At 43.3% G+C, this 136,522-nt stretch overlaps 2 protein-coding genes and 1 pseudogene across 2 annotated transcripts in view; 1 reads left to right on the top strand and 2 right to left on the bottom strand.

Moving 5' to 3' along the window:
- Window positions 1-33,445: 33,445 nt before the first annotated feature.
- Window positions 33,446-124,699, top strand: LOC143942203 (uncharacterized). The gene is made up of 13 exons (XM_077463456.1): window positions 33,446-33,601; window positions 38,192-38,265; window positions 39,679-39,696; window positions 47,448-47,696; window positions 57,559-57,810; window positions 58,704-58,946; window positions 78,993-79,250; window positions 87,796-88,077; window positions 103,351-103,503; window positions 118,973-119,038; window positions 120,029-120,094; window positions 122,542-122,567; window positions 124,460-124,699. Exons 1-13 carry the CDS (start codon window positions 33,594-33,596, stop codon window positions 124,697-124,699), a joined length of 1,935 nt encoding a protein of 644 aa, XP_077319582.1. The 5' UTR covers window positions 33,446-33,593.
- On the bottom strand, window positions 106,702-106,811 carry LOC143950437 (U2 spliceosomal RNA; annotated as a pseudogene).
- A 6,359-nt stretch (window positions 124,700-131,058) lies between the features above and the next one.
- The window catches only part of LOC143942202 (Fc receptor-like protein 5), a 26,490-nt gene continuing 21,026 nt past the window's right edge, over window positions 131,059-136,522 (bottom strand). Inside the window, exon 4 of the mRNA XM_077463455.1 lies at window positions 131,059-131,138. Coding sequence (XP_077319581.1) covers window positions 131,059-131,138 — 80 coding nt within the window. The remainder of the gene's footprint in view (window positions 131,139-136,522) is intronic.

The following is a 136,522-nucleotide window of genomic DNA, read 5'->3' as shown; positions in this document are numbered from 1 at the left end:
CATTCAAAACAATTTATTTTTGCGCATCAGTTCACATATATATAATATTATTCACATTAGCGCTTTAGTATATTTTTACACCTGCCATCTATAGCTACCTAATTGTTGAGGATCAATTGATTTCACTCTATTGCCGCGTACACACGATCGCACATTCCGACAACAAATTTCTGATGGATGTTGGCTCAAACTTGTCTTCCATACACATGGTCACACAAATCTTGTCGGAAATTCCGTTCGCCAAGAACACGGTGACATACAACACGTACAACGAGCCGAGAAAAATGAAGTTCAATAGCCAGTGCGGCTTTTCTGCTTGATTCTGAGCATGCGTGGAACTTTGTGCATCGAAATCGTGTACACACGATCGGAATTTAATGGAATTTGTTGTCAGAAAATTTGAGATCCAGATCTCAAGTTTTGTTTGCCGGAAATACCGACGGAAAATGTCCGATGGAACCTACACACGGTCGAAATTTCTGACAACAAGCTCCCATTGAACATTTCCCGTTGGAAAATCTGTCCATGTGTATGGGGCATAAGTCTGTGATTGCTGCACTTTTCTCTGTTGTCACTAGATGACCAGGCACTTGGTGGCATTAAATAAGACAAGAGCACTGCAAGGTCAGATTATGAGTATATGGCATATCTCAGCCAATGGGCAGATGTTTTCTTAAATCCCTTGGTCTGCTGGGAGAACCTATATCTTTGGGTGGAGTCAGGTGATCAGTGTCCTCTGCCACCTGGGCGGCTGCCTGGGTGAACGTGTGTTGTGCTGCCCAGGCTGCTAGGCTGTTGTTTGGGCCTATCCCTGGCTCATCTGACTGCTAGGCTATCTGAGGGCCTATCCAGAAGCAAGAGAGCAGTGCAGGGTTGGGATTGCGGCTTGCAGTACAATCAGAAGTGACGGTTCTGCCGGCTGGAGGACCTGTCATGGTCGGAGGTAGAGGGGAAGCTGTCTCCACTAAGGGACCATCCACCTTTTTACCAGCGACCACAGTGAGTAGCTGGAGCAAGTACTAGAGCAGTATTCTCACCAACCGGGGAGAGTGAAGAATCGGGAAACCTCAGCAGGTAAGTCTGGCAATGTTTAGAAACAACATTGCTTAAAAAGGAACGGCGGTCTGCTCACATAATTTGTAATAAAAGCATATTTGTCGTTATAAAGCTTCCCTCCGACCAGTTTGCATATTATTTTATATATACTGTGATTCTGTACTTGCCAAATATGCTGCAGAAATCTCCCTCCACCGAGTCTGGCTGCAACCATTTTAACTGTGGGCAGCTGAAGCTGCTGCCTGTTCACTTCATGGATTTACACAGAGATACCTCCAGATCTGCAGCTCTCATTGGCCCTCTTATGATTCATCCCCCCTTCCTTCCTGGCAAACTCTCAGGAGAGTGAGAGCGAGAGCTGTGTAGGATGTCATAAGCCTAGGCTTTTTTTCCAGACAAGAAACAGGAAGTGGGCTGCATAAGGCATTTACAGGCAGAAAAAAATGTTTTACTATCCAAAGTTAAAGCAACAAGGGCAGAAGATTTAATAGATGGAAAGATGAAAACATTACTGAAATTCCACTTTAAGCAGTGAATACAGAAAGCTACAATGAAACTTTGTTTCATTTTGTATTTTTCTGTTTATTCATTTACAGATCAAAGGGACGAACTTCAATCTGCAGATGAAGTCAGTTAAAGCAACCTAACAGGTAAGGCTTATGCCGCGTGCACATGATCGGACTATCCGGTGGACAATTCGATCGTGTGTGGGCTCCAGTGGACTTTTTCTTCCCATAGGTCCGGCGGACTTAGAAATGAGACTTCAAAGGCTTCAAAATTGACCGCTGGACTCGACTTTTAGCGGACAATCCGTTCGTCTATATGCTAGTCCAGCAGACTAAAACTGACGCTAGGGCAGCTGTTGGCTACTGGCTATTAACTTCCTTATTCTACGTCATCACGTTCGAATCCGTCGGACTTTTGGAGTGATCGTGTGTAGCCAAGTCTGCCTGATAGTGCGATCGTGTGTACGCGCCATAAATGTACACGGGATGTTATACAACCTCTCCTGAACAATTTAACTTGGCAGATAATAACTGACGTTTAAAAACGCCCGTTTTGGCGCGTTTGTGTTTAGAAGCTTTTTTTTCAAATAGTCAAAAATTAAAAGCGCCTGTAAACAAAAAACAGCTAAGCGTGAGTTACCGCGTTTACAAGCTGCTACATGCGTTTGGCGTTTCAAATGCCTCTGAGCATCTGTCCTGGTCGCATTTTTTTGGCTTTCCAATAAATGCTTCTAAACTCAACTGCCTAGAAACGACTATAAACGACCCTGTGTTCATGTACTGATGAGATAACTGAGGAGAGTTCAGGCCGGGTCAGCTGAAAAAAATGCTCAACTGCTCCTAAATATCCATTTACCAGCAGCAGTGTACATGAGGCCTAAAAAAAAGTTTTTGGGTTTTTTTTATTAAATGTTCCTCTATTAAACCCCTTATTAACCCTTAGTTTAAGCTAATCAGCCCTAATTAACTCCCTATTCTCCTTCTCTGTTATATTATAATTTTTCTGGTGATTTTTTAATGTATGTTTTCTATTTTATTAACTTACATTTAAACTTTCTTTCTGTTTTTGTTTGCTTTGTTCATTAATATTTTTACATATATTTACACGTATCACAAAAATTGAAAAAAAAAAAAAAACTTTACTTCATTTGTAAATAACCTTGCAATGCTTTTTACCAAAATCATAATTTTAGTCTTGTTTTAAAAATGACAAATTGCAGAGTAAAATGTAAACTTTTTATGTGCAGTAACACCATTTATTTTTAAACTAACAATGCTCAAAAAAATAAAATAAAAAAAAAGTGCCTTTTATTTTACTTTTATTATGTTTAATTGTCTAAGGATTGCTAGAAAAAAGAATTGTTGCAGGACAATATTCACAGAAAGAAAGCCTTGTTTGTCCTTAAAAAAACAATTTATGTATTATATTGTTATCTTAAATAAAGACAGAATTATTGCTGAATAAACAGACTCATAGCAAAATTGCTCTGGTCCATAAGGGGTGAACAGGAGTGAGAACCGAAGTGGATAAAGTTAAGTCACATAGCCTCTTTTCCATATCCGAGGTATAGGTTTTAAGCCACAATTCTTCCATGAAGACCACTTCTTGCCAGACTTCTCCAGACAGTAGATGGGTATACCTGGGTCCCATTGGTTTCCACCAGTTCTGTGTGGATGGTACTGATGGACATCTTCCACACAGAACTGGTGGAAACCAATGGAATCCAGGTACAACCATCTACTGTCTGGAGAAGTCTGGCAAGAAGTGGTCTTCATGGAAGAATTTTAGCTTAAAACCTATACGTCTGATGTGGAAAAGAGGCTATGTGACTTAACTCTATCTGTCAAAGGTCAGTAAGCATGATGTGTCCTTCATCTGCTGCATTAAGTTTCCTAGGTCAACCACTGCGTCTACAGTCCTCAAGGTTGCCTGATCAATGGTGTCCTCGATGCTGAGAAATACAGGAAGATACTTATCCATCATGCCATACCATCAGTGATAGTTCTGACGATATTTACAGTTTTACTCAATGCTCTTACCATTGAAGCTAATCTTTACAACATGGATATATATATCTTATTAAATAATCAGGCAATTTTTCAATTTCACATAATTTTCAATTTCAATGACCCATTTGCTTATTCAATTAAATTGCTATCACTTAAAACCATAAGAAGTATTGATTGAAACCACAGATTTTTACATATTATATTATTATTATATGTAAATGTTTCTGGTAACAAATGATCACATCGATACATATGTGATCAACCTTATCCTAGGTAAGATGTGGAATCTAAGCCACTCTTATGGTGGAATGATTGCTGGCACTAGAGGTGGTAGTTGTAGCATCTCAGAAGTTGCTGACCTCCTGCTCTGTTGCAGACTGTGGTCCCTAGGTTGCAATTTCTGGTTGCCATGGACAGCGGGAACCTGACATTTCCTAAACCTTGCTGACCACAATCTGCAATGTAATTTCTTGTACTGATTAGACTGATTAGACTGCTGCACTGTGGGTTGTATTACGACATGTGTTCATGTTAAATGTCTTGCGCAATTTTGTAACCAAAATGAAATGAAAAAAAAAATAAAAAAATCTAAGAAGCTAATCCTTGTGTAGCACTAACCCCCGAATGAGCTGCTGGTTTAATTGGGCTTACCGTTACCTTCTTCACCACGATCTGCGTCTAGGTGTTTCCCGTGGTAGATGGCGCAGAAACTTTAGAGACTAGAGACAGATCCGCTTAAAGGGATTTTTATTTGCAAAAACTTAGTTAACAACAGTCTCTAGTGTAGGATCAGAGGGTTAGAAAGAAAGTTCAGGTACTCTTAGTGTCAAAGTCAATAATAAAGGACTTGCTTACTTTGACTAAATCCAGAGAATAGCCATTCACAACTGGATGTTTACTCAAGTTGGATAGCCCCCCTCTTACAAGGCCTCGCAGCCAACAAGGTGCTTAAATCAGGAAACACGTCTCTGCCACAGATGTTGTTGTAGAACATTTAGGAATAAGTCTCTGCCACAGACGTTGTTGTAGGACATGTAGGAAACTGAAATTTGTAGAACATTCGTGTGGTACCAGTATCTTTCAGCCGGTTCGGCGATACCTACGAGATTGGAATCACTTAGGTCCCTCAGCCTCACCAGGCTCTTGCTAAGAAGCCAAACCATACATGGCCTTCTTCTGAAGAGTCCTCCCCTGGATACCTACGAAGTTGCTCAGCCTCTCCACAACCGGAGACGGCACCGGACCACCTCAGAATCCTTTCTTTAGTTTCCTTGCCTCGGGCTAGCCAGCCCCGAGACATAAAGTCGGGTGGATCCGCACCCCAGGCCATAGCCTTCCTGGGGACTGGTCAGGAGGACCAGAACCATGGAGTCAGAACATACTTCTGGACTGGAACCCCGAACCACGTGACATCCGCATTTTAAGTACCCCCTCCCAGAAAGCACAGAAAAAGTGACACTCCCACTGGGCTGGCTCTGAGAGAAAATAACCTTAAAGCACCCAACAGACTGTGGTTCCATGCCTGCCAAAAGAGACAGTGCCCCTATGGCCAGACTGAACACCCTATAGTCCAGTCAGACTGATGCTGAGGTCCAAATTTGGAATAATAATCATACCCAAACCAAACTGCAGTTCAGGTGTAACATTAAATTTCAAAAACATAGCGCATGCTCTTTAGGAGCCAGTGCTACACTTGTTTTTATGAATGTTAAGATTCTAGGTAGGTATATACGATACAATTTCTGAAATTGTGTAATGTACTGTATAAGATATATACAATTTAAAATCACTTGATTTAACTTGCTGAACATGTATTATGTAAGTAAATATCAAAATATATTCATCACGTTTTCTTTTTTGACATTATTAAAATAAAAAGCATATAAGAGGTAAGATGGCTCATTTTTTTAAGGGTACAACATTTGGCCTGGAGATTGCAGAAAGAGATGGTGACTTTATAACAGGAATTGAGGACTGCAGAGAGAAGACATCTACCAACCAATGAAACCATCAAGCTACTCATTCACTCTCTGGTTATCTCTTGTCTTGACAATTGCAACTTCCTTCTTATAGAACTACCTCCACACAGGCTATCCTAACTTCAGTCCATCATGAATGCTGCTGACAGACTCATCCACCTAACCAACCATTCAGTTTCCGCTACCCTTTTCTGCCAATCCCTCCACTGACTTCTGATCACCCAACAAATAAAATTCTAAATACAAAGCACTCCACAACTCTGTGCCCAGCTACATCACCAATCTTGTCTCATTATATCAACCAAACTGTCCTCTCCGCTCCTCCCAAGACCTCCTTCTCCTGCTCCCTTGTCTCCTCCTCCCATGTACACCTCCAAGACTTCTCCAGAGCCTAGCCCATCCTCTGGAACTCCTTACCTCAATCTGACGGACTATCTCCTACTCTATCCACCTTTAGGTGATTCCTGAAAACATATCCCACCTACTCATGACTACTGAACTTTTAGTTCTTCTATCAGCTCATCCCTCATTGTTGTTACCTTTTGTATCACTTGCCTCTCCCTATTAGAGTGTAAGTTTTCACAAGCAGGGAATTTTTAACCCTCTTGTTGTAGTCCAACTGTACTGTCTCTCTAATATTGTTAAAGTGGTTGTATAGTAGTTTTTTTTACTTTTACTTACTGGTAAGCCTATAATAAGGCTTACCTGTAGGTAAAAAGAATATCTCCTAGCACATCACCTACAAAACAAAGCAAACGGGGCGTGGCTTGGCGCGCGACAGAGATGGCGGCTTGAAAGAGGAGCTCCGTGCAGCCTGAAGCCCTAAGCACCTCTCTGTCAAGCACCCTGCGAGGATGAACAAACAATTTCGCGGATCACAGCACTCACGATCCCGCCGATCCACCGCGGTGTCAGCTAGCAGGAATATCTCCGACATATTCCAGAAACAGGCGATGGCACAGCGGGCCCCGGAGAGAGGCAAGATGGCGTCGGTCCACACAGACGGTGATCTCAGCGAGGACTCTCAATCCGCTACAGAGGATAACGGTAGGAGAATGGCACGACCTGACCATCCCCTCACATATGCAGACATGTCAGGTTTTGCTGCTGACATCAAGGCATCATTTTCAGCGGCCATCACAGATTTGAAAACCAACCTGCTTGTGCTCACTGAAAAGATGGCTACCGCTGAAACAGCAGGGAAGCTTAGAGACAAAGCAATACTCCGGTTGGACAATGTCACCTCCACACATGCTCAGCACTTTATTGAGTTAAACAGGCACATGGAGGACCTCGACAACAGAGGGAGGAGGAACAATATAAGAGTCAGGGGGGTGCCAGAGTCAGTGACCGCCGAGCAGATAGTACCAGCTCTCCAGAGAGTTTTCAATAGTGTATTGGAGAGGCCGGAGGATTCTGCTATTGAATTCGTTCGGGCCCACAGGGCTCTCCGAGCTAGAGGCCCTGATACCTTGCCTCCGCGTGACATAATATGCTGCTTACAGAACTTTTCCCTGAAGGAGGAAATTATGCTTAAGGCACGTAGAAACGACCTGATTGTGTTTAACGGCGAAAACATTAAACTTTTTCAAGATCTCTCGCAAATAACACTTAAAAATCGCAGAGCCCTGCACCCTCTGCTGGAGATACGTCGGGCCAGGGACCACCGTTACACATGGCGCTTCCCCTTTGCCCTCCTGGTGTCACACAATGGCAAGCAATACACGCTCCGCACACCGAATGATCTCCCAGAATTTTGCAACGCCCTGCACCTAGATCCTGTGGACTTACCGGACTGGTACCAGGAGTATGCACTACCACCCAGGGAGAGGAGTCCGCCCCATTCCCCCGTGTCGACGCCCGACAAGCGCCATTCCAAAAAGCAACGTCAGGCCTGGCAGGAGAGCCCTGGTGTGGGCACGCCACGCAGAAGAGCACATTCCTCGCGGTCCCAGCCTGAAGACTAGAGGTTGCCATGTTGGATCCCTGTGTACAAGTTCCTGGTTTTTGTGGTCTTCCCTCACCACTTATTTCCTGGGCAAACAATTTCTATTACTCCTGCGCTATCAGTATTACTGTGGATGTTCTAAGGCATATTTGGACCTCAGCAACTTACGCCTTTCATTAAACTGATCTGAAATGATGATTCGGCATTGGACCCCCCGGGTTTGTTGGTCTTCAGGGCGCTGTTAGGTTCGCGGCGGTTTATTGCCCTACCATCGCTGGACCCTGAAAACATCTCTATTGCTTAAACAGCTACGGGACCTAAGTTGGCTTGGGATGGGATATGGGGTATTTGAACGGGGGGCGCTGGCCGGGAGGGGTGTGTGGTGGTGGAGGGGTGGGTTAGCCCGTTCTTTCTACCCGCACCTCTGCCGGTGGCGCCCTCTGATGCTAACTTCTATGTTTCGCAGGTTTGATTCTCAGTTCTTTTGCCCAGATCTGGTTTAGTATGTTCACCCGTTTAACAGTTATGTTTTATACGTCTCCTCTTATGGCAGAGAGGATTTTATAGCTAGTTGTGTACGCTACAGGGGCTAAGGCTTGGCTCCCTCTGGTTTATTGTTTTTTCCTTTGCTGGTATACCCTTTGCGTTCTGGCATTTACAACATTTTGTTTATGTCATTGCGTACAGGGTTGTGACCGCAGCTCCGTTTGGGTGCCTCCCTTGTCCTCACAATCAGTTAGGGGTCTGGGCGGTGCTTCTGTTACCGCCCGGGCTCCAGATTTTTGACCTACTTGGACGACTTAGTAGTCCAGGTGGGTCGTTACCTTTAACTCCCCCTCTACATCTGACTCTCTTTTGCCTTTTTCTTTCTTTGTTTCCTTTTCCCGTACCCTGTTTGCTTCTCTTGGCCTCCTTTCCGGTGGAATCGGTGGGGGTGTGTTAATTTATACGTTTGTCTTTTCTGCTCTCCACAGGTTGGGATTTTGGACACGGCCCACCATCTCTCTCTGACCTGGACCGATGGCTTACTCGGCACTGGGCACAGCGCCTACGCTGGTGTCCCACAATGTGAAAGGGTTAAACATCCCAGAGAAGCGCTCAACCCTATTGAGGGAGTTGAAAAAAGGTAAGCCAAAGATCGTCTTCCTACAGGAGACTCATTTTAGAACAAACCAGGTTCCTAGGCTCACCGACTCCTACTTAACAGAAGCACACCACTCCACTAATGATGTCTCTAAGTCGAAAGGAGTTTCTATCCTCTTAAGTAAGGGGGCTAACTTTGAGCTCTCTGACAAGCTAGTGGACCCAGACGGGAGATTTATCTTCCTAAAGGGGACCTTGGCAGGGATGCCTACCACGTTGGCGAATGTATATTTCCCTAATACCTCCCATCTAGCCTTCTGCAGAAGGATAATGAAGGAACTTGAGAGCTTTGGGTCGGGGTGCTTAGTTCTAGGAGGGGATTTTAATATCCCGCTCAACCCCTTACTCGACACTTCTACCGGGAAAACTTTTGTCTCCTTCCAGACCCTGAAAACAATAAAAACTCTTCTCCACACTTTAGACTTGGTAGACGCATGGCGTTACCTACACCCAGCTGATAAAGACTTTTCATTTTACTCTATCCCTCACGACAGACACTCGCGGATCGACTACCTATTTGTCTCCCAAAGGGATCTACACTTGGTACATGCAGCCCATATAGGAATCCAATCTATTTCTGACCATGCCCCGGTGTCGCTCAGCCTTGACTTGGGGTCTAACACTAAAACGACCCCCATGTGGAGACTGAACTCCTCACTCCTGACAGATCCTTCACTGTTCCCAAAAATTGAAGAGGCCATAAAAGAATTTTTTGAGCATAACGTGACTCCTGATATTGACCCTTTATTGCTCTGGGAAGCCCATAAATGTACCGTTAGGGGGGTACTGATGGCAATGGGGGCTCAGCGGAAGAGGGAAAGGGAAGACGAAATTAGACAACTGACCCACGCCATCCGTCGTTTAGAAACCCTCCATAAGCAGTCTCTGTCCGAACACTCAGCTACAACACTACTAGAGGCGCGGATGACCCTTAAACAGCTCTTTGACTCAAAAACCAAGCGTCTCCTGTTCCTACGGAAAAAGGTGTATTATGAACAGGGAGACAAAGCAGGACGCTTGCTCGCTAGAGCCCTGAGAGACCTTACAAATAATACCAACATACCGGGTATCCGTAACAACGACGGCCATGTTGACAGGACGACTGACAAAATAGCCCAACACTTTCACGATTTTTATACTAAACTTTACAATCTCCCGCCACAGCATAAACCCCCAGACATACGGAGTGATAGAACACAAGCGATACGGGAATACCTACATGACTCGGGACTCCCTACACTTACACAGGAAAACTCTATTGCTCTTGACGCCCCCATAAGCCAAGCAGAAATCAGATTGGCAATTAAGGAACTTAAAACGAGCAAAAGCCCGGGCCCGGACGGATACACAGCCATATACTACAAGACATTCCAGGACATACTGGCCCCACACCTTCTTGCCACTTTGAATTCTTTAACGGAGGGAGGGCGGGTCCCACCTGACTTTCTGTCCGCATATATTGCAGTTATTTTAAAACCGGACAAAGACCCAGTAAACTGCGCTAGTTATAGGCCAATCTCGCTGTTAAATTTAGATATCAAACTACTAGCGAAGATTGTAGCTACGAGATTGTTACCTTTTCTTCCCAAACTGATTGGCCCGAGTCAGGCGGGTTTTATGCCTGGAAAAGAGGCCAGAGACAACGTCACTAAGGCCCTGGACCTGATACATGCGGCCCTTGAGCGAAAAATCGAGGGCCTTCTCCTGTGAACCGATGCGGAGAAGGCCTTCGATAGAGTAGCCTGGGATTACATGTTTGAGACTTGCAGACATGTGGGACTAGGGCCCGGCATGTTAAACCTGATAGCGTCCCTGTACCAAAACCCCTCGGCTAGACTTAAGATTAACGGCATGTTGTCTAACAGGGTAAGCATAAGGAATGGCACTCGACAGGGTTGTCCCCTGTCCCCCTTACTATTCATCATTACGCTTGAACCCTTCATCAGAAAGATCACGACCAACAGGTCGGTGAGGGGTTTCGAGATCGGGGGGAAGGAGTTTAAGGTGGCCGGTTACGCCGACGATCTCCTATTTTTTGTCACCGAACCACACATAACAGTGCCATCCCTTTTAAAGGAATTCACGACATACGGTTACATCTCTAACCTTAAAATAAATTACTCCAAGTCGGAAGCGATGAACGTATCATTGCCGGCACTGAAATTGCAACATATTATGGACAATAGTACCTTCAGATGGGTCACGTATGCCATTAAATATCTGGGGGTTTGGTTAACTCCCAAGGTTGACTCTATTTTCACCCATAACTTTGTGCCCCTCCTCCGGTCAATTGAGAAAGACTTGCAACACTGGCATGCCAAGCTCTTCTCATGGTTTGGTAGGGCTGCAATTTGTAAAATGAATGTCCTGCCTAAGGTACTATATCTAATCCGCGCCCTACCTGTCAGAATTCCCCAAAGTTTCTTTAGGTCCATGTAGGCGATACTGCTGAAATTTTTATGGGCGCGAAAAACACCTCGTATTAAGTTCGCCCTATTAATGAGACCCAAAAATCTGGGAGGGTTGGGGGTGCCGAATTTCAGGAATTACTATCATGCCTCCCACATTGCCCGCATTATTGATTGGCACTGTCATGCCGATACAAAGGAGTGGGTGGTGTTGGAAAGGGAGTCTGCCCCAATACCTCTGCTTTTTTCCCCCTGGATCTCGAAATCCATGTACCCTTCGCAACTAAAAAAACATCCCTTGATAGGGACAACACTGGACACCTTCCATTTACTATCTAAACAGGACAGACTTACCACACCCTTGGGTCCCCTCACGCCCTTACAAAACAATCCAGAATTTACCCCAGGACTGGGGAACCAATTGTTACGACCCAGTAACAAACAACTCCCCCTTCCTTGCACTTCATTGCTTTAATGGGGGAGTCATGAAGGACTTTTCTGACCTGAAGACTGACAACGACATACCCGACCTGCCCCTGTGGACATATTTCCAAATACGTTCTTTTGTTAATCGACGGTCTGGTAAACATCTTTTTACCAGAGACCTCACGGAGTTGGAGTCGGTGTGCCTCAAAGGGGACAGGGTTCTAAAAACAACCTCTACAGCCTACGAGTGGTTACAGCACCTAAAAGCAGTAACAAGCGACCGGTTCAGAGAGAGATGGTCGGAGGACCTGAATGTAAACATCTCTAATGTCCAATGGGAAAGGGCTTGCTCACTGGCTCATAAGTGCTCCATCAGTACAAGGATGCAGGAGACAGCTTACAAGGTACTTACCCGTTGGTATGCTACACCCGACAAAATTCACAATTGGTATCCTCTGTCGAGTGACCTATGTTGGCGCTGTCACAAAGATAAGGGTACTATGTTACATATTTGGTGGACGTGTGAAAAGATAAGGCCATACTGGAGTGGCGTGATTGGGTTGGTGCGTCGAATCACGGAGACCAGGCTTACTTTAGATGCTGCGTGTTGTCTGCTCAACATTTCCAACTTCTCTATGAAGAAGTACAAAAACTCCTTATCTAGGCACTTGATTAATGCGGCTCGGTCGCTTGTTCCTCTGCATTGGAAGACCACTCGCTCTCCCTCCTTGAAAGAATGGCTACTCAAAATTTCTTCCATTTGTGAAATGGAGGACACTAAAGCACAATCGGAGGAGAACATTGAACGCTATCACAGGACCTGGTCTCCCTGGTTCGCGTACCGGCTCTCGCCAGAATTCAAAACATTGGTCCTGTGACCTGGAGTTCGTTTTAGTGGCAATACAAAATAACCGTTGGCTAGATAGATGACCCACCACTATGTGATATTTATTACATGCTGTATACAGTGCCCTTAGTCCACCAGATCCCCCACCGCCTTTCCTGCTGCCTTTACTGTCCTTTTCCTCTTTGTCCCCTTTTCCTCTGTTTCTTCCTATTCTCCTTTATCTCACGAAGTACGGATATCTTACGCTACTCATTGTTAGCTACAATCTATGCGGCCAATTAGCTGTGCTGCCAAACCTGGTTTGCAATCCTGAACAGTTCTGAGCTGCTAGATAATTGTCTTTCTGGACATAACCTGATGCACTTATTAACCCGCAATTTGTATCCTTCTGCCTTATTTTTGTCTGATTCTACTCCGAGTCTGTACTTTTCCTCTGTACTGTTATTACCTTTCAATAAACATATTTCTTGAATGTAAAAAAAAAAAAGAATATCTCCTAAACCTGTATGGTTTAGGAGATATTCCCCTCCAGCGGCGCATGCACTCTGGGGATTCTCGACTGAAAGTCCATCAGACGCCGGGTCATGCCTGAAAGAAGTCTCCCACGTGCATGCGGGGGAGTGACGACATTTCGGCTCTGGCCACTGACAGCGCTGGAGCGGCAAAACCCGGAAGACATGCCAAGGCAAAATGCTGGCTCCCTCTGCGTGGACTGGATGAGATACCAACGTCTCGTTCTAAGGTAAATATTTCATAATGAGCTAGTATGCAACGCATACTAGCTTATTGTGCTGTCATGGTTATGCAGTGATCTTCCTGTTTGCTTACCTCCCCTCATGTGTTCAGACTAAGAGGCCAGCCACTTCCACCTGGTGGTTTTTATAACCTCTCCTCTAAGCATGGCTCCACCCCAGGCCCTATCAGGGAACCCTATATTAACCTGTGCACTGCTAGCCAACCCTGCTGATCAACCATTGTGTGTTAGCTTCCTGTTACCTGCCGTGTGCTCTTCTGTTGTTCCGTTACCGACTTTGGCATGTCTTTGACTATCCCTGTTTGCCTGTGATCCTGACCTTTTGGCGTATCCCTGACTATTCCCGTCTGCTTGTGGCCCCGACCTTGGCTTTGTCCCTCACCATCCCTATCCTCCTGTTGCCTACTGTGGGTGTGAGCTGGGGGACCCTGGGGGTTGCGACCTGGAGCCAGTTGCAGCCAAGTCCATCCTCACCACTTGAGGCTCTGGTGAACACCTGCTGGCTCTTAGACTCCGTGCCCCAGGGAATCTTACGCTCTAACCCCGGTGGGACCTGTCTCCCGTCCGCAGCAGTCAGCCGTAGGGTCCACAACCTTGCGGTGCACTCCTGATCCCTACGGTGTGCATCTGTCACCTCGCCTCAAGGTGACTTGACATATGCCTTTTGCCTTACAGGTATAGAAAAAAAAAGTCATCGGGTTTACTACCGCTTTAAGTGCTGCGCAATTGTTGGCGCCATATAAATCTTGTATAATGATAGATGCTATGAATGAACTCTATATTACTTTTTTAAAAATTAAATAAGCATTATTTTTTTATTCTTACTTAAAAAAAAACAGTATATACACTTGCAAACCTAAAAATAAAATTCAGTTGACCAGAAACCATTATACTTTTAACTTTAAGCCAATATGTGTGTTGCACGTTGTGGAAGATTTGTAAACTCACCAGAGTGTCAATTTTCCAAAGTACATACAGTAGATGATGCCAGAACGTGGTTTAAAATGTGGTGGTTTTACTGAAGAAGCATAATTTCCCTATTTGCTGAAAAAAACACATGATAATGCATCACGAAACAGGTAGGCTATAGGGTCATTGGCACATAGCATCTGAGGATCACCTTGCTCTCTCTGGATCTGTATTGCTGACATGCTGTTACTCGGTATAAGAGGTTTCAGTCATTATCAATATATTCGTTCATCCATAAAGATCATCAACATTAAGATTTATAGGATTTCCAGACATCCTATTCAATGAAAAAAAAAAAAAAAACACAAATACCCACACTAAATACAATCACAAATGGTACAGATGATGGTAAAAGTGAAAGCTGCTGGCACAATTCTCCTGGTACAGAAAATAATCACAATATAATAAATCATAAGTGCAACGCTAAACACTAGTAAAAATACTCCAAATACTAGAAAGATAGTAAAAACAGATGTAAAAACAGTCCAATGAGTGCAGGTCCACACAAATAAGTGCTGGGAAGGATCCATCACCAGAGGGGAAAATTCACACGGTCTCTTATGCCGCGTACACACGATCAAACAATCCGGTGGAAAAGTCCGGCAAACTCAAGTCCGCCAAACAATCCCACCGTGTGTAGCCTCCGGCATACTTTTTTGACCCGAAAGTACGGCGGACTTAGAATGCCGTGTTGCACTCCAATCTTCCCGCCGGACTCGCATTTCGGCGGACAATCTGGCCGTGTGTATGCCAGTCCGCCGTACTTTTGAAATGAGCGGACTTTTCCCGCCCCGAGAAAAGTCCGCTCATTTCGAGCGGGTCTCCAGGTAGGCGGGGCCCGCGAAGGAGACGTCACTGGCCCCGCCGCCTGATATGGACTTAAAGGGGAACCCCAACGCCGGAAAAAATCGGCGTGGGGGTCTCCCCAAGTCCACAACAGACCCTTGTCCGAGCACGCTACCCGGCCGGCCAGGAAAGGGGGGGCGAGCGAGCGCCACCCCTCCTGAGCCGTACCAGGCCGCGTGCCCTCAACATGGGGGGTGCCTTGGGGAAGGGGGGGCCGCGCGGCCCCCCCACCCCAAAGCACCTTGTCCCCATGTTGATGAGGACAAGGGCCTCTTCCCGACAACCCTGGCCGTTGGTTGTCGGGGTCTGCGGGCGGGGGGCTTATCGGAATCCGGGAGCCCCCTTTAATAAGGGGGCCCCCGGATACCGGCCCCCCACCCTATGTGAATGAGTATGGGGTACAATGTACCCCTACCCATTCACCTGTAAAATAAAGTACAAAAAAAAAACACAACACACGAGATAAAATAATTTATTGCACAGCTCCAGGGGTCTTCCGTCTTCGGAGGTCTTCTCGCCGGACTCCTCCGCTATCTTCTTGTAGCTCTTTTACTAGCGGAGGAGCCCGGCATTCTTCTTCGTCGCCGTGGCCTCTTCTTCCGACTTCGGGGGTCTTGTCCCCCTCTTCGGTTCTTCTGCCGGGCCACCGCGCCTTCTTTTAGCTCTTTTACAGGCGTGGCCCAGTCTTCTGTCGCCGCCGTCGCCGCTGCCTCCCGTTCTTCTTCTTCTTCTTCTTCTCCAGGAGATGTTGACTCGACGATCTCTCCGGCCGCAATGCCAGGGACGCCCTGCGCTGCCACTTATACAAGGAGCGGTGTCACATGGGTTGATGTCACATGGGTTGGTCACATGGGTTGATGTCACATGGCGACAGTCCCAGCATCCTCGGGACTGTGACATCGTAAGGGGGCGGGGTCACCATGTGACACCAACCCATGTGACATAAAGCCATGTGACACCGCCCCTTGTCCCTATATAAGTGGCAGCGCAGCGCGTCCCTGGCATTGAGGCCGGAGAGATCGTCGAGTCAACATCTCCTGGAGAAGAAGAAGAAGAACGGAAGGCGGCGGCGACGGCGGCGACAGAAGACCGGCCCACCGCCTGTAAAAGAGCTATAAGAAGGCGCGGTGGCCCGGCAGAAGAACCGAAGAGGGGGACAAGACCCCTGAAGTCGGAAGAAGAGGCCGCGGCGACGAAGAAGAATGCCGGGCTCCTCCGCTAGTAAAAGAGCTACAAGAAGATAGTGGAGGAGTCCGGCGAGAAGACCCCCGAAGACGGAAGACCCCCGGAGCTGTGCAATAAATTATTTTATCTCGTGTGTTGTGTTTTTTTTTGTACTTTATTTTACAGGTGAATGGGTAGGGGTACATTGTACCCCATACTCATTCACATAGGGTGGGGGGCCGGTATCCGGGGCCCCCTTATTAAAGGGGGCTCCCGGATTCCGATAAGCCCCCCGCCCACAGACCTCGACAACCAACGGCCAGGGTTGTCGGGAAGAGGCCCTTGTCCTCATCAACATGGGGACAAGGTGCTTTGGGGTGGGGGGGCCGCGCGGCCCCCCCTTCCCCAAGGCACCCCCCATGTTGAGGGCACGCGGCCTGGTACGGCTCAGGAGGGGGGGGGGGGCGCTCGCTCGCCCCTCCTTTCCTGGCCGGCCGGGTAGCGTGCTCGGACAAGGGTCTGTTGTGGACTTTGGGTGGACCCCCACGCCGATCTTTTTCGGCGTTGGGGTTCCCCTTTAAGTCCATACCAGGCGGCGGGGCCAGTGACGTCTCCTTCGCGGGCCCCGCCTACCTGGAGACGCGCTCGAAATGAGCGGACTTTCCTCTGCGTGTGTGGGCGAGTCCGTTCATTTCAAAAGTAGGGCGGATAGTACGGCGGACTTAGTACGCTGTATTAGTCCGCTGAAAAACTGCCGTGTGTGGGCAAGTAGCCCGTTCGGAAAGTCCGACGGACAGTCTGGCGGGAAGTCCACCAAACTAAGTGCGTTGGACATACCGCTACGTGTGTACACGGCTTTACCCCAACAAATGGACCACTTAACCAAAAGTAGTCAACAGCGCTCCACTTCAATCTGGTCATACACATGAAAAGATGAATTGTTGGAAAACCAGTAAGAGCCTCCTTAGACAAGCTCTCATCGCATCAGACCATCATGCAAGTAGGCATAAAAGAAACCTCCTTGCGCAGTATTACTGATAAGTACATCAGCACAGCAGAAGCCAGAATATTCACAAACACAGTAGTAAAAAATGCATGTAAATCCAATTGCCACAGTCAATTTTTCCAACCAGTATATTGGCTATCGAGCTTGGCAATGTCACATGATCCTCTTTTTTTTTACTTCTCCCACCGAGTTTCGTCATGAACAGACGTCATCAGGGGCATGGTAACGTATACGAGCCTCTCCATATAAATATACTTCAAGCCGGAAATGGATTTAGAAGGAACAACAGTGTTTCGGAAACCGGAAGCACAAGACCACCAGTGCCAGCTAGGAAATGATGTATCTGCGTTCCACCCGGAGGAAATAGGGTGTTTCAACAGTTTACTGAAAAAAAAATACCTTTCAGTAAAGGAAAGCAATCATTATAGTGGCACTGAATGAGATAAAAAAAAATACAAGGCAAAAAGGAATAGAGCTGGTTTGGGAGAATACTTAATTTAAAATCCTTTTGTGACACCGCAATATTATGAACCTATGATGGGTAAAGCTCATAGTGCCATCTAGTGGTTGGAAAAATTAAGCTTAGGAAAGACTTTTTTTTATATTGGCTATGTGTTCTTTTATTTACACCTGAAAGGTGCGAATGGTGCACCCAACGTAATGTAACCCACATGGACAGGTAATGATATATGCATGAAAAATGAATACTCTACTCGTCCCAGATTCATACTAATAGTAGCATTTTGAGTATAGTATAGCATACTGTAATACTAAGAGGTCTTCCTGATTTCACATATCTCTCTTTCTGGTCTGAACTGCTGGCAGTAGGATTCATACAGTATGACCAAAGACACCTGGTCCAGTAAGCATGGACAGCAACACTGTATATTAACCTCTTGAAGACCAGTCTTTTTCTGTCACTTTTTGTTTATCAGTTTAAATCAGTATTTTTTCCTAGAAAGTTACTTAGAACCCCCAAACATTATAAACTTCTTTAGCAGAGCCCCTAGGGCAGTGATGGTGAACCTTGGCACCCCAGATGTTTTGGAACTACATTTCCCATGATGCTCAGCTACACTGCAGAGTGCATGAGCATCATGGGAAATGTAGTTCCAAAACATCTGGGGTGCCAAGGTTCGCCATCACTGCCCTAGGGAATAAAATGGCAGTTGTTGCATTTTTTTATGTCACACGGTTTTTTATGGAAAAAAAATGTAGAGCTAACAAAAAAACATGTGAACATACATATGTGAAAAAATGTATATCATAAAGTGAAATATAAAAAATTATGTAGAAACTAACCAATAGCTGGTAACAAATCACCTGGGATAGTGAGTCTTCCACCAGGGATAGGGGATGGGTACTCTTACCAGAAGCGGTGGACCCACATGCCAGCGGCAGCGAGTCAACCAAGCATGAAAGGGGAGGAACCGCAACTCAGGAATGGATCAGCAATGTCCTCAAGGATCTTATCCAATGGATATACTGAGAACAGGAACCATGGAACAGCTCACCGACAAATCGTGGCAATGCTCTTACAGGATCGGGCTCCTCCTGTGTGCAGTCCCATCCGCTCCTCATTTTATTTCCCATTTATTCACTGAATTTTGTCTATTGCAGTGTAGCTGTAGCTTGTAGTTTTGCACTTTTTGGTAAGCGCAGTAATTTCCTCCCATGCAGTGGTTTTTCAAAGGCAATTTTTTTTTTTAATTCAAAACAAAACACAATATATACCCCAACTTTTTTGTAAAATATGAACAATGATGTTATGCCGAGTTAATAGATACCTAACATGTCATGCTTTAAAATTGTGCATGTTCGTGGAATGGCAACAAACTATGGTACTTAAAAATTGCCTTTACATGTTACCAGTTTAGAATTACACTGAAGGTCTAGCGCTAAAAATTATTGCTCTTACGTTAGTGGGGATACCTTACATTACATGTGCTGTGCAAACACTGTTTACATATGCGTGTGCAACTTACGTATGTGTTCGCTTCTGCGCAGGAGCACGCAGGGATGAGGTCACTTTAATTTTTTTTCCTTATTTATGCTACTTTTTATTTTGTATTTTTACACTGTCATGAGAGCCAGCTGCTGGCTGCAAAAAACAATACTGGTGTTATTATGGATGATATCTTCAGTTATAATTCCAGCAAACCACTTGCAATCCGCAGTGTATATATACAGTGCCTATTCATACCCCTTGAAATTTCCCACATTTTGTCATGATACAATACAAAATTTTAATATATTTTATTGGGATTATATGTGATAAACCAACACAAAGCGGCACATAATTGTGAAGTGGAAGGAAAATGATAAATGGTTTTCAAAATATTTTACAGATAAATATGTGAAAAGTGGCATGCATTTGTATTTAGTCAATACTTCTTAGAACCACCTTTCACTGCAATTACAGCTGAAAGTCTTTTTGGGGATGTCTCTACCAGCTTTGCACATCTAGAGAGGGACATTTTTTGCCTATTCTTCTTTGCAAAATATCTCAAGCTCTGTCAGATTGGATGGAGAGCGTCTGTGAACAGCAATTTTAAAGTCTTACCACAGATTTTCAATTGGATTTAGGTCTGGACTTTAACTGCGCCATTCTAACACATGTGCTGTATATGCTTTGATCTAAACCATTCCATTGTAGCTCTGGCTGTATGTTTAGGGTTGTTGTCCCGCTGGATGGCGAACCTCTTTTAAGATTACCCTTTATTTGGCTCTATCCATCTACCCATCAACTCTGACCAACTTCTCTGTCCCTGCTGAAGAAAAGCATCACTACAAAATGATGCTGCCACCACCATGTTTCATGGTGGGGATGGTGTGTTCAGGGTGATGCAGAGTTTTAGTTTTCCACCACACATAGCGTTTTGCTTTTAGGCCAAAAATTTAAATTTTGGTCTCATCTGACCAGAACACCTTCTTCCACATGTTTGCTGTGTACCCCACATGGCTTCTTGCAAACTGCAAATGGGACTTCTTATGGCTTTCTTTCAACAGTGGCCTTCTTCTTGCCACTCTTCCATAAAGGGAAGATTTGTGGAGAGACGACTAATAGTTGTCCTGTGGACAGATGCTCCCACCTGAGCTGTGGATCTCTGCAGCTCCTCCAGAGTTACCATGGGCCTCTTGGCTGCTTCTCTGAGTAATGCTCTCCTTGCCTTCCTGTCAGTTTAGGTGGACGGCCATGTCTTGGTAGGTTTGCAGTTGTGACATACTCTTTCCATTTTTGGATGACGGATTCAACAGTGCTCCATAAGATGCTTTAAACTTCTCCACAGCTTTATCCCTGACCTGTCTGGTGTGTTCCTTGACCTTCATGATGCTGTTTGGTCACTAAGGTTCTCTAACAAACCTCCGAGGGCTTCACAGAACAGCTGTATTTATACTGAGAATAAATTACACACAGGTGGACTCTATTTACTAATTAGGTGACTTCTAAAGGTTCCATTAGATTTTAGTTAGTGGTATCAGAGTAAAGGGGGCTGAATACAAATGCACGCCACACTTTTCAGATATTTATTTGTAAAAAAAAATTGAAAATCATTTTCCTTCCACTTCAAAATTATGTGCCACTTTGTGTTGGTCTATAACATAAAATCCCAATAAAATACATTTACATTTTTGGTTGTAACATGACAAAATGTGGAACATTTTAAGGGGTATGAATACTTTTTCAAGGCACTGTATACATATTGTGGTCGGCAAAGGTTGACATTATGGGCCCTGGAAATAAGATAGATGCAGCAAGGGATATATCATTTCACTTTTTGTTGCCACTAGACGTGCATGACGAAAATAATGGTTTAGTTTAGATTTGTTAATCTAGTTATTTTGTTTAGTTAAATTTAGTTGGTTCATTCAATTCTTATTCGGGATTCATATTCAGAATTCGTATTTGGAATTCGTCTTATATTTTTTTTTCATTTTCTTTGAATTTACAGATTCTTTCGATTTGAAACGTTCAAATTGGTTCATTTTAAATCGTTTGAATCGAAAACTTTAGATTTTTTTTTTTTTATTCGAATGTGGCAAAGTGACCAAATGCAAGAAAAATCTTCATCAAATGATTACAATGACTCTTTAAATCACCTTTGACTTAACAAAAACAGTATTATTTCGAAATGGTACTCTAATAACACACACAGTTTCTGATTTCAGAAATATGTTTACAGTTAGAATTCAACTGGAGTTCAATGTAAAATTTGATTCGAATTTCAATTAGAATTTCGGAAATCCAAACTAATTTTGTTTCTTTATTCGGAGCATTCGCTAAAGCCGCGTACACACGGGTGGACTGTATGGCCTACTTAGTCCGTCATACAATCCGACGGACAGTCCGTCATACTTTCGAATGAATGGACTTGACCACACACGGATGCACAAACAGTCCGTCAAAAGCTTGCGCGATGACGTGTACAGCACGTACGACGGGACTAGAAATAGGAAGTCCAATACACAGCAATGCACCCTTCCGCCGTGTAAATCCTTTCTGAGCATGCGCCATTCTTAGTCCGTCGAACTAGCCTACTGACGAGCGGATTGTCCGCTGAAACCAAAGTATGACGGACAGAATTTCGAAAAATCCGAAATACTTAGTACGCCAGACTGCACGCTGAAAAAGTCAGCTGAAGCCCACACACGAGCGGACTGTCCGCTGAAATGTGTTTCGACGGACTAAGTAGGCCATACAGTCCGCCCGTGTGTACGCGGCATAAGTTTTGATTATACTGTAATTTGGGTATTCAGATATATCCGAATCTCTGAATAATGAAAAATTTCTTCTGAATATCTAATCGTAATGAAACAAACCACACATGTCTAGCTGCCACTTTGTTGTTTGACGGGAGCTGGTGGCAATTAAATGGGATATAACCCCTCCTCATCATTGGCCTCATCCTCCAGGTATTTGCCAGCTTCAGGACCAGCAGGACCTTCCAAGCACCCAAGACCATACACAACATCCCAGCAAAAACCCCTCCATGCAATGCTACAGTTTTTATGCCTGTGGGAAAGAAGCCCAGCCAGCCCAGAGCTACTTACATGCTTATGCATTATTTACACAAATACAAATCAAAATCTGTGTTTAATCCTTGTTTGTATTGTTTTTTTTTATAATTCTTTATTTCTTTGCAAGAATACAAAACAACATCATTAATCAATGAAGTACAACATAATGCATTCCTGCCCTTTTTATGAACAAAACAAAAACAAGACAGTATCAGTACAATATCCAATACAGTATATAGTATCTATTCCTCATAGTGGTCCAACAAAAACAAAAACAAAAACGAACACAAAAAAAAAAAAAAAAAAAAAAAAAAAAAAAAAAAAAAGGGGGGAATAAAGGGGGGATAAAGGAGGGAGGGGGGGAGAGATCAATCCCACCCACCGGCGGGTTTAGTTTACATTACTCAACCAGCTCACCTAATCTTCAATTTCTTCTCCAATCAACCTCTTCCCCTCCTCTGACTGTAAAAAAATCTCCCATGGAGCCCAGATTTGCGCTATGACTTCCCTTTCCTCAGAGGGCATAGGGATCAAATTTTCCATGATCCCAATTTTCCTTACTTTGTTTAACCATTGTGAAATTCGCGGTGCTCCCTTTTCTTTCCAACGGATGGTTATGCAGCTTTTAGCTGCATTCACCAGATGGCATAACATTGAATTCTTATATCTCTCTAATGGAATATGTGTACATTGTAATAGGAAGAAAGCCGGATCTTCCTCAAGATGATACTCAGTAAACAATTGAGAGATTTTCTGAACTTCTTCCCAGAACTGTCTAATCATTGGACAGTACCAAAAAATATGGGCAATAGTGCCTCTCTCCTTACCACATCTCCAACATTTATCTGATGTCTCTGGAAAAAAGGTATGCATTCGTGATGGAGTATAATACCAACGCATTAGTACTTTGTAATTTAGTTCCTGTATCTTAACACACCTAGATGATTTCAAAGTCAAGTGTATTATTTTCTGACGTTGAGTCGGGGTGAACGTTTGTCCGAGATCTCTTTCCCATTTATCCAAACTTACTATGTCATTATCCTCCAAAGGAGAAATTAGTAATGCATATATTTTGGAGATAATATGGGAAAGGGGCTCCTTATTTTCACAGTACTTTTCAAACTTAGTAAGTGGACGATCAAAATCCTTAGCCGGTCCTAAAGTGTCCAAAAAATGTTTAACTTGTAGCGCCTGCCAGAGGGGTAATTCATATTGTCCTCCTGGTTGCATTAGCGTTTCTATTGATGGCCATTTTTTAGATCTCAAAAAGTGTAATGCCTGGAAACAACCCTTCTCTCTTAAATTTCTAAATATACCTAGTTCCATGCCAGGCGGGAATAGTGGGTTCCCTAGAATAGGAAATAGAGGAGATTTAACTGTTGAGATTCTGGGATTCCGCACTACTTTTATTCCCATCTGGAGCGTAGGTCCTACTAAGGGATGAGCTCTTAATATAAGAGGTATAGCTGTACCGCACCACAAGGCTCTATCTAAGGGAATGGGACTTACTTGTTGTTCCATAGCAACCCATCTTTTACTGTCTCTATGGCAGCACCAATCCACAATTCTACCCAGCTGGGTAGCTTGATAGTATTTATATAAGTCCGGTGCTGCGATTCCACCCGCTTCTTTAGACATAGTTAGTAATTTCCTGTTAATCCTAGGGTGCTTACTTGCCCATATGAACTTTGTAAATATTGTCCGAATTTTGCTAAAGAAAGCCAGTGGAATCCGGATTGGTAGTGCCTGAAACAGATAAAGAAACTTAGGGACGATATTCATTTTCAAAATATTACTTCTTCCAAACCAGGAATGAGAGGATTTATTCCACTCATTCAACCTTGTAATAATTTCCCTTAATAAGGGTGGAAAGTTCAATGCGTATGCATCTATTAGGTTAGGTGGGATCTGTATCCCTAGATAATTCAGCGCTGTGGCTGTCCATTTAAACTTGAAGTTATCCTCTAAATTTTTTTGAATGGGATTCCCCAGTGATATCCCCATCGCCTCTGACTTACCATAATTTATTTTAAAATTAGATAGAGCACCATAGTGCTCAATTTCCCCCAATAAATTGGGTAATGATATTTGTGGATTAGAAAGTGAAAATAATAAATCATCTGCATATGCTGAGAGTTTATATTCCTGATCCGCTATAGAGATACCTTTAATATCGGGGTTCCATCTTATTCTATTTAACAGAGGTTCTAATGATAGTGCAAATAAAAGAGGCGACAGGGGGCATCCCTGACGTGTCCCATTAGATATTAGAAAATTTTCAGAATTTATCCCATTAACCTTTACCAGTGCCTGTGGCTTTGAGTATATTCCTGCTATCCAGTCCAACATTCGATCCCCAAGGCCCATCTGCTTTAAAACTCCTAACATAAAGGACCAACTGACCCTATCAAAGGCCTTTTCTGCGTCTGTATTAACAAAGATACTCGGCAGCTTCCTCTGATTTACATATTGAATTAAATTCAGAACCTTAATTGTGCTATCCCTAGCTTCACGTGTGGGGACGAACCCCACTTGGTCCATATGAACCAGCTGCGTCATAAACGGTTCTAGGCGAGCTGCGAGTATCTTTGTAAATATTTTGTAGTCCGTATTTAATAATGATATTGGACGGTAGCTACTGCATATTGATTGATCCTTTCCTTCTTTTGGAATAAGTACGATATGTGCCCTTAATGCTTCTACAGGTGGAGGCCTAATTTTCCCTTGTATGTTAAATGTTTTAACCATATGAGGGACAAGTTGCAAATGAAAACTTTTAAAATATTGCAGAGAAAATCCATCTGGACCAGGAGCCCTTCCTTGCCTCAACATCTTTATTGCCGAGGTTACTTCTTCTGTTGTTATTGGTAATTCAAGTTTTCTTCGTGCTGAGGATGACAATTTCGCTAAGTGTGAGGATTCAAGATATTCCTCTAGTGATGAAGAGGAAGAGGAATGGGGGGGAACTGGAAGATTATACAATGAAGTATAATATTGTCTGAATTCCTCTGCAATATCTTTTGGTACTAGGGATTTAGAATTTCCTTTTGTCCTGATATAGGGTATATATGAACGGAGTCGTTGTTTTTTTAATTTCCTTGCTAGCACTTTGCCACATTTATCACCTGATTCATATATTACTCCCCTTTCTTGTTGTAAAATAGCCCTTACCTTATATCGGAGGAGATCTGATAACTGTCTTCTTAAATGTGCTAATTCTGTCCCCATATCCTTCTCCATTGTCTTCTTATGTTGTATCTCTATCTTCCTTATCATTTCCAATAATCTGCCTGTTTCCATTTCTCGAGCTCTTTTTATTCGGGACCCATGTTTTATTAGAATTCCTCTAATTACTACTTTATGGGCTTCCCACACTATCCCCATTTCAGTCTCTCCATTATCATTAATTTTGAAATACGAATCGATTTCTTTAATTATCTCTTCTTGGATTTCAGGACGTTGTAAAAGGCTTTCATTCATTTTCCAGTTCCAGTCCGTTTTATATAGAGCATCCTTCAAGAGGATATTAATCGTTACTGGCGCATGGTCAGACCATGTTATATTTCCTATACGTATGTCCTGTACTAATGATAATGTTCGCTGAGATAACAAAAAGAAATCGATGCGTGAATACCGTTGATGGGGGTTTGAAAAGAATGTATAATCCCTCTCCTCAGCATGGAAGGCCCTCCATACATCAACCAGTTGAAGTTCATTTAATTTACGAAGAATATTTTTCCTAATTTTTTCAGAAACGGATGATGTCCTATTAGAGGTATCCAATTTTGGGTCTAGAGGGACGTTAAAGTCCCCCCCAATAATAAGAGTTCCCTCCTTGAATTCCATTAATTTTGATAGAGCTTTATTCAAAAATCCATCTTGGTATGTGTTTGGGGCATAAACTGTAGCAAGAGTTACTTTAACCTGTCCTATAAGTCCCTTAAGGAACAAGTATCTCCCCCCTGGCTCTTGACATTTATCCAGTAGGGACCACGGTATTCGATTGGATATTAAAATCGCCACGCCCTTGGTTTTAGCCTCTTGATTTATGGCATGATAGACATTTGGAAAGTTTCTATTTTGAAGGTAAGGAAATTTTCCCTCCTTCAGATGTGTTTCCTGTACCATGCCAATATCAGTTTTAGAGCGTTTTAAATCATTTAATAACATTTTACGTTTCTCGGGGATGTTAAGTCCCTTGGTGTTAAGTGATGTTATGCGTAATCCCTCCATCTTGTCCATGGGAATAAAAAAAAAAAAAAAAAAAAAAAAAAAAAGGGGTACGGGGGACCCCCTACGAGGAGTAGATATCAAAATTTCCCCCACACCTACCTATGGGTTCTTAGCTTCCCGTAGGTGTAAGGTATGGGCGGGTAGCTAACAAATACGGGGCGCGTATAACGCTATTCCCCCTCCAAAAAAAGGAAAAAAAAAATCCCTTAATATTCACATCTATTCCAGCAACTGTAATAATTTTGTCCTAACTTTTCTTCCTCGGTTCCCTCTCCTATTCATTATTATACATTACACAGTATATATAACTCTCCCATACCCTCTTCATGTATTTTAATTGAATTCCGTCTATAGGCCCCAAAAAAAAAAAAAAAAAAAAAAAAAAAAAAAAAAAAAAAAAAAAAAAAAGGGATATATTTTAAACATGTGCTTTATAATAAATATTATAATTACAGTCTTTATTCCACTCCCTTTCCACCCTCCCTCCTTTAACCCAAAGATAAGTGTATATTTTGAATGTGTACTTATATAGTGAGTATTATAATTACAATCTTTATTTTTATTTCCCCCCCCCCTTTCCACCCACCCTCAACCCTGAAATAAGTGTATATTTTAAACGTGTACTTTATAGTGAATATTATAATTACATTCTCTATTTCACCCCCTTTCCACCCACCCTCCTCAATCCCCATCTTATCCCTCCCCTCATTTAGCTACCATTTTACCCCCCAGAGCAATAACAAACCAAGTTCATGTGAACCCTAAAACCGTGATAATTATAATTTTTACAACAACCCCTCATCCATCTTTCTACCCTTGTGTATCCCCACCCCCCCTACCTCATTACCTCTCCATCTTATAACAATTCAACTCTATGTGAACCCCAAATCCATAACATCCAGTCTCCTTATTTTAATTATGTGATATAATAACACCAAAATATATTTTATTAACTATTATTTGTGAAAGAAAAAAAAAAAAAAAAAAAAAAAAAATTTTTGGGATGGCGGAAAATAACATATAAATCCTATACATGTTATTTTGTATCATCTTATTTATATACTATGTTAAGTATACTAAATTAAACTATCCAGGGACCATATTGAACCCTGGCCCATTAAAATTAGGGGGGGGGTCCTCCAATATATATATGTGACCCTTATTCTCTTATAACCTTTTAATCTAGGGTATGGAGCCTGCATCAGCTATTTGCTGTACAGTACCCTCTTTACTACCCATCAGAACTTTTTCACCGCTAGTTTTTAAGACCCCTTCTTTTAATCGTTTTTTCTTTATAGGTTGAAGCCAATCTTGCACTTCACAGTGATCGGTTTTCAAAAAGGCAAATAATGCCGGTAGGTCCTGTGGGGACGAGATCACGAAAGGTACTGATCCCCTTTTAACCGTTAGAGAAATTGGGTATCCCCAACGATAGGTACACCCTGCAGATTTTATTTTCTCCAAAATTGGCCGCAGTTGAGCTCTTCGCTGTAGAGTAGCTTTTGATAAGTCCGGTAGAATGCTAATCTTCGCTCCTTCATACACTATCTGACCTGCATCCCATGCTTTCCGACTAATCAACTCCCTGTGGGCATATCTGTGTAAACACCCAATTACATCCCTCGGTCTGGACAAATCTGTCGCGCGTGGTCCTGGGGCTCTGTGAAGTCTATCAAATTCGATTTCTCCAGAAGCTATATTGACCCCAAGGTTATGACATATAGTATTTACGGCACTGTATAAATGTTCAGCCTCAATACTTTCCGGGATGCCTCTAAATCTGAGATTATTTCTTCTACTTCGGTCCTCTGCTGCTTCAAATTTTAATTGAACACTTGATGTTTGAGCTATCTGCTCTCTTTCTAAATTAGAGACCCTCTCCTCTATACTACTAAGGGCTGATGTTTCCACATTGACCTTTGCTGTTAAGGCTTGTACCTCAGACCGTATTGATTGCATCTCCTTTCTGTGTCCCTCCTCAAGCCGGGACACCAGGGCCTCCATTTCTTGGCGTGTTGGGAGAGCCTGCATAATTGTTTTCAGAGTTTCTATTTCTTGATGGGTTGGGAGGGCTTGCATTACTGATCTTAAATCCATATCACCTATGGGTTCTTCCAATATTTCCCGGGGTCCCACCTCTAGCCCAGATACAGGCCCAGATACAGGCCCGGCCTGCACCTGACCTATATCCATCGCTGCGTTTGGCGATAGTGGGAGGCTCATCCGTGGTGCTGCCATTGGGATCTCAATACCTGCTGTCTCCCTGGTCTCTAATGTAGATGCCCGGGCTGTAGCTGCTCTTGTGTGTGGGAAAAAACTTTTAATCTCCTGTTGGACTGACTCCTTTTGCGTAGATTTTTCCTCTCTCCTTTTCCTAGTGCAGTGCATCCCACTAAAGAGATAACTTCCAGGTTTTTAGAAATCAATAAAATGAAAAAGGAAAGAGGGCCCCTCTCACTTTCCAATTGTTTCTTAACAGAAGCTCACTGTAAATTTCACTCAATCTTAATTCAGTTTAATAAAGTAATGTAGATTCAACAGTTCCCCAGCAGTTTAGCAGTTTATCATTACCATAAGCAGAAAAGCACAAAAGGCACACCTCGCCGTATACTTTCATGCAGAGGAATTACAAGTGCTAATTGTCCACTTAATTTCTCAAAGATCTCAAGATTCAGGGATCTCCCTTTTTTTTAAGTCTTTTCCATTAGTAGTAGATAAATAGGAAGGGAGGGGTGGGGGGAGGGGATGGATGGATGGACGGATGGATCTAGGCAGAGAGATGACCTGATGATTGCATAATAACTGCACAGCAAGTCCTATTACTCCCAAGGCTAGTTTCTTACGTTTAATTAGCACTTACGTCCACCTTTATCTCCACTCTCTCTCATAATTATCTCCTCCGTTCCCGTCTCCCTTGTCTCCTTTACTCGCTCCTCCACCTTGCCACCAGACCAGTTGTTTTTTTTTTTCCAATGAATCACGACACAAATAGCAACACAGCAAGACCACAGCAGGACACAGCAGACTCCTCGGATGCCCAGTGATGCTGTCTCAACAAGGACCCAGCTAGTAGCAAAAGTGTTGCAGGGAATATTGCAGCAGCCCGGTGGAATCAGCAGCACTGTTCGGCAGACACAGCGGGAGTCAGCGGGACTCAGGAGAGACACATCGAGTCTCGGCGATGCGGCGGTATAGCGGTGTACAGCGGTACAGCGTTGGGCAGTATATAGCGGTATAGCGTTGCGGCAGTATAGCGGGAGCAGGGGGTCACGGATCACGGATCAGCTGCCATCGATCTCACGAGCAGGAGGGGGAGAGCTAGCGTACACGTCACGCCGCCATCCGCTTAGCCACGCCCCCCGGAATCAGCTGTCTCCGCCGTGAGTGATGTTAGTGACAGGATCCCTTGTTTGTATTGTATCCAATCTTTGGATCCACTGAACTTCTCTCTAATTTAACATTAATTCTCGGTCAAGGTGGGGGTTACATAGCCATACAATAACCATGTATTTTAACTATGCAACTAAGTGTTAGATGTGATGGATCCCCGTACTCAAGAGGAGTAGGTCTGCCGTATAAGCTTCCCTTGTTCAGTACCAGCACAATCCAATATCCCTTAGCCCACCCAGTCCCTTGTTGAGGCATCCGTGTATGGTGGTAAGAAAAATAAGCCTCTTTATTCAAACAGGTTCAAAGAGATTTACACTCAGGGGACAATCCACCCTTCTTTGCATAATGACACAGGGTGGGGTAAACTTTACCTCCTCCAGTAACATGACACACAGGTGTATTCAACTTTCCAACAGTAGACCGTCTTTAGGAGGGGCAGCTGGAGAAACTCTGTCTCCCCCCTAGCATCTAATTCACATGCACATATACATCCTTGTCATGAAAAGGTCCACCTGTTGGTGGCGCTGTTGATCCCTTGGATTGCAGTACCAGTGTCCACCAGCGGGTGTCTTCTAACACCCAGGGCCTATAACAAGAGGACCTACCTCCTGGTGGCACTATTGGATCCCTGGACTTGTATCTACCTGACCTGTTCCTTCCCGATTCTGAGCCCATCCTGGACCTGTCCCTCTTGTCTCCTGCTATCTAGATCCCTGCTCTGCAGCCCATCCATCCGTCCCTACCCATCTACTGATTCCCCGGTGTATGACCTCAGCCTGGCTTTCGTTGACATCTCTGGTAGTTCCCATTTATTGTATATATATTTCTTGTTGTTGTGGTTGGTAGTGCACTGTTTGTTTTCACTTCCCTTTTGTTTATAATAAACACATTGTTATTTCACTCACATACGTTTTGGGTTTCCTCTGTGCAGTCCACACAGTCTGGTCTAATCATTCCCTGACAATCCCATAATACTTTGCTCTCAAGGCAGACAGAAACAATAGAACAATGGGATACAGGCACTTAACAAACACATAATCGTCTGAGATGAAAGGTGAAATTTATCTTATATATTTCTTGAGGGACATTGTTCAGAAATATTACTGTCCCAAGTGAAAGAGACCCTTCATTCTTTCAACACAAACCACACATATAGAACCCAAGATAACAGGGGTAAAAGTATGGTGTGGTTGTGCGGTGAGTCTGGTTAGTGCAGACCAGAATGGGGTTCTCGGTCAGCCTGTGCCCCTAATAGACACATGGTGACTTACACATAGGAGGGCCCGGGGGAACTGGACAAGGAATTTCCCAACATCTCTAAGGTAAGCTGGGTTCCACAAGCCCTCCACCCAAAGTGAATCCCATCACACTAGTGTTCTACAAAATGTCTGACCAATGGTAATGTGACTTTTTTACCTCTAATAGGCTTGTGATACATTATTTCACTTTTAGATACAAGAAAGAGTTATCAGAGGAAAGCTCACAGCCACTGCATCCCATCAATTAGAAATAGGACACAAGAAAACATGCTCACATCAGGAGCTGGGATTTTTAAGGTGCCAATAACCCAATTTCATAGACAGGTATTAAAATTCATAAATCTTTTATTCTATTAAAAAAAGTACATAACAAAACAAATACACTTTTAATATTACTGTATCAAGTTGTTTTGGATGTTAGCAAATGTGATCAATAGTGGATGGCATATATGGGGTGATAATCTGAGCAACACTTGTTTCTGAGCTCCATTTGTGTAACCAGCTTTAACCTGACCTCTCGTGAACAGATCTCTTGTGTACCGACTCGGCTAGTTTTCCTGATTACGTTGTCTGTTGCCCTTGGCTCGCTATCTGGCTCTCCTTTGCTTCATCCATCCATCCATCCGTATCTGACAGTGTCTTCTGGTACTCCCCTAGTGAGCAGGGTGAACCCGGGGGTTGTGACCTGGGGTCAGCACGCAGCTAAGCCCAAACCCTCCTGAGGGGGTCCCTGGCAGAATACTGGCTGGCCCTTAGACTCCATGCCCTGGGGGATCCCGTGTCACCTGCTCGTCTGTGGGCTCACAGTAGTAGTGCCTTAACAGAAAGGGAGTATAATTAATGGTAGCGACGCCAATATAAGTTCTTTAACATGAATTTCATTGAATACTGGGTGTTTATACAGTTATGGGGGAATACAAGCTCACTGGTATATACTAATTAGATTCAATAAGTAGAGATATACCTGCCAGAATTTTATTAACCCCCAACAGAGGGGTCTTCAATCACCAATCAACCCACAGGGCCACTTGAAGGAGAACAATAAAAATGTGTATTCTTTTTTTTGTACCGTCACCAGTCGGTGTCCCTGATCACTGCCATGTCAATCATATGATGACACTGTACTGCACTGGTGATAGTATGTAAAAAAAAAAAAAAATTAATTCATTTCTTCATTTTCCAAAAGATTAAGGAAAAGATTAAGACAAAAAAATTACAACTTCAAAAAACTTGTCATGCCTCTTACTAAATATTAAGAAAGGCTAGAGGGTGGGATTTTAAAGGTGCCAAACACAAGTTAATGTTATAAAACATCACATTTTTTTGATTGAAAACATTAAAATTGCATTGATTTTCATAAGAACATCATGAAAAGTCCCTACAGTGATGCAGTGTATTCATCTCTACATGTTTCACCAACCTATGGCTTCTTCAGGAGTTTTTTTAGATAAATACTGCAGAGATAATCACTAAAAATGCAAAGAACAATGTGTTAGTACAAAATTACAAAGAATATACTGTATATGAAAAGAAGAGAAAACTAAAATGGTATTTGAAGAAATTCGTTAGGGTACATAATAATCACATGTCCACGCATTCAAAGGCATTCTGGGGGGCTCCCTCATCTGAATTATAGCAAATTGAATTCCTGCTACATGTTGTGCACCAGCTGGATAGATCATGGAGAAATAAGCAAGGCTCTTACTAAATACCTTGGACTGTCTACATTACAAAAAGGGGTCATTTGGGGGATATCTGTACTGTCCTGACATTTCTTGGGCCTCAAGAGATGAGATAGGCTATCAGTACATGAGGATTGGTCAGTTTTCAGATATGCCCCATAGTTCGTGGACTCTAAAACTTTCCTACAGACTAAATAATAAACACTGATTTTGGTTATTTTCACTAAAGAAATGTAGAATACATTTTGACCTAAATTTATGAAGAAAGATTATTTATTTGCAAAATTTTATAACGGAAACAAAGAAAAACATTTTCGGTCTTTTTTCGTTTATTTAGCAAAAAATAAAAACCTCACTGGTGATTGAAAAGCACCAAAACAAAGCTTTATTTGTGTGAACAAAATGCTAAAAATGTAGTTTGGGTACAGTGTTGCATGACATTCAAAGTGCGACAGCGCTGAAAATTGGCCTGGGAAGGAAGGGGGTGAAAATGCCCAGTATTGAAGTGGTTAAGAAATTCAGTAAATAAACTTGTAGATTTAAAATTAAAATAAAATTGACACAAAATCGTTATTTATTCTTTTTTTTTTTTCTTTAAGTCAATATGTGCATGGCCACCATGTGGACGATCTGTAAACTCACTAGAAGATCAGTTTCCAGACGTACATACAGTACTGTAAATGACGCCAGAATGTGGTTTATTTTAACTAAGAATCGTCACTTCCCCTTAAGTGCAAAAAAAAAAAAACACATGATAATGTATCACAAAACAGGAAGGCTATAGGGGCATTGGCACATAGGCTCTCATTATCATTCTGCTCGGTCAGGATCTCTTTTGCTGAGATGTCATTACTCGGGATAACAGGTTCCAGTCTTTATCAATATTTATTCATCTTTAAAGGAGATCAACATTAAGAAGATCTGTAGGATTTGCAGACATCTTATTACATGACCAGGTATGATATTTGTATGTGCATTGCTTACTCTGCTCACCCTAGATTGTTGTTGTTGTTAGATTAGATCAAGTATTTTGAGAAAGGTATAGGATAGTATAGTATAGAATAGCATTAGTACAATGTAGTACAAGAGATTGACCATTTCTGTCTTTAGCATTGTTATCAGAACAAAAAGTCATGAGAAATTCAAAATGTTTATGGTAGCCACTGGAACATGCGTCTATGTTTCCCAAAGAAATTGACCAATAAAGCCACGGAGCACCCAGTAGAAAGTTGACACCAAGTGCCAAAACCTTGTCTGCCAGCGCTACCAATGCACTTTCTTTTCCGTCCAACCCTTCCTCCTACACCTTTTTATCTGTTAATTCAGCCAAAGCCCCACAAATTGATATGTCCACCGAATTATACAACAATACCCTAGCAGACTTGGAGCAGGTAGAAGATTTGAGTGATGAACAATCCATATTCTCTTCTGGCAAAGAAGAAGATAATGGGATGACCACCCCAACCTGTCCTATACCATCCTAACCTGTCCTATGCCACTCCAACCTGCTTTATACCACTCCAACCTGTCCTATACCACCCCAACCTTCCCTATGCCACCGAAACCTGCCCTATACCACCCAACCTGTCCTATGCCACCCCAATCTGTCCTATGCCACCCCAACCTGTCCTATACCACCCCAACCTGCCCAATACCACCCCAACCTGCCCAATACCACCCCAACATGTCCTATACCACCCCAACCTCTCCTATACCACCCCAACCTGTCCTATGCCACCCCAACCTGCCTTATACCACCCCAACCTGTCCTATACCACCCCAACCTTCCCTATGCCACCCAAACCTGCCCTATACCACACAACCTGTCCTATGCCACCCCAACCTGTCCTATGCCCCCCCAACCTGTCCTATACCACCCCAACCTGTCCTATACCACCCAACCTGTCCTATACCACCCCAACCTGCCCAATACCACCCCAACCTGTCCTATAGCACCCCAACCTGTCCTATGCCACCCCAACCTGCCTTATACAACCCCAACCTGCCTTATACCACCCCAACCTGTCCTATACCACCCCAACCTTCCCTATGCCACCCAAACTTACCCTATACCACCCCAACCTGTCCTATGCCACCCCAACCTGTCCTATACCACCCCAACCTTCCCAATACCACCCAACCTGTCATATACCACCCAAACCTGTCCTATACCACCCTAACCTGTCCTATGACACTCCAATCTTCCTTATACCACCCCAACCTGTCCTATACCACCCCAACTTTCCCTATGCCACCCAAACCTGCCCTATACCACCCAACCTGTCCTATGCCACCCCAATCTGTCCTATGCTACCCCAACCTGTCCTATACCACCCCAACCTGCCCAATACCATCCCAACCTGTCCTATACCACCCCAACCTGCCCAATACCACCCCAACCTGTCCTATGCCACCCCAACCTGTCCTATACCACCCAACCTGTCCTATACCACCCTAACCTGCCAAATACTACCCCAACCTGTCCTATAGCACCCCGACCTGTCCTATGCCACCCAACCTGTCTTATACCACCCCAACCTGCCTTATACCACCCAACCTGTCCTATACCACCCCAACCTTCCCTATGCCATCCAAACCTGCCCTATACCACCCCAACCTGTCCTATGCCACCCCAACCTGTCCTATACCACCCCAACCTGTCCTATACCACCCCAACCTGTCCTATGCCACCCCAACCTGTCCTATTCCACCCAACCTGTCCTATACCACCCCAACCTGTTCTATACCACCCCAACCTGTCCTATACCACCCTAACCTGTCTTATACCACCCCAACCTGCCTCATACCACCCCAAACTGTCCAATACCACCCCAACCTTCCATATGCCACCCAAACCTGCCCTATACCACCAAACCTGTCCTATGCCACCCCAACCTGTCCTATACCACCCCAACCTGTCCTATGCCACTCCAACCTGTCCTATGCCCCCCCAACCTGTCCTATGCCACCTTAACCTGCCCTATACCACCCCAACCTGCCCTACACCACCCTATACTATGATTTACAGGGGCTGTTTGGGGGTGTGCCCTTAGACCATGCACTGCCTGCAGGGATTTCGCCAGGATAGACAGGGGGGTGAAGCCATGTTTTGCTGCACCAGGTGACACCAACCCTAGTGACGCCACTGGCTGCACTTCCTGAAGGCAGCTGGGGTCTCTCTTCTGACCAATGTCCATCCTCTGCTTCCATCTCTTCAAGAACCTGCAAGAGCAAGAACCTAAACATGGCTTTGCGTAGATGTTTAAAGTCACAGCAGCCAAACACAGCTACTGGCACTAACCATAGAGTGGTCTCTTAATTGAAAGACTATTTTCATTCTCTCCCTGAGGAATTTTTTTGGTAGCTGTGTCTCAGTAAAGCTCCTGCCATGTGGATCATAATCTGAGGCCTAATCAGTCTAAAAGTTTGCTGTTATCGCTGAGAATTTTTTTGCACCTGTGTCTCCTTTGCAAAGCAATACCTTTCATTGCTGAAAAAAACTCCTGACACGTGCCTAACTTTGAGGTTTCTTTAAGGCTAAAAGCATTTTGTTTTATTCTTTTTATTTTAAAGGACTATTTTAAAGAGGAAGTAAACCCTGATGAGTTTACTTCCTCTTTCATTCCCTGCGAAGGCAAAGCATAATGGACTACTATGCGCTGTCATTCGGCGAAGCCGTGATGACGTCACTCCCGCGCATGAGCACGGGAGCCGACACGCGCGGCAGCTCCGTTGCTGAGAATGCCGCGCTCAGTGCGCCTGTTTTCGGGCAAATATCTCCTAAACCATATAGGTTTAGGAGAAATTAGGAGATATTGCTTGGACCTACAGGTAAGCCTTAATCTAGGCTTACCTGTAGGTCAAAGTGGTTTGTAAGGGTTTACAACCACTTTAAATAAGGTTTCATTATCTTAATACACCAAAAAAAAGCAAGCATTTTACCAATGACACTAGTTACAGTAGAGTTAAATGCTCATAGTATGTATGTATGTATGTATGTATACATATGCACACACACACATACATACATTATTATTATTATTATTATTAATAAACACGATTTATATAGCGCCAACAGTTTACGCAGCGCTTTACAATGTATAGGGGGGGACAACACAATTACAGTACAATACAAAAGGTACAGGAGGGCCCTGCTCGTAGAGCTTACATTCTAAAGGGAGGGGGTGGTGGTACAAAAGGTAATAGCTGCAGAGAATGATTTGATGGGGGTGGCTCTGGGACAGTTTTTAGGTGGGTGTGGGATAGGCTATATACATACATACATACATACATACATACATACATACATACATACATGTATACAAACACACTACACTATATCACCAAAAGTGTTAGGATGCCTGCCTTTACACGCACATAAACTTTTATGGCATCCCAGTTTTAGTCCGTAGGGTTCAATATTGAGTTGGCCCACCCTTTGCAGCTATAACAGCTTCAACTCTATTGGGAAGGCCGTCCACAAGGTTTAGAAGTGTGTCTATGGGAATGTTTGACCATTCTTCCAGAAGCGCATTTTTTTATAGTGCAAGAAATAAAAAATGCAGAGCTGATCAAATACCACCAAAAGAAAGCTCTATTTGTGGGGAAAAGAATTATAACAATTTAATTTGGGTACAGTGTCACATGACTGCGCAATTGTTATTCAAAGTGTGACAGCGCTGAAAGCGAAAAAATGGCTTGGGCAGGAAGGGGGTGAAGGTGCCTGGTATTGAAGTGGTTAAAGAAGAATTATACAAAAAATGATTGGTTAAACCCGCAAGTGCTTTTTTTTTGACCACTACTATTCCTTTATACTGTCTTTTAAAATGAGCAATTTAGAAATTGATGAAAGGTTTAGCACAGTAAAACACCTTTTGATAGATAAATAGTGGAATTTATATACAACTATATACATCATTCCAAAATGAGGGACAAATGAGAGGGAGAGGGAGAGGGACTTTGTACAAAATGAGGGACAGTCCCTCAAAATCAAGGACAGTTGTGGAAGTTGTGGAAGTACTGTCGTGAGTTGCAGTTAGTTGGGTTTTTTAATGTTGTTTATGAGTTAAAGATTGTGAAAACTGATAAGAATGATCTCAGCCCTTGTGTCCGCTGCCTTTTCTGAAGCCACTTTTGCTTCCTTCCTCTTTTATGCTGGCTGCAGCTGAGCTCTCCATGCAACCCGCTTCATCATATCTATTAGGACCTGTTGGGCGCTGCCATTTATTCATCTCAAAACTGATTTTCTCAGTCCTTGTAAATACGAAACAGCTCAATACAGCTTGACTTAATGTAAAGTAGGTGAGGTTCAGAAGGTAGCTAGATCTGGGTGAGGTTCAGAAGGTAGTTAGATGTGGGTGAGGTTCAGAAGGTAGTTAGATGTGGGTGACGTTCAGAAGGTAGTTAGATGTGGGTGAGGTTCAGAAGGTAGTTAGATGTGAAGGACCTCTGCAGCATCTGAAAATGATTTTAAGTGCAAACTGAAAGCACCCGAATGCATGATACATTTGTCTATATACAACAACACTGGTTGTATTTTTCTTCAGCACAGAACCAGCATTGTGTAATATGGGTGGAGAGATGTATGGCCTTCAACTTCCATTTCAGATCATCCTCATCTGTAAGTATACAAATTCTCAATGCTCTCTCTGTATTTTCCTACATAGGTCTTTTAATATATATTTATTGTATACACTAAAGTGTAATTGTTTAGAATCATTTGAATATTTTTTTTCATTATAAATTAAAGTATACATTTATTCCCCAAAGTAGCATTAACTTAGTAGCACTAAAAATGATCACCAGTCTATTGAAAACATGATAACACTCTCTTGTATTTCATTGAACTCTTCAGGTTATTGGATTTTAGAGGAATAAAATAAAATAAATAATTCCCAGCAATTACAGTTTTTTTTTTAATGTTACTATTGATATGTCGAAATTCCAAACCACATGTCCCGTAGTTCTTCCTAGGGTTTCTATTTTCTTTGACCTTATGGTAAAGCTCTTCCCATAAGAGGTAGACAGAGTTGGGATCTGGCAGTCGTGCCGGCCAGTCCATCAAAGGCCATACGCCACCTTCCTTCACTCATGGTTTGCCATAGCTGAGAAGTATATTTAAGGTATTCTCCTGCCGTATTATGAAATGTGCGCTAATTAAGTGCTGACCACAGAGGGATGGTATGACATTAAAAATAGAGTTGGTGACCTTTTTTCATAAGATGTTATCAGGAGGCGCGGCTATGGCCATCCATTCTGCTCAATATATACTAATAATTAAATGAAGCCACACTGCACAATTATTCACAATTTAAAGAGGAAGTAAACTTCCTCTGCAAACTTTTACCTATAGGTAAGCCTATAATAAGGCTTACCTATAGATATTGAAAATATCTCCTAAACATGTACAGTTTAGGAGATATTTCCAGTGAATGCAGCCAATGACATCACTGGCGCTTGCGCTCTAAAGGAGCAGCCCATGTTTGCCGTTCCTTCCTAGCCCGTGCCGTGAACGACGGCTCCTACGCATGCGCGGGAGTGATGCCTTTGCAGCTTTGGCCAGTCACAGTGCCAGAGCCCACGAACCCGAAAGATGTTGGCCGTACACGAAGAGACACGCTGATGGCTGAAGCCAGCTGTGCAATACAGTGAGGATAGAAAAAAATGTGATGAATAATTTTTATGTGTAAAATAAGAGAAATGCATTTTTTAAAATTATTTTTTGTTAATTTGTCAGCTTCCCCATTAGATAAAGAGATAATTTATCATATAAGGATTAAGATGAAGACAAGGGAGGCAGGTTTGGGGAATTTGTATTTCAAAGCAAATAGCCACGTAAATTCAACTCCTGATATTTCTGGATCTATAGTAGAGATCATTTTGACATAACCAGTTTTCAGTGAAGGTCATCTCCTCATATGTGTTTTTTTTCTTCATATGCTCAGTTTTGAATTGACCAGGTTTGTGAAACATTTATTTTAAATAAACCACAGGCCTCATTTATAATACTTTTTTTCCTTGTTCCTTTTAACAGCTCTGATCGGACAGCTGGGTAAGTTCACATCTTTCATACATATATTGTTAGAAAATTATGTATAACAACCTTATGTTTTTTCAGTGTTTATATGATACAATCGTATACATACAAATGTTTTACAATTTAAACAAAATTCTTAAAAGAGACGTATGTATTTTTTTTTTTTGTTTTTTTTTTATATCCATAAATACCTAGGTGGATGCAGCATCGGCCTGTTGCTGCATCTGTCCCCCTGCCACCTCTTCACTGAGAACCGAGCCACCGAACACCGCCGATGACTCGGTTCTCTCACATTCCCCGAGCAGAGAGATGTTGCCTGTCAGTCAGCATCTCGCCTGCTCTGCTCCTCCGTGCTCATTGGAGTGCTGAGCTGTGGAAGGCCGGGGAGAAGCCATTTTAGCCCCAGAGCAGCAATACCTGGAAGAAGATGGACGCTCCGTACTACAGGGGACAGCGGTGACATCGCTGGCTCCTGTGTCAGGTAAGTGACACATATTGGGCTACTATGCGATGCATAGTAGCCCATTATGCTTTACATTTGCAGGGAGACAAAGAGGAAGTAAACCCATCAGGTTTAAGTCAAGATGACATGGTGACTCAACTGATAGAAGTGACGTCAGCGGAGAGGGGACTTCAGATCGCTCTCTGCTGAAAACAGGTCACAGGAGTGCAAAACGACCCATAGGAGAAACCCAGCCAAACGAGCCCAGGCTGGACTTCTCCTTTAATGATTTCCATTAGCCTTGCCCAGCTACCTCTCTATGGATGTCCTGATCCCCCACCATATCCATCCCCATCTCAATAGTACTTTTCACACTATCAGCCAATACAGAGAGCTGGATATGTCCCATAGACCAGTGGTTCTCAACCTCAGTCCTCAAGTACCCCAGACAGGGGTTTTGGGAATTTCTCTTAGATAAAATAACTGTCCAAAATACCAAGCCATTGACTCTGATTTAAAGCACCTAGATAAAGATAAAAGATAACCTGCAAAACATGGCCTGTTGGGGGTACTTGAGGACTGAGGTTGAAAACCACTGCCTAGACAAAAGAGAGAGGTGATTGAGTTGAGTATGTATTTTGGGACAATTGCCATGTATCAATAAATATCCTTTGAATGCATGGATTAAATACAAGCAATTTTTAAAGATAACCTGTCACAATACAAATATGGGACATTTTTTTGTCAGCACTTTTTATAAGGTCTTACTTTCTACAGTAGAGTATGTAGCGGCGGCCTCCTGAAGAGCACGAGTTATTTGTTTTTCAAAATGTAACTTTACCCAAACTACAGTTTGGTTTGGGTCTATTTGCCTAAATTTGACTTCTGTGTCAGTCTGACAGGGCTGTGAGATGTTCAGCTTGGCCACAAGGGGGCACTGTCTTTGGTGGCAGGTGTGGAACTATGGTAACTCTGGTTGGGCGTTTAATTTACTCTCTCTCTGAGTCAGGTCAGTGGGAGTGGCCCACTCACTGTGCCCTCTGGGATGGGGTATTTAAGATGCGGACGTCACGTTGTTCGGGGTTCCGGTCCAGTATGCTGTGCTGATTACATGGTCTTGGTCCTCCTGATCAGCCCCCAGGAAGGCTATGGCCTGGGGTGCGGATCCACCCGATTTTGATGCCTCGGGGTTGGCTAGCCCAAGGCAAGGGAACTAAGGAAGCCTGCCATAGCCTGCAATTATACAGTGCCTGCCACCAGGTGTCACTGAAGTGCATCGGGAAAATGTAGTGCTACAGTTCCTCATGTGATGAATCAACAAGTAAATGGGCGGAGCCATGCCCAGGAGGAGAAGATCCTAGTGTTCCACATGCCACGCACCACACCCAAGGCGGAGGAAGATGGCGGAGGGTGTTCAGAGCACACCCGCCATGCAGCGGTTACCTGACATGCAGGATCGGGTCCTAATTGACACCAGTATTCGGTTAGAGCTCACCAGAGGACTGACACTAGGAGTCATTAAAGGGATGGAAAGACTCTGTATGCTGTGTCCCGGATGTCGGAAAGCCAAACAGTCAGAGTCAGTGCTTGGGCACGGTATGGGCATTGTGGTGCCCAGTTAACCTGTCTGGGGCCGGTGCCGCAGGAAGTCAAATACTACTTAGCCATTCTCACAACCGGACTTTGTCTGCCGCAAGCACAGGTGACCCGGAGGGCTGTGGATTGGGGGTCACCTCAGGTACTGAAAAAGTACAGGTCCTTAGACAATTTGTTTGAGTGGTCATCCCCGGAAGAGGCCAATTCCAGCGGAGAGGAAGAATGGTTCCTCGAAAAGTTTCACCTCCGCTGGAGCTCCACCAGAGCTCCAGAGAGTCTACCAACCTTCCTACAACCCCCAGTACCCCCTTTTGTACTTTCTTCTCTTGTAAGTCCATAAATGCTCTTATCACCAGAGCATCCACCTATCAGCAATGGGCTATCAGAGCCTCTGACTTGTGTTCTGCGTGGGCGGGGAAGGCCCAAGGACTTACCAAGGCTCTCTAGGTTCCAAAGAGATTTGCAGAGGAGAGTTGCTCAGGAGTGGGGCCTGGATTATCCATACGTTCCAGACCGTGTTATGGAAACAGTTGAAACCTCCCGGGAACAGTGGGAGAATTATCTGGTCTGGGATTACTAATGTCCCTAAACCTCAACGGACACCTGATAGTGAGGTAAGGGTAAGGTTCCAGGACATTTACAGAGAATGGAAGTGCAGGAGGGCAATCTACAAAGAAAAAGTGCTGTTGGCGAAAGCAGGACAGAATACCCGCAGCTACTCCATCTCAGTGAAAGAACAAGGGGACAGTCGTAAGAGATTGCCGTACCCAAGGTATTAACTGTGAGCAGGACTACTGGTGAGGTAGCCATAGATGTACTCAAATGTATCCATGTTTAGTTGCAGAAGGGCAGATGAGTTAGGGTGGGTTTTCCCCAATGTGACTGCTCTGCAGGAGACTGCCATTCAGGGTGCCTGGCATTGACAAGAGACTCCTGTTTAGGAGCTGAACAGAAAGTTTTTTGCCTACTGGCATATGTGTTCATTTGCCTGGCATGCCTGCTCAAGTTGTGCTCTGCAGGAGGTCTGTTAGACTCCTCTTGAGGGAGTGACAATATTGGCAGTGACATACATGCCATTACAAAATGTAATTTGTTCGGATACCTGACAGGAGATGATAACCCCTTCTGTCTGGTACAGTGTAATGTTTATTTAGTTCATAGTTAGAAATGATTTCTGTTTTCTCTTAGATGGATTGGAGATGTGACAGATGTCAATCTACAGATGAAGGCCTACAGTAAGCAGAATATTCCTCCTGAGGGAGCAATGCTCTGGTTCTGTTTGTACGAAATGTTATCTGTAGGGACCTACAGCTAGGTTGTATAAATTGTACAGAATTTGTATTGTGACATTTTGTACTTTACTTTTGATGTTACCCCTTTTTACATTTCATTCCCTTTCCCCATCCCAATTGTATGTAATTGAGATGCTCTCTCCTCCTTTAACTACTTCCCACCCGGCTGATGTACATATACAGCCGGGTGGGAGCTCTCTCCTTCTGAATGGACGTTCAGGAACATCCTTTAAAAGGACCCGGACACGGTGCATCTCCGATCGGCAGGAGGGCTCTATGATTGGCCCTCCTGATCACATGACGGCCGTGTCAAATCATAGCCATCATGTGATGTAAACAAACAGTCGTTGCTAGGCAATCAGCTCTCTTCTCCTCACACGGAAGTTGTCGCTGAGGAGAGGAGAGCAGATCGCTGCAGCCGGCTGGTGATCAGCTGTTTTTACTCATTGATCACCAGTCCAGTGTAAACATACATGTAAAACACACATGTCCCCAAAACACACATGCCCCCACAACACAGATGTCCCCAAAACACAGATGTCCCCAAATAATAAAAACACATGCCCCCCACATATGTCCCACTAAAATCACATGTCCCAATGATTATCTGCACACATATGTCTGTGATCACCTGCACACATCTGTACATGATCATTTGCGTACATATGTCCGTGTTCACACAAACCAATTATTATACACTTAACAGAATTTTACCAAAAACATGTAGCAGAATATATTTTGGCTTCAATTTATGACAAAATTCGATTTTATTGGATTTCTTTTAAAATAAAAAGAAGAAAATATAGTTTTTTTCCAAACTTCCGCTATTTTTCTGCTTACAGTATATCACAAAAAAGAAAAAAAAAGCGTCATGAATAAATACCATCAAAATAAAGTTCTATTTGTGCAAACAAAATGATAAAAATTTCATCAGCGTAGCATGACCGCGCAATTGTCATTGAAAGTGTGAGAGCGCTGAAAGCTGAACATTGGTCTGGGAAGGAAGGGGGCGAAAGTACTTGGTATTGTAGTGGTTAACAAGGAGGTACTCCAAATTTATTCCCCACATCTGGGGACAGCTGTGATTTAAGTCGGGGGGGGGGGGGTGAATGTAGCATTCACTACCTAAAGGTAGGTGATCTGTAAGTATTCTTAGTGACAGGACTCAGTTTCAGGCCAAATTTAGCCAGGCTTGTGACTTCAGACAGGCCTGAGGGGCAGGCAGCTCATGTGCGGAGCTCTGACCAATCATTAATTTGTATTGGCAGAGGGGAGGGCTCTCATATAAGTTGGGGGTCACCTGCTTCCGGGGAGTTCTAGTTTGGGGGATGGAGAAAATCAGCATGAAGTAGCTAGTGGTAGCCTGGGTGTCTACGCCACGCGGAGGAGAGGAGAGATGGAGGAGTCATCAGGACGAAGTAGGAACTAAGCCGGTAACAAAGGAGGGCCATAGTTTGAAGACCCATACTGTAAACACCAACTTAATACAAAAAGTGTTATTGAGCATTGAAAAAAGAAGCCACACATTGTTGAGTAGAAAGCCTTTTACTCTGTGCATATTCACATGTGCCTTTTATAAAACATTTAGCGGAAAAAAAAACTAAATTTTTTTTTCAAAGTTTTACCTTGAAATTTTTAAACAAATACCGAAACAGTCATGTTTCCAAATATAACATACACAACTCTGGAACTTACAAAGTTCAACTTTGCAAAAAAGAAGGCAATATCAGAAATTTTCTAGTGTGATCTGGCCTTCATCAGATGGGGTGAAGCCACCCCTGTAAAAGCCAAATTTAGAAGATGCACACAAATTGTGAATCAAAATGGGGATTTCCTTTTCTGATCCCATACCTAATGTCAACATGTGCTATCTCCTATCATGGCGGATCAATTGATGTGTTTTGGGGCTCTCACCTTCTTGAGTTGGGAGGAAGGGGTTGCACCCACAAACTACGTACATTGAAATCCCCTGATGGCAGATAGCACATGTTGGTGATTGGTTGCTTAGGACCTAGCAACCAACCACCTGCGGGTTGACTAGAAAAGTTAAATTTGGCCAGCTCCTCCCCGGCCCTATGTCCTGGGCTGTGCTGCCTCTCAGTCTCCATTGTTCACTGATGACATCAGCAGAGGAGGCTGAAGGGGAGGGAGAGAGAAGGACCAAAGGAAAACGCTGAGGGTGGAGAGCGAAGCGGCAGCTAGCAGTAGGAGGAAGGGATTGGCATTGCAGACCTGTTCCCGGTCTACCTTTCACCAACCCCGATCGACAGGTACCCCGAGCTTGACGAGTTGCCGACCACCACTGTAGACCTTCTCTTGGGGTTGGAACATGCTCCCTGCAGTCTCATAGGTTGTAATTGTAGAGCCTACCCCACATTTCCGGGGGCCTGGTGGTGACCTCCAGAGGAAGGGAGGGCCAACATACTTCCTCAGGATGTAGGTTACTAGGCATGGTGGGTGATGAACAAGATAGAAAATTGGGCACCAGTCACAGGCAGGCACAGGGCACCCTTAGACAGGCAGACTCCTTAGACAAAAAAATAGAATATTTTAAAAGTTAAGGTGGACAGCAGTACAGGAAAAGAGCCTTTAACCTTAACCAGCACATCTGTACTTTTTAGAGTAGGCTGTCTCTGATGGCAACTGAATTTTACTCACAGCATCATACAGAATTCCTTGGATGAGTTCTCTCTTGAAGCTCTCCCAGCCACCTCATAGGTCCCCGGGCCATGAAGAGTCACCTCTGGTACTTCTCTAGAACTCCATCCCTCTCGGCATTGTTTCTCGGTATTGAGCAGGCTCTCTTCTGCAGAGTCTTGAACACCTGGATAGGCCTCAAACAGACCTAGCAGCCAGTGGGACTCCTGGAAAGGCCTCAGGCTTCAGGCCTAGCAGCCAGGAGCTTTTCCACACACACCCAGCCAGACCTCAGAAGACCTAGATCACCTGACCTTCTCCAAATAAATACCTTCTCCCAGCATTCATAGCGGCCAGTCTGATTGGCTGAGAAAGGTATGTTTATTCATAACCTGACCTCACTGTAGCGCATCATACTAATGCCAGAGGCGACAGTGCCACCTACTGAAAAAAAGGGAGAAGCAACAGCTGAAACAGGAGTAGGAGAAAAGCCATTTGACCGCTAAACACTACAAATTAGCAAGGCTGGTGGCTACCCAGCACAACTAAATTTACCTGTAGCCCTGCTTTGGTACACATAATTGCTACATAATTGATTCCTGGCAACCTATAGATTGATGAGAGAATCAGACATCAGTTCCAATCTCTGGGGATGTAGGAATCAAGCATGAATTTCTATGGAGACCTGATTGCTGACTTCCATGTCGGAAGTAGGGTTGTAACCTTTTCTCCAACCTGAAACACTTAAGCGGCGCACAGGATTTTTATTTTTTTTGTAGTATACACTATAGGATTGCAAAAGATCTGGGACAGCTTTGGGTGCCCCAAGGAGAGTAGTAATGTGACGCACAGTGTGCTGCGGCAAAGAGGGTGTGTGGCCAATATGTGTTAAAAGTGGAAGGGGCGTGGTTAAATAAAACAAAAAAATTCTTGTCTCCATAAAATAATCTTAGATTGCTGTTCCACAGGTAAGTCTCTCATAGACTGTAAGTTTTCTGCTACATGTTTTTGGCCAAAAAAAAAGCGTATATTGATTGATTATAATGTCTACAAGCTATGGGATATATTTATGGAATTTTTATCAATTTATTATTTTTTTATTAGTAATGGCGGCGATTGCCAACTTATAGTGGGACTGCGTTATTGCCACAAATCAGATACTAACTAAGTGAACTTTTGACACTTATTGGGGAACCAGTGACACCAATACAGTGATCAGTGTTAAAAATATCCACGTCACTGTACTAATGACACTGGCTGGGAAGGGGTTAACATCAAAGGCGATTAAAGGGTGTGCCTAAAATGTGCATGGTTACTGTGTGGGAGGTACTTGTACTGTGGGAAAGCACAGATCTCTGATTTTGGTTTTCAGGAACACAGGATCACTACCTTCCCTACTGACAGAACGGCAATCTGCTTTGTTTACATAGGCAGTTTGCTGTTCTGCTTGTGTCCCGAATGATCGGTGGGATCTGGTAGACTTTGAGTCCGCCAGACACCGCTGATTGGTTCGCACTGTGTCCAATCACAGCGAGCGGGTCGCCATTAGTGTGCATGCGTGCCCCAGACTCAAAAGTGGAGGATCATGTACTAAGTACGTGATCCTGCACAGGAGAGCCGATTTGTGGTCGTATGTGCACAGTGGTCCTAAAGAGGTTAAAACAGTAATTTGGTCAAATCCAGGTGTCTACTTTGGACTGACCCTTTCATTTTTGTACATGTACAATAACTACAGTTCCTTTTGCCTAACCGGCAGGTAGATGTTTCCGTTTTTTATAGTTACTGTTATTATCTTACAGGATCTGCAGCAAGACCAGTGGTGACCTTCACTCCGAACTGGAAAAAAATCCACGTAGGACAATCTCTAACAATGACCTGTAATGTGGAGCCTCCTGCACCTTTTTATTACTGGTACCGTAATAACAATTGGATATCTAGAGGGAAGAACTATGTGACTGATTCTGCTAGGGCAGGAGAGAGTGGGGATTATAAGTGCCAGACCAGTAATGGCGGTACAAGTGAGATCGTCACACTGAGCGTTATCTATGGTAAGATAATATGGACATTTATTATGTTGTCTTCATTTGTCACTATCCAGTGGTGCCCCCCCCCCCTTCCAAGCAGTCACAAAAAAAAGAAAATGTAAAAAAATTATTTTATTTTTAAAGCTGGCCCTTTAAAAAAATACAAAAAAAAGGTCCTTAAGTGCACTGTGTTCAGACGCCGGACACAGTGAACCTATGGGAAGAGCCACGTCTATGCAATCACGATATTGCAGACGTGGCACTTCATTTGCGGGTGTTTAGCCTGCCTTGCGGCGATCTCTGAAGCGCCGGGTAGCTTGTAGTACTCGTGGTATATAATACTACAGCCGGGCGGTTTTATTGACATCTGAGTTTTATGTCACTTCCTGTTTTCTCTCTGCAATTGCGCCCAGGAGAGAGGAAGGAGACACCGCTGGAGAGGACAACACACAGCAAGGTAAGTAATGGGGGAGTGGGGTTTGATGTGACACAGGCAGGCTGCTGCAATTTGGTGGTGACACATGCTGCTGCAATTGGTGGAGACACATGCTGCTGCAATTTGGTGGGACACGTGCTGCTGCAATTTGGTGGGACACATGCTGCTGCAATTTGGTGCTGACACAGGCTGTTGCAATTGGTGCTGACACATGCTGCTGCAATTGATGGTGACACATGCTGCTGCAATTTGGTGGTGACACATGCTGCTGCAATTTGGTGGTGACACATGCTGCTGCAATTGGTGGAGACATATGCTGCTGCAATTTGGTGGGACACATGCTGCTGCAATTTGGTGGGACACATGCTGCTGCAATTTGGTGATGACACAGGCTGCTGCAATTGGTGCTGACACATGCTGCTGCAATTGATGGTGACACATGCTGCTGCAATTTGGTGGTGACATATGCTGCTGCAATTTGGTGGTGACACATGCTGCTGCAATTTGGTAACACAGGCTGCTGCAATTGGTGGTGAAACATGCTGCTGCAATTGATGGTGACACATGCTGCTGCAATTTGGCGGTGACACATGCTGCTGCAATTTGGTGGGACATATGCTGCTGCAATTTGGTGGGATGCATGCTGCTGCAATTTGGTGGTGACACATGCTGCTGCAATTGGTGCTGACACATGCTGCTGCAATTGATGGTGACACATGCTGCTGCAATTTGGTGGTGGCACATGCTGCTGCAATTTGATGGTGACACATGCTGCTGAAATTTGGTGACACAGGCTGCTGCAATTGGTGGTGAAACATGCTGCTGCAATTGATGGTGACACATGCTGCTGCAATTTGGTGGTGGCACATGCTGCTGCAATTTGATGGTGACACATGCTGCTGAAATTTGGTGACACAGGCTGCTGCAATTGGTGGTGAAACATGCTGCTGCAATTGATGGTGACACATGCTGCTGCAATTTGGTGGTGACACATGCTGCTGCAATTTGGTGGGACATATGCTGCTGCAATTTGGTGGGATGCATGCTGCTGCAATTTGGTGGTGACACATGCTGCTGCAATTGATGGTGACACATGCTGCCATAGACAGCAGTGCCCGTTTTCGGGCAAATATCTCCTAAACCATATAGGTTTAGAAGATATTGCTTGGACCTACAGGTAAGCCTTAATCTAGGCTTACCTGTAGGTCAAAGTGGTTTGTAAGGGTTTACAACCACTTTAATGCTAGTATACATCGCATACTAGCACATTATGAAAGACTTACCTGAAGAAAAAAAGCCCTTCTGGGTGCACTGTCACCGCTGTTTCTAAACAAAATATCTCCTAAATGGTGCATGTTTAGAAGATATTTACTTGTCCTATAGGTAAGCTTTATAGACTTACCCATAGGTAAAAATCAACTATGGGAGTTTACTTCTACTTTAACCACTCCAGCCTCGGAAGAATTTATCCCCTTCCTGACCAGAGCACTTTTTACGATTCGTCACTTTAACTGACAATTGCGCGGTCATGCGACGTGGCTCCCAAACAAAATTGATGTCCTTTTTCCCCCACCCCTGCGGTTTTTATTTTTTGCGCTACAAACTAAAAAGAGCGACAATTTTGAAAAAAATACATTATTTTTTACTTTTTTCTCTAATAAATATCCCCCAAAAATATATAAAAAAACAATTGTTTTCCTCAGTTTAGGCCGATACGTATTCTTCTACATATTTTTGGTAAAAAAAAAATCGCAAAATAAGCGATTATTGATTGGTTTGTTATAGTGTTTACAAAATAGGGGATGGTTTTATGGAATTTTTATTTAAATGGCGGCGATCAGTGATTTTTATCGTGACTGCGACATTATGGCTGCATGCACCCCCCCCCCCCCCCAGCCCGGAGCACCTTGTCCCCATATTGATGAGGACAAGGGCCTCTTCCTGGCAACCCTGGCCGTTGGTTGTCGAAGTCTGCGGGCGGGGGCTTATCTGAATCTAGGAGCCCCCTTTAATATGTGGAGCCCCAGATAACGGCCCCCCACCCTATGTGAATGAGTATGGGGTACATCGTACCCCTACTCATTCACCTGGGGAAAAATGTGTCAATAAAAAAACACACTACACAGGTTTTTAAAGTAATTTGTTAGGCAGCTCCGAGGGTCTCTTCCGACTTCTGGGTTCTCTTCTGACTTCTCTGTGCTCTCCGGTGTCTTCTGTCGGGCTCCACCGCTATCTTCTTCTCTTTTGCCTGCTCTTTTGCTAGCGGTTGCCCGGTTTTCTTCGTTGTCTTCTTCCCTCTTCTCTTCTTCTGATGTTGACTCGACGTTCTCTCTCACTGAAATGCTGTGTGCGTGGTGTGTGCATTTTTCCCCAGGTGAATGAGTAAGGGTATGGTGTACCCCATACACATTCACATAGGATGGAGGGCCGGGATGTGTGGGCCCACATATTAAAGGAGGCTCCCAGATTCCGATAAGCCCCCCGCCCACAGACCTCAACAACCAATGGCTAGGGTTGTCGGGAAGAGGCCCTTGTCCTCATCAACATGGGCTCCCCCTGCCCCAAAGCACCAACCCCCCCATGTTGAGGGCATGTGGCTTGGTATGGTCCCGGAGAGGGGGGCGCTTGCTTGCCTCCCTTTCTTTTTTTTTTAATCTTTATTTAAATTTTTTCCATACAAAAAGTATAAAACATAGTATACATATACATATGCATCCTACTACCCCCCCCCCCCCCCCCCTATAGCCCTACTACCTCTTCATATTTCTTCGTTGATTTAAACAGTTTCCATTGCTTCCATTTCTTTCGAAATTTCTTTTCCCCGCTCTCCTCATCCTCTTCCCATCCCTCCATTCTATACATGTCCTCTACTTTACCTATCCATTCCCTCAATTTTGGGGCTTCCGCCTGTCTCCAGTTTTTTGGTATCAAGCTCTTTGTTACGTTTATTAAGTTTCCTATGAGGCCTTCTTTGTACTTTTGAGTTGGGGTGTCTGTACCATGGAAAAGACATGTCCATGGGTTTTCTAGTACCTGAGTTCCTGTTATTATTTTTATTAAAGTTAATGTTTCTCTCCAGTAATTTCTAATTTTTGGGCATTCCCACCAGATATGTGCCGCAGTCCCTTGCTGTCCACACCCTCTCCAGCACATCCCGAGTTGCTCTTCCTGATATCTCCTCATCTTGTCTGGTGTCCTATACCATCTAGCAAGGCTTTTATAATTCATTTCTATTGTATTAAGATTTTTCGATGTCCCGTGTGTTAAGTGTAAGATTTTTTCTAAATTCTGTTTCTCCCCTCGTGGCCCTATTTCTTCTTCCCACTTTTTTATATATATAGGTACCTCCGTCTCGTCCACTTCTCCCAGCATCTTGTATATCTGTGAGATATTTACTCTTATTATTTTCCCCTCACATATCCGCTCTAAGGCGTTAAGGTCTGTTCCACTTCTCAGTGGTTGTGGCAATGATGAGACAAAATGTCTGAGCTGGAGGTACCTCCATCCGTCTATATCCATGTACTCCTGTAGTGTTTCTAACGTGTTTATTTTACCCGCTTTTATTATGTGTCTCAATTGAATATCTTCTCTTCTAATCCAGTGTCCTCCCATAGTGCTCTTCCCCGGTGGAAATAAATTATTTTCTTTTAATGCCATTAGTGGAGAGTTGTATTTCCACTTATTATGCTTGTGAATTCCATCCCATATTCTAAAAACGTTTTTTGTGAGTGCAAGTGTTGTTGGTCCGAGTGATCTGTGTTTTGGGGGTATCCAAATTTCCTTTCCTAATCGTGTCTCTGCAGCGCTGTGTTCTATTGCCACCCATCTTTTTTCATTATCTAATTTTGTCCACTCCACCACCCGTGTTAATACTATAGATTCGTAATATTTCTTAAAATCCGGTACTTTTAGACCTCCCCTCTCTTTTCCCAGTTGTAATACCTTTAAGGCTATTCTAGGCTTCTTATTTTTCCAGATGAGCTTGGTTATTAGACGTTTAATAGTATTAAAGTAGACTGGGGGAATATATATCGGTAACATCTGTAACTTATATAATATTTTTGGTTGTATGATCATCTTAAGGGCATTTATCCGGCCAAACCAGGACAATGGTTTCGTCATTATTTTTTTTGTGTCTTCTCTTACTTCGTCCAGTAGGGGGATATAGTTTATCTCATAGATTTTCTTTATTGAGGCTGCCAGCTTTATACCTAAATATTTAATTTCCTTTTTCCATAGGAAGGGAAATTTGCCCTTGATATCCTGTTCTTCCCCACTGCTCGTGCTGACACTTAAAACCTCTGTTTTTTTTAAATTTATTTTAAAATTTGATAGATCTCCATATTGCTCGATACTCTTTACCAAATTTGGCATGGAGATTCTAGGTTTTGTCACATAAAATAGGACATCGTCCGCAAATGCGGCTACCTTATGAACCTCTTCCCCCAGCTCAATTCCTCCTATATCGGGATTTTTCCTCACTGTCTCCAGCAGTGGTTCCAAAGTCAACACGAACAGTATGGGTGACAGTGGGCAACCCTGTCTAGTCCCATTGTACATTCTAAAGGGGTCAGACAAGTTGCCGTTTACCCTTACCACTGCCATTGGGCACTCATAGAGTGTCTTTATCCAACTCAGGATTCGGATACCAAATCCCATTTCTTTCAACGTGCCCAGCATAAATCCCCAGTCTACTCGGTCAAATGCTTTTTCTGCATCTATTGACAAGAGAAGACTGGGGATTTTGCTCTCTTGGGCTTTCTGGAGAAGCAATAGTGTCCTCACTCCATTATCCCTTCCCTCTCGGCCCCCCACGAACCCCACTTGATCTGGGTGGACCAAGTTCGGAACTATTTTTTTCATTCTAGTAGCTAGTATTTTTGCGAATAATTTTATGTCGGTATTTAATAATGAGATTGGTCTATAGTTTGAACATATCATACCTTCCTTCCCTTCTTTCAATATTGTGGAGATAATTGCTAGAGAGGCTTCCTTACCCAGTCCGTATTTTATATCTAGGCCGTTAAAATATGCACATAACCTTGGTGACAAAATTTCCCCAAATTTTTTATAATATTCTATTATATAGCCGTCCGGGCCCGGGCTTTTCCCTCCTGTTGTTTCTTTTATTGCTTGGTTTACTTCGGATGTTGTTATAGGAGAATCCAATTCCTGTACTATTTCCTGTGATAGTGTAGGGACCTTAGCGTTTATTATATATTCTTTGATTTTCCTCTTTCTAATATTCTCTTGCTGCTCTGTCTCCTTTTTTCTCACCCAATATAATTGCTCGTAGTATTCTCTAAATACCTCCGCTATATCTTCAGTCTTATATTTGATCTCGTTTTTTTTATCTATTATTTTCTCAATATAATTTTTTGCTTTCTTTTTCCTCAATATCCTAGCTAAACTCTTGCCATTCTTGTTTCCCAAGAAATATCGCTCTTTCGTTATTTTATGATATTCTCTCCTTACTTCTTGCTCTATTGTTTCCTCCAGCTCTAGTTTTTTTATAGCTAGATTCCGTTGTAGCCCCTGTATCTGTCCCTTTCCATTTTGTTTCTCTATTTTGTGTTTTAATTCTAATCTCCTAATTTCTTCTCTTAATTCCTTTACCTTTTTATTCCTTTCTTTTTTTCTTTTTGCCCCAAGTGAGATATATATTCCTCTTATGTAAGCCTTATGGGCCTCCCATAGTATGTTCTCCGCCATCTCGTCCTTCCCATTTGAGGCAAAAAAAAATTGCAGCTCCTTTCTTATTGTTTCCTCTCCTTCTACGTCTAATAGATCTTTATTTAGTTTCCAGGTAAATGGGGGTTTCTTTACCTCTGGGATTTTAATTCTCATGGTTACAGGCGCGTGGTCCGACAGAGTCCTAGTTCCGATGTCCGTATCTACCACTTCCTCCAATAGCTGATGTTCCACCAGCCAATAATCTATCCTGGTGTACGTCCCATGCACGGGGGAGTAGAACGAATAATCTCGTTTCTTCGGATGTTGTATTCTCCACACATCTATCAGCTGTAATTCGGTCATCCGTTGTTTAATTACATTTCGCTGCATGTTCGCCGTCTCCCGTGCATGGGACGAACTATCCAGTCTCGGATTTATCGGAAAATTCAGGTCTCCTGCCACAATCACCCTCCCCTCCTTAAATTCCCAAAGTTTTCCCAGTATCTTTCTCAGATAAGTTATTGGATTCTTATTCGGACTATATATATTTGCCAAGGTATATTTTATTCCCCATAGTTTTCCTTTTAGAAACAGGAACCTCCCTTCCGGGTCTCCCATCCTGCCCTCTACTATAAATTGGATATCCCGGCCTATCCCCACTGCTACCCCCCTTGTTCTACTTGAGACTGAGTCTCCATAGAACCAGGTCGGGTATCTTGGGGAGTACAGTCTAATTTTACTTTCATGGGTTAAGTGCGTTTCCTGTAAGAACACGATCTCTGCATTAAGTTGCTCCAATTCTCTTAGTATCTTAAACCGTTTGTTAGCTACATTTAGACCTCTCACATTATACGACACACAGTTTACCATTGTCATGTTGGAACCCAAATAATGCCCTTTACTCGAAATCTTGAGCTATAGGTTATTCTCCTCTCTCCCTCCCCCCCCTCCTCCCCCGCCCCCCCCACCCTCCTCTCCCACCCCCCCACCCTCGTCCCCCCCATGGCCCATCTCCGGGCCTCTTGCATCCAACCTGGATATATCCCCGTCCTGGTGTCTGCACCTCTTCCCTTGAGGTGGAGACCCCAACCCGGCGCCCCGTGTGCACCTCCCCGGGTCCTGGGATCCCGGGGTGGGCCCTAAAGAGAGAGACCCTTCCCCAGCCCCCCCCACCCCCCCCCCCCCCCAGTAAACAGCTTCCACCACCTCAATGTACTTCCATAACTTTAGAGCAGCCTTTTTACTACTTCTTCCCTCCCCCCCCTCCCTATACCCCCCGCCACCCCCCCTCTCCCCCCGGTAGCTCCTCTCTTATTAACCCTTCATACTCTTTTGGAATTGGTATCTGTAGGTTTTTACAAAAGTCCTGCATATCTTCCAAAAATCTCAACCTTACTGTCTTCCCATCTCTGTGTACTATTAATGCTGCGGGGAATCCCCAGCTATATCTAATGTTTAGTTCTCTTAGTTGATCCAGCAGTGGTTTGAGCTTTCTTCTTCTTATTAGGGTCTCCGCTGATAAGTCCGCAAACACTTGTAAAGTCTTTTGTTCGTACTGTAGAGGAGGTCCCTTCCTAAGATTATTCCATATTTTTTCTTTGTCTGAGTACTTATGGAACTTAATAAGCACATCCCGTGGCATGTCCTCTTTTAGCCCAGGTGGTTTCCTCACTCTGTGTACTCTATCAATTTTTATCTTTTCTGCCTCTCCTCTCTCCAGTAGGGGGTTAAATATCCTCTTCATTTTTTCCTCCAGATCTTCTCCATTTTGCTCTGGTATAGCCCTTATCTTCAAATTTTGGCGCCTATTTTGGTTTTCTTGCGCCTCCATTTTATAACAACATTCTTTCTGTTGTCTTTGCAGCTCTTTCATTTGTGTTTTTAGCCCAGCTATCTCCAGTGTTTGTCTCTCCGCTTTCTCTTCTACCTCTTCTACCCTTTTTAACAGATGTCCCAAATCCATACGTACGTTGGAGACCTCACTTTTTATCAGGTTTTCCATTCTCTCGAACATTGCTAACATATCCAACTTAGTAGGCATTAGGGATTCACTCCTCAGATCTTCCCCCTCTGTAATCTCCGTCTCTATTCCCATGTTCTCCTGTATCTTTTCTCCTTGGGCCCCCTTTAATTTAGCTGCCTCTTTTCTTGCGCCTTTGTTTACCTGAGCTGTTTTTTTTTCCATACTGGGACTTCTGGTGTTCCCTTCTTTAGTTGTTAAATATTTCTGGATTGAGCTTGCGTTTGCACTTGAATTTAAACTTTCTCTGGGGGTTTTGGGTTCTGTTACTTTTTGGGATCGGCCTTTCATTATTTCTTTTGGGCTCACACCCCCTCCGGCTTACCCCTCTCCCGTGTGCTTATCCCTCTGGGATTTATAATATATTCCTCCTTCCCCTCCTCCTTTCCTTGTGTATGTTTCCAGACAAAAAAGGAAGAGAGAGACCTCTCTTTGATAGTCGATAACTCTGGACCCCGGAGATTCGTCGCTGGATAGCAAGAGTGGATTAGCACCGCTGGAATCTTTTTTTTATTTTTTTCATTTTTAATAAAGGAATTTTTCAAAAGTGTGTTTGTCTTATTTAACCATTTTGACACTTTCTTTGTGAAATGGTAGGGGTACTTTTGTACCCCCTTACCATTTCAAACAGGGGGGGCCGGGATCTGGGGGTCCCCTTGTTAAAGGGGGCTTCCAGATTCTGATAAGCTCCCTGCCCGCAGACCTTCACAACCAACGGCCAGGATTGTGAGGATGAGGCCCTTGTCCTCATCAACATGGGGACAAGGTGCTTTGAGGGGTCACAGACCCCCAAAGCATCCTCCCAATGTTGAGGGTATGTGGCCTGGTACGGTTCAGGAGGGAGGGGGGGCCGCTCTCTCGTCCCCCCCTCTTTTCCTGCAGCCTGCCAGGTTGCGTGCTCGGATAAAGGGTCTGATATGGATTTTTAGGGGGACCCCCACGTCAATTTTTTTTTAATTTGATGCGGGGTTCCCCTTAATATCCATATCCGACTTGAAGGGTCTGGTATGGATATTTAGGGGGACCCCCACGTCAATTTTTTTTTAAAATTTGACACGGGGTTCCCCTTAATATCCATGTCAGACCTGAAGGGCCTGGTAATTGAATTTAGGGGAACCCCCACGCTTTTTTTTTTTTTTTTTTTTTTAATCAATGAATGAATGAATTGTCGGCTAATACAGAGAACACTCATTGACTGTTCTCTGTATTACGGGAGCCGACAATATAGCCGCAAGTGATTTTAAAAGACTTTTTTTCCTGCACAAATGACACTTTGTGCAGGGACAGTTCTAAGCACCAGAAACATGCGCCCCTTCACAGGCATACTATAGATACCCCCTAGCTACGAAATTTAAAGGAATATTACACTTTTATTGTTTCACTTTAATCATTATTAAAATCACTGCTCCTGAAAAAACGGCCGTTTTTAAAACTTTTTTTGCATTGATCCATGTCCCCTGGGGCAGGACCCAGGTCCCCAAACACTTTTTAGGACAGTAACCTGCATATTACCCTTTAAAATGAGCACTTTAGATTTCTCCCATAGACTTGTATAGGGTGTTCCGGCTTTTCGAATTTGCTGCGAACAGCCCAAATTGTTCACTGTTCGCTGAACAGGCGAACAGGCAATGTTCGAGTAGAACATGAGTTCGACTCGAACTCGAAGCTCATCCCTACTCCCAACACAAAATGATATGTTTCCCTCAATGGTGGGTCATCACATCCTCAGATATAACAAATCTCATGTTGTGTTTCAGGTCGGGTCATCCTTCAGGCTCCTCTCTATGTATATGAAGGTGACAACATATCTCTCCGATGTTCCAGTCCATCTGGATCACTGGCAACAGAGACAATATTCTACAGGAACAATCAGACAATCTTGAACTCCACCACCAATGATACTTTACAATTAAAATATACAGACCTGAAAGCCACCTACAGTTGCTCGAGACAAGTCCTGACTACTATCACTTATACTTACATTGCTGCAACCACAATTTCCTATACAGGTAAATCCTGCTGCGTGAATTTAGATTTGTAATTTGCAAAATGCTAATCAGTAAATGAAAATGATCTGATTACAAATGAAATGTAAAACCAGCCATAGATGGAGCGATTGTCTTTCCTGCAACCATGATTTGCAGAAAATCGCTTGATTCCCTCCCGCAGAGCTATGGATGGTGGCTCATGGGAAGCATCCAGCTTAGAAAACACATAGTGATTATTGCTATTGATAATTTCATGAAAAATCCAACATGCTGATTGTACCCAAGTTGATTGATCGATCAACTAGAGCACAATCAGCCTGCCGATACATGGTTCAAATCTCGGCCAGCCCCTGCTGAACCAGCCAAGATTCAAGTCTGTAGATTACAGTCTATGGCCGGCTTAAAGGCAAAGTTCACAATTTTTTTTCTGAAACCCAGCTCTCCTATGTAGCAATATACCATTAATGTACTTCTGTTGCACAAAAATACATTGAAGAATTAGTCCACATTGACGAAGGGTCCTATGTGTCTTTTGCTCCGAATCAGGTGCGAATTAAGGCAGAAATTCTGATCTGATTTGCACCTGAATCGGTGTACAAGGACGCAACGGACCCCCTGTTGTAAACCGCGGCCGCAGCAAGTGTGAACCCAGCCTTAGAGGGGATGTTCTGAGAAGGGAGGAGATGAAAGTAGAACTATAGAATTGTATTTGTGAAGATGGAGGACATTAGGGAATCGGGCTCTGATTATCTCCACTATATAACTTTACCAAAAATAACCTTACCCTACCACTGAATGACTTAGCTTGTTTTGGCAACTTATATTGTAGAAATTTCTTGTATTATCAGTTTAACATTAATCAATAATTAACAAATTGGTATTGTTTGTTCATATTTCTGTATAACGTCTTGCAGAAAATGCTGGGACTATTCCAGTGACCTTCACACCAGACTGGAACAAGTTACTTACCGGAGACAATATAACAATGACCTGCAATGGACAAAATGACTGGACTTATCAGTGGTTGAAGAATGATATGTTAGTGGCAGAAGGACAGACCTTCACAATCACATCTGCCCAGGTTGAACACAGCGGGATCTACCAGTGCTGGGCAAGTCACGCTCATAGTTTACCATTCAGGCTGGAAGTCAGCGATGGTGAGCCGATCAGTTCATTTCCTTAGAGCGCTTTATTTCATTTTTTTTCCCAAAGTTTTTTATTGATGTTTACAAAAAAGGAAACGGTTACAGTTATGTCACATAACAGAGTACAGTGATATCGTAGCAGGGTTACCAAATATAACCAACAAATAAACATAACAGAAGCATTGACACGCAATGGGTATATGTCTATCAAGAGTAGGGTTGTCGACCAGATCTACTACTAAGCTCTGGGCTAGGGGTAGAGTATCGAGAGTTGGGGAAACCAATAATTGCCCTCAAGGACCCATCGAAGGCCTAATAAACATCCGCTAGGAGCTAATCATCAGAAGGAACGATCTCGGGTGCTGAGTTCTAAGGATGTCTAGAACTATTAGTTAACAAATGTCTATTGTTAGTTGGTCGGTTTCCATGTATATGGTCAATAGTATGGTCTTAAGATCTGTGGGAATCAGGAGGTGTAGGGTTTGATGTGAAATAGTGGATGTGTTCCTGTTCAAGTGGGAGATTTGGGTATCTGATTCTTAAGGCGGGGGGACTCCGGTTAACAATTGGCTACATTCTGCCGAAGCTCTGAAGTGATGCCAGCAAGCCCAAGTCGCCCAGTATTTAGATGGGGCGCTTTATTTTATTAAAAGAAATGTATTACACATTCATTCTATACTGTAGCCATAAAATAGTAAAAACAATCATTATTATTATAGAGTAGAGAACATCATAAGCATAAAGTAGAGAACATCATAAGCATTGCAAAAAGGCAAAAAGCTTACAATATACCAATCTGTGGGGCAGCGTTGGTGTGATAGGTTGTTGGGCACCAAGCAAGGGTCACACCTACCACATGTTGTGTGGGTGTCCCCATTACTATTGATAGAATACCCATCTAGGATAAGGGTCTGGAATAGATGAAAAGAATACCCGGCTGCTTTGTTTACAAACAGAACGAAGAGGATGGGGACTGGCATTTGCCAGTAATTTAACCAATTCACCTCCGGAAGATTTACCCCCCTTCCTGATTAGGCCATTTTTTGCTAAACTCTACTGTGTTAATTTAACTGACAACTGCGTGGTCATGCAAGGCTGTACCCAACTTAAATTTATGTCATTTTTTCCCACAAATAGAGCTTTCTTCTGGTGGTATTTGATCATCATTGAGTTTTTTATTTTTTGTTCTATAAACAAAAAAAAGCCCAACAATTTTACAATTTTGAAAAAAAATTTATATATTTTTTTTTACTTTCTGCTATAACACATATCCAATAAAAAATGTAAAAAAATCGAATTTCTTCATAAATTTAGGCCAAAATGTATACTTCCACATGTCTTTGGTAAAAAGAATTCCAATAAGCGTATATTAATTGGTTTGTGCAAAAGTTATAGCGTCTAGAAACGATGGGGTATTTTTACATTTATTTATTTTAACAGTAATGGCGGCAATCAGCGACTTATTGCGATATTGCTGTGGACATTCTGACAATAACTGACAGTTTGTGGGAACTATTGACACTAATACAGTGATCAGTGCTAAAAATATGCACTGTCACTGTACTAATGACGCTGGCTGGGAAGAGGTTAACATCAGGGGCAATCAAAGGGTTAAATGTGTGCCTAACCAGTGTTTACCTATACTGTGTGAGGTGATTTTATTAGGGGAAGAGATGGAATTTATTCTTGCCAATATGTATTCTGCTACATATTTTTTTTTTTAAAATACCAATAATTGTTTTTTTTACTAGTAATGATCAGCGACTTATAGGAGGACTGCGATATTGAGGTGGACATTCTGACACTAACTGGCACTTTGTGGAAACCAATAAAACGAATACAGTGATCAGTGGTAAAACTATGCACTGTCTCTGTACTAATGACACTGTCTGGGAAGGGGTTTAACAGCTTGGGCAATCAAAGGGTTAAATGTGTGCCTAGCCAGTGTTTTGGTGTTTACTATGTGTGCGACTTTTACTAAGGGATGTAATGGATTTTCTTTCCCTTCTTTGCAGGGAAAGAAAATCCATTGCTTCCCCTGCTGACAGGACAGAGCTCTGTCTTGTTTACATTGGCAGAGCTCTGTCCTGCGTGTTTTCTGGACAATCAGCAGGTGCTGGCGGTGACCCATTGGCTGGCACCCACTGATTTGCATTAGCTGTGTCTAATCACCAAGCTACTTTTCCAAGAAATCATCACCTGCAGAGTGCAATTATGAGATTGGTGACAGAGAGCTGTTGGCGATCATTTTAGCCCTGAAAGAATGGAGACATCTCGAAGGTACCACTGTGCTGGTTCTCATTCTTACGGACAATAAGAATCTTACATTCTTATCTGAGGCTAAAACGCCTCTCTCCCAGAAGGGCGCGATGGGCTCTTTTCTTGTCAAGTTTCAATTACATTGTCTCATTCTTACCCGGTACTAGGAATGTAAGGGCTGACTCCTTGTCAAGACAATTTTCCTCCACTTCCAAGTTGGAGCCGGTTCCGGTTCCTGTGATTCCCCCTGATCATATTCTGGCTACGGTTCGCACCGGTCTCACTTCTCTTTTGAATGACAAAATTCTTGCTGCTCAGGTCCATGCTCCTCCTGAGAAACCTTGTGACCACTGCTTTGTCCCAGAGAGTCCCCGTACTGCTGTGCTCCAGACTTACCATTCTCCCAAGGCAGCTAGTCCACCCTGGGAAGAATCAACTAGTTTGGGCCATTTCCCAACAATTCTGGTGGCCTAGTCTACGTGCTGATGTAACTGCCTTCATAGCTGCTTGATCCGTGTGTGCTCAAAGTAAGACTCCACGACACCTTCCAGTGGGCCTCCTACAACCCGTACCAAATGGAGAGAGGCCCTGGACCCACTTGTCTATGGATTTCATTGTGGAATTTCTCAACTCCCAGGGCAACACAGTTATTCTTAGCCCCTGTACACACGGTCAGACATTCTGCCAACCAAATCCGCTACTGCTCTTCCGTTTCTGCTTGTCTTTGCGTATCTGATAATCAGTGCGTGCAGTCATTAAGTATTTGTTTCTCATTGTGGACTATATCTTGGTATAGTAAGCTTTGAAAGGCATTTTTTATTGTCTGCTTGCTTCTGCTATTCAGGTCGTTCTTTCAGGCCTGTTTATCGGTGCTTTCTGGTGTCCGTTCAGACGAGCCGACCGTTTTCAAACCATGTTTCGTCTATGTACTCGTCGTAGAGTTTCTGCTGTGCAGGGGCTTCGTGTTGGGGTTCTTACTTTGACACAAGCCCGGTCCATGAACAGGGAGGGGAGGCGTTTGTGAACCAAGAATTGGTTGCGCCAGCGTGACCAGTTCTCGCACATGCCTTTGCCCTGTGAGATCCGCGAGAATAATCCTGATCATTTCAGGAATTATCTACGGATGACGGACCCCGTTTTTCACCGTCTGCTGGCTTTGCTGACCCCTTATATCACCAGGCAGGATACCTGCACGTGGCAAGCCATCACTCTGGAGCAGAGGCTCATCGCCACGTTGCGCTACTTGGCGACAGGGAGAAGTCTTCAGGACCTCAAGTTCTCTACAGGCATCTCCCCCCAGGCTCTGGGGATCATTATTCCAGAGACCTGTTCTGCCATCATTCAGGTCCTGCAGAAGGACTATATGAAGCTAAGTTTTATCCTTAAACATCACATTCTATGTATTTCATGATTGCTAATGTCTTGCATTTCTTTCCTCATTCCCTAATTACCATCATTGCAACATGCTCTAATTCATATACTCTGCCCCTTTGTCCTCAGGCATATTTGCCTCACTAACTTCCCCACCATGCTCTTCTTGGCCCATAAAACTATAGTCTAGTCACTTAACAATGTTTTTTGTCAGCTCCATAGTATTGCTTTCCCCTAAACACCCCCTACAATGTCTACAAATGTGATGTGTGTGCTTCAATTCATGCAAAGTGACCTTTTTTTAATTTTTGGGGTTGTGCCAAACTCATTAGGAACCCCCCTCCCCCCAACTGCTAGCTCAGCTGATAGCAATCCTTTATCTGATGACTTGACCAAACCCAATACACACTATACCTACCTTTTTGATGGTCACATTTATACATTTATGGGCGAATTCACCAAAGCATGTAGTGTAAGGGCCTGCCTTAATACTTTCAAATGCAATTTTTTTTTTTAACACATTAATTTTCTTGCTATGTAATAGCAGAATGTCAAAATGTGCTTCCATTTTGTTTTCATGTTTGTTATTATGACCCTTCTTACCTGTCCCGTGGGCTGCCAATAGTGTAAGTAAGGAGGGGCTTCACAAAGTATCACACATTATTTAGGCCTTCAGCTCTCAATCAAGTGGAGAGGGTTACCTGTCCTAAACATCCCCCCTCATTTTTTATCAAGGGCCCATCATATGGGGGGGTGATGGGGGGGTGATGACTCTCATAAGGGGACCTTATATTTTAGGCTTTAAATACTCAGTTCCCAAAATGTTATACTAATTTTGACCAAAAATGTGGGTGTCTAATCTGCTTGCAATGTTGATTTGTCAAATTACAAATTTTTGTTCTTGTTTCACTACACAGTGTCCTTCAACGCCACAGGAATGGCAGACTGTGGCCTCCCACTTTGCCATTTTTTTTAAGTTGTGCCTTTTTCACCAACAGTGCAAACCCAAGTTCAGAGCGAGATGAGGGGACAGTCTCTTCTTCAGATAATATAATAATGTTGTGGGTCTGCTACACACACACACACCTTCTTTTTTATAACTAATGTATGTAGTGCATTACTGACCAAAATCGTGCTCATTTTCAGCACCATGTCAGGAAAATGGCATGATTGTCCAAATTTACACCTCACAGTGGGTGTTTTTTTTACTAAAGGCACATCCACTATGCACTACAAGTGCACTGCAAAAGTACACCTGAAACTGCACTTGGAGTGCAAAGTGGAGTTGCCTTTAGTAAATCACACTCCTTCTCAGCACAAACGAAAATTTTACTACAAATACATTTTATGCGCAATGAAAAAGGAAGCCATACATTGTTGATAATTAAACTTTTTAATACAAGCACATTCACATGGGCGTTTCGAAAAGGTTTTTACAACAAACCAAGAGATTGTGTGCATTCAAAACAGGGTTTAATCAGAATTTTGTTTCCTTGTTGTTTTTGTGTAAACAGGCATGTATTAAACCGTAAAATACTGAACACAGGAACTTACAAAGTTCAACTTTGAAAAGTGAAGACAATATCAGACCTGAGTATGTACAAACTGGGCTGATATTGCCTTCATCACATGGAGTGTGACCCCTGAAAAATCCAAATTTGGAAGATGCACACAGTGTGTCAACATGTGCTATCTCCCATCAGGGGGGATCAATGTACATGCTTTGGGGCTGCAACCCCTTCATCTTGGACACTTTACACAAAACATGTACATTGATCCCCCATGATGGGAGATAGCGCATGTTTACACACTCTGTGTATTTTCCAAATTTGGAATTTCGATAAATACAACATTTTGTTTTTAAAATAGCAAAAATAAAACCCTATCTAGTTTTTGTTGTTTCACACTCTCCCCAAAACATCAATGATGTTCTTCATTTTATTTTTTACATCATTGATGTTTTGTTGGATAATTTCCAAATCATGATTGCACCCCGTTATCTCCCCGATCAAGATCTGGGCACTTTCACTGGTAAAAAAGGAATCTTCTTCCACATCACCTACAAAACAAAGCAAAAAAACACACCATGTAATAAAAATATGGTGATATACATTGCTGAGCTTACCGGAAGCTGTGTTCTACGACACTCACCTGTTGTGGTGACAATTTATCCAAACTCCACGATCTCTCCTTCCTCCTCCTCCTCCTCCTGCTCCTGCTCCTCTGTTTGTGCTTTTGGAAGTTGGCCTTCTTTAGGAGGGGTGTGGTCCCTGGTGTCCTCATACTTGCCGAGTCTTCTCTCCCCTATGAGAATGTAAACAAAGAATAATTAGCACACAGAGGGCAGAAATAGGAATCTGAAACATTGCTTGGAAGTGTTGTACAATTGTGTTTTTGGGCCGAGTTACAAGGTGAGAACATTATTGGGGACACTTTGTTAAGCTGGAATACTTCCCTGCAGAACGATGTTTCTTGAGAACGAATGAAACCATGAACTTGAAAGTGGCCATTTTAAAATGCACAACATGAAATCAAAGCACATGGAGCAGTATGCAAGCAAGAATAATCATATGAACACACGACAACTACTTACTTTTTTTAAGAACACGCTTGATCCTTAGGTACTGCTTGTGCTCCCTCAGTTTTAGGTCTGACCAGCGTTTTCTCAGTTGATCCTTGGATCGGTGTACCCCAAAATTCTTATGAAGACTCTTCACAACTTTAGTCATGATCTTGGCCTTTCTGATATTTGGGTTTGGGTAAGGTCCATACTTCCCATCATAGTCGGTCCTGTTCAATATGTCGACCATCTCCAACATCTCTCCAAAAGACATATTTGAGACCTTAAATCTTGTCTCCCTGGATCGGGACGTTTCAGGCTCCGGGCTTTCCTCCCACTCCTCCTCGTTAGTGGAACTATTATTAGTGCGCACCTGCGTTCTCTCCGCCATGTGCTCTCCCCACTGCGCCGGAAGCGAAGGGACGGGGAATAGTCTAGAAAGAACGTCAGGGGCGGGCGGAGTTTCACGCATGCGCACTGTATATAAAACGCAACACGCGTGTATCTTCCGTACGATCTGGGAAGAGAGTGAGGCGCGGACGTGACGAACGTGCAAACGAAGGTAACATTTTTAACTTGGTGCTTCACTAGACTAGACTGCTTCTATATATGCCGATATTGGGACAAGATTAGGAGGGTTTTTAATGGCATTATTAGTATTTGAGGGTTTGTCTTGTGTTGTGTCTTGCAGACAAAAAGGATTCAATCCAAAAGGAAAATTTTATGGGGCTATTCCTAGAACTCTACAAGGAGATGCCCTGCCTGTGGCAGTTCCACAACAAGTTTTATGCTGACATAACAAAGAGGAAGGCAGCGCTGGAGAAACTGCTTTCTTTGGTGCGGATCATGGTCCCCACGGCAGACATGGCCTATCTGAATAGGAAAATTGGGGCCATGAGGATTACATATTACAGGGAGAGAAAGAAGCACCTGGAGTCCTTGAGAGCAGGAGATACAGATGCCGTTTATTACCCCAGGATGGTTCACTTTGACAGGCTGCATTTTCTGGTAGACCAGGGGGTACCCAGGCCACCACTCAGGCCACCACTCTCCAGTCTTACTTCAAGGCATCCTTCACCCCCAGCTGAGGCTTCTGATGTCCAAGCTGGGCCTTCCAGGCAGCAACATGTGGTGGGGCCCAGCTTGAGACAGGTATTGCATTGTTGAACATATTTCTTGTGTTACATTTATTGATGTTAACTAGATGTTCTTATCTGATCAGTAAGTTGTGATTTATCAAAGTGGTTTACATCTCAAGAGACAGTAGTGACCAAAAATGATTGGGACGGGAAAGAAAAATGCTGGGCTCAGAATGATAGTCTGTTCTATTTGGTAACATTCAATTTGCAAAAGCCAGGAGCACAAAATGGTGTGAGTGATGATCAAAAAACTAAAACTATGTCCCCTTTTCATACACAGGAAGACCTCAGTCGGGGGGAGGCTGTGGCAAGTGGCAGCCAGGAGGTCGACCAACGCCCTCCTCCTCGTGCCCCAACTACAGGAGCCCAGCCACAGCCTCGAAGGATGCCTGGAGGGAAGTGCCCAAGGAAGACGAGTGAGTGATGGCCTGGGTTCAGTCTGGTCTGCCAGAAGATGCAGCCTCTTGAAGATCCACATCCTGGGGACATAAATGTCATCTGAATTTCCTGTTCTCTAGGACTTCGGGACCAGACTTCTCTCCCTGAGATATCTATTCCTCAGGCCACCAATTTTTTATATTCTAATTTGTTCATGTCTGCCCTGGGGCTGCACCAAAGTAACAAGTTTCTCCAGTGCTGCGTTCCTCTTTTTAGTTTATTACGACCAAAATAAAGGTTTTTTGATTGATGAAATACTTGTGTGTGTGTTTTCCTTCCAAAAAGCCAGTTTATTTGTGAGCAGGCAGGTACATTTCCCAAAAAATAAGTGAAATGAATAACAAGGGGTACCAACACTAAACAACCTCCTGTAGATTAAAAAATAAAAACAAAATCTCAAAAATACAATAATGTTGTGGTAAGTTTACACGCAAAAAACACCCCAAAAAAAGGATAAATGAGCAAACTGTCTTTAAAGGAAATTTTTAGGGAATCCAAAAAAAAAAGCATCCAAAAAAGAATAAAACAAAATCTAAAATTGTGTAGATGTGACACAGACTAAAATTGTATTGCTGAAATGGTAAAAAAAAAGTAATGAAATTCGTTCGGGAGAAGTGTGTGTGACTATGAGCATCAAAAGAAGTTTGTTCTTGCAGCATTGTAAAGAACAAGAGAATGCGCTTGATGAAAGAATTTTTAACATTGCAGCGTGACGAATGTGCTATATCGCTTACGAGCAGTAGTTTTACCTGAACGAGCTCTTCCGTGTCAGAATTTGAATGTGAGCATGCGTGGCACCTTGTCCGTTGGAGTAGGCTACACATGATCGGAGTATGTCCGATCGGACCAGTTTGTCGGAAAATATTTCCAGCAAGTTGGAGAACTTGGTCCAAAGAGGATATTCCGACGGAATCAGTCCGATGCATACCACACACAGTCGGATTATCCGACAACACGGTCCGATAGGACACATTCCGACGGATTCTCCGACCGCGTGTACAAGGGCTTATTGTGGTTGACCGGTTCTCAAAGATGTGTCATTGTATTCCACTTAAGAAGTTGCCCACTTCTAAGGAACTGGCTTCCATTTTTGCTCAGGAGATCTTTCTCTTACATGAGCTACCCAAGATGATTGTCTCGGACAGGGGTAATCAGTTTGTGTCCCGGGTCTGGCAAGCCTTTTGTGCACAGTTGGGAATTCAGTTTGCTTTCTCCTCTGTGTATCACCCGCAGTCTAATGGAGCCACAGAATGAGCCATTCGGTCCTTGGAGCAATTCCTACGTTGCTATATGTCTGACCATCATAACAACTGGTCAGACCTATTACCTTGGGCAGAGTTTGCTCACAACAGTGCCTTGAATTCTGCTTCCCGATTGTCCCCGTTTATGGTGAATTATGGTTTTCAACCTTCCATGTTGCCTGACTCGTTTGTTCCGCAGAGTATTCCTGCATTAGAAGAGCATCTCTGTGGTCTTCGTTCCACTTGGGCTCAAGTCCAGGAGGCTTTGCCTCATGCTAATGATAGGTGCAGACTCCATGCTGACCGTAGACGCCTGCCTGAGCCTTCCTACCAGATTGGGGGCAGGGTCAGGCTGTCATCTCACAACCTTTGACTTTGTGTTCCCTCACTGAAGTTCGCACCTCTTTTTTTGGGCATATCGCGTTTTCTTCGCAGGATTAACCCAGTGGCTTATGCATTAGACCTTCCTTCTAATATGCGTATTTCAAATGTATTTCATGTCTCCTTATTAAAACTTTTGTTCTTCATCCGCTTTACCACCTCAGTACCACGTCCTCACCCTGTGCAGGTTGAGAACCATGAGGAGCATTAAAATACAGTCCATTGTTGACCCCCGTATGTTCTGTGGGCGCATGCAGTACCTGATGCATTGGAAAGGGTACGGTCCGGAGGAATGCTCTTGGGTCTCATCCTCGGACGTACATGCCCGTGTCCTGCTTCATGATTTCCATAGATGTTTTTTTCCTCAAGCCTGGTGGTCCTCCGAGGTGGAGGGGTCCTTGAGGAGGGGGTACTGTCAGGGCTGGGCTCAGCCCTTCCTTCTCTGAGCTGGCCGCTCAGCTGTCAGCTAATTGCCAGCTCACATCTCTCTCCACAGTTACTCAGCTGTCGATGATATCCTGCTCATCAGTCCTGCCTACTTAAGCTGTCCAGTCCAGAGGATCTCTGCCTTCCCCTTGGTCAACATCACAGAAACTATCTCCTGCGTTTCCCGTTTAAAGAGTTGTTTTGCTGACATCCCTTCTGGCTCCAGATACTGCTTTCTGTTTTACTACGTTGATCCCTGACTTCTGGCTTGGCTGATTATTCGTTCCGTGAACTTTGGCTATGTTTTGACTAGGTTTGTTCTTTTTACTTTTATTATCAAACAAGTGTGATTTAACTGTACTTCTGTTTCTGTCTCATTTCATGGTTTCTGACACCTCTACCTGGAAGTACTGGATCACGTCGTACCTAGTAGACATGTGCAGAAAGGAAAAACTTGTTTCATTTTGGATAGATTCGATATGTTACTAATTTAGTTATGGAATTGGTTTGCTTGGGTTTCGAAGTCCATTTAGTTTAATTTTGTTTTTGTTAAATTGCGTTTCGTTTTCCTTAAAATTTGTTTCATTTACCGTATATACTCGAGTATAGGCCGACCCGAATATAAGCCGAGGCCCCCAATTTACCCCCAAAAAAACTGGCAAACTTATTGACTCGTGTATAAGCCGAGGGTGAGACATGCCTGTCCATCCCTGTGTGTGTGTCCGTCCATCCCTGTGTGTCCGTCCATCCCTGTGTGTCCGTCCATCCCTGTGTGTCCGTCCATCCCTGTGTGTCCGTCCATCCATCCCTGTGTGTGTGTGTGTCCATCCATCCATCCATCCCTGTGTGTGTGTGTCTCCATCCATCCATCCATCCATCCCTGTGTGTGTGTGTCTCCATCCATCCATCCATCCATCCCTGTGTGTGTGTGTCTCCATCCATCCATCCATCCATCCCTGTGTGTGTCTCCATCCATGTGTGTGTGTGTGTGTGTGTGTGTGTGTGTGTGTGTGTGTGTGTGTGTGTGTGTGTGTGTGTGTCCAGCCTACCTTTGTCCCGAGCCTCCGTCCCGTGCCTTGCCTCCTTGCCTCCGTCCCGTGCCTTGCCTCCTTGCATCCGTCCCGTGCCTTGCCTCCTTGCATCTGTCCCGTGTCGTGCCTTGCCTTGCCTTGCCCCCGTCCCGTCCCGTCCCGTGCCGTGCCGTCCCGTGCCCTCTTCGTCGGCGGCCATTGTAAAGTTCAAAAGCTGCGCCGCCGCCTTCGCCTGTGATAGGCGGAACACTGAATTTCCCAGCAGCCTGTGTTCCGCCTATCACAGACGTCGTATCATCCTCGTCCGTAGTACGAGGATGATACGATGTCCGTGATAGGCGGAACACAGGCTGCTGGGAAATTCAGTGTTCCGCCTATCACAGGCGAAGGCGGAGCCGGAGGCGCGGCTTTTGAATAGAATGGCCGCTGTCTGTCTGCTCGACACGCTGATCGAGCGGGCAGACAGCGATGACTCGAGTATAAGCCGAGGGGGGCACTTTCAGCCTCAAAAAAGAGGCTGAAAATCTCGGCTTATACTCGAGTATATACGGTATAAATTTTCGAATGAATTCCAACTCTTCAGAAGAATTAGAATTTGGATTGGTCAAAAAACTATCGACCAATTCAAATTCTGTGTGAAGAAATAGCTGGTTGTTAAGCAGCAGGCCGGGAAGCTGGCTGCCCTTGTCCTTAACAACCATGAGTCATCATCTGTCAGCGGGCTTTCCCACTGACAGATGAATGTAACCACTTACAGACCAGACCATTTTGCTGGTCAAAGACCAGACCACTTTTTGCGATTCGACACTGCGTCGCTTTAACCACTTTCAGACCGGACCATTTTGCTGGTAAATGACCAGAGGTCTTTTTACAATTTGGCACTGCGCTGCTTTAACTGGTAATTGCGCGGTCATGCAATGTTGTACCCAAACAAAATTTGCGTCCTTTTCTTCCCACAAATAGAGCTTTCTTTTGATGGTATTTGATTGCCTCTGCGATTTTTATTTTTTGCGATATAAATGGAAAAAGACCGCAAATTTTGAAAAAAAAAGATATTTTCTACTTTTTGTTATTAGAAAAATCCAATAAATTCAATTTTAGTCATACATTTAGGCCAAAATGTATTCAGCCACATGTCTTTGGTAAAAAAAAAGTCAATAACTGTATATTTATTGGTTTGCGCAAAAGTTGTCACATCTACAACTAAGGTACGTTTTCTGGAATTTACGCAGCTTTTAGTTTACGACTGCCTATCTCAGTTCTTGAGGTGCTAAAATGGCAGGGCAGTACAAAACCCCCCCAAATGACCCCATTTTGGAAAGTAGACCCCCTAAGGAAATTGATAAGTGGCATGTTGAGCCCATCGAATATTTTATTTTTTTGCCTCAAGCGATTGAATAATGACAAAAAAATAAATTTTTTTTTTTTTTTACACAAAGTTGTCACTAAATGATATATTGCTCACACATGCTATGGGCATATGTGAAATGACACCCCAAAATAAATTCTGCTGCTTCTCCTGAGTACGGGGATACCACACGTGTGGGATTTTTTGGGAGCCTAGCCGCGTACGGGGCCCCGAAAGCCAAGAACCGCCTTCAGGTTTTCTAAGGGCGTAAATATTTGACTTCACTCCTCACTACCTATTACAGTTTTGAAGGCCATAAAATGCCAAGATGGCACAAAACCCCCACAAATGACCCCATTTTAGAAAGTAGACACCCCAAGCTATTTGCTGAGAGGCATGTTGAGTCCATGGAATATTTTATATTTTGCCACAAGTTGCGGGAAAATTACAAACTTTAATTTATTTATTTTTTTTTCACAAAGTTGTCACTAAATGATATATTGCTCACACATGCCATGGGCATATGTGAAATGACACCCCAAAATAAATTCTGCTGCTTCTCCTGAGTACGGAGATACCACATGTGTGGGATTTTTTGGGAGCCTAGCCGCGTACGGGGCCCCGAAAGCCAAGAACCGCCTTCAGGTTTTCTAAGGGCGTAAATATTTGACTTCACTCCTCACTACCTATTACAGTTTTGAAGGCCATAAAATGCCAAGATGGCACAAAACCCCCACAAATGACCCCATTTTAGAAAGTAGACACCCCAAGCTATTTGCTGAGAGGCATGTTGAGTCCATGGAATATTTTATATTTTGCCACAAGTTGCGGGAAAATTACAAACTTTTTTTTTTATTTTTTATTTTTTTACAAAGTTGTCACTAAATGATATATTTCTCACGCATGCCATGGGCATATGTGAAATGACACCCCAAAATAAATTCTGCTGCTTCTCCTGAGTACGGGGATACCACATATGTGGGACTTTTTGGGAGCCTAGCCGCGTACGGGGCCCCGAAAACCAAGCACCGCCTTCAGGCTTTCTAAGGGCGTTACAGTTTTGAAGGCCATAAAATGCCAAGATGGCACAAACCCCCCCCAAATGACCCCATTTTGGAAAGTAGACACCCCTAAATTTAGGGGTACACTAGTGAGACTAGGTAATAAATGGCGGGTGCCCTGAAACTATAAAAAAATAACTAACCAACCAGCGTCACCTGTAACAGTTATATGGTGATCACTGGTGAAAGGGTTAACTAGGGGGCAATCAGGGGGCTTTATGCGGTAGTATATGGGGGTCCCTGGCGCTATAAAAAGTTGCGGCGAACCTAAATACCTACCTGCCTAACTAGCGTCACCTGTGACACTAATACAGCGATCAGAAAAATGATCGCTTATTAGGCTGGGTTCACACTGGAGCGATGCGGGAACGCCACAAATCCGCGGCGGGTTCCCGCATCGCATGCCTCCCGGCGGCAGTTCACACTGCCCTATGCGAACTGCTGGGAGTGTCAGTGAAATGTTAATGACACCCCCAGATCAGTTCGCATATCGCAGTGCGATCTGCAAACTCGGATCGCATGGTGTGAACACCCATGCGATCCGATTCTGCTGCGGACCAAAAAAAGGGTCCCGTGCGAGTTTGCGGCGGGTGCGGCGGGTGCGACACGAATTCAGCCATACTATCTGTATGGCTGAACTCGAATCGCACAGAGATCGGATGTGATTTGCACTGCAGTGCGGTGCGAATCACATCCGTTCTCAAACCGCTGCAATGTGAACCCAGCCTTAGTGACACTGGCGACGGGGGGTGATCACGGGGTTAAACCTTTATTGGGGGGGTTAGGGGGGTACCTTAGAACTAAAGGGGGCTAACCCTAACTGCCCTAACAGTTATTACAGTCACAAATGACACCCGCCGGGTGATCAGGGGGTTAAACCTTTATTCGGTAATAAATGGCGGGTGCCCTGAAACTATAAAAAAATAACTAACCAACCAGCGTCACCTGTAACAGTTATATGGTGATCACTGGTGAAAGGGTTAACTAGGGGGCAATCAGGGGGCTTTATGCGGTAGTATATGGGGGTCCCTGGCGCTATAAAAAGTTGCGGCGAACCTCAATACCTACCTGCCTAACTAGCGTCACCTGTGACACTAATACAGCGATCAGAAAAATGATTGCTTATTAGGCTGGGTTCACACTGGAGCGATGCGGGAACGCCACGAATCCGCGGCGGGTTCCCGCATCGCATGCCTCCCGGCGGCAGTTCACACTGCCCTATGCGAACTGCTGGGAGTGTCAGTGAAATGTTAATGACACCCCCAGATCAGTTCGCATATCGCAGTGCGATCTGCAAACTCGGATCGCATGGTGTGAACACCCATGCGATCCGATTCTGCTGCGGACCAAAAAAAGGGTCCCGTGCGAGTTTGCGGTGGGTGCGGCGGGTGCGGCGGGTGCGACACGAATTCAGCCATACTATCTGTATGGCTGAACTCGAATCGCACAGAGATCGGATGTGATTTGCACTGCAGTGCGGTGCGAATCACATCCGTTCTCAAACCGCTGCAATGTGAACCCAGCCTTAGTGACACTGGCGCTGGGGGGTGATCACGGGGTTAAACCTTTATTGGGGGGGGTTAGGGGGGTACCTTAGAACTAAAGGGGGCTAACCCTAACTGCCCTAACAGTTAGGCCGCGTACACACGCGGGGACTGTTCGCCCAACTTTGTCCGTCAAACAGTTTCGGCAAACAGTCCGCTCAAAATTAGCATGGACGGACATGGCCACACACGACGGACGAACAGTTTGCTGAAACCGTGCACGATGACGTGAACGGCACGTACGACGGGACGAAAAATACGACGTCCTATACACTGCATTATAACTTTCGGCGTGTAAATCCTTTCTGAGCATGCGCGGAACTTAGTTTGACGAACAAGCCTACACACGAGGGGACTGTTCGCTGAAACAAGGTTTCAGCGGACAGTTTTTCGGAATTTCCGAAAAACCTTGTTCAGCGGACTGTTCGCTGAAACTGTCCGCTGAAAGCCCACACACGAGCGGACTGTTTGCCGAAACACTGTTCAGCGGACAAAGTTGGGCGAACAGTCCCCGCGTGTGTACGCGGCCTTATTACAGTCACAAATGACACCAATGCAAAAAAAAAAAAAAGCAATTGGTGTCACTGTGACTGGGGGGGGGGGGGCAGGGGTAATTGGGGGGGTGATCAGGGGGTAAAGGGGGGTGTGAGTGTGCCTGGCATGTTCTACTGTATGTGTGGTGTGTTGGTGCAACTCACCGAACCTCTCTCCTCGGTGCCGGAACGAAAAATACCGACACGGAGGAGAGAATACATCACTTCCTCTCCTGTGTTTACATTACAGGAGAGGAAGTGATGTCACGAAGGATTTCCATTCGTCGAGAGCGATCGTGAGGGGGTGGCCATGAATGAATGGCCGCCCCCTCATCCCGGATCGCTCTCGAAGGAATGCCAACCGCCGCAGGCACCGGGGGGGCCCGATCGGGCCCCCCACCCGCGGGCAGGCAGGGACTTATATATACGCCCATATGCCTGCCCGTGCCATTCTGCCGACGTATATCGTCGTGCGGCGGTCGGCAAGTGGTTAACTGACAATTGCGCGGTTGTGCGACGTGGCTCCCAACCAAAATTGATGTCCTTTTTTTCCCACAAATAGAGCTTTCTTTTGGTGGTATTTGATCACCTCTGTGGTTTTTATTTTTTTTTTATAACAAAAATAGAGCGACAAATTTGAAAAAAACGCATTATTTTTTACTTTATGTTATAATAAATATCCTCCAAAAATATATAAAAAAACATTTTTTTCCCTCACTTTAGGCCGATACGTATTTTTCTACATATTTTTGGTAAAAAAAAAATCGCAATAAGCGATTGATTGGTTTGCGCAAAAGTTATAGCGTTTACAAAATAGGGGATAGTTTTATGGCATTTTTATTAATATTTTTTTTTGTCTAGTAATGGCGGCAATCAGCGATTTTTATTGTGACTGCGACATTATGGCGGACATATCGGACATTTTTGACACATTTTTGGGACCATTGTCATTTATACCGCAATCACTGCTATATAAATGCAGTGATTCCTGTGTAAATGACACTGGCAGTGAAGGGGTTAACCAGTGATCTCTGCTCCAATCACATGGAGCAGAGATCAGCGTCACTAAATGCTAGGCAGAATGGAGAAATGCTGTTTACAACGGCATTTCTTCATTCGGCCGCTCCGTGAGACGATCGCGGGTATGCCCGCGGCGATCGAGTCTGCGGGTCCCGCGACCAGACTCACGGGGGTCCTGACCAGTGCGGGAGCGCGCCGGCGGCGGCGCGCTCCCGATGGCAGGGCGGCAAATTTAAGGGGACGTACAGGTACGCCCATTTGCCTGCCTGTGCCATTCTGCCGACGTACATCGGCGTGCGCTGATCGTGAACTGGGTAAAGATAGAGGAATGTTAAAAAATTTTAAAAAATGGTGTAGGATCCCACCCCAGCCAATACTAGGCCCCTTAATGAGGGCCTGGTAGGCTACATGCTCAGATAAGGGTCTGGTATAGCTTTTGGGGGGAATTTTTCTACATTTTGGCATGGGGTTCCCGTTAAAATCCATACCAGACCCAAAGTGCCTGGTATGGACCGGGGGGGTGAATTATTTTATTTTTTTTATTGTATTTCTGGCATTCTTTACATTTATCTGTCAGTGGGGAAGCCCGCTGATAGATGATGGCTCATCGGCTGTTAAGGATGCAGGCGGTCGGTTTCCCTGCCCGCTGCTTAACAACCAGCTATTTCTTCACACAGAATTTGGATAGTTTTTTTGACTGATTTGAATTCTAATCGTTTTGAAAAGTTTGCTGCTATCTCCATCACTGACACCAGCACTGAGATAGAACACTGACACCAGCACAGCGATAGAGACTGAGCACTGACACCAGCACCGAGATAGAGAGCACTGACGCCAGCACCGAGATAGAGAGCACTGACACCAGCACCGAGATAGAGAGCACTGACACCAGCACCGTGATAGAGAGCACTGACACCAGCACAGAGATAGAGAGCACTGACACCAGCACAGAGATAGAGAGCACTGACACCAGCACAGAGATAGAGAGCACCGACACCAGCACAGAGATAGAGAGCACCAGCACAGAGATAGAGAGCACCGACACCAGCACCGTGATAGAGAGCACTGACACCAGCACCAAGATAGAGCACTGACACCAGCACCGTGATAGAGAGCACTGACACCAGCACTGTGATAGAGAGCACTGACACCACACCAGCACCGAGATAGAGAGCACTGACATCAGCACCATGATAGAGAGCACTGACACCACACCAGCACCGAGATAGAAAGCAATGACACCAGCACCGTGATAGAGAGTATCTTGTGATGGATCAGAAAATAATTCCTGTGACTCAAGCGGAGGGTATATGGTGGTGGTGGTGTTGCTGGTAGTGTCTTTGGGGGTGCACACAGCAGAGAGTGAAGAGGGTGCAGATCGAGAGGATGAGGAGGGTGCAGAAGAGTAAGGCTGAGTGAGCCACTCAACCAAGTCTGGTGCGTCCTTTGACGTAATCGAACGCACCTTCTGCAATTTTCCACTTTGCCATTTGCCACTGTGACAAAAGTCTCTAGAGGAGTGCAGTATATGTGGAAGAAGGTATATAACACCCCACTTCAATCTGTTGTTTTGGGGGGGCACTGGTCTATCACACCAGTTATAATACTTTTTTCTAATTGCATTTGTCACTCTTTGTAGTATCGCTGCAGAACCACTCAGCAGTCACAATGCTGCACAGTGGAAATGCACTATACTATGTTTTCTATATTTGAAAGAATGTATATTATAAGTCTATTACAACCCTATATACTGTATACCTATACCAGTCCTTAAAGAGGAAGTAAACCCTGATGAGTTTACTTCCTCTTTCATTCCCTGCAAAGGTAAAGCATAATGGACTACTATGCATTGCATAGTAGTCCATTATGTGTCACTTACCTGACACAGGAGCCAGCGAAGTCACCGCTGTCCCCTGTAGTCCGCCGCATCCCTCTTCTCGGTGGGTCTCGCCGCTCCGCCGCTGTCATTGGGCGAAGCCACGATGACGTCACTCCCGCGCATGCGCACGGATCTGCCCACTCGCGGCATATCGCCGTTGACCGCGGCGCGCTCAGTGTGCCTGCGCGCCGCTGTCTACGGCACATGCGCCGTAGACAGCAGTGCCTGTCTTTCGCAAATATCTCCTAAATCGTGTAGGTTTAGGAGATATTTCTTGGACCTACAGGTAAGCCTTAATCTAGGCTTACCTCTAGGTCAAAGTGTGTTGTAAGGGTTTACAACCACTTTAAAAGGACGTTTGTGGACCTAATAGTAGCTAGCTAGTAGCTAGTGAATTGCAGACTGTCTCTGCTCCAAACACCAAACTGTCCCTACACTGAGAAAAGACAGCTGCAGAATTGGTCAGCACTGCAGTGCACTATAATATGCTTTCTATATTTCAAAGAAAGTATATTATAAGTGTATTACAACCCTATATACTGTACACCTATACCAGTCTTTAATAGGACTTTTGTGGACCTAAGAGTAATAGCTAGTTATTAGACTGGCTGTCCCTGCTCCACACAGCGTCCTTTCCCTACACTGACAAAAGACAGAAAGTAAAATGGCCGCCAGATCAGGTCTATTAAAAAGGTAGGGGGTATGTCCATGTGAAATATCTCAATTGGCTGTCCTGTACCCCATGATGGATGTGTCATGGGTCAAAGTTCCTCACAATATAAACGAATATGTCCACCGCGAACAGCGCCAGAATTCCGCCGGCTTGGCGATTCGCGAACGAGCAAAGTTCGCCGTGAACCGACTGCCGGGCGAACCGCAAGGCCATCTCTAATTCACTACCGAACCTTTACTCATGTTCATCCAACCCACATTAAACCAAACCCAGGTATGTTTGATTTAATCACTAATCAGCAGCATTTTGATACAAACAGGACTGCTGTTCGAAACCATGGGGCCCCATACTGACAACTTGACACAGTGCCCCATATTCACAACCTGACACATGGCCCCATGTTCACAACCTGACACAGGGCCCCATACTGACAACCTGATACAGGGCCCCATACAGCCAATACTTCAGTTATAAAATAACACAGTAAGTGATCAGTATTAGTCACTCATTGTGTTCATTCAGGAATGGAAGGTGCTGCTTAATATGAAATTTACTGGACCCTCTCTCCATCTTGAAGGATCCCATTGTGGACAGGGGGGCACAGGGGGGCCTGCATAGCAAGAGGATGTGTATAGTGCACAGGAAGAGTGATCAGCATCATGGGGAGGCAATTACTGGAACCAATCCCCTGTATGGCTCTCTCTGCATCAGCTGAAAGCCAATGGGAGGGTGAGGAAAATAATCCAGCTTTCAGCTGCTGTAGAGAGCCATACAGGTGATTGGCTCTGGTAATTGCCCTCCCCAACAGCGCTGATCACCCTCTATGCCCACATCCAATTCACCCTGCTGCCTGGGGCCCCTGCTGGTCTGTGCCCCCCATACAGGAGGAGCGGTGGTACTCCCTTATCAACGTCCTTGGATACAAATAAGGAAAGAGAAAAGCTGAAAACAGTATCTTCTTTGAGAAAAAATATGGGAACTACTTCATAGTGCTTTAGCAAAGTGAATGTCATCCACTTAGGATCTCATTTAACCTCTGACTTTGTAATCTGAAATCTAATGACAGATATAGTATGAGTTACTACAATATATATATTCCGTTTTTTCTTTAGAAGTGTTTATCATAATCATTTAATAACCATTTTGTATTGTAGGTCCTCTTATCCTGCAGACTCCAATCTTTGTGTATCGGGGAAGAAATATAAATATAAAGTGTCACAGCCGTCCTGAATATTCTGTACGCAGGACAACATTCTACAGGGATATTTATCTCATATATGGACCATTCAGTGATCGCTCTATCATCTTTCTTGATGGAAACTACGACCGGTCTGGAACATATGGTTGTGTGAAAGAATTATCCCGAGATGAATATGTAACGCACACAGATGAAGTGTCCCTACATGTCAGAGGTAACTCATTGTGTGTCTATGGTGTTGTTTGTAACCAATAAAGAATAACCATGGCTCCGGTCATCTGTTCCCATACCGGTGTGAGTTGGACCTCCTTCCCCACAAAGATCACAGCTTCTACAGGTTAGTTGTGTTGTAGATGACAACCAGGACCACGGAGAGATAAGAATTTGGCTATCCTGCGGCAAATCATCCCATCGTATGTAGCCATGAGCAGCTACATGAACTGTTATGTAATGAAGTGAGGAGAGGGGCTGTGGAGCTGGGCCAACACAGACAGCCATTAAACACTCCTAGAAGAGTAGACGGCTGTGATGTGCAAGGAGGGAAGAGGCTGTGCTAGGGAATTTAACTTTCTGGAGAAAGTTCAAAGGCATATTGCAAATATATAACAAATTGTTTATGGAAAGGAAAAACCCTGAGCATTTTTTTTTTTTTTACTTTTTTTTTTACATTTTTTACAGTTTTATATTCAAGGAGAAATGTTCCTTATGATGGTGCTGGCTGTGCTAGTTGAAATCTTCAGTCCTCTGCCCTCCCCCATACCCCTGCAGTGAAATTATTTCAATGCTGTGGGGGTTAATACAGCAGCTGAAGTGCCAAATATGCCCCCCATCCCATCTTTCTGCCCCTCCATCATTCATTGAAGCTGTACTATAGCTTCCATTGATGAAAAGCACTCTATGAATAGAGGAGGAGAACTTTTAATTCATCCGCCCATCCTCCCAAAGAGATCAGATCTCAACAAAGACAGTCGGCACCAGCACAAGGGACACTTATCAAATGTAATTAACATTCCTTGTTCTGATTTTAAAAAAAGTTGATGACAGGGTCTCTTTTATATCAGGGAATAAAAAACACGTCAAATTCTAGAACAAAGTGAGATGTATCATCAGGGCTTTATTTAGGTTTAAAGAACTCCCCCTTTCAGAGTCACCCCCTGTCCTGGTCCCCTACCCACCTTAAAGCACCATACCTTGGTTCCAACTCCTACCTACCTCCCACTACCACCCCTTTTAGAGAATACAAGTAGCATTAGTGCTAAGTAATTTGTATGGAATTTGTCGATGATAACAAGAAAAGCAGTAAAAAAAAAAAAAAAAGATCCCCTGCAGCTGGCAACAATACACCCCCATCAACAACAAATCCCCTAAGCAACAATGGACCTCTTCCAACAACATACCTCCCCAGCAACAATAGACCCCCGGCAGCAACAACAAATCTGCTCCCAGCCAGCATCAATAGATCCTCCAGCAGCCAGCAACAATAGACCCCCGGCAGCAACAACAAATCTGCTCCCAGCCAGCATCAATAGATCCTCCAGCAGCCAGCAACAATAGACCCCTCTCTCAACAGTAGATCCCTCCTAGCAACAACTGACCCCCCCCCCAGCAACATAACACCCACCATCGACAACAATAGACCCTTCTCTCAACAGTAGATCCCTCCTAGTAACAACTGACCCCCCCCAGCCACATAAGACCCACCATCAACAACAATAGATCCCCCAGAGGCCAGTATCAATAGACCCTGAAGCACACCCCAGCACCCCTTGCCATTAGATACCTTTAGTGCTGGAGGTGCCGAAACTGTGTTCCCTCACATTTGAATAAAAAGCCCTGGTGTATCATACGTACTGCTTTCAAAACATTCCTGCTTTATTGAGGGAGAGCCCAGAGACTCATCCAAACAGAAGGCTGTGCAATGCCTCAAACCCTAATAAAAGTCCAGTTTATATGGATTCAGATCAGAGTCAGAAGGTGAAGTGGACTCTCTTTCACTCCTTTTTTCTTTAAAATAGATTGATCTGCCTTTTATGAAATCGCAGATACCAACATCTTTTTTTGGAGGGGAAAACTGAAAATTGTATCAAATACTTACAGTAATTTTCCTTTCCTGACGCCAAACCATGGCAGAATACTAGTGATAGGCTCCCTCAGGACCAGCGAATAGCATAAATGAAAGGCCCCATCCCTTTCTTTGTAATTAGCTACATACCAAAACGTACAAGGGTGGGTCCATATGCTGCCATGGTTTGGGGTCAGGAAAGGAAAATTACAGTAAGTGTTTGATACAATTTTCCATTTTCCTGATGCCACCGTGGCAGCATACTAGTGATAAATAACTAACTATCTCACTGGGTTGGTTCTACTTGTTGAATCAATTTTTAATTAGCATGGGACAGAAGACAGAACAGTCCTTCCTCCACAGGCCCCTAATGGCAAGACCCCCAAATCTAACCAGTAATGCTTGAAAGGGTATCCTAGGGCAATCATGATACTTCCCTGCAGATGGATTCCATGGATGCCTTTGAATGGGCAGTCCATGAGACTGAAACCACTCTGGGAGAGTATGTATCCACTGCTGAAGGAGGTTCACAACCCCTTGCCCTATATGTACGACCAAAGCTACTAAGTCCAGGAGGTAGCCTCTTTTCCCTGACGAATTCCATTTGGAAAGATGAAAGGCTTATTACATGATCTGAAAAGGGCAATTTTGGATCGGGACTTCAAGTTCTGTAAACATCCAATTTGTGTGATCCTCCTGAGTTATCCTCTGGGAAGTTAGGCAATGCCCAGATGACTGTAAGATAGAGGGCTGTCGCTACCCTTGACACAAGATGATCTACCGGACACAAGTCTACTCCTGGAAAGAAAACAATATCTCTTTCTGAAGCTCTCTGAGCTTAAATCTCAGACATCCTTCTGCTTGAAAATCTTGCGATAGATACTGCCTAGTAGGTAATGTCACAAACTGAACACTGTTCTGTTGGAGCAAATGCTCAAACTTATTTGAAATCCAGCAACACTGATAGATTCCACTGGGAAAGATCCTCTTTTGTGGTGGTCGAAACCTCCTGACTGTCTTCAAAATTTGTGCAAACGAAAGGATTTCCAGAACATTTAAGCCTTGTTATTGCCAACCTATTCGACACTTGCAATCTCAAGGAATATCTAATGCCTAATTTGGTCTACAAGAAGTCCAGAACAGCTGTCGCCGGAGGTGCAGTAGTATCAATATCTTGCCCTGCTGAGAAATAGCACAAACTTGTTCCAGATTTTGGCATAGATGTTGTTAGTAAAGTGCCTTCTCACACTCCACAATTAGAGATCATCCTGGAGCAGGCTAGGTTCTCATGCTTTCCCTATCAGTCTCCTGTTTGCAGCCACGGCCTGTGTATGTGTAAAGGGGAATTGGCTTCTGTCTCATGAGATGAATGGCCACAAAAACTCAATGCCCTCATTGTCCCAATGGAGGAATGGATATGACTACCATGTTCACTCTCAACGGCCTCAAGAGGAATCTCATTACGAGAAATGTTGTTGGAAAATATACAGGCTAGTTTGCAGATCCATGGAGAAAATCAAGGCATTTGTCCCCTCTGCCTTGGTGTGCGGAACTGATTCAGACATCTTCCCAAGTTTGAAATTGCTGTGAGAAGCAATGTAGTCTGTCTGTATTTTTCCCCACCTGTGGACCAGCTCATAGAAGACCTACAGTGTAGGGGCCACTTGTGCTCTGGAAAGTTTGCATGATGGTCAGTCTGTCTGTGTGTTCAAGTACCCTAGGAGATAAACTACTTTCCTGACCCCGACAGCATGGGGTTGACCTCTCCTAATAGCATATTGCCACAAGTTCCTCCTTGGTGATGAATATAGGCAACTGCTGCCATGTTGTTCAACTGCAGAGAAACTGATCTTCCCTTGATTATGTGTAGTAAGGCGAAAGGTGCTAAAGAAGCTGCTTGGATTTCTAGGGTATTTAAGACTACCCCGCTTGGCTGGGATTCTCCCATTGGACTGAACCAACGGTTTCTTGCAGTGTGCGTTCCAGGCTATCTTTGCCGAGATGAATAGTAATTGTGATCTAGTCTAATGAATGGTTCTAATGGGGCGACTTCATCAAATTCTCCCTCTTCAGCAACCACCATATACTCCTACTCATACTGAGTGACAGTTAATAACTGTGCCAGACTCTGTTTCCTCTATTGTACTAAGAATCCCAGCTTAAACTGTCAGAGCGCCCAAGGGATTATTGGTATGATGACATTGTGCTCCAAAGATTGAGGCACTGAGAAATGGTCAAACACATGGAGATTACTGTCTTCAGCATTCCTTCTTTGACTGCCACCGTTTTCTCTGGTGGAAGCCGAACAGAGGAGTTGGCAGAGTACCTCCCGGCATACTAACTGTTAAGTTAGAGAGAGTTAATAAACCAGCCATATCCCCACAGGGTGTTTATGAGTATCCCTTGGTGCGTCAGCAATTGTTTCAGACCTCTGGATAGAAGAATAATGTTGTCCAGGTAGTGGCGCATCTGGAGAACTTGTTTTCTGAGTATAGCTAACACTGCACTGAGAACCCTTGTGAACAGCCTCGGAGACCTGCATAGGCCAAAAGGCAGACTGTTAAACTGGAAATGTGTCTAGCCGATCGCAAGCTTACCAGTTATGAAAGAAAGAAATATTTTGGGATGTTTAGATCATCGTGAAGATCCAAAAATAGCATTTTGCCATCTGGCTGCGCTGGTTTAATGGACTCCATTTTGAAGATCTCTAAGGGGATAAAAAAGTTTAACCTCTTCAGATCTACAACTGGACACTAGCCACCATCCCTTGCAGACTACATACAGGAAATGAAGACTATATATTCTTTTTGTGAATGGAATCAGGATGAAACCCCCCTAGGTCTAATATGTATTATAGCAGCCCATCTGCCTAGAAGAATGGAACCAGCTGAGAGGAGGAACATTCCTTATCCCTTTGCTTCCCATCTACTGTAGGCAGGGATTAAAGCAATGCTATCCAATCTCTAATGAGGATAAAACCTGTATAGACAAATAAAGGAGATTTTCTCTCAGGACTTTGCCATTCTGAAGAAAGGGTGAATATGACTTTACCCATAGAATTGGCCTGCTTGACTGTCTGGATACATAGTTCAATAAAGGGAAAACTGAAGCCAAGCAGTTCCGGGCCTTCCTCTGATGAAGAGGAGCTACTACTGTCTGCAGACTGTCACCTTGCCAGAGTAGCAGAACTAAGTGGGTTAACGGAACTTGTTGGGGTGCCAGGATGCTCTTCTAGTGACAGGCAACTAGGAGGGGTCTACCTGGCCGAGATAATTGAAATAAGTACAGCATAATATCTCACTCCACTCTCTTCAATAACAATGATATTTGAGCGTTACCTGTCAACAGCAAGCTCCTCCAGGCAGTCTTTACTCACCAGCCTATTGGGAATAGGTAGTGCGCCACAGGCACTGCAGGACTTTTGCTGGGATGGTAGTGCTGCTCTAGGAAGAAGCTATAAGACATCCTTGGAACTTTTCCCTTTAATGGGAGTGACCTCTAGGGCTCCTCCAAAGAACGTCTGCCTTCCGTGGCTCTTGAACTTAGAGAGCATGAGTATGCGGGGCTGAAAAAATTCAAAGCAATCCGCAAAGGAAGGCACTCTTTTCCTGAAACTTACCACATGATGGTCTCCCATCTTTGAATTTGAGGGTCTTTTGTATAAATGGTGACTGTATCATGGTTTGGGGACAAATAGGATAGTTAGCTGGAAAAAACAAGGATAGCTGAAAATTAAACTAGCATCATAGAGTGAAAGGTTTAGAGATGACATCCGCCTGCCCATAGGCATCAATGGATGGTTCGCTCGGATCCGCCTAAAAAAACGGACAGGCGGATCCGAGCGGGTTTGTCTTATGAAAGGGGCCTAAGCCCTTGTACACATGGTTGGAGAATCCATCGGAATGTGTCCTATCGGACCGTGTTGTCGGATAATCCGACTGTGTGTGGTATGCATCGTACTGATTCAGTCGGAATATCCGTCGGACCCAATTTTCCAACTTGTTGGAAATATTTTCTGACCAACTGGGCCGGTCGGACATACTCCGATCATGTGTAGATAATTTTGATCGGACCAAGTGCCACGCATGCTCAGATCAAATTCCTACATCAAAGCTATTGGCTACTAGCCTGAACGTAGTCCCATTGTAATGAAATTACGTCATCACGTTCTGAATGATCAGATTTTTCGACAACTTAGTCAGACGGTGTGTATGCAACAGTTTCGGACAAGATCCGACTGGCAAAATCCGACGGACAAGATCCGACGGATTTGGTTGTCGAAATCTCCGACCGTGTGTACAGGGGCTTAGAGAGATCTGATATAGATCTATTTCCTGCATAGTCACCAGGTGAAACATAATTCACAACATGGTCTTTCTATGCTCATAAGTCTTTTGTTATACACATAATTCTCTTTTTCTGTTTCTAAACATTACAAAGCGTCACTTCCTGACTTCTGTATACTGGATGTAAATTTCAGTATCTGCAAATCTGTAATCTGTCTACATACTATCTGTAAATGTCAGTATCTGTTCTTATTCTGTATCTATGGACACTTCACAGTAGCTCTTCTCTTCTCTCTATAAGCTCGTTATCATGTACAGTGGAACCTCGGATTGCGAGTAATGCGGTTAACAAGCGTTTTGCAATACGAGCAATTATTTTTTTTAAATCCTGACTCGGTTTGGGAGTGTCTCGCAAAATGAGCAGGATTCAAAGCTCTGCAGTTTGCAGTACCACATTTGGCCAGAGGTGCAGGGGCACCTGTGACACTCAGAGCCATTCGGAAATACTCTGAAACACTTGGAAATACTCAGTTCCCAAGTGTTTGCAAGCCTTTCAGAGGGTTCCGAGTGTTTCTGTGCCTTTCTGAGCGGTCTCCGAGAATTTCCGAGTCTCTCCGAGGCCCCCCACCTCTGGCCACATGCGGTATTGCATGCAATAGAAGTCAACGTGGAACAAATTATCTTTGTTTCCATTGATTTCTATGGAGAAACTCGCTTTGATATGCGAGTGCTTTGGATTACAAGCATTCTCCTGGAACGGATTATGCTTGTAATCCAAGGTTCCACTGTATCTTAAACAACTACAGTAACTACACCAGGTTATTTTTTTTACTGGCATACAACTTATACAACCTTGTACAATGTTTCTAGCTTCTCCAAAAAAACAAAAATGACCAATATTTATTAGGAGAATTTGTTCACATGACTCCGATATGTCCTTCAAGTCTATGTCCACTCAGGCTGAGGACAGAACTGCAGTTTGCTTACTGGGTGGAATCTTAAGAGTTTCAATCCAATCATTATGGAGTCCATTCCATTGAGCTGGTGGATTCTGGGAATTATTCCTGTGAAATAAGTACTTAAAACTTTTATTCTTTCAGATGTAAAGTGAACTAATGTCAGGAAAATGCTATCAGGTAATCTGTACGTTTGTGCAGGGCTTACCCCATTGGGAGCAGCTCGTTCCTCCTGTGGTCACTATTTGTTACTCACTCAGAAACAGACAGACATCTCGGTAGCCACAAATTAAAATTGAGGTCCACCCTAAAATAAGAAATGACATTAACTTTCTCCAAAAAAGATATAAAAAAAATGAAAAAAAACTTTTTTTTTTACTTACCAGAAATGCCTGTTGCTAGGCAGTCTTCCTAATCTGTCTCTTCCTATTCCACGGCGCTGTTCCTTTACTTCCTCCTCTTCGGCGAGCTGCCCCATTGTCTTCTGGGACATGTGTGTGTCTCAGAAAACAACAGGGCCATTTACAAACCTCCATGCGACTCGCGCATGTGCAGTAGGAAATGGGCAGTGAGGATAGATGGATCGACATCACGGGCTCGCTGGACAGGTAAGTGCCCTTATTAAAAGTCAGCAGCTACAGTGTTTGTAGTTGCTGACTTTAAAAAAAAAATAAAAGTCCGGACCTCCGCTTTAAGCCCCAGTCTTTCTTTTTACCATCTAATGCTGAACCCATTCTGTGCACAAGTGAACCTGATTTTACACTCTCCAGCTTTAGTAAGTAAACCCCACAGTGTTTCCTCACTGGCCTCTGTCCCTCTATAAGCAGCCATTGGGCAAATAGACTTTCTTATAATGTCCAGACAGCAGCTTATACCCTGTTCCTCTGCAACACTCTCCGGTAAGAAGGTCCTCTCTTCAGCCCACTTCCCATCAGGTATCCACCCCTGCTCTGTTTTAGTTTCCAGGGCCCTCAGCACATGGTTAATGCTGAGGCCAGGCCCAAGCAGCAGTTCTTCACATAGGCCTCCTCCCAGGGAGAAGTCCCAGGGGAGAGATAGTTCTGTAAAAATGCTCCCAAACAGGGCTGGACTGGGACAAAAATTTGGCCCTGGACTTCATCCAGACCAGCCCACTTTAATTTTCCCCAAGCCTTACCACTAAGTCAGCTGCTCAGTCTTTGGTGGGGTCAGATAAAAATTCATAACCACATGGGAAACCTTCCAACACTGCTTGCTGGATCCTCCTCCCAGCTATAGGTGGAAGCAATCAAGCCACCAGACGTAGGGAAGACTGATAATGTAAATAAAAGCTGGTTATTGCCCAGTCACAAAACGTTAAATTTAGCTAGGGACACTTCTGCATAGGGCAGGGTCCCTACATACAGTATGTCTTGTAGTTTATATGCTTTCTATTTCAGTTAAGGTTCTTAAATATAATGATTTTCTCAATTCTAGACCTGTTCTCAAAGCCAAATATTACCACCATGCTATATCCAAAGACAGAAGGTGACAACATGACCCTGATATGTGACACAAGTCTCAGTCCAATGAGACAGGGGACAGAACTGCAGTTTGCTTTCTACAGAGATGGACTAGAGGTTCATAAATTTAGTTCATCTCATCAATATGAAGTCCAGTCTGCTCAGCCAAAGGATTCTGGGAATTATTCCTGTGAAGTAAGAACTCCGACCAACAGTGTCATCAAAAGAAGTGAAGAGTTATATATCCAGATAGAAGGTAAGCATCAAGATTAAACTGTATTGAAGAGTTGTATACCTTTTGTTTCAAATCTTTCTTTATTATTTCTTTATAATTATAAAACATACAAAACATCCATCAACATACCTAACATCCATCAAGTATTACATATTTCTCAAAACCCAAAAAAAATAAAATAAATTTTTATATATATATATATATATATATATATATATATATATATATATATATATACACATACATACACACACACACACACACACACACACACATATACATATACAAATCAGCCCTCATCCCTCCCACCTACCCCATCGCTCCTCACTTCCTCACTTACAAATATTCCTTAAGGTTCCCTGAGGTGCAAAACTCCTCCCACTTTTTCCAATGCTTTGAAATCGGATTCTCCACATATGCTTCTTCTCTTATTTGCTTCTCCATATAGTGTGTTTCACTCATTTCACATTTCCACTCTATTATTAATGGAGCATTTTCCTTTTTCCATTTTCGCGCTATTACAACTTTTGCAGCTGTAGTCATACAGTGCAAAAACTCTCTTTCTGTGTTAATGATTTAGGTGTGAGAGAGAATAGTACTATCATTATATCTATGTTTATCCTAGTACCTGTCACTCGCTGATACATTTCTGTTATCTTACCCCAAAAATCTCTTAACTTGTAACAGCTATACCATATGTGTTCTAAAGTACCCTTTTCTAATTTGCAGCTCCAACAGGTTTCAGGGTTCCTTTTATTTATTCTATTCATTACTACTGGGCTTCTATACCATCTTATTGCAACTTTATAGTTTTTTTCTTGGTCCTTGATTGCTACCGATAGCTTATGTATTCTTCCATATATCCCTTCCCATTCCTTCTCTGTCAACACATTCCCTATTTCCTCCTCCCATTTTTTCACTGCTGCTATTTTTTTAATATCACCATAGGGGAGTAATAGATTGTATATCTTAGAAAGTTTTCTATTCGCTTTATCCTTATTTAATACTATTTGCTTGAATACAGTTAATTGTCTATTAATACTTATCATTAATGGATCTATATATGCTTTCAACTGAGAGTATTGCAGCCATTATTATATTCATGTCCCATTTCCTGAAACGTTGGCATTCTCCCATCTATCAGGATTTGTATTATTCGCTCATGCTCCTCCATATTCCATTTAAGAAATGTTTTGCTTTTTAGTGCTGGTCTAAATTCGGGGTTGGCAAATAATGGGGTCATAGGGCCACTCATTGAGGAGAGATTTCCTTTTTTTATTATATCATCCCAAATTTTTAATGTTGTTTTTACAAAAATGGGTAACTCCTTTTCTTCTGGTCTTAAATTAGATGTTATCCATGGTTGATGTTTTATTCTAGCCCCTATTATATCTTCTTCTAACTTTACCCATTGTTTATTTTTTGCATTATGCTGCCAATCTATAATTCTCATTATTGACGCTGCTTGGAGGTATTTGGAGAAGTCAGGCATTGCCAGTCCTCCATTTTTTATTGTTCTTATTAATACTTCTCTTCCTATTCTAGGAACCTTATGCGACCATATAAAACTTTCTGCAGCTTCTCTTAAATCCTTCATAATCTTTCCTGATGGTATAATAGGGACAGTTTGAAAAATATATAGCATAATTGGTAGTATCACCATCTTTAGAATATTTATTATCCCTAACCAGGAATAAGTTATTTTATCATATTTTCCTAAAAGTTTTTTTACCTTATAAATTGCTTTATTATAGTTCATGTCCTGTAGAAGTTTTAAGTCACTTGGAATATATATTCCAAGATACTTAATCGCGTCTTGTTTCCATTTAAATGGGAAATAATTTAGTATTATCTTTTGCATTCCTTCTTCCAATGAGATGTTCATTACTTCAGATTTATCATAATTAACTTTAAAGTTGCTCAATTGCCCAAATCTTTCCAGTTCTTTTATTACATTTGGTATTGTAATTATAGGGTTAGTTATATATAATAAAAGATCATCTGCATATGCAGCCGTCTTATATTCTTTACCTTTAACCTCTATCCCTTTGATATCCGTATTTCCCCTTATAGCTTCCATAAGGCCGCGTACACACGGGCGGACTGTTCGCCCAACTTTGTACGCTGAACAGTGTTTCAGCGGACAGTCCGCTCGTGTGTGGGCTTTCAGCGGACAGTTTCAGCGGACAGTTTGACGGACAAAGTCTTTCGGAAATTCCGAAAAACTGTCCGTTGAAACTTGGTTTGAGCGAACAGTCCGCCCGTGTGTAGGCTACTTTCGAAATGGGCAAACTGTTCCCGCTCGGAGGAAAGTCTGCTCATTTCGAGCGCGTGTGAAGGTAGGCGGGGCCCGCGACGGAGACGTCGCGGGCTCCGCCGCCTGGAATGGACTTAAAGGGGAACCCCAACGCCGAAAAAAATCGGCGTGGGGGTCCCCCCCAAGTCCACACCAGACCCTTGTCCGAGCACGCTACCCGGCCGGCCAGGAAAGGGGGGCGAGCGAGCGCGCCCCCCCTCCTGAGCCGTACCAGGCCGCGTGCCCTCAACATGGGGGGTGCCTTGGGGAAGGGGGGGCCGCGCGGCCCCCCCACCCCAAAGCACCTTGTCCCCATGTTGATGAGGACAAGGGCCTCTTCCCGACAACCCTGGCCGTTGGTTGTCGGGGTCTGCGGGCAGGGGGCTTATCGGAATCCGGGAGCCCCCTTTAAGAAGGGGGCCCCCGGATACCGGCCCCCCACCCTATGTGAATGAGTATGGGGTACAATGTACCCCTACCCATTCACCTGTAAAATAAAAGTACCCAAAAAAAAAACACAACACACGAGAAAAAATATTTTATTGCACAGCTCCGGGGGTCTTCCGTCTTCGGGGGTCTTCTCGCCGGACTCCTCCGCTATCTTCGTGTAGCTCTTTTACTAGCGGAGGAGTCCGGCTTTCTTCCTCCCCGCCGCCGGCCTCTTCTCCCGACTTCGGGGGTCTTGTCCCCCTCTTCGGTTCTTCTGCCGGGCCACCGCACCTTCTTGTAGCTCTTTTGCAGGCGGTGGCCCGGTCTTCTGTCGCCGCCGCCTTCCGTTCTTCTGCCGGGCCACCACGCCTTCTTATAGCTCTTTTGCAGGCGGTGGCCCGGTCTTCTGTCGCCGCTGTCGCCGTCGCCGCCTTCCGTTCTTCTTGTTCTTCTTGTTCTTCTTCTTCTTCTCCAGGAGATGTTGACACGACGCTCTCTCCGGCCGGAATGCCAGAGCCGCCCTGCGCTGCCACTTATATAGTGCCAATGGGGCGGTGTCACATGGTATATGTCACATGGGTTGGTCACATGGGTTGATGTCACATGGGGACTATGACATCGTAAGGGGGCGGGGTCACCATGTGACATCAACCCATGTGACCAACCCATGTGACATATACCATGTGACACCGCCCCATTGGCACTATATAAGTGGCAGCGCAGGGCGGCTCTGGCATTCCGGCCGGAGAGAGCGTCGTGTCAACATCTCCTGGAGAAGAAGAAGAAGAACAAGAAGAAGAAGAAGAACGGAAGGCGGCGACGGCGACAGCGGCGACAGAAGACCGGGCCACCGCCTGCAAAAGAGCTATAAGAAGGCGCGGTGGCCCGGCAGAAGAACCGAAGAGGGGGACAAGACCCCCGAAGTCGGGAGAAGAGGCCGGCGGCGGGGAGGAAGAAAGCCGGACTCCTCCGCTAGTAAAAGAGCTACACGAAGATAGCGGAGGAGTCCGGCGAGAAGACCCCCGAAGACGGAAGACCCCCGGAGCTGTGCAATAAAATATTTTTTCTCGTGTGTTGTGTTTTTTTTTTGGGTACTTTTATTTTACAGGTGAATGGGTAGGGGTACATTGTACCCCATACTCATTCACATAGGGTGGGGGGCCGGTATCCGGGGGCCCCCTTCTTAAAGGGGGCTTCCGGATTCCGATAAGCCCCCCGCCCGCAGACCCCGACAACCAACGGCCAGGGTTGTCGGGAAGAGGCCCTTGTCCTCATCAACATGGGGACAAGGTGCTTTGGGGTGGGGGGGCCGCGCGGCCCCCCCTTCCCCAAGGCACCCCCCATGTTGAGGGCACGCGGCCTGGTACGGCTCAGGAGGGGGGGCGCGCTCGCTCGCCCCCCTTTCCTGGCCGGCCGGGTAGCGTGCTCGGACAAGGGTCTGTTGTGGACTTTGGGGGGACCCCCACGCCGATTTTTTTCGGCGTTGGGGTTCCCCTTTAAGTCCATTCCAGGCACCGGAGCCCGCGACGTCTCCTTCGCGGGCCCCGCCTACCTTCACACGCGCTCGAAATGGGCGGACTTGCCTCCGCCTTACGTGGGCGAGTCCGTTCATTTCAAAAGTTGAGCGAACTGTTTGGCAAACAGTTCGCTGAAACAGTCCGCTCGTGTGTGGGCAAGTCCGCTCATGCAAATTTTGAGCGGACTGTTGCGGCAACTGTTTGACGAACAAAGTTTCAGTGAGCAGTCCCCGCGTGTGTACGCGGCCTAAGATGTTCCATTATCATAACGTACAGAAGTGGGGATAGGGGACACCCCTGTCTAGTCCCATTTGATATCTTTATATAATCTGACAACATCCCATTTGTCCTAACTTTTGCTCTTGAATTTTTATATAATGCAGTGATCCTATCTAGCATTTTAGGTCCCATTCCTATTTGCCTCAATACTTCCTCCAAGAATTGCCATCCCACCCTATCAAAAGCCTTCTCGGCATCTATAGCCAGAAGGCAGGCAGGGATGGCATTTCTCTGAGCGTATTCCATCAGTGTACATGTCTTGATAATGTTATCCCTTGTTTCTCTACCCTTCATAAAACCCGTTTGGTCCAAATTTATATGATCTGATATAATCTCTGTTATTCGTCTCGCTATTATCTTAGAGTATATTCTTATATCTATGTTTGTCAAAGATATAGGTCTATAGTTTTTACAAATTGATTGATCCTTTTCAGGCTTTAATATTAATACGATATGGGCCTCTGTGCTCTGTACTGCAAATGGCTGTATTTGAGAGATAGAGTTATATGTTTTCTTAAGAATAGGCGTGATTAAACTCTTAAATGTCTTATAGAATCTAGCGGTATACCCATCCGGGCCTGGACTCTTTCCCAGTGCAAGTTCTGCGATTGCATGCTCTATTTCTTCTATTGAGATTTCACGCTCCAGATACTCAATTTTTTCTATTGAGAACATGGGTACCGCTGTTTCCCGTATATAGTTTCGTATCGCCTCACCCTTATTCCCTTTCTCCTTATATTCCTGATTTTCTTTTATATTATATAACTTGGAGTAGTCAGTATGAAAAGTTTCAGATATTTCCACTGGGTCATATGTCATTTCCCCATTTGGTTTTACAATTTTTTCTATGTAACTTAAGGGTTGCTGCTTTTTTAATGTTCGGGCCAACACTTTCCCTGATTTATTTCCGAACTTATACCACTGTGTTCTATTTTTGTCTCTTATCTGTAGGGACTCTTCATCAAGCATTGATTGCATTTCCATTTGTTTTTCCTTTAATCTTATTCTATCAAATGGTTTCATACTCTTCTTGTGTATCTCCTCTAATTCTCTAATCTCGGTTTCCACTTGAGATTGTTTCAATATTTTTTCTTTTTTTCTTCTTGCTCCATGCTTGATGAATATTCCCCTCAATACACATTTTAATGTTTCCCATTGAATTGGGAATGATGTTTCATCTCCTTCATGAGTTATTAAAAATTATTTTACAGTTTGTTGTATCTCTACCTCAAATTTATTATCTTTGATTAGATTATCATTCAATCTCCATATCCCACTCCTTTTCTTTGTCGCAATTACTGCAAACTCTAGATATATTGGGGCGTGATCTGACCATAGAAATCCCCCTATCTCTGATATTGGCTTCATTATTAAACCTTCCCTATTTACAAAAAAATAATCTAATCTGTGGTATGAGTTGTGAATATTTGAATAGTATGTATAATTTTTCTCCATTTGATGTTGGGCCCTCCATATATCAGTTAGCTGGTATTTTCTCAAGACATTTTTAAATTCCTTTATTTTAATGTTATTCTTTTTTTTTTGCATATTAATATTTGTAGTGTCCCTTTTTATATCCATCAGGAAGTTAAAGTCGCCTCCCACAATTACTATTCCCTCAGCTTTCTCCATTGCGTCTGATAGGGCTTTTATTCCAGTCTCTATTTGCCCATAATTTGGAAGGTACAAATTTATTATTGTAAATATTTTTCCATACAGCTTAAGTTTTATTATTAATAACCTCCCATCCTTACCTTCATATTTTTGTATTATTTGGACTGGTATATCCCTATGAAACGCAATCGATACACCTTTTGATTTAGAGTAAGGAAATGTATCATGTATCCACACACTATAATTTCTATTATTTATTTTAGGTATGTGATCTGATCTAAAATGTGTTTCTTGAAATAGCACTATATCAATTTTCTGTTTATTCATAAGATTCAATATTTGATTTATTTTAGAGGGGGAGTTTAGACCTCTTACATTAAAGGAGCAAAACCTTACATTTCCCATAAAGAAAAAAAACAATAAATAAAAAATAATATAATAATAAGAACACGCAAACACTTACTATACTAACACAAATATCACTTAATACCTTCCAATCTACTTCCTTATCCTACCCAATCCATTACCACTCATTCACCCTAAAATTTACACCCACATATACTCCAATCCACCCCTTTGACACCTCTTATCCCCTAATCATTGACTATACTAGTCTATCTTACCCTAGGTAAGGTCCCCATTGAGGGGGTATCTGATACTGCTGATCTAACTTTACTACCATTCGGCCGTTACATGCTATATTTCCATTCCTATTCGAATTATTCTCCTTTTCTATGTACATCTATTTGCCTTATTATTTATTTATACATCTTCCATCTTACCATCAAGCTTTGAGCTATTTTTTCCCCTTCCAACTATAATGAGGAGACCACAGGAAAATAAACCAGGGGAGAGAGAGGGATATGGTGGAGAGTAGTGAAGAGGGGGAGAGAAAAAAAAAAAAGGGGGGGGGGCACACCCATTACTAAGTGTTTAATTAAGGTTAGATATACCACTACATATCTAACATATCCAAACTATATATTAACCTCCCATATCAATAGTGTTTTATTAACCCAAAATTAACATAACCAACCCCAATGTGTATATTTAATAATCTTGTTAACAAATTCATTATTACTATTAAGGCCTGTGACATGCCAAATATAATACATCCATACAATTTAGTGACTTTTTCTTGCCTTTTCAACTTACTTCCTTTTACCCATTACCATTATACCACCCTACATCCCCTCCCTCCCAACACCTATCCTCACCACCCCTTCCACCCTTTACCCACCTATATCCAACCCCCCCCCCCCCCCAATCCACTCCCCCTCCCCTCCACCTCAGCCCCCATTTCCCTCCTATCTCCTTCTAATAAAATCCTTAGGCCAGTCTAGTATTTTCACTTCTGGAAGCTGCAATTTCTTCTGAAAGTCCTCTAAATCAGCCATTTCTCTAAATATTACAGTCTGTCCTTCATGCTGAACCTGTAGCTGAAAGGGAAATTTCCATCTATATTGCTTATTTTTAATCCTTAACTGCTCCAATAATGGTTTCAGAGCCCTTCTTTTATCCAATGTTAATTTAGAGAAGTCCTGAAAAAAAAGCAAATTTGATCCTTCATACTGTATGATTATTTTTCCGTACTGCCGCCATGATCTTCTCCTTAGTTTGAGGATAGTGAAGTTTACATATCACATCTCTAGGCATATTGACATCCCCTTTCCTTTGTGCCATAGCCCGGTGCACTCTATCAATTAATATTTCTGCTTTTGATAAGTCCTGCAATATATTACTAAAGATCTTTTGAATGACTTCCAGGAGCATTTCTGAAGTCACGTTTTCCTTTAAGCCTCTTATTCTTATATTATTCCTTCTACTTCTGTTTTCTTGCTTACTGCTTGCTTTAAATCCCTTTCTTGCTCTTGCATTTTTTCCTTCACCTGCTTTAGCTCCTTCTCCAAACTTTCCATTCTTATATTCATACCTTCTATTTTACCATGCGTTTCCAACGCAATTGTTTTTATCTCTTGGATTTCTGTTTTATACGCTTTCTCCATCCTCTGATCCATATCTACCCTTGTGGGTAAGGAGGTTATATAAGCTTTAATATCCCATTCTTCCTTCTCCTTCTCCTTTTTGTCATCTATTTCCATTTCCAGGATATCTATGGGGGAACTGTTTCTAGGATGATCTACCATTTCTTCTCCTGATATACCAGATACTAAAGATGATTCCACAGAGTTTATTACCTCCTGAGATAACTGTGATGAATGTGTTATATGTGATGTTTGCATCGATATTTGAGGCTGTAATTGTTGGAAAAATTCCTTAATATGAGTGGTTTGTGTGGCTTGAGCCTCTGTATTGCTTTTACCTTTGGGCCGCGTACACACGGGCGGACTGTTCGCCCAACTTAGTCCGCTGAACAGTGTTTCAGCGGACAATCCGCCCGTGTGTGGGCTTCAGCGGACTGTTTCAGCGGACAGTTTGACGAACAAAGTCTTACGGAATTTCCGTAAGACAGCCCGTTCAAACTTGGTTTTGTCCGTCCAAACTTGGTTTCAGCGGACAGTCCGCTCGTGTGTAGGCAAGTTGGACGGACTAAGTATGGCGCATTCTCAGAAAGGATTTACACGGCCGAAGGTTGCATTGCAGTGTATAGGACGTCGTTTTTCTAGTCCCGTCGTACGTGCTGTAGACGTCATCGCGCACGCTTTCAGCGGACTGTCTGCTCATCATGTGTGGTCAAGTCCGTTCATGCAAATTTTGAGCGGACTGTTTGTCGGATTGTTTGACGAACTTAGTTGGGCAGACAATCCGCCCGTGTGTACGCGGCCTTGCTGTCCTTTTTATTCCCTCCAGAGCAAAGTGGTTTATTACCCTTTTTAGGTGCCATTATTTATACATATATATTTTCCTTTCTTTTTTCCTTTCTTCTCCTCCTCCCCTTTACTCTATTCCCATTTATCACTGTTTATGCTCCAAATCAAAGCCTCTCATATAACCTCTCATATACTATTCAAAAGCATCTACTTAAGATGGCAAAAAAAAAAAAAAACACACACCATAGAAAAGATGCGATTAAGTTGCCAGTAATCGCAGATATAAAGGTTGCTTACAGATTATTGGTAGCGATTTTCTAGCTTCATGGGGATATGCAAAAAATGCCAGAAAAATGCAATTAAGTTGCCAGTAATCGCAGATATAAAGGTTGCTTACAGATTATTGGTAGCGATTTTCAAGCTTCATGGAGATATGCAAAAAATGCCAGAAAAATGCAATTAAGTTGCCAGTATTCGCAGATATAAAAGTTGCTTACAGATTATTGGTAGCGATTTTCAAGCTTCATGGGGGATATGCAAAAAATGCCAGAAAAATGCAATTAATTTGCCAGTAATCGCAGATATAAAGGTTGCTTACAGATTATTGGTAGCGATTTTCAAGCTTCATGGAGATATGCAAAAAATTCCAGAAAAATGCAATTAAGTTGCCAGTAATCGCAGATATAAAAGTTGCTTACAGATTATTGGTAGCGATTTTCAAGCTTCATGGGGATATGCAAAAAATGCCAGAAAAATGCAATTAATTTGCCAGTAATCGCAGATATAAAGGTTGCTTACAGATTATTGGTAGCGATTTTCAAGCTTCATGGGGGATATGCAAAAAATGCCAGAGAAATGCAATTAAGTTGCCAGTAATCGCAGATATAAAGGTTGCTTACATATTATTGGTAGCGATTTTCAAGCTTCATGGGGATATGCAAAAAATGCCAGAAAAATGCAATTAAGTTGCCAATAATCGCAGATATAAAGGTTGCTTACAGATTATTGGTAGCGATTTTCAATCTTCATGGGGATATGAAAAAAATGCCAGAGAAATGCAATTAAGTTGCCAGTAATCGCAGATATAAAGGTTGCTTACATATTATTGGTAGCGATTTTCAAGCTTCATGGGGATATGCAAAAAATGCCAGAAAAATGCAATTAAGTTGCCAATAATCGCAGATATAAAGGTTGCTTACAGATTATTGGTAGCGATTTTCAATCTTCAAGGGGATATGAAAAAAATGCCAGAAAAATGCAGTCACTCAGCCCCCCCTGAGCCTTCAGTGATATCACTTTATGCAAAATTGCATCACAGTTTGTGCTCCAACTCGAAACCTCCCATATACTATTCAGCAGCGACCAGCGATAGCAGATGAAAAATAGAGTGCAGTTTAGTCCCCAATATTCACAAATATATAGGCTGCTCACAAGCTGTTAACTGTGATTTTTAGGCTTCAAAGAGAAAAGCGCCCCCCCTGAGCTTTCAGCGGTATCGCCTTGTTCAAGATTGCTTCTCCTTTTACTTTTTTACTTTATTTCCTTACTAACCTTGAACAGTGTCCATAGAGTGGTGGTCAGCATCATATTTTGCTTGTTCAGCTTTACTTTCTCCTGTCACCTTTCACCATCCTTTCACCATCCAGCTCCGTTCTTTTTCGTACCCCCCCGGAGGTTCACGAGCTCTCCCGAGGTTCCCCGAAATCTTTCCGGGATCTCCCGATCTCTGCCGTCCTCTGCCCGACTCCTCTGTGACACTTCCGAGGCTTCCGAAGGGAGGATCACATCTGTCGGCTCCGTCTCTCAAGCCTTAGACACGGACCGGCGCTCGGATCCACTCCCTCCCCCAGCCTCTCTCAGCTTAGATCTGGCGGCGCAGGGACCGGCACTCCACGGGGTCCTCCAATCCACCGGACGTACGGCTCCAAAGAACGGCGTTCCACAGTCTCTCCTCCTCCTCACAGTGATCACTCCAGGCACTCCATCCATTTAGCCACAGGTGAGGGGATGAAAGGGATATCCCTTATGCATCTCGGAAATTTGCTGTGTTAGCAATCCCTGAGTGAGTCCTTCCAGGGAGATTTCATACGCAGCTCAGAGTCTCCATAACGTAGCTTAACTTCTGTGCAGATATTAATATATAGGCTCCATAATCTCTTTATGCCACAGCACAGGCACCAGCAGCAGCATCAGCTTCCTACACCAGCGTGTCAGCATGCCGACCTCATGGAGCTCACCTAGTCAGCAGCTCCTCCCCCCTCCATCAGGTGTCTCATCACACACACACACACACCAGTTGTATACCTTTTGAAGGCCCTCAGATGTGTGAAGGACTGGACAGTGCCAGTGGTGGACTTTTGAAGGCCCTCAGATGTGTGAAGGACTGGACAGTGCCAGGGGTGGACTGACAACTCATGGGGCCCCCGGGCAATAGGAGATTATGGGTAGCAAACAATTAGTGTATAAAGTACCTCTGCGCCAACCACCTTGACAAGGGGAATAGAGGGATGCTGCAAACACTGAGGGGAGCTTCACCTACTCCCTGAGCAATATCGATTAAGTGGTTTTAGTGTTGCGCAAATGGGGGAATACAAGAAAGGAGGGGAGATGGAGGGGGGGGGGGAAGGGGGGAGAAAGAGAGGGAAGGAGAAAAGAAAAAGGGGAAGGGGAAGGAAGGGCAGGGAGGGGGAAGGGAAACAGATGAGTATGCAGGTAAAGGATAAAAGGGTAAAGGTCAAAAAGTGCTAGTGTAAAATTATATGTATCTGGGTGTGCAGATACATATACGAGAGACCTGGCTGTTTGGGACTCTCCCTCCTGGTTAGCTGAGACACAGCAGCGGGAGCCTCATACTATCATAATGAAATCATAATTTCATTCTGTTTAATATTAGGTCAGTTGTTGGATTTTGGAAACTTGTCATCTGAAAATATAAATATAGTTAGAAAAGTTTACATTAGGCGAGTGTCCTCTGGAACAGCATGAAACGTTTCAAAACCCCTTTCAGCACATTTGTCAAACCCTTTGACTGATTGTGTTATATCTGTACACGTCGTCTTTAGGGACCCAACAAAAATGACTGCATATGCAGCTTAGTATCTCCCCCCCCCCCCCCCTTTTGAAACTATGAAGGGATGTTAAAGTGGTTCTAAAGTCATAATTTTTACCCTAATACATTCCCCACATTAAAGTGATTGTAAGGGTAAAAGGTTGTTTATCTTAATGCATTCTCTTAATGCATTCACCTTTCATAAGCTGCTCCCCTCAGAAACACTTACTTGAGCCCGATCTTGATCCAACACTGTGCCCATCTGCAGCAACCCTTTTCCCCTCTCTCTTTTCACAGGAGACTCTGCAGCAGGGGGAACCATTGAGCTATTGTCTTCTGCTGCTGTCAGTTAAATCCTGTGAGGAGGGAGCAGCAGGGGGGCGAGGTTAAGCCATCCTCTGTGTGTCTATGGACATACACAGCCCTGGTTTTTGGAGCAAGCCTGCATGAGTGCCCCCACAGCAAGTTTATTGGTATGGGGGCACTCCGAAAAGAGAAGGAGCCAAGATCGCTGGTGGGGTACTCCAGAAGAGAAGGCTCAGGGCTGCTCTGTGCAAAACCATTGTACAGAACGGGTAAGTATAATATTTGTAATATTTAAAAAAAGAAGCTTTATAACCACTTTAAGGTAAAAGTTTCCCACTACTTGTTTCCATCTCTCCCCAAAAAAAGTCTTCTCTCAATCCGGCGCTATCCCATCTGCAGCACCACTTTCTTTCTGCTCTCACATTATATACTGAGAGAAAGGGGAGCCATTGGCTCAGTCTTTCCTGTCAGTCAGATCCTATGAGGAGGGAGCTGAGGTTGCATGACACACACAACACGGCTGGGGAGCACGCTCACGCAGGTGCTTTCAGACCATATGGCTTGCTATGGGGGCACTCGGAGAAGAGGAGAGAACAGTGCCTGCGAGGGACTGCTAAAGTAGAGGTAAGGTACCACTCTGTGCAATATTGTTGCACAGAGAAGGTAAGTATAAATTGCTTTTTTATTTTTTTTTAAATATAACCTTTTACAACCACTTTAAGAACTTAAGTCATTCATGAGAGTCACTGACTTTATTATCAGCTTGGACTACTTAGCAAACAAATTACGCACTAAACCAAAGATCAAGCACACTTTGCAAAGTATGATCACTTGTAATCCCATTAATTATGCAGTTTCTATTTTGTTTTTTAGTACATTTTCTGTAAATAAATTCTTCTGATTTTCTTTTCAGTAAAATAACATTTTAAACTGTCAAGCTAAATCTCTAAATGCTCTAAATCAGAAATTAAAGAATCCTTGTCACCTTGAAGAAAGCTGGTATATTTCAAACTCTGTTACATTCTTGGATGTGTGTGGCAGCAAGTCCACATAGGTTGGACTTGATGGACTTGTGTCTTTTTTCAACCTCACCTACTATGTAACTTTGTAACATTCTGATGTACCATTTCCTTAGCATTCATAATTGCTATAGCAGATGCTTTGAGCAGTGTGTATCTACTGTAGCAGTGGGACCCCGTGCTACTGAGAAGATTGCTGGTTTGTGCCAGATTTTTGCAGAATCAGGCACGCTGATTGCACAGCTGTGTGCTGGGCTATTAGTTGTGACCCGACTATGGCTTAGTGCTCCACACAACAGACAGGCGGTCTTCGCAGGGGAGTCAGGTGGACTCCCAAACTCTCCAGGAGTTAGAGAGGCTTCATGGGGCAGCTAGAGCACCCATGTCTGCAGGAGGCAGACTTAAGGCCCATACACACGCTTTGATTTTCGGATGTCAATTGTGTTAAGATGACCGATTGTCCGCAAATCTTACCGTTAGTACCGTGCTTTCGACAGCTGATTTCACCTTTTCGTCAGACAAAAGCTGGATGTGCAGACTATAACATTTTTGTCGGATGTGAACTCAACATCTGATTTTCATTTCAGTAGTATGGTTTTCGTACAAAAAAATCGTAAGAGCAACACTACGCATGCTCAGAAACGAAAGAGTACATACAAAACTATTCAACATGTTACGTCACTTCTGACGTTGTATTCTGTCAAATGAAAATTCTCATATTGTTAGTAACCTCTTCACTTTCAACATGAGACCAGCATGCCACAAAAATTGGACGTTCTGTCATCCGAAAATCAAAGCGTGTGTACGAAGCTTTAGTCTGTTACAAAGCAGCAAGGTGCTGCTCGTGAGTAAGCTATGAGAGAGCTTGACTCAAAGCCCTTGTACACACGGTCGGAGATTCTGATGGAATGTTTCCTATCGGACCGTTTTGTCGGATATTCCGACTGTGTGTGGTCTGCATCGGACTGTTTCCGTCGTAATATCCGACGGACCAACTTTTCCAACTTGCCGGTAAACTTTTCTGACAAAATGCTCCGATCGGACATACTCCGATCATGTGTAGCCTACTCCGACGGACAAAGTGCCACGCATGCTCAGATCAAATTCCTAGACCAAAGCTATTGGCTACTAGCCTGAACGTAGTCCCGCCGTAACTAAATAACGTAACCACGTTCTGAACAATCAGATTTTCCGACAACTGAGTCCGACCGTGTGTATGCAACATCACTTCCGGACCTCTTCCGGAATTAATCCGTCGGAATTAATCCAACAGATTTGGTTGCCAGAATCTCCGACCGTGTGTACGGGGGCTAAGGAAGTCTTTTGGTCTGAGGAGCAGGCCTAAGGCCTCCACTTGAGGCCTGAAGCAGCCATGTAGCAAGAGAGTAAGCCAGGAGGCTGGAGAATTTGGATTGTGCAAGTTACAGTAATGGTGGAACCCACTGCGTGGGCTGCTGATGGCTTTCGTGAACTTTTCTGTTCTTTTAAATAAAAGTGGGCTACCATGCTCTTAAAAATACAGTTTTGGACTGGCACACTCATTGGAAATGCACCCACTGCTTGAGTCTGATCACCCCAATCTTACACTACATTAAAACATGTGGTGGCTACTATTTGTGTGTTTAAAGGTTGAACTGTGGCATTGACCCATCCCAATGATATCCACTCTCAAACTACTGGCTCTTAGATGTTGTCCCATGTAAAATCTCTATGAAGGATGAGGGTACAGCCATACCATTGCTTTGTAAATTATAACCATAGTTTATAATCATAGTTTATTAGCTTGAAAATTCAAAATCAATGACAATGGGCAAAGTGCAATGACCTGTAAAAGTTAACCGGATGTCACGTTATGTTTTTAATTGTGTTTCTGATTTCCGAGTTTATTGCTGATTGGTTGCTGTGAGATTTGTATTTTCCCTATGATTTGTGCTCTTTCCATTTCCTTTTAAAATACATCTAGGAATTGTCCAGTGGCCTGTGATCACTGAGTTTTGCTTTCTCTGAAATATAGGGACAAGTTCTGATAATGTTACATTGATCATCATTCTCGCCATCGTCCTCATCACCATCATAGTGATCATAGTGATCATCATTGTTGTTATTATGTCCAGACGCAAACCATCACCAACGTCTACAAAAGCAACAATGGACCCTCCAGATGCAGGTACAGTACCTGACCATTCCTGACTGTAAAATGTATTGGCAACAAAGACCAACAAACCCGTACAATACACCATACAACTGCCTGAACGTCTTATTCTATGTAGAGTGCCCCATTCAAGCCTGGGCCAAGGGGTAGGCAGAAGAGATGTCCGCCTTTAGCACTTCAGTAGGAGGGAGGTACAAAAATGGCAACCAATGCTGCTGAAGTAGATCACAGCACATGGGAAGGGGAGCACTTTGGTCTCTTTGCCTTGTCTACTAGAGGACCTTGTCCCAGCACTGACCCCATGATCTCCAGATAATGATATGTTGTGGCATGTAACCAGTTTCCTCTTCACTCACTGCCTTCAATCTTTCATGGTCAAACCTTGTAGACACAAGTAACATCTCTGTCTTACCCCAGTCCCCCACATTCACTGTTCTTCATGGTCTCAGTCTGTACACTGTGCTATACGTTCCTTATTTTACACTGTTTCCGTCGTAATATCCGACGGACCAACTTTTCCAACTTGCCGGTAAACTTTTCTGACAAAATGCTCCGATCGGACATACTCCGATCATGTGTAGCCTACTCCGACGGACAAAGTGCCACGCATGCTCAGATCAAATTCCTAGACCAAAGCTATTGGCTACTAGCCTGAACGTAGTCCCGCCGTAACTAAATAACGTAACCACGTTCTGAACAATCAGATTTTCCGACAACTGAGTCCGACCGTGTGTATGCAACATCACTTCCGGACCTCTTCCGGAATTAATCCGTCGGAATTAATCCAACAGATTTGGTTGCCAGAATCTCCGACCGTGTGTACGGGGGCTAAGGAAGTCTTTTGGTCTGAGGAGCAGGCCTAAGGCCTCCACTTGAGGCCTGAAGCAGCCATGTAGCAAGAGAGTAAGCCAGGAGGCTGGAGAATTTGGATTGTGCAAGTTACAGTAATGGTGGAACCCACTGCGTGGGCTGCTGATGGCTTTCGTGAACTTTTCTGTTCTTTTAAATAAAAGTGGGCTACCATGCTCTTAAAAATACAGTTTTGGACTGGCACACTCATTGGAAATGCACCCACTGCTTGAGTCTGATCACCCCAATCTTACACTACATTAAAACATGTGGTGGCTACTATTTGTGTGTTTAAAGGTTGAACTGTGGCATTGACCCATCCCAATGATATCCACTCTCAAACTACTGGCTCTTAGATGTTGTCCCATGTAAAATCTCTATGAAGGATGAGGGTACAGCCATACCATTGCTTTGTAAATTATAACCATAGTTTATTAGCTTGAAAATTCAAAATCAATGACAATGGGCAAAGTGCAATGACCTGTAAAAGTTAACCGGATGTCACGTTATGTTTTTAATTGTGTTTCTGATTTCCGAGTTTATTGCTGATTGGTTGCTGTGAGATTTGTATTTTCCCTATGATTTGTGCTCTTTCCATTTCCTTTTAAAATACATCTAGGAATTGTCCAGTGGCCTGTGATCACTGAGTTTTGCTTTCTCTGAAATATAGGGACAAGTTCTGATAATGTTACATTGATCATCATTCTCGCCATCGTCCTCATCACCATCATAGTGATCATAGTGATCATCATTGTTGTTATTATGTCCAGACGCAAACCATCACCAACGTCTACAAAAGCAACAATGGACCCTCCAGATGCAGGTACAGTACCTGACCATTCCTGACTGTAAAATGTATTGGCAACAAAGACCAACAAACCCGTACAATACACCATACAACTGCCTGAACGTCTTATTCTATGTAGAGTGCCCCATTCAAGCCTGGGCCAAGGGGTAGGCAGAAGAGATGTCCGCCTTTAGCACTTCAGTAGGAGGGAGGTACAAAAATGGCAACCAATGCTGCTGAAGTAGATCACAGCACATGGGAAGGGGAGCACTTTGGTCTCTTTGCCTTGTCTACTAGAGGACCTTGTCCCAGCACTGACCCCATGATCTCCAGATAATGATATGTTGTGGCATGTAACCAGTTTCCTCTTCACTCACTGCCTTCAATCTTTCATGGTCAAACCTTGTAGACACAAGTAACATCTCTGTCTTACCCCAGTCCCCCACATTCACTGTTCTTCATGGTCTCAGTCTGTACACTGTGCTATACGTTCCTTATTTTACACTATCTCTTGCACATTTGTATGCTGTTTTTTTTCTTTTTTTAAACCCATGGTGTGTGAAACACACTGAAAAATCTCACCCGGTGCCAAAAAATGTGCACACACATAAAGAGGTGACACAAAAACGTGCAACGGGTGTACACAAGCCCTCTAAAATCAGAGGGCCTTGCCCTGAATCCCCCAGGGCGTTAGGCTCCTGATGGGGACAAGGGTACTTACACTTTGGTCCATCTGGCTGAAACCAGGCGGACCCCTTTCTCTGGAGGGTGTCGGCCAAAACAGACCCAGACAAGTACTAGGTGGGGCTACCCTGAAGGGAGACCCCATGAGAGAGGGCAAACTAAGCCAGGAGACCATGTCCACCCCCTTCCAAGACTTTCAGGGCAGGCCTGAGGACCTACATCCTACCAGTCACACAGTGCAACAAACCGTGTGCAAACACAAAAATACAAGAAGAGACACACAAAGAAATAAATAAAATAAAGTGGGGGATGAAGGAAGTGGAGAGGAGAGTGAAAAGTGGGCATTGTGTAATACAAAGGCCAGGCCCTCCGCCCAGGAATAAAAAATTCCTCTGGTCCAGGAGGCAGGTGCTAAAAAAGCGTGTATATGGTGCAGTGACCGTGGTGCCATAAATCAAAGGGACCCTCACTCACAGTGATTATACGGCACCCCTGGACTGCCACTTCAGGGGCACATACACCATAGGCTTTCAGTTCCCAATCCGACCCCCCGACTGAATCAGTGCAGCCCTCTGTCACTGCCAGATACAGAGCCCTTCAATTTTTTCTCAGGGAGAGCTGCCCTCAGCAATAACAGCCTCCACCAGTACTAACCCTTCCAGGCCGCCATCATCATTTGCAAGGCGACGCCAGCTCCTCCACCGGACGCTGACAGGAACGGCACCCACACCAACAACATCCAGAAGGCCAGAAAAAGACCCGTCCTAAGGCCAGACCCGATGCAGCACCCATCCGCACCCTTCCGGACTGTTCAGACTCGACCCCGCTGACTTCTCAAAGGGCACCCAGACACCCTTCACTACCGAAACCGCCCTTCCAGGTGCAATGACACCATTGTATTTGCATCTGCCCTCCCCACACTTGGGAGTAGCATAGCGCCTCCTCTGGCAACTGATAAGAACAGATACTACACTTGATCTTAGCCAAAAGGCCGAGAAGCGTGTATGATGTGCTGTACTTCCCCTAGTCCACACTTTACGAGTGTATATTCTGTGCTGTACTTCCCCTAGTCCACACTTTACAAGTATAGGAATGGTGTTAGGGAGAGGGTGTATGGGGTTGCCAACATCCTAATTAAACATGGAAGAATGTGCATAAAATACAGATATGATAACCCCCTTGGACTTTTCAGACAGAGCGTATAGTGTAGGTACATTTGTCTCCAGGACTATGTGTGCCCTTTTTCCAATGCTTTGTATTCAATAAAAGTGGAGTCACTGCCTTTCAAAGAAATTTACCTACACTATACTCTCTGCCTGAAAACTCCAAGGGGGTTATCATTTCTACATTTGACGCATATTCTTCCACACTTTCCAAGAAAGTATGCTGTGCTGTAAATTTTCTTATTCCACACCTTCTATATACAGTGCCTTAAAAAAAAGTATTCACACCCCTTGAAATTTTCCACATGTTGTCATGTTACAACCAAAAACATAAATGTATTTAATTGGGATTTTATGTGATAAACCAACACAAAGTGGCTCATAATTGTGAAGTGGAAGGTAAAGAAGATAAATGGTTTGCAAAATGTTTTACAAATAAATATGTGAAAAGTGTGGGGTGCATTTGTATTCAGCCCCCTTTACTCTGATACCCCTAACTAAAATCTAGTGGAACCAAGTGCCTTTAAAAGTTACCTAATTAGTAAATAGAGTCTACCTGTGTATAATTTAATCTCAGTATAAATACAGCTGTTCTGTGAAGCCCTTGGGGGTTTGTTAGAGAAACCTAGTGAACAAACATCATCATGAAGGCCAAGGAACACACCAGACAGGTCAGGGATAATTTTGTGGAGAAGTTTACAGCAGGGTTAGGTTATAAAAAAAATATCCCAAGCTTTGAACATCTCACGGAGCTCTGTTCAATCCAAAAATGGAAAGAGTATGGGCACAACTGCAAACCTACAAAGACATGGCCGCCACCTAAACTGACTGGCCGGGTAAGGAGAGCCTTCAGAGAAGAGCCAAGAGGCCCATGTTAACTCTGGAGGAGCTTCAGAGATCCACAGCTCAGGGAGGAGAATCTGTCCACAGGACAACTATTAGTCGTGCTCTCCATAAATCTGGCTTTTATAGAAGAGTGACAAGAAGAAAGCCATTTTTGAAAGAAAGCCATAATGCCATAAGCCATAATGTCTTGTTTGCAGTTTGTGTTTGTGAGAAGCCATGTGGGGGACACAGCAAACATGTGGAAGAAGGTGGTCTGGTCAGATGAGGCCAAAATTGAACTTTTTGGCCTAAAAGCAATGCACTATGTATGGTGGAAGACTAACACTGCACATCACCCTGAACACACCATCCCCACCGTGAAACATGGTGGTGGCAGCATCATGTTGTGGGGATGCTTTTCTGCAGCAAGGACAGGGAAGCTGGTCAGAGTTGATGGGAAGATGGATGGAGCCAAATACAGGGCAATCTTAGAAGAAAACCTGTTATGCCGCGTACACATGGTCGGAATTTCCAACAGAAAAAACCAACGGAAACTGACTGGAAACTGACTGCATGGTGTGAACTAAAGCCATTGGAATACATGGAAAACACTGTGCATGCATTTTTAGTTCAGGAAAAAAGCACATGGAACTGCATGGAACTGCATCTGGTGTGAACTGGCCCTAAGAAATGACTAGGTAGGACTGACAACACTGCTTGGGATTTCAGTGCAGAAGAATTTCTGTGTTGTCAGTTCATGCGGGAAGTTAAAAGCTCACTGGCAGATTACCAGGTTTCTTTCTGTGCTTCAAGTGCAGAACTTACAACTAGACATGTGTGGTTTGTTTCATTGCAAATCGAAATTCAGACACATTTTTCTTTATTACAATAGTAACAAATTTAATGGAAATACAGTGCCTTGCAAAAGTATTCATCCCCCTTAGCTTTTTACCTATTTTGTTACATTACAGCCTTTAGTTCAATGTTTTTTTTGTTTTGTTTTTTATCTGAATTATATGTGGTGGATCAGAAAAAAATAGTCTAAGTTGGTGAAGTAAAATTAGAAAAATATATACATAAAACTATTTTTCAGAAAGTCTTTACCCTCAAAAAGCTCTGGTGCAACCAATTACCTTCAGAAGTCACATAATTAGTGAAATGATGTCCACCTGTGTGCAATCTAAGGGTCACATGATCTGTCATTACATATACACACCTTTTTGAAAGGCCCCAGAGGCTGCAACACCTAAGCGAGAGGCACCACTAACCAAACACTGCCATGAAGACCAAGGAACTCTCCAAACAAGTAAGGGACAATGTTGTTGAGAAGTACAAGTCAGGGTTAGGTCATAAAAAAATATCCAAATCTTTGATGATCCCTAGGAGCACCATCACATCTATCATAACCAAATGGAAAGAACATGGCACAACAGCAAACCTGCCAAGAGACGGCCGCACACCAAAACTCAGGGACCGGGCAAGGAGGGCATTAATCAGAGAGGAGCACAGAGACCTAAGGTAACCCTGGAGGAGCTGCAGAGTTCCATAGCAGAGACTGGAGTATCTGTACATAGGACGACAATAAGCCGTACGCTCCATAGAGTTGGGCTTTATGGCGGAGTGGCCAGAAAAAAAGCCATTTATGCAAAAAACAAAATGGAACCTTTTGAGTTTGCGAAAGGGCACGTGGGAGACTCTCAAAATGTATGGAGGAAGGTGCTCTGGTCTGATGAGACTAAAATTTAACATTTTGGCCATCAAAGAAAACGCTATGTCTGGTGCAAACCCAACACATCACATCACCCAAAGAACACCATCCCCACTGTGAAACATGATAGTTTGGACTGGGAGACTGGTCAGAGTTGAGGGAAAGATGGATGGTGCTAAATACAGGGATATTCTTGAGCAAAACCTGTACCATTCTGTGTGTGATTTGAGGCTAGGACGGAGGTTCACCTTCCAGCAGGACAATGACCCCAAACACACTGCTAAAGCAACACTTGAGTGGTTTAAGGGGAAACATGTAAATGTGTTGGAATGGCCTAGTCAAAGCCCAGACCTCAATCCAATAGAAAATCTGTGGTCAGACTTAAAGATTGCTGTTCACAAGCGCAAACCATCCACCTTGAAGGAGCTGGAGCAGTTTTGCAAGGAGGAATGGAAAAAAATCCCAGTGGTGAGATGTGGCAAGACTCATAGAGACTTATCCAAAGCAACTTGGAGCTGTGATAGCCGCAAAAGATGTCTCTACAAATTATTGCTTTTATGGGGGGGTGAATAGTTATGCACATTGACTTTTTCTGTTATTTTGTCCTATTTGTTGTTTGCTTTACAGTTAAAAAAAAAAAATCTTCAAAGTTGTGGGCGTGTTCTGTAAGTTATATGATGCAAATCCTCAAACAATCCATATTAATTCCAGGTTGTGAGGCAACAAAACATGAAAAATGCCAAGGGAGTGAATACTTTTGCAAGGCACTGTAGCAATACAAAAATTTGGATGAAATTTGAATTGGTTTTTGAATCGAATTCTAATCTTTTTCAAATCAAATTCGATTTTGAACTTCCAAAGAGAATAAAATAATATGGAACAGAAAAGAATAGAATAGAATAAAGAAGAATAGAATAGAAAATAAAAGAATAGAATAGAATATAGTAGAGCGCTCACGGCTAGTGGGGCAGCAGCGTCATGACGTAGGACGCGGGTTCCGGGGGAGGAAGCAGTGAGAAGCCGGCCGGAGCGAGAGGACGGCGTGCTGTGCGAGGGACAGCTGGAGTAGTGAGAGGCTCCAGCTGGAGGAAACATCCATCCCGGTGTCATCTTAGACGCCACCGCTCCGGAGACCGGCCCCCCCTCCCTCGCTGGAAGCCACACGGGAAACAGGCTAAATGAAGATGCAAACCAGGCTCCCTGTGTCCCAGCTGTCTTTTTTCTCTCCCCCCCTCGCCGCTCGGGACGCCGCTAGCATATAGCGGTGAGAAGGGCTCTTAACCACCGTAACCCTAAAACGAAGGAGAGGACTGAAAACAGATGGCAACGTGGATCAGATAAGCAATGATGATTTTGGGATTGTGTAGTTTTGATCTTGCAGTTGCGCTGAAGGTTTTTTAAAAAAAAAAAGTGCTTGAACGGTCATTGCTAGAGTTGCTGGGTCAGGGGAGTGAATGAGCATTCCAAAAATAGCGGTGCGATTATGCAAAACCTAAATGCTGATCTGTGGAAAGTTGCAATGGTAATGACATCTCACTTGAGGCTTTAACTGAAAACCTAGCCTGGTTGGGCAACACAGTGGGGGACTATACTAAATATTTGGTGTGCAAACTCTTCTCAGACCCCAAAAGAATAAGGCACGGCGGCTGTGGGGGATATCTAATTTAATGTTTTTTTTGGTCTGTTTGTTTTTTTTTCTCTCTCTCTCTTTTTCCTCAATATCTGATGATCTGATACGAGGTGGACATAAGGTGGTAAAAACGGGCTTGGGGACTCCGCTGGTGTGTGTCTCCCTCTGTGCTCTCTTCTGGTCCTATCGGCCCGGACTAAAAAGCAAACTATCCTGTATGTTTATTTAAATAAGTGCGGCAGAGTTCTATATCCTAATTGGGCAGTCTTGAAAGTCCCCCCCTTAAAACCTAGGAGTGTAGGGGAGGGTGGAAGGCTCTATTTAAGGAGGACACAACGTGGTGGGGGTCCCGTCTCACGTATTGTGAGATAATTTAAAAATTTGTAATCCTAGTGCAATAAAATGAATAAATCCTCCAAACAGAATGGACGAAGAGGGGGCCTTAAAACCCCAAAAAACACAACGGACAGCACAATTAAGCAATATTTGACCCCAGGGGGAAGCCCAAAAGGGGAGGGGGCGGAAGAAATACCCCCGAACACAGGAAAAAAGAAGGGTCAAGATAAAAAACAGGAGAAAAGTAGGGAACACTCAAGGGATGATCTCACAACTGAAAATGAAATGGAGTCGAGTAGAGATGGTGAGCACCAGGGAGTAGACCTGCCTCTAACTCAACAAGTTCTGAGAGAAATGCTATCTAATCTTGAAGTCGCAATTAAATCAGAAATTGCTTTATTGCGAGGAGATTTGGGCCACCTATTAAACAGAGTGGAAGAAGTGGAGTCTAATATGGATAAGCAAGCCCTAGAAATAGAAAGAGTAAAAGATCATATTAAATTAATTAACCAGAATCAGAGGAAAATCTTGTATCAATTAGAGGATCAAGAAAATAGAAATCGCAGACAAAATTTAAGGATACGTGCAGTTCCTGAAAGCAAGCAAGAAGACCTGAGAGAGATTGTTAAAAACATATTTAATCCACTCCTGGGCAGAGGAGAGGATGGATTCCCCAAAATTGAAAGGGTCCATCGTGTAGGTAGATTAAGGAACGGAGGATCAAACAAGCCTCGGGACATTATCGTAAAATTCAGATTCTGTGAAGATAAAGATGAGATATGGTCAAAATTAAAGGGGAGAGAGATTTTAAACTATGCAGGAGCAGATCTACAAGTTTTCCCTGACTTAGCCGCAGAGACTTTGACTAGAAAGCGGCTGTTGAAACCGTTGTTAGAGCTGATGAAAATGCAGAACATTCGTTATAGTTGGGGGTTCCCGGCCTGTCTTATAGGATTCAAGGATGGCAAGACAGCTAGGCTGCGTTTTCCCGATGAGTTGCTAGATTTCTGTGAGAGTTTGGGTATCCAGGCACCGGCTTTGCCAGGCTGGATAGAAGGGGACCCGGGGGTGTCGGGGGGAAGAGGGGGGTGGCTGGGAGGAGGGGAGAGAAGTACGTGAAAGTATGTCTAAGTATCTGTGTGGAGGGGGGGGCCGGTCTGACCACCCCACCCCACCCCCTTGGAAATTCCTTGGGGGGGGGAAGAGGGGGTGGGAAGGCCGAAAACTGTTCTGTACCCTAGAATCTATAGGACTTATCGAGGGTCGGGATTACCGGATCACTCGGTGGGCCAAGGGCCAGATCTAGGCCGGGGGATGGGGGGTGGGGGGATGGAGTGGGAGGAGGTGGGGGGAGGGGTGGGTGGAGGGGAGAGGTGGGGGGGGAGGGAGGGGGGGGGTTAGGGGGTAGGGAAAGGGAGAAACAGGGGGGGGGGAGGGAAGGAAAACCTATGGTAGAGGAGGTAAGAAAGATATTTTTATTAGGTAATCTAGAGTTTTAATAACGCAAGCCATAAACTTTATGTCATATAATGTCAAAGGGTTAAATTCGCCTAGTAAGAGGCATAAGATATTGAAGGAATTGAGGTTTTATAAAGCAGAGGTAATTTTTTTACAGGAAACCCATTTTTCTCATAAGGCTAATATTAAGTTATATTCAAGGGAGTTTCCCGTGTGGTACTACGGCGATGCGATAACAAGTAGAGGAAGGGGAGTAGCTATTGGTTTCTCAAAGAAGATACAGTTTAACTTAGAAGATAGAATGGTGGACCCGGAGGGAAGGTATCTAATTCTGAGAGGGAAATTAAGAGATACGGAATGCACACTGATTAATATTTATGCCCCTAACAGGGATCCTACAAAATACTTAGAGGGCCTCTTGGGGAAACTAAGAGATTTTGGGAAAGGACCAGTAATCTTGATGGGGGACCTGAATTTTTGTGTTGATCCGGGATTGGATAGTACGTCCAGGGCACAGGGGACTAGTAAGGTGCAATTAAAAAGAATAAAACAAAAACTTCATAATTCTCAATTAGTAGACGTTTGGAGAATACAGCATCCAAATGAGAAAGATTTCACGTTCTACTCCCCTGTGCACAGGACGTATTCCCGGATTGACTATATCCTTGTAGACCATAGAATTCTGGAAATGGTGGTAGAGACCTCAATTGGGGTGGTCTCACTCTCCGACCATGCCCCCGTTAAGATGAAGTTGCAACTAAGGGGAGGAGAGCGCAAGCCCTTCACTTGGAGGCTAAATGAAGGTTTGATTCAGGATGCAGAAGGAGAGGAGAAGATTAGCAAAGAATTGGAACAATATTTTTCGATTAATAATACTGGACATATTTCAAGTCAGAATTTATGGGAGGCCCACAAAGCCTACATTAGGGGGATCCTGATATCAATGGGGGCTAGAAGGAAAAAGGAGAGATCGGAAAAAATTAAAACATTGATAGAAGAAATATTTAGAATAGAGCAGCAACATAAAAAATACCCGAACCAGGATAAGGAAATTTTTCAAAAATTAGTAACCAAACGGGAGGAATTAAGAACTTTGATGGAACAGGAAACTCAAAAAACGTTTAATCAATTAGCTAGGGATAGGTACTATGGGGATAACAAACCCACTAAATATTTAGCAAAAAGATTACAGAGGGCTAAATCCAGGAACTATATAGGAAAAATTCAGTCAAGTAAAGGGGATATGGTCTATGGAACAAGCGAGATCGCGGAAATATTTAGGGGGTACTATGAAAAGTTATATGCAGTTGACCAGCCTATAGGACTCAAGGTTGAAGAAAAGGAACTAAAAATAGAGGAATATTTGGAAAGAGCCCGATTGACAAAAATTTCAGGAATAGAAATGGAAATCTTAGAAAAACCCATCTCAGAGGAGGAATTAAATAAGGCTCTGATGGACTCAGCATCTGGTAAAAGTCCAGGACCAGACGGGTTCCCTGTATTCTATTTTAAGAAATTCAGGGGGTTGCTAATCCCCCACTTATGTAACTACCTGAATAATCTAGGGACCGAGTATGAGCTGAGTGAAGAGGCGAGGACTGCTTCTATAACGGTTCTACGGAAGGAAGGGAAAGAAGAGACTGTGTGCTCTAATTTCAGGCCTATTTCGTTATTGAATGCCGATACAAAGCTGTTTGCAAAAATTTTGGCCAGTAGAATGAAGATTTTAATGAAGTCATTAGTCCATCCAGACCAAGTGGGTTTTGTATCCGGAAGGGAGGGGAGGGATAACGGAGTGAGAACATTGCTCCTTATGTCCAGGAGTGAGGGGGGAGGGGCCCCGAGTCTACTCCTGTCGATAGATGCCCAGAAGGCCTTCGACAGGGTAGACTGGGGGTTCATGTTTAGAACCCTGGAGAGGATGGGCGTGGGACCTAAAATGATCCAAAGGATTAAGACCCTTTATTATCACCCAATTTCCAGGATTAAGATCAACGGTACGCTTTCTTTACCTTTTGAGATGAAAAATGGCACAAGGCAGGGGTGTCCTCTCTCACCCCTGCTGTTTGTGCTATCCCTAGAACCTCTTCTTGCCTCGATTCGCAATGATCTACAGATCAAAGGAATCTTAATAGGACAAGAAGAGCATAAATTGGCTGCGTTTGCTGACGATGTGCTATTCTACATTAGGGAGCCAAGTAGTACGATGCCTAAACTAATGGAAGCTCTAGCATATTATGGCCAACTTTCGAATTTTAAAATTAATATTGCCAAATCAGAGGTACTTAATATCAATACGGGCGAACTCGAAAAAAGGGGGCTTCAAAAAAGATTCTGTTTTCCCTGGCGAAAGGCGATAAATTACTTGGGAATAAAACTTACAATCCCATTAGAGAATTTATTTAAATTAAATTTTGTTCCATTACTAGATGAAATTAAAAAAGAATGTAATAGGTTGGTTAATAGACCCCTGACTTGGTTAGGACGTATTACTAGTCTAAAGATGTTTATTGTCCCTAAGATTCTTTATAAAATCCAAATGATCCCCATAGAGATACCGAAGTTTTTTTTTTCGAAGATCAAAACCCTGTTAGGGGGATTCATTTGGAACAAAAAAAAGCCTAGAGTCTCCTTCAATATCCTGAAGCGAAGTAAACTTAAAGGGGGACTTGCGGTACCAGATATACAACAGTATTATAATGCTATCGTACTGTCGAGATTAATAGAGTGGGTAAAAGGTAATAATGAAGAAAAAAGATGGGTTAACATAGAGAATGAGTTGAGTAAAACACAGTTAAATAAAATAGTTTGGAATCCGCCTAAATACAGGACATTGGATATTGGCACTAGTATACTGACACAAAACACACTTAGGGTTTGGGATAGGGTCTATAAGCATTTAAATAAACAATACAATTCGCCACTTTTAGAATTAAAAGAAAATGAATATTTCCCGCCAGGGTTAAAAATAAATAGCGGGAATTGGTTGAAAGAAAAGGCACAGGTGCGGGATATTATAAAAGGGGGAAAGATTTTGACACTACACGAGATGAAACACAAAGGGGACCTTGGTAAAATAGACGAGTGGAGATATCTCCAGCTGGCTCACTTTATCAGGAGCCTACCACAGCCATTAAAAACAGAGGAGGAGTGGTCACCCCTGGAGAAGCTTTGCTTGGCAGAAGACTCCAGGGGAACGATCTCTAAGCTGTATGGGCTCCTGGCTGAGGAAGGGGAGCTGGAGAGTCTACCCTATATGCAGAAATGGGAAATGGATATGGGAACACTGTGTGATAATAACACTAAGAGGAAAATTTTTAAACTTTTACATAAATCTGCAGTTGATAGCAGAACAGTAGAAATGAACTATAAACTTATTTCTAGATGGTACGCTACCCCAGATAAAATACATAAAATAGATCCAAGTAAATCAGGGGACTGTTGGAGAGGATGTGGGGAAGTAGGAACAATGGCCCATCTGTGGTGGAAATGCCCCAAAATAAAGGAATATTGGAAAAGAATATTACATCATATAAGAGAAATTACAAATATCTCAATCCCCGAGGATCCATGGGTGGTCTTATTTCATGGTACGAGGGAGGAAACGAAAAAATATCAGAATTCTTTGGTACCACATCTTTTAAATGCAGCCAAGAGACTGATACCAAAGAATTGGCAAAATGAGGAAAGCCCAGCAACATGGGAATGGATCGATACTGTGGAAGAGACTTACCGGATGACCAGGCGAAGGGAAAGCCAGGAGGATAGGGGACAGACAGGAGTAGAGCTATGGCATGAGTGGAAAAAATTCAAAAAATCATGGAGCTACGCGGAACATGTTAGATTCTGAGAAGGTTGGAACTTCTACGCATAGGTGGTGGGAGAGGGTGGGTGGGGGGAGAGGGGGGGGTGGGATGTAAGGGAGTGAAGAAGGGGAGAAACGGTAGGGTTGAATTATATAATGTTTTCCCCTTGTTTGCTTTGTTCTGTTGGTATACCTTTCCCTCCAGATAACAGTAGCTTTCCCCTTTTTTTTTGTATGTGAGGGAGGGAGGGGGGAAAAAAAAAAAAAAAAAAAAAAAGTGGAAATCTATGTTTGGGATTTCAATTAGAAAATAAAGGCTACAATGATGTGGAAATGAGGATAACGTATATGAACGTTAATCTGATTGGACCTCATGAATAATTCGCTGAAGTAGCCAAAAAAAAAAAAAAAAAAAAAAAAAAAAAAAAAAGAATAGAATATAGTAAAACAGAACAGAATAGAAAATAAAAGAATAGAAAGAAAATGGAATAGAAAAGAAAGGGATAGAATAGAAAAGAATAGAGTAAAACAGAAAAAACTATAACAGAAAAAAATAGAATAGAAAGTACAGGAATAGAATAGAAGACAATAAAAAATAATAGAATAGAATAAAATAAAATATAACCATCATATGAAATTCGAGTTTCAAATAGAATACAATTGAATTAGATTAGAATAATTTAGAAAATAATAGAATAGAAAAAAAGAAAAGAATGGATTAAAATAGAATCTAACCTTCTTCCAAATTTCAAATAGAATAAATTCAAATTTGAATATAATATAATAGAATAGAAAATAAAAGAATAGAATAAAATTCAAAAATCAATAGAATAGAGGAGAACAAGATATAACCATTTATCAAAATTCAAATAGAATAAATATGAATTCAAATAAAATAGATTAGAAAAGACTAGAATAGAAAAAAAAAACAATAGAATTGAAGAATATAATCATCTTTCGAAATTTGATTTTCAAATAGCATACATTTGAACTAAGTTAGAATAGTTTAGAAAAGAATGGAATAGAAAAAAAAAGGATAGAAAGTACAGGAATAGAATAGAAGAGAATAAAAAAGAATAGAATAAAATAGAATATAACCATCATATGAAATTTGAGTTTCAAATAGAATACAATTGAATTCGATTAGAATAATTTAGAAAATAATAGAATAGAAAAAAGAAAAGAATGGTTTAAAATAGAATCTAACCTTCTTCCAAATTTCGAATAGAATAAATTCAAATTTGAACAGAATAGAATAGAAAATAAAAGAATAGAATAAAATAAAAAAATCAATAGAATAGAAGACAGCAGAATATAGAATATAACCATTTATCAAAATTCAAATCGAATAAATTTGAATTCAAATAAAATAGATTAGAAATGACTAGACTAGAAAAAACAATAGAATAGAAAAAATATAATCATCTTCCGAAATCTGAATTTCAAACAGAATAAATTTGAATAGAGTAGAATAGAATAGAATAGAAAAAAACAATCGCATAGAAAATATATAACAATATAACCATTTTACGAAAATTCGAAATAGAATAGAAAATAATATAATCGAATAGAAAAAAACAATGGAATAGAATGGAATAGAAAGAACATAACCATCTTCCAAAATTCAAATTTTGCATTAAAGATACATTTGATTCAGAATGGAATTTGATTTGAATCGATTAGAATTGTGTGAATTCGGTTGAATTGAGTTCAATTTGAATCGATTTGAATAAACAAAACAAATTTAAATTAATTTAACTAAACTAATTTATGTAAATAACGAATCGGAAACAAAATTAATATTTTCATTCTGCACATTTCTACCTACAAGGACTTTGGGAAATGTACCTTTTCACAATTTGTGAGTTGCTTTTGATTATAGATCAGGCAAGTTTCGAGCCAAACCGAGTTTGACTCAAGTTTGTGGGAAACTGTCACATGACAGCAGGTTGCTGGGCCAATCAGCTGGCGTTGTGGAATGCCCCACCCTGCACCAACATGGAGGAAAGGGGCAGGGAAACTGGTAACATAACTGAGCCAATATGGTCCCATGAGGCCATACTACCCCAATGATGTCACCAGCATCCCCACCCTTTTGTTACATGCAGCTGCGGGAAATTCCATGGCCACAGCTGATTGGGCCAGCAGCCTGCTGTATGTGACAGTATCCTTAGCTCATCCTTACCTGTGATGATTGCAGGAGTTTGATGCATTTTTTAAATTTTTGCTGTTTTTACAGAATCATCCAAAGGACTCTCTCAGGAAGGGGATGCGTATTACGCTAAAGTTAATTTCAAAAAGAAAGGTAAGCTGCAAAAGAACTTGGTTTGCCTCTGCCCATAAAATGACCCGATGCTGAGATGACCTGATATTGTCTATGAGAATCTTTGGCCATTCTTCCAGAAGAGCATTTGTGAGATTAGGCACTGATGTGGACGAGAAGTTCTGGCTTACAGTCTGTGCTCTAATTCATCCCAAAGGTGCTCTATCAGGTGAGATCAGGACTTCTTCCAACCCAAAATTGCTCATCCATGTCTTTATGGACCTTGCTTTGTACACTGGTCCAAATCATTTGGTGGAGGGGGGATTATGGTGTGGGGGGTTTTTCAGGGGTTGGGCTTGGCCTCTAAGTTCCAGTGAAGGGAACTCTTAAGGCGTCAGCATACCGAGACATTTTGGACAATTTCATGCTCCCAACTTTGTGCGAACAGTTTGAGGATGGACCCTTCCTGTTCCAACATGAATGCGCACCAGTGCTTAAATCAAAGGTCCATACAGACATGGATGAGCGAGTTTGGGGTGGAAGAACGTGATTGGCCTGCACAGATTACTAACCTCAACCCGACAGAACACCTTTGGGATAAATTAGAGCGCAGACTGTGAGCCAGGCTTTCTCTCCAAAATCAGTGCCTAACCTAACAAATGCGCTTCTGGAAGAATGGTCAAACATTCCCATAGACACACTAAACCTACTAACTAATTAACCTACTAACACACTAATCCTAAACCTTGTGGACGGCCTTCCCAGAAGAGTTGAAGCTGTTATAGCAGCAATGGGTGGCCAACTCAATATTGAACCCTACAGACTAAGACTGGGATGCCATTAAAGTTCATGTGTTTGTAAAGGCAGGCGTCTTAATACTTAATATAGTGTAATTAGTTTGGTTGAAAAAAGACTCAAGTCAATCTAGTTCAACCACTCAGTCCCAATACTTATAGTATAGTGTATGTAACTTTAAGCGATTGTCATCTGATCTGAGTATTAAATAATATTTGTTATTTTCTATTCTATCAGTACCTTCCACCAACTCCAATGCTGATGAAGACTTATGCTATGCCAACCTTAAAATCGGCCAAAAAGGTGAGTAGAAACAGCCCATCATGGGTGTCTGAATGTACAATAGGTCAATTTAATTTAATATATTATTTACAATTAAAAAAATGAATGTCCATTTTAAGTGTGGTCATTCTTTGAAAAAAAAAAAAACTGTTCCAAAACTTTGGCAATTTAAACTGAGCATATGTTGATAAATCAATATGTACCATGTTCGCATCTCTAAAGTGTTCCCTCAACATCAGCATAGAAAAACTAGATCTTACCTTTTTAGATGGACCTTATGTGATAAAATAATAAAATTATATCTTTATCAATAAATAGCACTATGGGGTTTCTGAAGGTCTTATCATTTTGAGTTACCCATACACAGGGCTTTTTTCACAGAAAATAGGTACAGGAACTCAACCACAACCCCCCAAAAACCTCTCTCACCCCCCCCCCCCCCCACACACACACCCTCCAAACCGCATCATATTGTGGGTGTGGTCAAATTTCACAGTGGGAGGGTCTTAAAAGGGCATGATACGGGGAGATCATCGAGTAGGTGTGTGGGCATCTGCACTGTACCCTGGGCACCTACATCTCCCTTGCCCCCATCTTGCACTCAGTGGGAGCCATTGGGAGACAGACTTTCACTTACAAACACAGAAGCCAGACTTCTGTGGTTACAAGCCATAGAGGTGAACAGGAAGTAGAGGGCCCAAGCCAGAGGTGGTGGAACTGAGTTCCACCAAGTTCCAGCTGAAAAAAAACTCTGCTCATATACGTAGAGAATTGATGAATGCAGTTATTTGACCTAGATTGTCAAATATCTCTAAAGGGAAAAAGCTATATGTGACCTTTATCACATAAGGTCCATCCAACAAGGTGAGATCCTTTCCACTAGAAGTGTGATCACATGAACACAAGATTGCCATCCCTGATGCATTCTTTTCAGTAGATCACAGAAGAAAGTATTACATTGTTGCCTTATGAGTTTATGTGAAATCTCCATTACTAGCTGTAAAATATTGTAATTATGAATATAGTTCAACTACCCTTTTTCCCCGAAAATAAGACCTAGCGTGATTGTCGGTGATGGCTGCAATATAAGCCCTACCCCCCAAATAAGCCCTACCCTGAAAATAAGACCTACGAAGGCTTATTTGGGGGTAGGGCTTATATTGCAGCCATCACAACAATCACGCTAGGTCTTATTTTCGGGGGGAACAGGGGAACTTTGTATCTATGTAACAGAGCCACCAAGAAGGTTAGGCTACGCAGACAAGACGGTGCCTAGGCTTTTGTGTACAAACAATGGGTTTCAAGCCCATTGTTTTACACATACTCACTTCAAAGGATCCCATGCTGGGATATGCAATGAAGTGAGTCCCACCCCGGAATCAATTCTTAACTTCCCAGCAACATTCTCCTGCTCAGAATAATCATCACTAGGATTTGCATTAAAGGGAGCCGGCTTAGACAAAGTATAGGGAAGCTGACCAACCAGGAGTCACGCTATGCCAACCAATGAGACATCAGCCTGGTTTGATATACACAGACTAGCGGGGAGGTAACGTTCTCTCTTTTCTGGGAGACCAGCCATCAGAATGGAACTTTGGTAAGAATGGGTAATTATGGGAAAGGCATGCCCTTTTAATTCGAACTAAATATGTTTGTAGATCACTGTTTTAAGGAATATACTCATGTAAATATTTTATTTCAACCTAATATTTTCTTCCTTTGTGTAAGTCTATAGATAGATATTTTTGGTTTATTAGATAGACTTTTAACAATACTCTAATAATTATTATGTTAAAGCTTTCATTTCTGGTCAAAGAACTCTCATTTAACCCACCTCATATATTTAAGATAATAAATCTTAAATATATAATTAACGGGTAATAGCATGCAATACAAACATTATTATTATATTGGACCGCGTTGAACTTGAATGAAGGTGCTTTCACTTTTCACTTTCAATTGTGTATTCAAATTGAAATTTTTTTACATTTTTTTTAAAGTATCATTTTTTAAATTTAAAATTTAAATTTAAATGTAAATTGTATGTTGATTCTCATCTACTGTAACTTTGAGGGAGCACCTTATAGAGGTGAGTGTGGCACACACTGATATATTATCATATAGCCGAATTTTGGTTTATTAAAGTGCCAGCTGCTTTTTTTTTAATACATAGATAGGAACATCATTTATAATAAACTTAGCATATGAAGAATACATTAGAGATTACATCACTGAAAACTGGATATTAAAACAGTAGATCCAGACATAGATAGTGAATTGAACACAAATCTCATTATTTCCTTTAAAAGTATAGGCCCACCCCCTCCTACCTGTCACATTAAAAAAATATGGTGGCGAGGGTTGGCTCAAGTTGACAGAAAGAAAGAGTAACAAACATCTATTAATGAAAGATACAAATATTTGCTGTATACCTTGATATTAATCAGTCTCCCTCCTTCCGTTTTTAGCGCCTTCATCTAGAGCCACTGAAAATGTAAGTCATTTAGGATTGTTCTTAATTTTAAGAATACATTTTTTATTAAACGTTTCGTTAAAAGAACCTAGAATGGGTTGGTTTGGAGTCAATATTTTTTTTTTTTATGTTTATTTATTTTGTATTTTTTTAATTTATAAAAAATCTTTATTTAACAAATTAATAATTAAAACTGGGTTTGCCCTTGATACTAGGCACAGAAAGCATTATAAAATACAGTATTGTTATCTTCGGAATGTCTCTCTCTAATTTAAACTTAGGCTTTTCTTTTTTAAATTAGAGTAGTTAGAATAGAGAGCTAAGCATGTGAAAAAGAACCTAGAGCGCCCTCTATTAAATTAAATTAAATTTAGAACATTAACCGCTTCAGCGGTTACCCCCTTCCTGACCAGAGCACTTTTTGCGATTCGGCACTGCGTCGCTTTAACTGACAATTGCACGGTCGTGCGACGTTGCATTATTTAGCTGACAATTGCACGGTCGCGCGACGTTGCACCCAAACAAAATTGACGTCAGTTTTTTCCCACAAATAGAGCTTTCTTTTGGTGGTATTTGATCACCCCTGTGGTTTTTATTTTTTGCGCTATAAACAAAAATAGAGTGTCAATTTTGAAAAAAAATCATTATTTTTCACTTTTTGTTATAATAAATATCCCCCAAAAATATATAAAAAAACATTTTTTCGCTCAGTTTAGGCCGATATGTATTCTTCTACATATTTTTGATAAAAATGGCAATAAGTGATTATTGATTGGTTTGCGCAAAAGTTATAGCGTTTATATATAAATGCAGTGATTCCTGTGTAAATGACACTGGCAGTGAAGGGGTTAACCAGTGGGTGGCAGTGTAGGGGTTAAGTGTTCCTACGGGTGTGTTACTAACTGTGGGGGGGTTGGGCTTTCATTTAGTGAACACTGATCTCTGCTCCAATCACATGGAGCAGAGATCAGCGTCACTAGTTGCTAGGCAGAATGGAGAAATGCTGTTTACAATGGCATTTCTCCATTCAGCCACCCCGTGAGACGATTGCGGGTATGCGACCGGACTCACGGGGGTCCCGACCGGCACGTGAGCGCGCCGCTGGCGGCACGCTCACGATGGCAGGGCGGCATTAAAGATTGGACGTACCTGTACGCCAATATGCCTGCCCGTGCCATTCTGCCGGCGTGCGCTGGTCGGGAACCGGTTAAAACTAAAATCAGAAAATTATGGGGTCAATCAGCAAAGGGGAGGAGCCGGGAACACTGGCAAGGGACCCCAGAATAAGTGGATAGAGGCTGCCCTGTGCTAGACCATTGCACAGAGCAGATAAGTATAATATGTTGCAAATCGTACTTTACCTTTTAAAACTAAAATCAGAAAAAAGGAAAAATAATGGCGCTTAACTATAAATTATAACTAACTCCAAGAAACGTAACAACAATTAAATGGTATGAACAACATGTGTGAGCACAACAATTGTATCACCCTGTGATAAGTGAACCAATTAATGTGTCACAGAACAAACAAAATTAAGATAAAGTTCATGAAAATGTCCAGTAATGTCTCTTCTTATTCCATCCACCACACCACAAGTGATCAGTGACTCCACTCCCTTAAGAAACGCACTCACCGACTCCCAGCACTTTTGTATCAGGCTTAAGCGCTTATCAGCCAAACAGCGGGTAGTGAACCGTTGCTCCAATCATCCATTGTGCAAATTCAAATATTCCACATGTAAAATAATAAAAAAATAAAGGTAGTGAACCGTTGCTCCAATCATCCATTGTGCAAATTCAAATATTCCACATGTAAAATAGTAAAATAATAAAGGTGCTGCAATAGTGTAAAACCGTATGAATCAATTTATTAAAACACAAAAACACTTCAACCTTTACACTCACATTTCACAGTTCAAAAGCCAGCAAATAGATATCAAAGTCACAGCAAGCCTCACTCCTGAACAGCACAAACTTTGGACTGTGGCCACGACGGCCCCGAGGTGTGCGAGCTTGGAAGCGTTGTTCTCACCCTCTCCTCGGTGCCCAGACACAGATGCCAATCTCACTACTTCCCCGTTCAGCTCCAAACACTGCACATTACTGGTGATGATTGCCACGCAGCCACGCCCCAAACGTTTCATCATACATTGACTTCCTCATGGGGTTGGCTGCACGGCACGACAATCAAACCATTTATACCCTCCCATCCATCCCATTCAAAAGATCCGCCACAGCGCTTGCGCACATCTCGTGTCCCCGCTGGTATAATTGTCAGGGCTGGCTTAGCCCTTCCTCCTCTGGGCTGGCCGCTCAGCTGTCGGCTAATTGCCAGCTCTCTTCTCTCTCCACAGTTACCAGCTTTTCACGATGATGCTCGTCTGGCCTGCCTATATAAAGTCTTCCAGCTCATTTCTCCATTGCCTTCACGTTTGGTCACATCACTAGGAACCTTCTCCTGCTGTTGTTTCAAGACTGGCTTGCTAACATCCTTCCTGGCTTCAAACCATTTATGCCCTCCCATCCATCCCATTCACAAGATTCGCCATAGCGCTTGTGCACATCTCGTGTCCCCGCTAGACATGTGTGATTAGTTTCGTACGAATCTCAAATTCGTACGAATTTCCCTAAATTCGTACATTCAGGAGGATCCGAAATACGAATTGCCATGCGTCCGAATTTTGTACAAAATACGAACTTTTGTTTACGAATTTTTGGATCAGTCGCTGTCACGTCAACGACGCATTATGCTTATTATGAGGTGCTCCCACCATCCCTGTGCTATGCTGACTTCCTCATGGGGCTGTACCCAAATTCCTGTGCTGTGCTGACATACTGAGCACAGCAGGGGTACAGCCCCAGGAGGAAGTCAGCACAGCACAGGGATGGTGGAAGCCCCTCATCTAACGAAAATTTGTATTTCGGATAGGAAATTCTTCAACGGAGTTTCGTATTTCGGATAAAAACCAAACTTCCATCAGCATCGACTGTCATATTGAGGTATATATATTTTTGCCTTAAAATTCATCGTAAAGAACGTTCGTTCAAGTTAACGAACCTAACGTCAATTCGTATTTCGTACGAATTGAAATTGAATTTCGGACACGAATTAATTTTAATACAAACCGTAACGGAACGGAACAAATTTATTGACGGCGCCCATGTCTAGTCCCCGCTGGTATAATCTACCGATGATCTATGTTCATATTGAGCATTACATCCTAACTCAAGGTTAATGTAGTATCTGGTATGCGTTTAACATAATACATGTACCCTGCTATATATCCTTCAAACATTATTCCACATGGTCAGTTTAAAGTAGGGTGCTTTACAAACATGTACATATTTTCCTTAACATAGTGCGCTCCCATCCTATCTTCTCATATGGATAATGATCACATTGTGAAGTTATACTCAATATACCCATCCGATGTACTAACATGGGGTCACCAAGCAAATGCATCTCAAAACCACATCCCGTGACTCCATAATTAGCCATCAACCAGAATTATCCCCTTGCCAACGAGTGTACGCAGATGTTCGTACTCGGCTTCCTGGGGTTATACCGGGATGATTCCCGCACCTGCAAGCATCATCCCGGTACTGATCTTTAGAGCGGGCGATCGGCTTTCCAGCCAAAACAACTGATGCGGCTAAAAGCCGCTCAGCTGTTATGCCGGAGGAGCAGTAGGGGGCGTCCCCCCTCCCGCCGCCTCCCGCCGCTCTTACCGGGGCTCCCGTTCAATCGGGAGCCCCGATCAAACATCCAATGCCTCTGGCGGCTAGGGAGGGACTGGAATGAAGCCGTAAGAAGCTTCATTCCAGTCTCCTAATTGTAAACACGGAAGCGACGTCATGACGTCACTTCCCATTTACTCGGCTGCCAATGGCGCCGGATTTAAAAATATATACAGTATTCAAAATCGCCAAAAACGGCGATCTGAATACTTTGAAGTGTAAAGGAGGGATTGGAGGTCTTTTAGACCCCCGATCCCTCCATAAAGAGTACCTGTCACCAAATATTACTGTCACAAGGGATGTTTACATTCCTTGTTGTGACAGCAATAAAAGTGATCAAAACTATTATTAAAAAAAAACAAAAAACTATTTATTAATTTGAAAATAAATAAGACATTTTTTAAAAAAAATGTAAAGCGCCCGCATATGTAAACGGTGTTCAAATCGCACATGGGAGGTATCGCCGCGATCGTCAGAGCGAGAGCAATAATTCTAGCTCTCTGTAACTCTAACCTGGTAACTGGAAACATTTTTTAAAGCGTCGCCTATTGAGATTTTTAGGTAGAGTAGTTTGTCGTCATTCCACGAGTGTGTGCAATTATAAAGCGTGACATGTTTGGTATCTATTTACTCGGCGTAACATTATCTTTCACATTATTCAAAAATTGGGCTAATTTTACTGTTTCCTTTTTTTTAAATTCATTAAAGTGTCTGTTCCCAAAAAGTTGCGTTTAAAACACTGCTGCACAAATACTGTGTGACATAAAATATTGCAACAATCGCCATTTTATTCTCTAGAGTCTCTGCTAATATATATATATATATATATATATAATGTTTGGGGGTTCCAAGTAATTTTCTAGCAAAAAAATATGGATTTTAACTTGTAAACACCAAATGTCAAAAATAGGCTTAGTCATGAAAGGGTTAATAGAACCCCAAATTTGACCTTGTGTAAGTAAGGTTAAATAAATATCCATAAAAATACACACGTTAGTACATCGGATGGGTATATTGATTATAACTTCACAAAGTGATCATTATCCATATGAGAAGATAGGATGGGAGCGCACTATGTTAAGAAAAATATGTACATGTTTGTAAAGCATCCTACTTTAAACTGACCATGTGGAATAATGTTTGAAGGATATATAGCAGGGTACATGTATTATGTTAAATGCATACCAGATACTACATTAACCTTGACAGGAAAAGGGAGAGGGCAGTTTCTTGCCGCTCCCCCCTTTTCGTCATGGGAGAGCGGCTGGATCAGCTGTTCCCCCAAGTTCCCCTGAAGAGCCTGTGGCTCGCGGGGAGACAGCTGTTAGTCACGTGTATTGAGGAGGGGTACAGGAAAACTTGAAACTTGAAAAAGCCCGGGAAGAACTGGTTTAAACCAGTTTTTATGGGGTATGCAGGGCTATTTAAAGGGTGTTCCGTTTAGGGGGCTCATGGGCTCAGAAGAAGAGCTGTGGTGTTCTCTCTGGGTTCTGCCCTGAACAAGCAGTCTCTTCTGAGGCCGGAAGATGAGCCTCCTTCGGCGACTGATCGAGCAGGCTGGAGAGGATGGCGGGGAAGCCTGGAGTCGCCAGTGCCTAGACTTCCCCCGGCCGTCGTGTCAAGAGGCTCCGGTGGGAGCTACACCGCCTGTCAGCCGTCCTGGTCCGGAGGAGAGAAGAGGAGAGCGGCCAACGGTGGAAGCCCAGGAGCCGTCGCTGTGTCAGGAAGAAGCGGATGCCGAAGATGTGGAGGAGGAGCCGGCGCGTCAGCAAGGAAGCGCCGCCCCCGGTCATTCTAATGGGGCGGCGAAGAGGAAGCGAAACCCCCCGCCGGAGCTATTCACCTACCCCGCCGTGCCCTGCTGTACATAAAACAGCTGGTCCTTCTCAGGACCGTACCAGAGGGCAGGCGGGTGGGGGAAGGCTTGGAGCGGGCAGGCAGAGCGGCCAGCTGAGCGGAAGAGCTCCCGCGTCTGAAGCGGTGGGGCGGGGCCGGAGGCGGTACGGAAGGCGGGGCAACCTCTCTGAGGGAGTAGTCTCCCTCTCCACAGCGTCAGGCATCACCTAGGCTACCGACCATGCTGCCTTTCACTGAAACAGGGCTTGATAGTGGGCCTGCTTTGCATCAAGGGAGTGCAGGTATGTATACACCTTCTGTTAATGAGTTATTAAATCGTTTTATAGAATTATTAACTAAGGTGTCTAAAGAATTAGCTGTCCAGAAATAATTTTGTCAGCCAGCTATGAGTAATGTTTTAGCTTCTGATGTTTCAGCCACGGGAGTTTGGTCGCCACCTAGTGGCGTTTCTGCTAATGGCCCTCCAGCTTTGCCAATTCATTTAGAACAGAAAAGCAATGTTTCTTATAGCAATGCTAAGTCACAAAACTTACCGGAAATTTGCTTAAAGGAGTCCATGCCCTGTGATATTTCGCCGTTAGGATTTCATTTGTCTAAGGTTATTAAGGAAAAAATTTGTCGGGGGGGGAATTTATAGATATTCTTTCACTTCTTCCTTCCGCTAAAGATTTTATTAATAAATCAGAGAAAAAGGAGGATGATGACAGACGTAGACCTGTATCAAAAAATTTTAATAACTGGTTACAGGCGTTTTGTATTTTTGCGGGTGTTTTATGTGAAAAATCCCCTGAAAAAAGTACGGGTTTATTTCAACACTTATGCCGCGTACACACGACCGGACTTTTTGAGGGACTAGGTCCGGCAGTCTTTCAGACTGACTTTCAGCGGAGTTTCATAGTTTCATAGTTTCATAGTTAGTAAGGTTGAATAAAGACACCAGTCCATCCAGTACAACTTGAGTGAGTGTCTACCCTTATCCCTTTACATCGGTCCCTACCCTCAAGGAGCCCACAATCTAAGGTCCCCATTCATATACTAGGGCCAATTTTGGACAGAAGCCAATTAACCTACCTGCATGTTCCGACGGACTTTCCAAATGAACGGACTTGGCCACACACAATCACACCAAAGTCCGATGGATTCGAACGTGGTGACGTACGACCGGACTAGAATAAGGAAGTTCATAGCCAGTAGCCAATAGCTGCCCTAGCGTCGATTTTTGTCCGTTGGACTAGCATACAAACTAAGTGATTTCTCGGTCCGGCGGAGTTCCAGTGGAAAAATGTAAAACATGTTCTATTTCTAAAGTCCGCCGGATTTTTGGCAAGCAAAGGTCCGATGGAGCCCACACACGATCGAAGTGTCCGACGGACTCGTTCTTTCGGACCTTTGCTGTCAAAAAGTCCGGTCGTGTGTACGTGGCATTAGACATTATATTTGAAGCATGTAAAAAAATTTGGGGGAGTGGCATGGTTTAATTCTGATGAGGCATTTCGTTAGAAATTGTCCGTTCATCCTAGATTACACTGGGGAGTTAAGGATATGGGCCTTTGGCTGAACCTTTTTCTACCCCAGAGGCAAACGTTTTCAAGGGCACTGTTAGCACCACCAGTTAACAGCACTGCCGGTTATAAAAGAGGAATCTGTTTCAATTTCAACGACAATCAGTGTAAATGGTCCAATTCCTGTAAATACGCCTTTTGTGCTGGAGCGCACTCAGTTACAAAATGTTTCAAAAAAAATGTCAGCAGCAAATTTACAATCTGGAAATTTTCCAAAAAGCACGCACACCAGTGATCTTAGCAAATATGCTCCCATGGCTTCAGGTGTTTCCAGACAAGTTGAAGGCCCATCTTCTCATTGAAGGATTTAGGAACGGGTTTTTATTGCCTATATTTCAAGGGCAAGGTTGTAATATAGTTAATAATTTGAAATCTGTCTGAATTTCCTCAGGTAGTTTTAGATAAGGTTAATTTTGAAATTTCAGAAGGAAGGGTGGCGGGCCCTTTTTCTTTCCCTCCATTTTCTGATTTCAAGATTTCTCCTTTAGGAGTAGTTCCAAAAAAGGAAAAGAATTATTTTAGATTAATTCATCACTTATCTTTTCCCAAAGGCAATTCCCTTAATGACCAAATTGATTAGAGTATGTCATCGGTTTGATATGCTTCTTTCGAAGATGCTCTAGTAAAGTTAAGAATTTTAGGGAAGGGAGCTATTTTAGCAAAAGCGGATGTCAAGTCAGCTTTTCGCTTGCTTCCCATTAATCCTTTATCTTTTAATTCCCTTGGGTTTTTCTTTAACGGTAGTTTTTATTTTGATAAATGTTTACCTATGGGTTATTCCTTTCCTGTTTTTATTTTGAGTCTTTTTCTTCATTTTTACAGTGGGTGATTTCTTCCATTTCTGGTTCACAATTTTTAATTCATTATTTAGATGATTTTTTGTTTTTAGACCCTCCCAATTCCTTCGATTGTGATACTTTATTACAATTTTTTTGAGGTTTGTGAACATTTTGGTATACCATTGGCTCATGAAAAGACTATATTATCCTTCCACTTGTCTGGAATTTTTAGGTATCATTATTGATACTGAGTTAATATAGTTCAGGTTACCAGAAGAAAAAATTGAGAAGATCGGCTCTATATTGTTAAAGCTAATCAGGAAAAAGAAAGCCTGCTTGAAGGAGATGCAGTCTCTGTTGGGGCTTCTGGCTTTTGCTACAGGAGTCATGCCAGTGGGCAGAATATTTTCTAGGAGGCTCTACCTCGCTATCGCTGGTTTAAAATCCCCCTTTTCACATGTGCGATTATCCAGTGATATGAAAGAGGATTTGCTGGTTTGGTTGCAATTCCTTTCACATTTCAATGGTAGGGCCTTATGGCAGGAGGATTTCGTTCTAGATTCAGATTTCCTCCTTTTCACTGATGCAGCAGGGTCACATGGCTTTGCCGCAATTTGGCAGAAGCATTGGTGCGCAGAACGTTGGCATAACTCTTGGCTAGTAAAAGGTTACATTAAAAACATAGTCTTACTGGAATTATTCCCTATCATTGTTGCACTTGAGAATTGGGGTTCTTTTTTCAAAAATAAAAGAATTTTGAGTACAGATAATAAAGGAGTAAATTCTGCTATTAATTGTTTAACATCCAAGTCTCCGCCAGTCATTGTCCTTATAAGATACCTGATATTTAAATGCTTAAGTTTAAACATATGGTTAAAGGCTGTACATGTACCAGGTAAGGACAATGATTTGGCGGATGCGTTGTCTCGTTTACAGATGGAGCGTTTTTTTCAAGCTATTTCCGGAGGCGGATCGAGTGGGTCATTCCTGTCCAATCAATTTATGGGACCTGGTTTAAGGCCCATTTCTGCTTATATTATCAATTCTTTGGCACCTTCTACTTGGGCAGGATATCAGTGTGCCTGGTTTCTGTATGTAACATTTTTGAATATGATAGGTGAACCATTGGGTTCCGTGTCTGAGTTACTATTATTGAAGTTTCTTGGTTCTCTTTTTGAGCAAAATTATTCTTGCTCCTACATACATAAAACTCTGTCTAGAATTTCTCTTTTCTTGAAATTAAATAACATGCCGTCTTGCATGCAATATTTTTCTATAAAACAAGCTTTAAAAGGTTATAAAAGGAAAAATTTTAGACCTGATTCAAGGAAGCCCATCACCCCATTAGTGCTGGGGGAGCTTTGCTCCATAACAGATGACATTTGTTTTTCTTACTTTGAATCGGTTCTTTTTTGTGCGTTTTTTTCGGTTATGTTTTTTGCGGGCTTATGGTATCTGAGCTGGTTCAAATACACACATCTGAAGTTGTTGTTTGTGAAAGTTGAATAAATATTTTGATTAGCAGATCCAAAACGGATCAGGTAGGTAAAGGTGATTGGTTAAAGTGGTTGTAAACCCTTACAACACACTTTGACCTACAGGTAAGCCTAGATTAAGGCTTACCTGTAGGTCCAAGAAATATCTCCTAAACCTACACGTTTAGGAGATATTTGTCGAAAGACAGGCACTGCTGTCTACGGCACATGCACCGTAGAGAGCGGCGCACAGGCACACTGAGCGCGGCATCGTTAACGGCGAATATGCCGCTCGTGGCGGCTCCCGTGCGCATGCGCGGGAGTGACATCATAGCGGCTTCGTCGAATGACAGCGGCGGAGCTGCGAGACCCACCGAGAAGATGGATGCGCCGGACTACAGGGGACAGCGGTGACTTCGCTGGCTCCTGTGTCAGGTAAGTGACACATAATGGACTACTATACAATGCATAGTAGTCCATTATGCTTTACCTTTGCAGGGAATGAAAGAGGAAGTAAACTCACCAGGGTTTACTTCCTCTTTAACATTAGATGTGTGTAAGTGCTAGTATTTGCCGCGGTGGCTCTGATACGTCAATATTTATCAATTATGCCTTTGGGGTTTTCAAATTTTTTTATTCATGAATCAGGTTTACCCCTTACTAAGTACCAGTTCGTATGTGTTTTCAAGAAGTGTTTGAAGGCTCTAAACTTAGATCAGGAGCATTTATCGTCACATTCTTTTCGAATTGGAGCAGCAACAGAGGCCGCTAGATTGGGTTTTGACGTTAGATCCATTAAACAGATTGGTAGATGGAAATCGGATAGGTACCTGCTTTATATTCGTCCTAACGTAATGCTATGAACTATTTCAAGTAAAACTCGCATTGTGTGGATGATTGGACACTCCTTCATCTATTGGGCGAATTTGAGAGCTCAACAACGAGTTTATACTAGCAATTTAGGATTGGATGTTAATAAATTTAAGATTTTTTGGTGCGGAAAGAAGGGAATGTTATGGTCAGATCTAAGCTCTTTTATTTCACAGCTTCTTCTTCATTTTCCCTCTCCGGATATCTTAATTATTCATCTAGGAGGTAATGATATTGGTTATCGTAAAACCTTGGACCTTATTTTTCAGATTAGGGATGATCTACAGAAAATCCAGTTATCCTTTCCCAGTCCGGTAGTGTTTTTTTCTGGAAATTGTGCAGATAATGGGTTGGCTTTCCTATCCTTCTGTACGCCCTTTTGAAAAAAATCAGGAAGAGAGTGAATAGGGCAGTATCCGAGCTATTGTCTAGATTGGGAATGTTATCCTTTAGGCACACTGAGCTAGAGGGGGGTATTCCAGGCCTTTACAGGCAGGATGGCATCCATTTGTCTGATATTGGCTTGGATATTTTCAATGTGGATTTAAGCTCTTGTGTTGAGTTGGCCGCGGGTTGGGGTTCTGTGGGCAGTTGGCCTTAGGTCCGCCTGCCCTTTTGGGTACTTTGTTGTTGCTGCCTGAGCCGTAGTGGTTAGGCTAGCTTTAAGTTTACTGGATGAGTTTTTTGATGTGTTATTATTCCAAATACTTGTCTGCTTGTCTTATTTCAATTTATTGCATAACATTCCGGCCTGCTGTCCCATGAGTTAGGGTGTAATGCTCAATATGAACATAGATCATCGGTAGATTATTGTCAGGAACCATGAAACAGACAGAGACAGAAGTACAATCAAATCACACTTGTTTATTAATAAAAAATAAAAAGGTAAATAGGAAAAAGCGTAGTCAAGCAAGCCAGAGTCCAGTAGCCAGATCGGGTAGTCAGCCAGTCCAAAGTTCATAAACCAGATCTGGTAATCAGCCAGTCCGGACGTCAGGGATCCAAGGAGAGCAACCGCAAGCAGTATGGAAGCCAGGAGGGATGTTAGCAAGCCAGTCTTGAAACAAAAGCAGGAGAAGGTTCCTAGTGGAGAAATGAGCTGGAAGACTTTATATAGGCAGGCCAGACGAGCATCATCGGGAACAGCTGGTAACTGTGGAGAGAGAAGAGAGCTGGCAATTAGCCGACAGCTGAGCGGCCAGCCCAGAGGAGAAAGGGCTAAGCCAGCCCTGACAATTATACCAACGGGGGCACGAGATGTGCGCAAGCGCTGTGGCGGATCTTGTGAATGGGATGGATGGGAGGGTATAAATAGTTTGATTGTCCTGCCGTGCAGCCAACCCCATGAGGAAGTCAATGTATGATGAAACGTTGGGGGCGTGGCTGTGCGGCAATCATCACCAGTAATGTGCAATGTTTGGAGCTGAACGGGGAAGTGGTGAGATTGGCATCTGTGTCTGGGCACCGAGGAGAGGGTGAGAACGACGCTTACAAGCTCGCACACCTCGGGTCTGCCGTGGCCACAGTCCAAAGTTTGTGCTGTTCAGGAGTAGGGATGAGCTTCGTGTTCAAGTCGAACATACGTTCGACTCGAACATTGGCTGTTCGGCGAATTCCGAACGTTTGGGCCGTTCGCGTCAAAATTCGAGTGGCCCACAATGCACTGCGATAGCGCAATGCATTGCTGGTTCATGATTGGCCAAGCATGCACTGTGACCCCGCATGCTTGGCCAATCGCAGCGCCAGCAGCGAGGAGAGCCATGATTGGCCACAGGCATCCTGCCTGTGGCCAATCATAGCTCAGGCTGTGTAGTGCACGCCCCACACTATATAAGGCCGCCTTTGAGGCGGCCTCGTGTAGTGTGTTAGCATCTGAAGCAGTGGGTGTTCTGTGTACCTTCAACACAGTTACACACCAATCGTTTTTGGCTGATTTCCTATCTTGCTGCTGTGTAGTGGTTGTTGTCTGTGCCCTGACCGCAGTATACACCACTATATTCACCTCACCTATATAGCTAGTGATCTAGCTTTAACCACTTAACAACTGCCCATTGCCGATTAACGGCTTCAGGGCGGTTGTTTAACTCTGAGAGGCCGTTAATTAAACGGCCTCCCAGAATTCTGCTCTCGCGCGCCCCCTGGGGCGCGCACTCGAGAGCATCCGTGACCGCCTGGTCCACAGGACCCGGCGCATCACGGATCACGGTAAACAGCAGGTCATAGCGGCCGTTTACCACGTGATCGCTCCGTCAAATGACAGAGTGATCACTTGTAAACAAACCGGCGTCATGTTATGACGCCGGTTCCTCCCTCCCCTCTCTGTACCGATCGGTACAGCGGAGGGGAAAGAGATCGGTGTCAGCAGCGATGTGGGCTGCATCTGCAGTGCCCACATCGCTGCTCACCGAATTTAACCCCTCAATTCCCTGCCAATACTCTGCAATACCAGTGCATACTCTGCAGTACCCTGCCATTACTCTGCAGTACCCTGCCATTACTCTGCAGTACCCCGCCATTACTCTGCAGTGCAGTACCCTGCCATTACTCTGCAGTACCCTGCCATTACTCTGCAGTACCCCCCATTACTCTGCAGTACCCTGCCATTACTCTGCAGTACCCCCCATTACTCTGCAGTACCCCCCAATACTCTGCAGTACCCCCAATACTCTGCAGTACCCGCCATTACTCTGCAGTACCCCGCCATTACTCTGCAGTGCAGTACCCTGCCATTACTCTGCAGTACCCTGCCATTACTCTGCAGTACCCCCCATTACTCTGCAGTAACCCTCATTACTCTGCAGTACCCTGCCATTACTCTGGAGTACCCCCCAATACTCTGCAGTACCCTGCTATTACTCTGTAGTACCCCGCCAATACCCCGCCAATACTCTGCAATACCCTGCCATAAATTGCCATACCCAGCCATACTCGGAGATACCCAGCCATACTCGGTGATACCCTGAAATACCCAGCCATAGACGCCCCCCACCCCTCACCGCCCTCCGGTGCTTCTACCAACTCGCCAGTACGATCAAAGCCAGAATCTTTTTTTATTTTTTATTTCAGGCTTCCCAGCCTAGAGGTGAGATGTGGGGTCATATTGACCCCCAGATTTCACTGTAAAAAGGACCTGTCACCCCATATTCCTATTACAAGGGATGTTTACATTCCTTGTAATAGGAATAAAAGTGATCAAAAATATATTTTTGGGGAAAAAAATGTCAAACTAAAATAAATAAAGTAAAATGAACAATAAAAAAAAACAAAAAAAATTCAAGCGCCCATGTCCCCATGTGCTCGCATGCAGAAGCGAACGCATGCGTAAGCCCCGCCCACATATGAAAACGGTGTTCAAACCACACATGTGAGGTATCGCCGAGAACGTTAGAGCGAGAGCAATAATTCTAGTCCTAGACCTCCTCTGCAACTCAAAACATGTAACCAGTAAAAAAAACTTTAAAGCGTCGCCTATGGGGATTTTTTAAGTAGCGACGTTTGGCGCCATTCCACGGGCATGTGCAATTTTGAAGAGTGACATGTTTGATATCTATTTACTCAGCATAACTTCATCTTTCACTTTATGCAAACATTGGGCTAACTTTACTGTTTTTTTTGTTTGTTTTTTAAGCACAAAACTGTTTTTTCCCCCAAAAAAACGCGTTTGAAAAATTGCTGCGCAAATACCGCGTGAGATAA

The sequence above is a fragment of the Lithobates pipiens genome, unplaced genomic scaffold (assembly GCF_037356315.1).
Source record: "Lithobates pipiens isolate NorthernLeopardFrog02 unplaced genomic scaffold, aLitPip1_a1.2 Scaffold_30, whole genome shotgun sequence".
Classification (NCBI taxonomy): Eukaryota; Metazoa; Chordata; class Amphibia; order Anura; family Ranidae; genus Lithobates; species Lithobates pipiens.
The sequence above is the reverse complement of the archived record's forward strand: the minus strand, read 5'-3'. Positions and strand labels throughout refer to the sequence as shown.

Coding starts and splice junctions, on each gene's coding strand:
- LOC143942203 (XM_077463456.1), top strand. Junction 47,697..57,558: donor CACACTGAGCGTTATCTATG/GTAAGATAATAT, acceptor GTTGTGTTTCAG/GTCGGGTCATCCTTCAGGCT. Junction 58,947..78,992: donor CAGGCTGGAAGTCAGCGATG/GTGAGCCGATCA, acceptor TTTGTATTGTAG/GTCCTCTTATCCTGCAGACT.